The following is a 144,179-nucleotide window of genomic DNA, read 5'->3' on the forward strand; positions in this document are numbered from 1 at the left end:
AACATAGGAAACAGCAGACAAAAGAAGGGTACATAATCACTTGCATGAATGTATTACAGCATTGGCAATTTGTTTAAAATAATGAGAAATTGCTTTTAGGGTGTGCATAAGTGACAAGAATAGATTATGTGGAGGTTGAACAAGTACAGAGAATTTCAATTGTTATCTGAGAAATATAGGTACTTAATCCATTGAGAAGAACTGTCATCAATGAAACCACTGAAAGACTACAGCTCATTCAAAGCTCTGCAGCTAGATTATTAACCAAAACTAAAAGGAGAGAACACATTAGTCCTGTCCTATCTACTTTACACTGGCTCCCTGTTACCTTCAGAATTGACTTAAGGTCCTTCTCCTCACTTACAAAGCTCTAAATGGACAAGGACCTAGCTACATTGCTAACTCTCTTACTAACTACACACCAGCTAGAACACTGTGATCATCAGATGCAGGCCTATTAGAGGTCACCAGAAGTCATAAGAAGATTGGTGATGCAGCCTTTGTCAACTACACCCCAAAACTATGGAACACATTCCCCATAAATATTAGGGAAGCAAACACGCTATCTTTTTACCAAAGCATTTAACTAATTTTATCTCAGAAGGGTTTTTATGACTTTTATTACTTGTATTATTGTTTTGATTGATTTTATGAAAAGCACCTTGAACTGCAATTATTGATTGAAATGTGCTATATAAATAAAGTCTTATTATTATTATTATCACCAGTTGCATCACGGACACTGCACTATCTATCTATAATTCCATGAATCTGTGTGTGTGCCACCAATTTTATCACGGGCACTATGCACTATCTAAATAGTCTGTTTTTGTGTTTTTCACTGACATCTCAAGCATCAAATGCATCAAGGCCACTGTGCACTAGTATAACTAATGAACTACAGCTTGCCTTGGATGTAGGCTTTGCTTCTTTCCTCCTTCTCCTGGATTTGAGGGAACCTTTTGAGCATTTGACAGATGACAGTTTGACCATTGTAATGTTTTTTAATTGGTACACTATATTTAAATTCAAAGTACCACAGCTCTGTTCAAGGCCCCTAGCTTCTATTCTCCATATGCTGCCTCTTGGCAACATAACTAAACTTTAATGTAAACTTTCACTGCTATGGTGATGACACTGCACTAGACTACGCTTTGCTGAAGCCTGTAAAACTACAAGAGATACAAAATATACTGTACCTCATATCCCATATCTGCCCACAACATTCTTTAATACTTTGAGATTAGCCCCTTCTGCCCCAATCGTTTCATACCATCAACTAACATCGAGAATGTTTGATCTTCCTACTTTGCTTTTCACCTACTACTTAATACCTACTGCCCTCCATTGCTCAACGGCTCAAGTCTATCCTTGTTCCTTTAATTGTCCTTCCTAGTTTTTTTCCCCTTTAGTTATTGGCTTTCAGTAACACAGTTGTTTTAGCTTGTTTTGTATACTAGTAGTACTAGTAGTAAGTAGTATACTGTAGGCATTATACTTATAGGTCATGTGTTGTCGAACGATAGCAGAGAAGACGTCCTAAATCCCATAAAATAATAATTACTTATTTTTATATAGCGCTTTTAAGGATTACGTTTTAATTATTCACCTATCCAAATGTTTGAATTTAAACCAAAAACGATTTTGCCTTATGCCCAAAGGTTCTGCCCCAATTACACTACTAACCTGCATGAGCTAGTAGTTGTTTGATTATCATGGTTTTCATATTACCATCAATTACATTGTCAAAATGTCAACGCAGTAACCAAGTGCTAATTTGATTGCCCAGTGCCAACCCACAGGAAGACCGTGTCTGCCTCTGCTAAATTTTGACTTCAGTATGACGTATGCAGGCCAATTTAAATTCGATCGTTGTTGTCAGATGCATAAAAACGGACGACCCAGAGCAGAAACCAAAATCACCCCGTGTTCAAGTTTGATCAATTGACAACCACGGTCTGTGATTTCAGAACCTTGGACAACTCCTCCGGGAAGGCACGCTGGGCTTGATTGTCTCCAAAAAGCGCATGTGAGTATTTAGACTTTCTTCATTAAAACTTTATACATGAGTTTATAATATATTCCATGATTAGGCAAACATTTTAACGTACAACATTTTTGTATCTGTTACTTTGCACAGCATCATGTCACCAAAGAACGGAATGCAACTCGTCTTTCTAACAGCATTTTGTTGTGTGCTTTTCTACCGGACGACTTGTCTTCCGGCCGTTGCTACATATTTATCCAGGTAGTATCTGTAATATTACATTAGCAATACTATACATAATGTTGATCTGCCCTGGACCCAAAGAGGACTGATTGCTGTGATTTAAAAAAAGTCAAAACAGCTTTATGTAATTTGCATTACATTACTTAATTTAGCTGACGTTCTTATCCCAAGCGACGCAGAAATAACGAATGCTGTAGCTTCAGCAAAGCTTTGCTGAAGTATTGTATAATATAAGACAACTTGACATTCCAATCTTAATAATATAATTTCGCGGGTGCGGGCTGTTACAAGACAGTGCAGCAACAAGTACAACTAGAGAGGGTACAATTTCTGGGGAAATTGTAGGGTGTGCAGGTGGGTCCGTCCCCTTAAGTTTTTCTCTTCGAATGACATTTCAAGCATTTAACTAGAGAGGGTACAATTTCTGGGGAAATTGTAGGGTGTGCTTGCTTGCGTCGGTTGCACAGGGGTCCGTTTTTGAATGACATTTTTACAACTGATATTTCTGTATATTTTATATAAAAATGCATACTTATTATTTATAAAGATGACATAGATTTAAAAGCATTTTTTTTTTTGCTGCTCATTTACAACTGAAAATAAGAGTGAAGTGTAGAATGAAATAGATGTCTTCTCATTTCCCTTGCAAGAGGCAGCCTCATCGTTGAAACAAAACGAATACATTGGGCAGACCGGTGTAAAAATTGACCTAATCTCTATGACTTAAACGTCATTTGAAGTTTTTCCCTTCTCATGATATTTTCAGGCATTTAGCCTACTCATTGCATTCATTCATTAATAAAGAACCCCCTTTGAAGATTATTCTACGACGTTACCCGGCAGTAGAAGATGGAATCGCGATTCAAACAGTACCATCTGCTAACTGAAAATATGGCCCCCCAAAACGTAAATAAGCTTGACATTTATTTAGTGGAAAATCGCTCATTCATAAAAAGCTCAGTGGTAGCGATCATTGTCAGTAACAACGCAAAATGCGATATAGCCCTGTGTGGAGAAGCTGCCCCGGTAAATTGTACTACTACAGTACAGTACTAGACTACTGCTGTGTTCTTCTTGGTAGCGATTGCGTTGGTTGAATTGGATTTAACGTTCCGTTGTACGGTTTAAACTGAAATTAATTATTTTCATGAACAGATTGACAAAGTTTAGGCTGTGGCAATGAAGTTCAGGTTAGTAGTTAGATAGACTTTTGATTTAAGTAAGGGGAGTGCCAAACATGTTCTGTCGCCGTTTGACTTCCTAAACAGCTGTTTAGTGTAGATGTTTTTGTACAGTAGTGTGTCTCGCGTAAGCTACAGCGTTGCAGTGAGCTACACTGGTTTGAAACCACAGGTAATGGTAATTTCACCAACAAATCGTTTTCTAATGTCAGAATAAATCCTACAACGAAAATATATATGTGAGGAATGTTTATTTTAAGATTGAAAACAGATAACGCTACATCATAGACCACTGTAGTATGTGTTGCCCGGGCAACACAGGCTAATGTCATGATGCTAATACTTCAGTGAAATAGTAGACTACTGTTTCCGAAAGTAGATGTACTTCCTTAATAATATCAGCTTATATTGTACATTACACATCACAATTGTGTGTCATATCACAAAGTAAAATGAGTAAATAGTTATCACCCTGGCCTCTTTTCTTGTGGCGTTTCTGCAGCTGCCTTGCAGTAAAGCTATAGTTAGCCTAGCTATCCCCCAAGTTAACAGATGCTAAACGAATGTTCTGGCAAAGGTAGTCACGCGTGTTTTCGTGACGTTAGTGACGCAGTGACGTTAGTAACGTCAGTGACTGTGGCTAGCAAATTAGCCACCGTTAGCTTCACTTTTCGCCACAAAAACTTAACTGAAGCTTAAACCATGCAACGGAACGTAAATTCCAATAGAAGCAACTCAATCGCTACCAAGACGAAACTTTTGACACCTACGTTGTCTATGTAGGCCAAATATTGACTGAGTTTTAGGGGGGCAAAAAGAAATAAAAATAATAATATATATGTGAGAGAACAAAGGTTGTGCTCTCGCCGAAGGCTTGAGCACACCCAACTAGCCTAGCTACTCATATTGCGTAATTCATTAAGAACCCCCTTTGAAACAAACTACTGTAACAACGTTGTCACCGGCAGTATTTCAGATGGAATCGCGATTCAAACAGTACCATCTCCTAACTGAAAATATGCCCCCAAAAACGTAAATAAGCTTGACATCTATTTAGGGAGAATTGGCTAATTCAAAAGAGTTTTGCTACGAGCAAGCTAGTTGCGGTGGCTAGCCAAACTTCACTGAGTGAGGGGATTGTTTGAAAGCGCCGGAAATGAGAACGTTTCTTTTGACATAAAGTTTAGGCTGTGCCACTGAAGCCACTGAGTTTAAATACATTATTTAATGTTACATTACTTACTGTACATGCAAGTCTTGATTTGCTTAAATGTACATGTATGATGCTGCTTGTACACCACGGCACGATACTCGCTGTGCAACAGCACATCTATGCACGTTGTATCCATGGGTCGTTGCTAACGTGTGCTGACGTTGTGACGTAGGCTAGTACTGATACCCTTTGTTGACACAAGGCACTTTTTGCCACAAATATTTAAGTTCAGACTAAATCGTGCAATGGAACGTAAATCCCAATACAGGCAACGCAATTGTGACCAAGACGAACATTTTGACACCGACGTTGTCTATGTAGTCCAAATATTGACGGATGCTTAGGGGTGGGAAAATAATAATAATAATAATAAGATATATGTGAGAGAACACAGGTTGTGCACACCCAATGAAATACAACATGCATAACAGGTTAATGATGAAGTAGTAGTATTGTATGCCATCTTGCCAGCAGTAGTAGGTTACAAATGTGTTTAATTCACCCCAAAAAATTATTATATTAAATGGATTTTGAATATGGCATTGCTGTTGATGATATTTTGTGGCTATTCTGTAATAAAAATATTTGTATGTCTAGATCTCGAACAGTTGATGCAGATGGTGATGGAGACTGGAACGAGAGTCCCTCAGTACACAACATGGAGGACCTAAAACTTATTTACGGCATAACAAATATTGCAAGGTAAGTTTATTTAAAATCTCTGGATACTAATTCAAATGCACATGCAATAAGATAAATGGATCCCATGGGGAATTTGATTAACCAAATGTCAGATTTCTTTTTTTTATGTCATTAGCCTAAGAGTTGAACATTTTTGACTGTCTGACAAACACTTTTATTCCACACAGCACTTTTCAGTTAAGCCGCCTAAGCAACACACGCCTGCCGCCTTAACTACGTTGTCCGTTTTGTTTTTTAATGCCGATATCCGCCGTTGTCCTGTTTTCTCCCTTCCATTCCAAACCCTGCAATGGATTTGAGTTTTGAGTGGCTGTTTTATTATGTGAATTTGTGATTTATTAAGTTCACAAATTAAGACATTTATTCTTATTTTTATAGACCAGCAAGGCACGCAGATGGGCTTTTCACAAGTGGATACAGCAAACTTTTAGGGCAGCTTTCAGCTAAAGACTACCTTGAATCATTGATTGCAAAACGATTAAGGTATATGTGCACCCAGAAAACATCAAAATAAATTACCACGTGTCATTTCAAGTGAGAGGAGTTAGTGTGAGGTTTAAAGACTCCAGAGAATGGGACTTGGTAGTCACTTGGAGTCACTTGGTAGAAATATTTACATTGATGTAGAAAACATAATAGGATCAATTATTTTCACATTTCCTCAGAAAGTAAAACGGTTCATATAACTCTGTATGTATATGCATATTCATCAATCTTAATGTAGCTATTTGTCTCAAGTCAAGGAGTCGAAAAGAGCATCTATATAATAACTCAATATATATAAGGAGTTAAAAAGAAGTTCTACAGACACTGACTCAGGGTCAACATATAATGAATTTATGTCAAGCCTGAATATTTTTGTTTACCAAGTTTATTTTCTCCTCTGCAGTATGGACCTCACTGAAGAACAGTTGCCGGTGAAGCGCCACTCCGACGCAGTTTTTACCGACAACTACAGCCGCTTTCGAAAAGAGATGGCTGTAAAGAAATACTTAAATTCTGTTCTGTCAGGGAAGAGGAGGTAAGAAACTGGAGAGGTGGACAAAAAGTGGACAATTTACCCTTCTTGAAATTATCTTGAAAAGATTATCTAGACAGCCTAGATACTAAAAGCAACACTGACTACATATTCTGCCCACTAGTTCGGAAGATCCCTCCTTGTCAGAGGTATCCATTCAGAATGAGCCATCTTCACAACAAACTGGTGATGAGATCTCAATAGATGAGTTGCTCAATCATCTCCCTCTGGTAGGTCCATAAAGTTAAAGGGTAAGATTACAATAAGGATCTTACATTTTGTTGTTTTGTGTTATGACAAAAGCTTTTTCATACTTTCTGAGATGTCTGAAGTGGGAACAATGCCAAAACCAGCCAATATTAAACTGTAATTGTTCTTCCATATACTACTATATACATGTCATGAAGCAGCTAAAGCGTTGACAAATTTAACTAAATGACCATAATCCACTGTCAGCTTGAATTGATGAGTACTATAGGCTAAAACAATAAAGTAATTTGACCAGCAAACCTTCCATATTCTAATATTGTATTTATGTAGCTCTTCCAACAGTATGGTTGCTTGTTTGTTTATTTATTTATTTATGTCAACATATTTCACCTTTTCACAGTGATTGCTACATCCACATGTTGTATTTCCATCTTGATAACTTCTATGAGAAAAAATGTCTGTCTTTAGTGCTGCTGATGGTAATGAAATGGCTAATAAACAAAATGACAATTGTCACGACTGATTAATTTATCAATCAATCAAGTTAATTACCGTATTTTCCGCACTATACTCACACGTTTTTCATAGTTTAGCTGGTCCTGCAACTTACAGTCAGGTGCGACTTATATATCAAAATATATATATAATTTAACATGTTTTTAAATGTTAATTCATACTGACTGACATGAACCAACGAGTTCAACGGATTCAGTGATGTGGAATGAGATTGGGAGCTTGGTGAACTAGCTTACCGGTAACTTGCTTGTTGGACTCGGTAGCTTGTTTTGTTAATTTAGCCTATTCAGCTTCCCAGGTATGTTCATTATGCTATCATGTAGCTGAATAACTGTTAATGTGTTACGTTAACATACCAGACACCTATTCAGGCTGTTGTTCTGTGTGCTATTGTGTAGTTGAATAACTTGCCTTTCCAGATTAAATGTCTGTTCTTGGTCTTGGATTTTGTGAAATACATTTCTAAATAATGTTGAAAATAATGAATGAATTAGAAATAGAGTGAAACTAATTACTGCAGGAAGGAAGGAAGTCCTAAGGGAAGGAAGGATAAAGGGCAAGATTAAAGATGGCGGAAGTACATAACTTAACCTGAATATATGCCAGATGGGGGGTACAGGGATACATTACAATACTTAAAGTATGTTACATTGAAATGATCACACTAATTATTCACACATTTTCATTAAGTTCCTATACTAAAATACTGTAAGTTCAGAAAGCTTTCTTGCTTTGTGGTTAAAGTTCTAATGCAACAGACTCAAGCTGTCAAACAACATGCATGTGGTGTTCCATCAGCATATTGTGTCGAATCATGCTTTGTATCTGACCTGTGCACTCGTTCAATCCCATGCTTCCTGCTTGTAATAAATGGAGTCAGTCCACAGAACAGTGAAATGACACTCAATGGTCCAGGAATCTGTAGATGACTTAATTGTGCCTTGGTTTCTAGTTAAAACACTCAGTTAAAGCACATTGTATCGATAGCTACACCCACATAAAATGTTGCCACATGCAGCATTGTCATAAAAGGTGATCAGTAAACATTAGTTTCATCATCTGCCTATATCATTTTCTCTTACATTCTCTCAAATGTTATGATCACATTCCGAAATTGGCCTCACGCAAGACTTGAGGGGAAGGTGTCAGAAAATGGCAGCCTGTTTGTCACAGCATCCCATTGGATGTTTCAAAGTTCTTGGAGGAGGCTCATTGAATTGAGTGGCACTTTGACATTTCCAGATGGTGGGCGGAGTGGTGGTGCCCAGGGTGGGCACAGAGCTGTCACATCATGGCAAAATACGAATAACCTGTCCTAAAGCCATAATGCGAACACACTGTGCTGACCCATTACTGATTATGACACACGAGCATTAAAGCATTTTAAGCATTGGGGGAAAAAAGGTGGATTGTTGGTTAATTAGCATGTTAAAATGATCATTCGATAAATAATTTCAGATGAGGACAATTAAAGTGGAAAGTCATGTCCACTTCATTAATATTCAGATATACAGACCAAAGAGGCAGTAAAAGAAGTTCAAATATCCATCCTCTTCCCTGAAATGTGCTCCTGTCCCTTCCCATTAACGTTTATGGCATGGATCACCTATAATCAATCCCCTGCTTTCCGGTCCATGTAACTGAGTCAACACCTCACATAACGTGGGGAGAATGTAGGGAGTAGAACCGCTGTTGTAGAACGTTATATGGGCTGCTGCCCCCTGCTGTCAGACTATAACATCACTTTCAAAGTCAGCTGAATTGTTGGATGTACAATGCATGAATATCCCTACTATTGACAATTATTTAGTGCCAATTTATTGTCAAGGACAAGGTAAATTAATTAATAAAATTACAAATTACAGTGATTACAGTCATTGTGATGGCTTTAACTACTGCCTGTCTTGTACATTTGAATAGTTGTCGGTGTGTATGTTTTATTTTTTTTATATTGATTTGGAACAAAGGCAGGAAGGACATGGCAAGTCATGTATGGTCCATACCATCTGTCCATGGCCAGGTCAGGTCTTTACAGGACAACTTTGGAGGAAATTAGCTCAGAAAGAGAGATAGAGAAACTCAAAAAATAAAAACACACTACATCAGCTCTATTCTTTTTCCAACTATACGGAAGGGAGGTGTACAGACTTCACTTCCTTTTGCGCCACCCAATCTGTAAAGAAATTAGACACAGCCATAAACATAAATTAAAATGTTTTCTGGATCTTGTTTTCTGTGGAATGTTTCAAAGTACTTAAAATATAACATGGCCCCACTGATGAGGATGGTTATCTTTACAATCTCCCTAAGGTGTCCTTTAGCAATGTGCCAAAACTAAGTTCAAAAGTCCACAGAGTTCTACCTCTAACTATGACGATGGCTTGACTTTGAAAACACGGAATTGGATGGGTGGGGGAGAGTAATGAATCACTGATACACTAATTAAACTGGGAGCACGTGTGCTATTGAATGACTAGTGCAGCAGGTCCACTAAAGAGGAAATCTGTTAGTACAATTGAGGGAAGAGGGCTGTTCTCTTTCTTGGTAGATTATGCCTGGAGAGTTACAGTTAACACAGTGTGTATCTCTGGCATGTGAATCAACTGTGGATTTTTTTATATTCCGTTTCCTCTGAAAAAAAAAATATATATATATATATATACATTTCTTGTTATGTTTATCAATGTAAACATGTATTAAATGCAATCTGACACTACTTTACATTGTGATTGTATCTTTCAGTCCAATTACAATAACATATTCTACTGTATGTATCTCATCTACAATACATTGTGAAGTGTATACTTGTATGGTGTATGGTGTTAAAAACTATCCATGTCTATCTCAGTCCTGTTATAGCAGGATATGGTTTTTGTACTGTGTCTGGTAAAAATACAGACTGTTTTGTGGCACTAACCATGGAAACATTGCTAGAGCTGAACACTTTAGGCCCATGATAATCTGTTTCAGCCTATTTACGGCTGTGTATTCAGTATTTGGGTTTAACTTTTTTTTTCTTTTTACTTATAAAACTATAATTTTACTTACTATATACTATACTAATATTTGTGTAAATGTGTATATGGCATTTGAATGCAGATCCAGAGGACCCTGGATCAAATCCCCACTGTAGCATTTGAAAAATATCTCTCTTCAATTACCATTACATTTGGCATGTGAGAAAGATAATTCTTCTTGATTAGAATGCTCCAATTTGACTCAGAACCTGTCTTACCAGGATATGATAAATACAATAAGTAGACTAGTAACCTACTGCACAGGCATATCAAAGTTCCTGTGAATGAAAGTGACACAATTAAACACAATTTACAGTAAGTCCGGTGAAAATCCAGTGTCCAAATCTTAATCATTGACAATTGATGGACTCATTGTTATAATGACTTTTACTTAGACAGATAGTCTCAAAATTGAACTTTAAAAGTTACAATGGACACATTTAGTTTAGTTTGTGATTTGAAGGTATGAAGTATGTCTCTTTTAAGTATATGACAGAACCACACAGAAAATGTGCTGCAAAGCTAGAATTCTTGACCTTGCAGTCCACATGAAGGAAACCTATAGTAGGTAAAAGTTTGTGGATGTTGTTTTCCTTTTTACCACTCCCACTGAGCAGAGTTGAACCCAGAGGATTTTAGATAAGGCCCCCACGGTCTTTGAACTTCTGTGGTTGAGACATTTTTCGCAGGGGACATTGTGCTGACTGCCTCTTGTGACAAGTGAGTTTTCCTATTTACTTTCAATGAAATCATTAGTCTTTTTGGGGTTGGTTGTCCCATTTGTGTACCATGTTTAGACAGCCTACATCTCTCAAACACTAAATAAGTTATTTTTTTGAACAGTTTTCTGTATTGAAAAAGACCAGAAAGTACATGTTTGCCAACCATTTCAAATGTATTATGTGTATGGATCTGTATTATTGGTGACTAAACACTTATTTAAGTAAGAAAAAATGACACAGATCCATATTGTTAAATGTACCTTGAACTGTGCCCTGTGACTGTCCTGTTTTAATTGTCAGTGAATTTATAAAGCAATCTATATAGACAATATCTGTGATATGTCTATCATTCTAAAATAATATGGCACGTTTGTGTAGATATGAAGTTAAGTATGTGATATTGATAATAGCACTTCAGGATGAGTGAGTGCCCTATAAATGCACTTTCGTACTGTACAATGTTTTCATAGCACTACACAACACAGTGCTATAAAGTTAAATAAAATATGATGTCCTGTCAATCACAGCTATTCATATCATAGTTAGAATGCACCAAGCATGCATATATAGTGATTGCCAATAATTGTATCAGTTCAGTTAATGATTCCTGCACAAACAGAATGCTGTGAATGGGGATTGAACAAAAATTCAATGTCTGGAGATCATAACACATTCCTTATGTCACACTTCAGACACACTTCAATGTGTTCGTTTGATTCAGTTACTCTTGCTTATCCGTTTGGATTAGGTTTCTAGAAATGACTTGAGAGAGAGAAAAAAAACTGAAAGTCTATTAAATTTAAATTGTATAGCTTGATTTTAACCTAGGTTAATACAAACGTAATTTCTACTTTTTGAGTCTGCAAATAGTCATTGTGCGCAATTAAATTCATTGAAATTAAATGACACTTTATCTCGGGGGGGGGGGGGGGGGGGGGGGGCGACAGGGAGTGACATGCTTGTGTAAAAAGAGTCTAGTACAGGCATAATAAATTACGCAATGTAGAAACTGCAGGACAAGCAGCTATGACTTCTCCAATAACTAGTCAGGGAACCAATTGTCTCAGAAGGGTCTATGTAGTTTACAAAGAAGGACTAGGATGGTAACATATGACCGTTTCTGTCAAGGATTGACAAACAGAGACAGAATAAATCTCAATGATTTCAATGTTTCAGCAGGTGAGATGCAAACTGTTCAAATAGACTATGCCTATTCACTGAAAACTTCCATACATTCAAGTTTACCACGTCAAACTCATTTTCTCAAATAGAAAATTCTGTTTATTTGGAATGATAAGCATGTTTTGTACATATAAACAATGCAAAATTTTATGTAGGATTTCCTGTGGTTGTTGTCCGCTATTGTTACTGATTAAAGTAATTGCAGGTTTGTTGTTGGAAATAACAAATTGTCGGTTTTGAGTACATTGTTATTATTCGGTGCTTATCAAAGCACAATGGGCAAATCTTGTGAAAAAAAGTGCAACTACAAGCATACATTTAAAAAAATCATTTTTATATTTATGTTTATTGAAAAAGGATATAGATATGATATGTGACATTTAAGTGTTGCTTTATGTAGTAAAGGAACAAGTTATTTATTGTCATTCTCATGGTTTCACCACGGTTTTCTTGAAACTGTTCTCATGGTTTCACCATGGTTTTCTTGAAACTGTTCTAGCTGTAACACTGCCATGTCAAATTTTTTGTAAGGAAACTGAAAACTGTGGCGACAAAGTGTTCTCTCCACTGTGAGGTTTCACATAGGATACAGGGAAAGGTGTTACCTGACCTATGACTTTTTTATGTTATAGTACGATACTTTTCCTCTAGGCATAGATGACATAAGTGTAGGCCTTTGTTGCATTGAATGTATTTTTACAAAATAGAAACATATGGGTTTTCCATACAAGCAAGAAACATTATTTGAATAGAGAAAAAAAAATCACATTTTTTTTTCTAATCTTTATTTCATTTCCTCTTTTTAGTGCACCCTCAGCAAGCCTCACAAGCCACTCACATGTTTGTGATGTAATTTCTAGTAGTCTAGTTAGTACTAGTATTTTTTTAACCCTTAAGAGGGAGTAACCTTTATCCAAACCAGACCTTTTGACAGTCACTGTTTCCTATATACCACAGCACTCATAATAGAAACATATGTATTATTACACAAAACTGTGTCTTACGTGACTAGCTATTGTCTGTGAAACATCTCAAAAGAAGTTAAATTCAAACAACCAGACATATAATCGATAACTTGACAAATGTACAAAAAGGTTCATTTCAGCAGTCAGCAAATGCATCTGTTACTGTACTACACTGTAGTTATGTTGGTCTACTGTACTTAAAATATTATGTACGTCATGAAACAATTTTTCACAAACCCTAACTGGTCACATATACTGTTCATATGGACCACTGAGCTAATCTGTGAGTCTGTTCAAGACTGTTGCCAGCTTGTTGTAAACAACAGTTGATTGTGTGTCTGGGAAAAGCATACAATGCCCTAACGCAGTTTCCAGGTGTTGCATTTTACAGGAACACATGAAACAATGTGAAGAAACTATTTCGCTGTCTGCTCTGAGGTGTTGGCACTGCTGACATCTTTTGTTGACATTTTTGTTTTGAAAGGGCTGATTGCTGACAAAGAACAATTGAGTGATTTCTCCTTTGAATGCATTCCAAGATGTTTCTTGAACGTGCATCTTAAATCTACATTAACTTGGTCTTTAAGCAATGACAAACTACATCAAGCTATTTTGAGTTTGTTTACAATAAAATAAGAAAGTTTATTCAAATTACTCTGTAACTTTGTTGTGTCCAAGTTAGATTCATGCTGGGGTAATGCACTCTTTCTTAGAAACACTTAAATGATAACCTTTATTGATTTGCAAAGTATTCCAAAGTTGTAGAAATCTGAAATATATTCCTTTACATCATATAATTGAAGTACTGGCATCATATGTGTTCCTTTTTTACACAAAGGTGTCTTACTGTATCATTTTCAAAGATATTTCCCCATCAAATTGCCTTGGCATGCAATGGTAAAAAATGAACTTCCACAAGAAAGCTTTAATTTGTCTTTATTAAGATGTGAATGGCAAAGCAATGGGGGAACTTCTCACAAAACGTCATACAAGGCACTTCAAAAACCATCAATGATGTGCTTTAAATGTATATTTCAGATGTCTACTACTTTCTGATACTTTATTCTTTCCTGTCAGTCAAGGTTATCATTTAAATTATTTTAAAGGAAGAGTTTAACTTGAACATAGATTAAAACATTTTAGCCTACATAGAGTTTATCATTTGAACTGTGTGTATCATTGTTGACTGGTCAAAGAACACAAATGTGTATTGATCATGTGTCATACTTAGGAATGAACTAAGCCTACTTATTGAGTGATGTTATGTAAAGTCCATTTTGAGGGTATATGATTACAAAGCCACTCTGCATCATTACAGCATGTACATTGATCTGATCATCAATGGGATCAACAAACACTGCTTGTATTGAGAGGGTTTATGGACTACATACTTTTTGAGGTATAGTCTGTCTACGACTGCAGTCATTATTTAGAATGTGTAGAATACAGTTGCCATACAAATTCACTGTAAACTGTAAAAAAAAAAAAAATCTAGGACAGTTCAGTAGAGTGTCGACCCACTGTAACCTGATCTGTAATTTGATGTAAAGGTAATCTCAGAAAATTGCCTCTGACTCATACATCATATGCTATTATTTAGTTTTGATATCTCTCAATATCTTTGGTAATGAAAATGCAAACATTCTTGGAGAAGTGTTACCGATGTATAAAATAAAATTGGCTTCAATTGTACTAATATCTCAAATTTAGTAACTTTAAGCATGTTACTAAATGAAATGGCTAGATGCTGTAGTCTGTACATACTGATTATCTGGATTGTACTAATTATCATTATCCGCATTGAATAGAACTTTAAAGGACACAAGCATCACAATATGAACTGCCTGAAGTTTTTAGTTTGGCTGTCACCCGAAGTCCCTGCCTGAAGTTTTTGGTTCGGCTGTCACCCGAAGTCCCTGTATTTAAGCCTCCACATTTGTACAGCAGAACAGATGGAGGGAGAAGACTGGATGCTACTTATTTCTAAAATGCATACTCTACTTATTTAGGGCAGATGTGGAGATCAGACTCAACCGAGCCTCTATTCTTCAGTGATCCCCACTGCCCTGCACACTTTGACATTGTGTTCTACAATACGGGCAGCAAGCTTACGCACCTTGCAAAATAAAATCACACCATCGGAAGTTCAGTAACTTAAAGTTCGATTTTTTACCGGAGCAGAAGCACACGTCCATGACACACTCCATACCAGCTCTCAACCCACTTTTGGGTCACGACCCACCAGAAACACCAGAAACACTGGCCTGGGAGGTTCACAACCAGCAGTAGCTAGGAGAAAGACCTGAGCCCCTAATGCCTTTTCCCTATCTCGCTCCCAGGGGCGCCGTATAGGGGGGAAAAGTTTGGACAATTCTTGACTGACGGGCCCAAAAAAATAAGTAAAAAATAATATAAAATTATATTATATATTATATAAACCATCATCATTAAGTATATATATTTCAAATATAATAATACAATTAATGATCTCTTTGTTTTTACCCCCCTGTATCTGCATGAAATGGTTTGGACATTTTTTACGTTGGCTTTTAATCTTACATTTACGTTACGTCATTTAGCAGACCCTCTTATCCAGAGCGACTTACAGTATGTACAGGGACATTCTCCCAGAGGCAAGTAGGGTGAAGTGCCTTGCCCAAGGACAAAACGTCATTCAGCACAGCCAGAAATCAAACCGGTAACCTTCAGATTACTAGCCCAACTCCCTAACCGCTCAGCCACCTGACTCCCTAATCTTCCATCAAATAGTGAACTGCATACTGTATGCAGACTTGCATGTACAAATCACCAGCAGTAAATATTGTGCTAGTACTAGTATTGAACTACAAACAACTACAACAGTTACAAGCCTTTAATTAGAGTTATGTAAAGCTTTTGATAGGACGGTTAGGTCCTAGAGATGTGGTGACAACGGCAGAGGGGCCCAATTCAATTTTTTTTGTCATGGGGCCCAAAATTCCTGGCGGCGCCCCTGCTCGCTCCACCCCCTCAGGTTCACTAACCCATGGTGTCCACCTCTGTTTTCTAAACAGTTTATCAACCCCCTAATTCCTTCCTTTCTGATTGCACATGGGATCTTATCCACACAAATGCCTTTATGTCTGCTAGGAGGTCTTTCAGGGTAAGGTGCTTGTTCCTCTGTCAGCTCTCCCACTGTTGAGAACTGCCAGAAATATCTTTCTGGACCTGCAATCCTGTGTCTGGCATTACTGCTACTTCTTAAAAAATGTGTTAGATACGAATCCATTGCTCTATAAACAGTTGCGTGCCAGGAAATGTGGGAAACATATTTTTATTTGGTACAGTTGCAGACCAACATTCCTTTTTCAGAACAGGCCTGTGTTGGACTCAAATCTAATTTGTATAAACTTTCTAAACAACCCTACGAATGTCAGTGAAAGTAATGTAACATTTCAAGTCCAGGATTCCAAACTGTAACAGGGTTTGCTTGCTGACTGAAACTGGTTTTGTTTTGTATAACTGGGTTGCTCACTGTCACTTACTGGTCATAAGTAGACCAACCTCTTAAAGTTATGTCATCTTTAATTTAACATTAGATGTGATTAAAACAAGGCCATAGCTATGGACATTAAATTGACTTCTAGTGTCAGTCACATGTGATCTGTCTATGTAAAGGGGGTAAAGGGGCTGAGGGTTGGGGGCATAACAGACATCAAGATTGTACCAGTTTCTCACTATCAGTTGCAGAAACACGCACAGAGCTACCAACTATGTGCTGGGGAAAGGGAGGAGACCACATGCTAGTTCTTAGAATGGGAGGGGGGGGATGAATCAACTTTCATATGTCTCTCAATTACATAGATGGCTAGTTGATTCAGTCAGCCTGCACTGTGAGTAATTTGTCTCTCATTATTAGATTTTTTTTATTGATCATTCTTTGAAATACATTTCTGTCCAGCTGGATGGTTTTCTTGATGCTGAATTTTTGGCACATGTACTTGCTGTGAAATTGTCCATGATATTGAAATCAACTGCTCATTTGTTTTTCTTTTATATTCACAGCCCATCTTATTTATAATGCCATTAATGCCATTAATGCCATTAATGCCATAATTCAATTTGTTTGACAATTTATTTTGTTCAGAGTCTTGCATGTCCAGCACTGTAATTTGTATTAACAAGTACTGTAGCCTGTGTTAACAAAATGGTGAAAACAATTAAATGTTTTCTGTATTTATAATCTTTCTTTAATGTTTTGTGTTTAAGCTGTGAAGGGAAGTGATTATTTACATCTCTGAAATAATGGGTGTTAACATGCCTAAAGATAAGTAAGTGACAATCATTTTTTTTAAATCCTCAATAGCCTGTTGCCAGTAGATGAGTAAACACAATTTGTAACAGATTTGTAACCCTAGCTCAATTGCCCTCTCTTTAACAGGTACAATGCTGTCTGGCTGATTTTCTTCATGTTGGGGATCGGCACTTTACTGCCATGGAACTTCTTCATGACTGCAACCATGGTACGTGGTATGGCATGAACAGTTACTATTTCTATACTTTATGATCTACTTTTATGAACTGGTAATACTGTAAATGTAAATTAAATGAATGCACAAGTTAACACTTCATATTTTACCACGTTTATTTACTACCACAGTATTTTACTGGTCGCCTGAAGGAACCTGCCACTTTTGACATGGAAAACCCTTTGGTGAATGGAACTGGGAGCAATTTCGACACTCGCAGTGTTTTGGAAGCAAAGTTTAATAATGTGATGACCCTGTGCTCTATGGTGCCATTGCTAGTGTTCACCTGCCTCAACTCATTCCTGCATAGCTTGTAAGTCCAGGAATCACTTCTGCTTCATATTCTGATTTGGATCATATTCTCAAATCTTCTCTTATGACATTTGTCACTGATTGTTATCTTGTCATCTTACAGGATCCCACAAATGTTTCGTGTCATGGGCAGTCTAACAGTGATCTTGGTTGTATTTTTAATAACGGCCATACTTGTGAAAGTTGAAATTGCACCCCTCTCCTTTTTCTCCTTGACCATGATTAAGATTGGCATCATAAACTGTAAGTTACTCTCTTTCTGTAGTTTTTAGAGTGCATTTGAAATAATTATTTAGCATTTCTATCCATGCATCTCTCCAATTTTTTCAATTTTGGTAGAAAAACATTTAGTTAATTTTGTCTTCAGCGTTTGGAGCCATCCTACAAGGCAGTCTCTTTGGCATGGCCGGTTTACTTCCTGCTTCCTACACTACACCCATCATGAGTGGACAGGGACTTGCAGGCACATTTGCAGCCTTCTCTATGATATGTGCCATAGCAAGTGAGTACCTTCATATCTGTTTTCGTCTCTAAAAAGCGTAAGTAAGTTATACAAGTATACAAAACAAACATTCTTAGTTCTACTTACCCACTCCACACTTCTGTAGGTGGCTCTGAAATGCAGGATGCCGCTTTTGGATACTTCATAACCGCCTGTGCTGTCATTTCTTTGTCCATTCTATCCTACGTTGCCCTGCCAAAAATGGTATACAAATCTAAACACAGGGCTTTGAATGTGATTTTGTTGCTATTAAAAGGCAAAATTAAAAATAAATACATGTAACTAAATAATATGGTGCTAATAATAGCAACATATTTTGTTTTTGTCCTTAGGAGTTCTTTCAATACTACCAGGAAAGCAACAGTGACAGCCTGCCTAGAGATATAGAAATTGATTTGATCAAGAAGGGTAAACCCAGCAGTAGTGATTTGAAAAAAATATTGATTTATTTGATTTTGATCTTTAATTGAAACAGTTATGTGACATAAATACATGTAAGTTTAGCTTTATCTATGCGAAAACTGGGAATTAAGCTTGTCATCATCCTAAGCTAGTTAACAAGCTTCAATTCATTTCTCCCCCTAGAGAATACTGGTGACACAAGACCAGTGGAGCAGAATGCAAAACCAAAAGTTTCTATCACTGCCATTTTCAAAAAGGTACCCTGGAACACAGAACTACACTTGTGGACACACTCTTGTGGTCTGCCACTCCAAAGTCTGCCCCGTAGCTAGCTATGACCCAATTCACTCAAGTCAGACGGACATTTACAAATAAACTACTGTCAAAGGCAACCACTTCATAACCACTAATCTGATTAAAGTTAAATGTATTAATATAGATGTGATTTGTACTGTAATACCTTGTTAAATGTCTATAACAGTGATAAAATCAAATTGAGGCTCAAAAGGGCCGAATAGAAATTGATGTAAGTGGAGCAAAAACTAATATATTTCAGTGTTGAGCTCAGCTGGTCTCTCTTCATCCTTGACACCTGTTTTGTAGATCTGGGTATTGGCTCTTGCTGTGTGCTTTGCCTTCACCATAACCATTGGCACATTCCCTGCAGTCACTGCTGATGTGAAGTCATCCATCGCCAAGGGAGGCTCCTGGGGTAAATTATTTTGTCTGTGCATGTGACGTGTATTGTATAACATTCAACAGTGAATGAAGTACAAACGGATGAGTGATTGTATTTAGTGAAATACTGAGTAACATAAACTTGCCAACTGTTTATTGTATGCCACAGTTATACATCAGTACATTATCTGTCTGGTCTCAAATGTTGATATTTTATTCCTTCTCAGAGAAGTATTTTATTCCTGTGTCATGCTTTCTGCTCTTCAACTTGTGTGACTGGGCTGGGAGGAGTCTCACAGCAGTGTGTATGTGGGTGAGTAGCTCAATATGGTAGGGTAATAAGCAGGGACGGACTGGGAGTACAAATAGGCCCTGGACTTTTATCCAGACCGGCCCACCAGAACCGGCCCCCGTATACACCACCACAGCTAACCTGCTAATGCATGCACATTCTGTGTTTGATGTGATGCTAGTTAGGGAGTTCCACAGTTAATGTGAGCGTGCACAGCGCGCGAGCAAAATTGTCTTGTGAAGGTGATGTCTTTTACGTTTCTTAGCCTGGTTTTCCATCGTTATATAGTCTCTACTAGCTAGCTTTCGATCTGTCAGTGTCACTGTCGTGTGTAAGCGAGACAAAGGGGCCGGGGCTAAGGGCTGCATAGACGTTCATTTGGAATAGACCAACCGGCCTGGGGAAAAGGGGAACTGGCCAACCGTGTCACTCAATCTTCTGCCGACATTTTTAATAGTAGTTAAAAAAAATTATAAGGTAAGCGGCCTTATAGCCCAGAAGTGTTTCGGCCCACTGGGAATTCTCCCATTGCTCCCGATGGCCAGTCCGCTATTGGTAATAAGAATGAGCGGGTTCATGGTGATAACTAAGCTGGCAGTTGACCTCACCCTAACGCTAAATGTTTTACACCCCTACCTTTAAAGCCAAAGCTTTTTAAATAACTTGAGCAAATAGCTTCAGCAGGCTGCGTGAAATTGGAGGTAAAGTCAACAAAATGTAACTGTACACGTTTCTTGTCTGCAGTACCCCAATCTGACAAAGTGTCAGATAAAAAAAAAAGATTTGAATAATTGATGGGTTGTTCACACTTTCTCACCAAACCTAAACTTACTGTTAAATTATTTACTTTTTACTGTCTCCCTTTTCACCTCTAGCCTGGGAAAGACAGCATTCTGCTCCCTTTGTTCATCGTGGCCCGGGTGGTCTTTGTGCCACTTTTCATGCTTTGTAACGTCCAGCCACGTTATAACTTGCCAATTTATTTTGAGCACGACGCCTGGTTCATTGTCTTCATGATCTTCTTTGCCTTCTCCAATGGATACCTGGCCAGTCTTTGTATGTGCTTTGGACCAAAGTAAGTCTGTTTTAGGTGTAAACGCGCATAGTGATATTTTGAAGGTGTAGTCAAGTCAGTCTCATACCCCTCATGTCCATACTGATCAGCACAAGCATTTTTATTTTATGAATACTTCCATATTCCTTAAAATTGTAATGAGTAAAAAACTAATAGTGTCAGATGACAACCTGTGTCATTTATACATTGGGACAAATAACCAACAAAGGGATGTTTAAACAACCACAAAAGACTAGCCCACCCCTAAGGCTGTTCCTTGTTCTTTCTCTTCACAGGAAAGTTCCTAATCACGAGGCAGAGACTGCAGGTGCCATTATGGCCTTCTTTCTTTCCTTGGGTTTGGCGCTTGGAGCTGCTCTCTCCTTCCTCTTCAGAGGCCTGGTCTGATAGTATTCTTTATTAATGCTCACTGAGAGGAATTATGAACCCTTTTTCTTGCCGCCAAATAGCTTCAGATTTGATTTATTCTGGTAACCATGGCAATTTGATGAAGGTCCATTCTAGAAAGACTTGGAATGCTGAGGAATGTACAGTTGCTTCACATTTGTTGATATATTTTCCATCAGTCTACATAAGAAACGGCTGTATATACAGTATATTGTGGTAACCAGGGAGCTCACTCAGGCTTTGACCTCATATGACAGAATTAAACAGCACAACCAGGGATAGTTAAGCCCTGCATTTATTATGCAAAAACACAAAAACAAAGTTCAAAAAAACTTAAAAAACTATTCCTCGGTGGAGAGAAAGTTCCATGGCCAGGCCCCGTCTCAAGCCGCGTTAGTTGTCCAATGCAGCTCTCACCATGGTTGCTCTATTCCTTGCTCCCCTGTACTGGCCAGCTTTTATGCAGCGTCTCGCCCTGATTGGCTGACGACATGCAGCTGTGGTCCTCATTAGCCAGCCAGCGAGTGGGAATATCTAATATCTTCCCCGGATCACCTTATCCCGAGCTCCAGGGTTGCCACAACATAAAAACAATCAATAGGGGTCTTTTCCTTTCTGTAAGTTATGCTCAACAGAGAAAATATGTATTTTGTATTTGTATGTATTCCATGTTTAAATTGTATTTAAGTTAGTGGTGGGCCGTTATCGGCGTTAACGCACGTTAACGCGCTGCGACTCTTATGGGCGATACAAAAAATATCGCCGTTAATCTATTCTCAAAGTTGGGTTGGGAGCTGGGTCTATACTACGCAAGCTATGATGACTTTCACCTTGATATTTTAGCGCGGATGTATACCTAGCCGAATTGCACTGTAGGGGGCGAGAACGAGTCTTCGAACCTGTGTGTATGCCTTGTGTATGAAATTATCACATCAAACGTGACGTGCTAACATGGATGCAGCTATGAAGCCGCCTGGTTTGCTTCAGGGGAAATGTATTTTTAAGAAGCTTCCCAATGGAAACCTCGACAAGACTAAGGTTGTTTGCACCATGTGCAATGCGGAATTAGTTGACTGTGGGAGTTCTTCCAGTCTCAAATACCACCTAAACGCAAAGCATCCCTTAGCTAATGCGGAAGATGCCGGGCCAAGCACTGATGTAGCGCAGGGGAAGAGTCGTCGTCAAACTACGATGTTTGAGTGCAACCGAGGCAAGCCCGTCAGCACAGCTCTATCAGCCAAGCTAACTAATCTAATAAACAGTTAATAAACACAAGTACATTTGATTGAACATAATTTATTTTCATCACCAATTATCATAGTAGAACAGCTTTCTCAAGCAGTTTGTGATGCATTTTGGAAACAGGAGATGAGCTCCTGGTCTAATGCGCCTGGCTTGAGAAACCCGTTCTCAAAGACTTACTTGTAGTCGTTATTTGGGTAGCACACATATTCTGAATGCCTTCGGCGGAATTCAAATGAGCCATTTTAATCTAGATTAATCTAGATTAACGCCAATATTACAGTGAGATTAATCTAGATTAAAAAAATTAATCTATGCCCACCACTAATTTAAGTGTTTTATTGAACATGAAACATCATGTCATCAGATACGATTTTAATCTGAGATTTATATATATATCAAAGAGAATTTCTATATATCACAGAATTTTTGCTTGATAAAAAGTGCACACTAATGTATTTACTTAGATTACTTTGACTTTGTTTAAAGTGTCTACCCACTGTATACTGTGGGGTCTTTTTAGATAGTTTGTATGCTACCTCCTCATTTTACTCTATTCGTAAAGTTTGAAAGTTTGAAACTTTTTTCACTGCTTTTCCACCCTCCAAAAGAATAATGAAGTACAAAATATGTTTTGTTGCTGTTAAAAATGGGTAGAATAACACATCTACCATGCAACCGGAGAGTATTCAAAGCGCTTCACAAAAAATCACATGTACATAACATGCCTTTGCCATGACACTCAAAATTTAGCTCAGGTGCATCCTGTTCCCACTGATCATCCTTGAGATGTTTCTACAACTTGATTGGAGTCCACCTGTGGGAAATTCAGTTGATTGGACATGATTTGGAAAGGCACACACCTGTCAATATAACCTGGAGTTTGCCAAAAGGCACCTGAAGGACTCTCAGACAATGAGAAACAAAATTCTCTGGTGAGATGAATCAAAGATTGAACTATTTGGCCTGAAGGCTAAGCGTCATGTCTGGAGGAAACCAGGCACTGCTCATCACCTGGCCAGTACCATCCTTACAGTGAATCATGGTGATGGCAGCATCATACCTTGGGGATGTTTTTCCGGGACAGGAACTGGGAGATGTCAGGATCGAGGGAAAGATGAATGCAGCAATGTACAGAGACATCCTTGATGAAAACCTGCTCTAGAGCGCTCTGGACCTCACACCAGGCGCGTAGCCACTATTGGGCCAGGGCGGCACTGGCCCGCCCACATTACTCACTGGCCCACCCAGGCAAGTTTGATCAAAATGCATTTTTAGTTTATTTTTTTAATTCAAATGTATTTAAGAAAATATATTAATACTAGAGAGGGTACAATTTTGGGGGAAATTGTAGGGTGTGCTTGCTTGCGTCGGTTGCAGGTGGGTCCGTCCCCAAGTTTTTCTCTTCTAGTGATATTTTCAAGCATTTAGCCTACTCATATTGCATAATTCATTAAGAATCCCCTTTCAAACAAGCTATTGTAACAACGTTGTCACCAGCAGTATTTCAGATGGAATCGCGATTCAAACAGTACCATCTGCTAACTGAAAATATGCCCCCAAAAACTTAAATAAGCTTGACATTTATTTCGGGGGAAATGGCTAACGCGCAGGAAATGAGAATGTTTCTTTTGACATAAAGTTTAGGCTGTGGCATTGAAGCCAGCGACGCACCACACAAGCTTGAGTTTAAATACATTATTTAATGTGACATTATTTACTGTACATGCAAGTCTTGATTTGCTTAAATGTACATGTGCTGCTAGTACACCACTGCACGATACGATACTCGCTGTGCAACAGCACATCTATGCACGGTGTATCCATGCGTCGTTGCTAACGTGTGCTGACATTGTGACGTAGGCTAACACTGAGTTCCCTTTGTTGACACAAGGCACTTTTTGCCACAAAATCGTAATTTCAGCCTAAACCGTGCAGCGGAACGTAAATAAAAATACAAGCAACTCAATCACTACCAAGACGAAACTTTTGACACCGACGTTGTTTATGTAGTCCAAATATTGACGGATGCTTAGGGGTCGGAAAAGAAACAATAAAAAATAAATATATATGAGAGAGAACAATGGTTGAGGCTTGAGCACACCCAATAAACCTGATTTATAGTTGACTGGTGTGTGTGTTTAATTTGTTTTCCGAATAAAAAGGAACTGTTGTAGCAAGTTGTAGAACGTTATTGGTCAAGAGCGTCTGCTAAATGACTAAATGTTATTGGTAGCTATGGTTGGTAGGGGTTCCGAAGACTCTGGGCGGCCTTTAGCCAGATAACTTTGCTAGACTAGCTGCTTTTTAGCCAATGTACTAACATCGCCACAATAATGGCTAAACTTAGTAGACGTAGAGATTCCTCTACTAGCCTGTCATCTGGTAGCCTGGTCCTAACCAGACTCTCGTACATTGCATTTGTACAGAGAGTCTGGGCTTGATCCATTGACAAGCATTAACTTCCTTGAAGGCGGGTACTCTGTTGAAGTTTAAAACTATTGGATCTGCCCAGAGCCACTCTGGATCTGGCATAACCAATCGCTAGCGTTCGCCTTAGCCAACTCCTTCAACACTAACGGAGCTAGTTGGAAAATCAAACGAATCCCGTTGGGATCAAAGATTGCTTTAACTTCTGGATATTCGGCAGCTTTGGCACAATGGACCGAATGGCTTCGCTCGCATCTTTCTCCGCCGCCATTACGGAACTACAACTCAAACTAGCGCACAACATCAACGTCATCGTTCTCAGCCACTCCCTCTGATTGCTGATTATACCTCAAGCCCAGACGCAGTACAGAAGCAAAATGAAAATTGACTGGAAGTACATAGGACGTACATAGGACGGCAGAGCCAGGCTAGTCGTCTGGTACCTTTGACCTGACCTGTCATCCTGCCAGAGTGTGTACCGAACTCTGCCTAGATTCATTTTTTGCCTTCTGCCTGCTCTGTTTTGTGCTTGTAATAAAAGTATACGCTCTGCGCTTGTATCATCTACCCCAGTCTCCACTGAGTATTCGTTCCACTATGCTGGTGTTGTAGAAAAAACATCTAATTATGACGATGGAGAAATTATCATGGTTTATATGATTGATATAGAACCACTTAATCACCTTTTTTACTTTTATATGCTATATTATTGAAAACCAGATGCAAAGCTGTTGATTGATTAGAATTGCCACTAAAACAGAAATAAAGGCCAAATGTAGAAGACCAGATAGATAGAGTTTGAGTGCCAGAGAGAGAAGTATGTGTGTAGGCCTCTCCCATGTAGGACTACAAAGCCTAGATATTAAGAACTACAAGCGCCTGATATCAGGGGACAGATTTATGTTGTTAAACTCAGTGTCCCTGTGCAGCTGGGCGGCAAGGCCTCACGAGGGCCCTGGAAGGGGAAGATAGAGGAAAAGTACTGGAAATGTAAATTTTGTGACAATTGACCAACTGGGTGTGAAATACATAAATGCATCTGTGACCAGATATAATGTACCAATGAAATAAAATAATTGAGTGCGTAAATATATAAGCAAATGTCCGGAGAAAAATTGCAGTCAGACTCCGGGGTCTACTCACATTTGTTGGAATCAATCTTTTGTGATGGATTCGAATAAACACTTTGCATCATACTTTGCTGCCGTTTCCGTGCTGTTTTAGATTTTGATATTGGTTTAAAACTTAGATTATTAATTCGACGACACTGGTTTGTCCAGCCTTTATTGAGCTCTGTTGGTTAAACATGATGTTTAGACAGTGTTTTGTTGTTGCCTTTGCTGAATATTGCAAAGTAAAGGTGTCACTGTTTTTGACTCTGTAACACCGTGTCCTAACTGGATGCGATCGTATGACTGTCGTGTAGCATCGGACACTCTCTGTCCACACTGTATCCGTCAAATTCACTTCTGTTAGGTAAACTAACCACGTGTGCTAGGCTACAGAGCTTTCAACGCGAGCGACAAAAAAAAACAGGGCGTGCGACAACATTTTTAGCCAAAACGTTGCGCTAATTATTATTTAAGTCTTTTTCTTTCTAGGAAAAACTATAGGCCCACTCACTTTTGCACTGGCCCGCCCAAAATACAATTTCTGCCTACACCCTGCCTCAGACTGGGTCAAAGGTTTCATTTCCAACAGGACAACGACCCTAAGCACACAGCCAAGATAACAAAGGAGTGGCTTCGGGACAACTCTATGAATGTCCTTGAGTGGCCCAGCCAGAGCCCAGACTTGAACCCAATTGAACATCTCTGGAGATATCTGAAAATGACTGTGCACCGACACTCCCCATCTAGCCTGATGGAGCTTGAGAGGTCCTGCAAAGAAGAATGGGAGACACTGCCCAAAAATAGGTGTGCCCAGCTTGTAGCATCATACTCAAAAATACTTGAGGCTGTAATTGCTGCCAAAGGTGCTTCAACAAAGTATTGAGCAAAGGCTGTGAATACTTTTATTTTCGTTCTTAATTTTTGCAAATCTATACAAAATATTAAACAAACTTTTTTCAAATTGTCATTATGGGGTATTGTGTGTGTAAAAAAAAAAAATGTCATCAATTTTGGAATAAGGCTGTAACATAAAATGTGTAAAGCGCGTGAATACTTTCCGGATGCACTATATCCTTGTCTTAGTTCGGACTATTCTTTGCAAACAAGTTATTTTGTAATGTTTTGGGGTAAATTCTGGCATTTTTGTCCCCTTGTGCTTAAAAACATTTGAAGAAATTTGTGACGTTGAGCGGCCCTTTTGGGGTTCCATTCGTTATCACATAGATAAGTTGTACACGACAAGGGGCCACGTCATGTATCACTTTCGCGCTTAAAGAAGTCCCAATAGATCCAATGAAAAATACCCCTCCCACAACATTTAACCATAATTTATATACCTTTTTTTGTGATAAATGAAAAGGGGGGCTAAGACTGAAATTGGGATGTGTAGTTACTTTTTAAATAGGTGCTTTGTCATCCTCTACCATTGTGAGAAACAAAAAAGGCCTTTTGGGAGATATTGTTTTATTTTGGTCACTGCCTCACTGCACTTAAAACAAGTAGGTGAAGTAAAGAAAGAATGACTGTATCTATTAATATAAAAATGTTACTAACAATAATTATGAGAATGAAAACAAAAAGTATTCAGAGAAGGCCCTGGAATCTTCAGATGAAAAATGTATGATGTGATTCATTCTGTAAAAAAATAAAATAATTGTTTTCACTCCATGCACCGCGCATTTGAATGATTTTGTGTCGGGAAAAAATGCAACCAATCAGATATTTTTCTACTTAGTCTCTGGGGAGAATATCTTCCATCCAGGGTGTTCTATTTCCTCAATAGAATACCCTGATCGTTAAATGGAATGAGAGCGTACGTTTGGAATGACAATTTGGTAAATCAGTATATAGATAAATAGCGAATGGGTGTATTCTTTCAGATTTCCCAAGGCCAGGGTATTCTAGAGGACCTGTTCAAGTCAGGAGACCTAGTTCCTACAACTTACAGTTGTTTCTTTCCACACACATGTTGAATAATTGTTGTTCATAAAGTGACTGCCTCCGTTATGTCCAATAGTGTTTGTGTGTGTGCGTTACTAGAAAAACACATTTTTTGAAGATGGAGCAGTAGAATTATGTGCTGGATATGGCCCAGTCCTGAAAGGCACGATTCACCACTCGTTCACTCCTGACCAGTGACAGTGAGAGAGTTTTCCAGAAGTCAATGTCAGAGTTCAGTGTGGAGATATTCTGGTTTAAGTACACTGGCCTTAATTTGCTTTTATCCCAATTGATTTGAAACCCTGACAAGGTGCCAAAGTGGTCAAACAGCTCCATAATCGAGAGTAGGATTCCTGTGATTTAGACACGTAGAGCAAAACATCATCTGCATATAATGATAACTGGTGCTTTTTCCCTTCGATGAAGGCAGGTGATATTCCTGGATGTTGTCGTATACTTGCTGCTAGCAGTTCAGGAAAACAAAAAAAGCAAGAGAGGGTCCCCCTTTCTGGTGCCACAGTATAGCAGGAACTGGGGGAGAAATCCTGGCTTGTAATTACACTTGCTGTGGGATTAGCATACAAAATCTGTATCCAGTCGATGAATACCTTCCCAAAGCCAAATGCCTCTAGGGTCTCATACATACAGTATATGGCCACTTTATCTGGTCAAAGGCCTTCTGAGTGTCCATTGAGTCCACTACATCTCTGTATTGTCTTTCGCATATAGTATATTAAATAAGTGCAGAAGGTTGAAATATGTATGTCTATTGGGAATAAAGCCTGATTGGGATGAATAATCGTCTGAATGCAAAGTTTCAAACGGTTGTGTCAACTTTGTTTCAATAGGGAGCCGCACTGCTGACAACATTGAATCAGCTTATTTTAAAGGCTTTTGTTTATAGATGAAATGCTAGCTAGCTAAAAACAGTGTAAAACAGTAAGCAACAATATAAAAAGACAAGTGTTTACTTGATTTCAGTAGCCTATAGCTAAAATGTTAACTCACCACTAACTAACAACTCACTACTGTTTAGCCTGACATTGCTTTAGGCATCATCTATCTAATGCAATATCTTAATCACCGGCTGCATACTGCATGGGGGTCTGTAACTTAATGATTCGGGCCTGCTCCTCGGTCGGTTTCTTGAGGCATGGATATAGCGAGCAGTTGTCGGTGTCTTATGTCAATGTGATACAGAAAATGCAAGACTATTTTACAGCAATGCCTATCATAGGAAAGATACAAATGTTAATGTAAACATAGCCAGACATCCCAACCTGCAGAGATTCAATTACGGGAGGTGGCTTCTCAAAGGTGTTCACACCAGACTCGCATTTCTCCGCGCCGGTCACCAAGCCTTTCAGCTACTCTGAGCTTTCCTTTACACTGACATGGTACATAAACATGGCATTGGCTATATCCCAGCATTGATCCTTATCTACGACACATCCCCCCCAATATTCATATCTGGTCAAAATGTCCCCCCCAATATATTGATATAAAATATAAATGTGCTACGCTACGACAGGCAACCACACACGCTGTCCGAAATTACCATAAAAAATGTAATTCGCCCCCCCCCAATGTTGACTCCATGGCTACGGCCTTGTTGTATGTTCATATTAAGCTAATGTGGTCTTTATTTTCTCGTTATAGGCCCACTGTGGTTAGTTTTCACGGTGGATTTGGAAAATAAGCTTCAAATAAACCTGTAGCAAGAAAGCCACATGTCTGCTAGTGCTTTGAGGGAATTATAATACACTTGTGATTTACTAAAAATAAAAATAACCTTTTCAGATTTTTTGGGTGCGGCGTTTAATCGAGGGCGGCGTTTTGTACACAATTTTCATTTTTGGTGCGGCGTTTGTTCGAGGGCGGCGTTTATTCGAAGGCGGCGTTTAATCGAAGAAATACGGTAATATGGTGTATTTTATCATCCTGCAGACGATTTCGCAAGCGTCTTGCGAAATAATTCGACCAGCTGCCGAAATGATCGCTCCAGATCACAGGCAATTGCAGGCAAAGCCAGTGTGGTTGGTCCCATTTGATAACATGGGCGTCAAAAGAAAAAAGGCGGCGCTTCCAGGTGCTTCGCAGCAGATCGCAGCCAGTGTGTCCCAGGCGTTACCCCCAACCAGGGGCGTACGCAGAATAATATTTTTGGGTAGGCCTAGAAAAATATGGATAGGCATCTTTTCAGTTTTTTTACTTATTTACTTTGCGATGTGCACCCGGTGCATAATATTTCGGAGATATTTTCGTTTTTGGGTAGGCCTTAGATCAAATTGGGTAGTCCTGTGCCTACCCAGGCCTACCCGTGGCGACGCCTCTGCCCCCAACACTAGTAATGACTTATGAAATAAATGTCTAGATGTAGATGGGGGTACAGTTTAACAGAGAACAAATATAATACATTTTGATAAACATGACATAAGCAATTGGAAACAGCAAACAATTGTTGGCTACATAATCATTTGCATGAATGTATCAGAGTCTTGGCAATTTGTTTAAAAGAATGAGACATTTTTTTTATGATGTGCATAAGTAGATGATGTGGAGGTTGAACAAGTACTTTTTCAATTCAATCATTCAAGTCATTTGTGATTTGAGAAATGTAAAGTTGAAAAGTACCAAATCCACTGAGAATAGGGAGTCAGGTGGCTGAGCGGTTAGGGAAGCGGGCTAGTAATCTGAAGGTTGCCAGTTCGATTCCTGGCCGTGCCAAATGACGTTGTGTCCTTGGGCAAGGCACTTCACCCTACTTACCTCGGGGAGAATGTCCCTGTACTTACTGTAAGTCGCTCTGGATAAGAGCGTCTGCTAAATGACGTAATGTAAATGAATAACTATTATCACCAGCTGCATCATGGGCACTGCACTATCTATAATTCCAGGAATCTGTGTGTGTGTCACCTACTTTATCACAGGCAGTGTGCATTATCAATCTATAGTTCCAGGACTCTGTGTTTGTCTCACCGACTGCATCAAAGGCACTGTGCACTAGTGCATATAAATTCCGTTCCAACAGTAGGGATTTAGCAAAGCAGCCAACAGTTCCAGCAGTCAGAAAATCTGTTATATTGTAGGCTTAGTCAAGTAGATGTAAACAATATTGTAGGCTTAGTCAAGTAGATGTAAACAATGACATGTTTGAAATATACATTTAGAAACTAACTGATATGATATACTGTAGAGTGATATTCATGGGACTTGTACAGGATATTTAAGGAAGTACAAACCCACCAAGTGTGGGAAACACACCAGTAGTGGAAGGAAACAACATCAAGGATGAATGCCAGTTTTATTGATCAAGGAACTGAAAAAAATGTCACATACAACCTTTGGACAGAAGTCCAAATAAATTGTATTCACAGCCTAACAAATCCACAGCATTAAATTTACCTACAAGGATTTCCTACTGTAAGTCGTCTCAGTATTAGACACCATCATAAAAAAGTGTGATCAAATGCTATACTCATAAGCTCTCCCAATAGTCATGAGTTATAGAAACTGTACATGTGCACTCTATAACATAACACTTTGCGTAACTAAATGCATTTGATAGCTATTTACAAAAAATGTTTCAAACTCACATCATCTCAGAGCAAATCAAGCCCAGTTATTTCAGCCAAGCAGTTTAGTTTCTTTTAGATCACATTCATCTTTTCATAATTTAAATACAATGCTACAATGTTTAGTTTCTCAAACAAAGAAAATAATAAATGTTGGTGGCTAATGTATTAAAAATCCAACTTTGTTACAACAGCATTGTCACGGATATTAACATATCTTTAATATCTTTAATTTTCGGTATCAAATACTTCAAACTGTGAACAGGTTAAGTGTATATCAACACAGTTCCTTTTACAATTTACAAAAATAGCTCACAACCTTTCCACCGCAGAGTATGAGTATCTTATTTTCCCTTGAGAGAGAGAGAGAGAGTATGTTTGCAAGCGTCTGTACCCAGAGTTCTTGGAAAGGTGACAGAAACATTTACGTAATTGATGGAGTGAGTGTACATACAATCTTGACAGGAGGTTGTGGACCCTCTTTTGAAAGGGAAATGCAAGTTACAAAAAAGAAGAAAAAAACATAGTTGACACATTGATGCTACAGTGTCTCATGCATGTAGCATTGGTATTCAGAGAGAGAAAACAAACATTTCATTGGTAAATGTTAAGATTTCTCAACCGAGTAACACATTTCTTAGTCAGACAAGAACATTTACAATCGAGACGATTGTATATTTTCCTGTTCAACCACATCTTTACAATGTTCCTGATGGCTACAGCTTTCATAGTTCATTGTAGCTTTGTGTCAAATATGAAAATGCTCCAGTTCAAGAGTAAGAGTAATATAACAAAAAGCTGATGTAAACATTTTGTTTGGAAAAAAAAACACCTGAGACTATACAACATTACAACAAGTCACACTGCACATAAATAGTAGATTTAGTCTTTGCTAAATGTAGAACTTTGTAGCTATTGAAACTTGCTAGAATGGCATATGGCATTATTACACCTATCAAAGGCATATGATTGACCAACATGTGGGCTGTCCAATTCACTTTCTGCTATTTCCAGGTGCTCCAATACTTTTATTTGTGTTGAACTGAAATAGTTTCATAGGCAAATCTTACAGAGGAAGCCCAGATGTCACTTATTAGAAGATGAAGTATTCAGGTATGCAACCTCATTACCTGCACTTTACCATCAAACAGTAGAAACTCAGGGCAGGGGCCATAGCGTCAAATGAAACCAGGTGCCATAGTTCTATCCTAGAAATTGCAAAACAAATGTGGCGGATGTTGCAGCTCGCCCACAATGCTGCCTTCTCTCCTTGAACAGACACCCAGCAGATTGCACTTCACCAGCATCTCAGAGATGCAACGCAATGGTAATTCACATAGACATATGTGCATGAAAATGCACTATACACTAAATCCTCACAAAACACTAAAAGGAATTGGAAGCATAACTATTCATTGGTGCTGCATTTCACAACAAATATCCTCAATCAGAACAAGTCTTAAGAAGTAAAACTCTAAGGCTGCATTTACATGGATATTTAACCTCTTCATGATTTTTTCCCCGACAGTAGGAAACCAGATTGTTCATAGGGACTCGGGTTCCTCCAGAGATGCATAAAGCTTGACCTCAGTGTACCTCTGATTGGAGGGTTTTAAGGGTAGAAAGTACAACTATAGGCAAGACCAGTTTCTTGATGTCTCCCGCGCCCCTGCCTTCTTTCTAGTTTCCTTTTAAACTCTGTCTCCAGGCACCAGCTGATAAAGACTTTGTCAAACATAAAGTGGTTTACTAGAAGGGAATACATCTATGTTCTAGTTGCTTTGTAACTACAATGACAATGATTATCAAAACCAAATGCTAATAATGATTTAAGCTTTACAAGCATAACACTTTTTGGATATTTTATATCTTTATCGTAGTATTTTGTATTTATTTTTTGGTCTAAATATGCAGTATAATATTTCCTTCTCAACAGTGTAGAAGGAAATGTCGGAGACTCTTGATAGACAATCATGAACATTTTAGAATGTATACTTTTAGTTAACTGATCATTTCCATCCTTTATCTGTAAATTAATATGTATTACTCTACTTTTAGTGCACACAGAGAAGACAAAACACACAGAAACACCTTAAATGGACCTGACAACAAGGAGAAAGGTAAACCAATGGGTGAAAAAGCACAGCTTTTTCCATGACCCACAACAGAAGATGAACTATAGAATTATTGCTGAATGGCCTACCTCCGATATCAGCAGATATTAGTTTCTTACTATACAGCACAAACACAAAATGACTGTCCCATTTCTGGAGTACATTTTTTAAGGTAGTAGAGGTGAAATAAAGAAAAGAAAAAGAAAAAACTGAATAAAGTGTCTATTCTGCATCCAAAAAGTCACTGAGTCAGTGAGGAGCAACCCCATCAAAGCTAAATGATATGGAGAGGAACAGGAGCTGGTGTCTAAACTGTCAATAACTGGATCTGTCCAGATCCCCTGTCTCGCATGTCTAATGTCACCTAAAGATTATTAATAGCCATATCATAGGATGGTATCACTGTGAACATTGTAAATCCATAATTTTTTTATGATCTATCTGCTGTAAATGTCAGGACATTTGTCCATGGACATGAGCTTCAAAAATGGGAGGGATAGAAATTGATTTTGTCAAGTCAATAAATCATCAAGTAATGGTGAGAATGGGAGATTTTTGTGTTCAAATAAATGTCAGATTGGGATTTAGGGTTCTAATAATTTTTTGCTCTATATTTAAGCATGATTAAATGTCTTCCCTTTGAATCCTGGCAAATCAATGGATTTGCCAGGATTCAATCTAAATTGAATCTAGGGTGACAGAGGGAAAAGGGCATAAAAGAAGAACAGATCAGGCACAATGTTGATGAACCTTACTCCTTCTTTCAAAATAAAGCATTTTAGATATAATACATATAAAATGTATTTATGACGGTCACTATAACAGTGCTGATGAAGAAAAGTGAAAAAAATGTTTAATTCCATCAGACTTCCAAGGTTTCAACGATAACTGATGACGAGCATTATCTTTGTGATTTGACATTGGTGGTTGTGGACCCTCTCTGGAAATCTCCCTCGATGCCACCTCCATCCTCTCTCTTTTCTCCTCCGCTGGTGGTGTTAGTGGTGCACTTCATTGGCAATTAGGCTGTCCTCCCCTGATTGGAAATCGGCCTCATTGAGGCTATTCCCTGCATTTATCATTTCCTCATCCTGCGAAGACCCTCTGTCTTCCTCCCCACTGCCTGCCCCAGCCTCATCAGAGTTTGGGTCTTGAAGGACTTGTGCAATGTACATCTGCTGCTGCTGCAAAAAAAGAAGAACATTCACTTTATTCACCTTATAAAGAATACTGTCTCTCACAAAGTATAATATTACAACTGTAAAGCACATTTGACTGAGGGGCACACATGTAAACTTATAGTGAGAAGGGTTGTATTGGCAGAGACCTGAATGAACAAACCCCTTTGTCACTGGTCACTCTGACATTTGTTTGGGACAGTCGTTCATTTGCACCAAAGGGACTGTAATGTTAAATGACATTCACACCTTCTAACTACGAATGGAACGGTACACTGAAGTCACGGTTCGGTTCATACCACGGTTCAGACATCACGGTTCGGTACAATGGAGGGAAAAGCAAAACAAACCAGGTTCCTCTATGAGTGAATACGGGCGCATTGAAGATGACATGTAAATTCCGATTGCTTCAGTGATTTTTTTGGCCCTATTTGTATGTGTATCTAAAGGCTGGTTAAGCACTGTAGGGAGGAGAAGATGAACAGTTTATTTTGTCTCGTTCCAGTGATTGGCACACCTGGGTGATGGCGTCGGATATTTTTAGTCATTTAGCACACGCTCTTATCCAGATGCGTTATATACGTTACCATGTTAGATGTATTTCCACTCACATACCCCACAACTGCTGAACAATGCCGACACACAGTGCTGGTCTTATCCACCATTCCCTCGCCTGTACTACTGTAACTGAAGGGGAAACCAAAGTTTTCCCAAACTTGCGATCTTAAAGAGGCCGGCGGGTCCTCTATCTCTTGTGGGTGGCCACCACTCGCCATACTCGTCATTACGGTACGTGTCCACTGCAGCGACGCGAGCGACGCGACAACATGCTTTCCATTCATTTTCAATGGAGCCAGGCGAATCGCTTACATAGCAACCATGGTAAACATTTCTAGCCTTCAGCTTGATGTACCCCCTTAACCAGCCCTTAACCCTGCCGTCCTCCAGAACTACAGACCAGTATCACTGCCACCCTTCTTTTCAAAAACAATTGAACGTGCTGTATCTGTCCAACTATCAAACTTTCTCTCTCAGAACAACCTAATATACCCCAGCCAATCAGGCTTCAAGACTGGCCACTCCACAAAAACTTCCCTCTTGTCAGTCACTACTGCCCTCCAGTCTGCCAAAGCTGCTTTAAGGTCATCCGTCATCATTCTGCTGGACCTATCTGCAGCATTTGACATGGTCAAACATCAGATCCTGCTCGCTAGACTTTCTGAGATGGGCATCTCTGGCACTGCACTTCAGTGGATCTCATCCTACCTGTCTGGAAGATCCTACCAGGTCTCCTGGGGAGGCACAGTGTCAGGACCCTGCCACCTCTCCACTGGTGTCCCACAGGGCTCTGTCCTTGGACCCCTCCTCGTCTCGCTGTACACCACCTTACTTGGACCAATCATCACCTCCCATGGCTTCTTCTACCACTGCTACACTGACGACACGCAGCTATACCTGTCGTTCCCCCCCGACTGATCCATGGGATCTCAGCTAGAATCGAGGCCTGCCTCACAGACGTCTCCGCCTGGATGACCAAGCACCACCTCCAGCTGAACCTCGCCAAAACAGAACTTCTCATCATACCGGCCAAACCCTCCATCTCCCACGATCTCTCGATCACCCTGGGATCTGCGACGGTGACCCCTTCCTCCTCTGCCAGGAACCTTGGGGTTACCAAGCTCTCCCTCACGGCCCACATTGCTGCAGTTTCCCGGTCGTGTAGATTCACCCTCTACAACATCCGGAAGATCAGGAGATACCTGCTGAGCATTCCACCCAGCTGCTAGTCCAAGCACTTGTCCTCTCCAAGTTGGGACTACTGCAACTCGCTTCTCGCCGGTCTCCCAGCATGCGCAACCCGCCCTCTCCAGAGGATTCAGAACGCAGCAGCCCGTCTGGTCTTCAACCTACCCAGACGCTACCGTGTTACCCCACTCCTCATCTCCCTCCACTGGCTACCCATCACGGCCCGCATCAGATTCAAGACCCTGGTACTGACCTTCCGAGCGGTGAACTGGACTGCACCCGACTACATCCAGTCTCTCCTCCAGCCTTACACTCCCACCCGCCACCTTCGGTCTTCTTCTGACAACCGTCTGGTGGTCCCACCTCTCAAGAGCGCCCACTCCCAACCCAAGCTCTTCTCCTGTCTGGCCCCCCAATGGTGGAATCATCTCCCCACCTCCATCAGAGACACTGACAGTCTCCACACCTTCAAGAAAAGGCTAAAGACACATTTGTTCCGGGAGTACAACGGTACTTAACAAAGATTTGTTGGTTCAGATGTTAGTTTATTTCCTTCAGGAACACATTTATTGAGTGGCTTGTTGCACTTGTTGGTTAGTTGTAACAGATTTAACTACTTGTACTCGCTTTGATTTATTTTATTGTTGCTTGCTTTCCTACAGGTTCACTCTTGCACTTTTGAGGTTCATGTTGTTTGATTGTAATTTGTTTAACTACATGCTCTTATGTTTCTTTCCATTAGCATTTATTTGCTTTTCACAATGTATGTTTTGGCTACCCGCAATGTTTTTGGGGCTATCTCGTTGTTTATGATCATTGACTATGCACTTTTGTAAAGCTCTCTCTTGGAAGTCGCTTTGGATAAAAGCGTCTGCTAAATTACTAAATGTAAATGTACTTCATAATAATAATAATTTCCATGCGGAATCTAGGTACCTGCATCAGATTAGAACATATATGACTGGCCAAACTATGATTGAAAAAAAACATAGGACCGGCATGCAGCCAATATTTTTGTTTAACTGATGTCAGCTTTCCAACTCCTGTATTTGATCCATTCTTTACTATCTCCAAACCTTTGAGTACAACACATACCAACGTAAGTAATTACCATCTTACCTGAGACTTGTTTGTGGGAGAAGAGCATTGTGGGCGTCCATTTTCAACCCCATCAACATCTGTCTCCTTGGTGTCAATCTGACAGGAACAAAAAGCGGGACAAAGGAAATTAGTAGATTAAAGGATTGTCTTCACTGTCCAACAGAGGCTACTTCCACTACCTGAATTGAAGGAACGAAAAACATTGGAGTGTGTCGGTTGGCCGTACCTTGAGCACGGTGACCCGTACCTTGTAGTTGTGAGCGCTGAGGTACTTGAAATGTCCGAAGCACACGTGTGACAGGCACACCACTATGGTGATGATGAGAACTACCAGGGTGAACATAGATGTTGGCGTGACAAAACCTATTGCCAAAACATTACAAAAATCTTTTACTATGGGAAATCAAGTTATCCTCACACCAAATACAAACTAGCTTCGCATACTGTTAAACTGTGTGAAAACCTATTTATCAACATTTTGTGTTGTCTAATGATTTTTTATATTACTCTCTGAAATGACGTGTAAATGTTATGTTATGGGGGAGCAGAGGGTCCTAAGAGCAGAAGTTCACAGTTCTAACTGTATTTCAAGTTAGTGCCAAGCAGGGGTGGATGTAGACATTTTCACCTGGGTTGGCAATGGGGTAGCATAATTTATTTAAACTACAATATAATAATTTATGGTGGCACTGTGTCACACCATCCCTCTACGCCTCGATAAATTATTATTAGTGCTGTCAAACGATTTAAATATTTAATCGCGATTAATTGCATTAATGGCATAGTTAACTAATTGCACATTTTTATCTATTCTAAAATGTCCCTTGATTTCTTTGTCCCATTATTTTTTGAACATAGAAAAGTGGATCGGCTTGCTTAGTGCAAAAGTTTTTGTTTGCACTCGCCTGGCTTTGACGAGGGGGCGGAGAATTTGCATCAGCTGTGTCCTTTGCCATCAAGTGGTATTTCAGACTGGACGTGCTGCGATGATAGCTCAGTTCACAACGACAAAACACACAGATCACTTTGGTCTTGTCAATGGAACCATTTAGCAACTTTTTAAAAGTAAACTTTCCATTCAGAATCTTATTGGCATCCATTTCGGCGTCTCGCGCTTGCCATCCACTCAAAACGTAACGTTAGCCGACTACCAGAGAATGTTTCCTTAAACAGGCTCTGCTACTACTCTTAAGCCGGCTCGCAAGCCCAAACAAGTGTGTGCGGTGTGCCTGTTGTTTTGTTTTCGGTCTAGCTAGATCCGGTGTGGTGTTGTAGTTTTTCTAACGTCGCTAGTTGTTGCAACAGCATGTGAAAAAACTACAAATTTGCTAAAAAGGCCAAAAAGAAAGTTAATCTCGCGATAAAAAATTTGAGGCTGTTAAAATGGGTTTGCGTTAACGCAGTTAATAACGCGTTTAACTGACAGCACTAATTATTGTAGTTTAAATAATGCCAATTATAAACATATTCTACGGTGGCCCACGGGTGCACACCATAGCAACATTAGCGAAGTAAACAAAAGTTGAAAACACAACAACATTAACACACAACACAACGACATTAACAAAAACGAAACATTTATAAAAACGCTACATTTCAAAAAACAATCTACTACTTACAACACAACAGCATTAGCCGAGAACACCGCAGCATTAGCCGAGAACACCGCAGCACCATTAGCACAAAACCCAACAACATTTGCAGAAACGCTGCAAGTTCACACCAAATCGTTCTCCAGACCACTAGGGGCAGTGCAAAGTGGAATTAGTTGGGTTCTCACCAGGGTTGCCAGGTCTGTGTGACAAAACCAGCCCAAAAACCAGCCCCAATATCAGAACTCAAAATATGCCCCTGCCAAACCATATACACTGCTTTTAAAGGTGACATGACATGAAAACTTCACTTAAAAGGTTATTTAACATTAATATGAGTTCCCCTAGCCTGCCTTTGGTCCCCCAGTGGCTAGAATTTTCGATCGGTGTAAACCAAGCCCTGGGTGTTCTTCTCCGCCTTTCAGAAAATGAAAGCTCAATTGCTCTGTTTGAAAATCTCCTCTTTGTTACGTCACAAGGAGGAAACTTACCTCCCCTCTCTCTGCTTTACCCGCCCAGAGAATCTGGCCCGCCAATAAGAAACTGATCTACGACCGTGCAAGTGTTTTTATCCTCGAGAGACATCATGGCTTACAAACGAACGAAGCATTACATTTGCTCAGTCTGGATGTACAAAGGAAAACAAAAATATTTTTACAGTTCCTTCATCCGAGCCTCTGAAGACCCAGTGTCTTAATTTTATTTTCTCTGGAATTTGTTTTGTATGTCTGCGCTAAACACTTCAGCCACGACTGTTTCCTCAACTTGAGCTAATACAAAACTGGCCTTGCTGAAATTAAATTCTGGATCAGTACTAACTCTCCTTCGTCCAGCTACTAACCTCGGACAAGTAAGTTAACTAACGCTATATCATTTTGTAGCTTTACTGTATATGGTTACCTAGCTTGCTACCCTTAGAATGTGGCTGTAACATTAGCTATGCAGCTAACAGCTGAGTGACTGTCGCTAATGTAAAGGTAGATACTTTCTCATAATTGCTCATTCACACTTGCTCATAATTGCTCATTCACACACATCAAGTATGTGTGTGAATACACATGCTGTAACGTGAGTGTTGTACACTTCTTTGTTATTTGGATAACCGTTCTGCTGTTGGTGTTATGGTGCGCGCGATATCCGCCTTTCCCCTCATTGAAATGACTGAGTGTGTACCTCTGCAAACCAGGGTTATCAGATGAGAATGGGCAAATTCGAGGCATCTTACAGCAACGGGGCTACAGCCATTGCGATACATCCATTGTAAACATTAGCGCATGGTGCCGCCCCTCCGCTCCTCATTAGCATTTAAAGCTACAGACGCCAAAACAGCGCGTTCTGAGGAAAGCTCCTTGTGGGACTGCTAGTAGTGGCTGTAATTCTGCACCAAGGCTGAATTTCGGGAAAGAGACTTCTGATACAGTACTAGGGGACCACTAAGGCCTATATAAAAGCATCCAAAAACAGCATGTCATGTCACCTTTAAAGTCCAACAGCATTGCTATCATTGCCAAATGTATTGTAATATCTACAAAGTAACACCAAATGTTTAGTATGCCAGCATTAAAAGCAGTTTTCAGGAGGTTTTCTCCGGAGACTGAGAGCATTAGGCACGTGTGCACACGCACAGTGCGTGTGTGTATGTGGGCTTGTCCCATGTGTCAATGTGTGTACGTGCTGATCTGGAGTCAGTTTGGTAGGATTTGGGTATAAATAAATTATTTCATTTAAAATATGGATTTTTATTTAAAGATATTCATGTATTTTACATGCAAAATAGGTCTACCCGAACCAGCGGACAAAAAATTCAACCCGCGGCAACACTTCAAAAGTAGCCCAATTCCGCGGGAAAACCGCAGACCTGGCAACTATGGGTAAAACACCAAAAACACCCCACTTTGCATCCACTGCCCCTAGTGGTCTGGAGAACGATTTGGTGTGAACTTGAAATGCAGCGTTTCTGCAAATGTTGTTGTGTTTTGTGCTAATGGCGCTGCGGTTTTCTCGGCTAATGCTGCAGTGTTCTCGGCTAATGCTGTTGTTTTCTCGGCGGATGTTGGTGGTGTGAACCAATGCTGTTGTGTTGTAAGTAGTAGATTGTTTTTTGAAATGTTGCGTTTTTATAAATGTTTAGTTTTTGTTAATGTCGTTGTGTTGTGTGTTAATGTTGTTGTGTTTTCAACTTTTGTTTGCTTCGCTAATGTTGCTGTGGTGTGCACCCGTGGGCCACCGTAATATTCCTACATTGAATGAAATGTACTATAATGTACACAATTATATATTTTAGCATGGGAGAATGATGTGGCAAGTCTTTTTTGCTGGGAAGGTTGATGCCACCCCTTGGATCTGCCAGTGGTACCAAGGGATGGTCTGGATTTTAACCTTTGGGACTTTCCTCAGGAGAGTACAGTATGTTAACACATTTTTTTTTCATCTGTCCCCCCCCCCCCGCTAAAAAAAAGAACAAATCTCATATATGTTATGGATAATGAATACGTCATACAAGTCCATGTAAATCTTACTCCATTATTTCGTCCCAAAATGTCCATTTGGGCCACAAAGTAACCAAAACTTGAACTAATATAGCGATTATACATAAGAATTGTGTCCTTTCACATCAAGAAGCCCTTCCAACTGAACCCAAGACGCTGACCTGTGCGCACTGTAGAGAAGAAGAGCAACCAGAAGAGACAAAGGATCGGTGCAGCCACCACCTGGGTGACAGCCCCTGAGTGAATCTTCTTATCCAGTTTGGAGGGCAAGTAGGCGTAGTACATGTTGTATCTATCTACCAGGTGTTTGAGCAGCATGTACATCAGTCCTGGGAACAGAAGGACACTATTTAGTTCTATAACTGTTATAATAGACAAAAAATTAGCTCAAGATTAAGAATATATATGTAAGTATTGTTTTGGGGTTAAATATAAAAGTCCCAATAAAAAGAGGATTACGAGTAAAACTAGTTCAGTCAAGACACTCACGTGATTGATTTCACCATTTATTCATACACATGACAAATGGTTTAACATTGGCGGAATGGATGTACATGGGGAAGCGCTCCCTGCCTTCACTGCAGCATGCATGACATGAGGCAGGGAGCAACAAGTTAACCCTTGTGCTGCCTTCGGGTCACATGACCCAAAGGTTCATAACGAAACATCGTTGTGTTTACCCAATTTTACCCAATACAAAAACAAATACAAATAATTTTCTTTTAACCTTTGCAATGTGGGGGGTCTGAGACAGCCCAACGGTTAAAAGAAAATGCTTCACTTTGTTTTTTTATGCGGTAAAGTTGTCGCAATACGACGGTGGGTCACAATGACTGATGGGTCAGAATGACCCGAAGATAACACAAGGGTTAAATCCCCCACGGGGAGAACAGATAGACCACATGGGGGAGAAGGGGATGGTGGTGGGTGGCAGCAGCGCAGAACACAAAGGTAATCGAGGACGCGTGTGCGTGCATGTGTGCGACTTTATAGCGCCGCCTATCAAGCTAAGCCTATGGGCTGAGAACACGGCGATGGGTGATATGGCGCGTGCTGCCCGAGTTCCATGCCTGAACTAGCTCCGCCCATTAATATTCTATTCATAAATTAGGAATTAAGTAAGTAATTTGGATTTCAAATTAGGACTGACTCATGTGATAACCAATTCTGTACAGTAGACCCATGAGACAAAATCTAATAGGAGCATGAGAAAAAGTTGAGAGTTCTGTCTAAAATCAACTTCCTTGTAATATTTAGGAATGACAGAAGCCTTTGACATGCTGGCAACATATAATGTAATATAAAGAGATTACCTCTGGAAAATGCATGCAAATTTATCATAAATATAAATGATAGTTTTTAATGATATAGTGAAACAGCTTTCTGTAAATTATCCATCAAAATTGATTAAACTCACAACTTAAGTCACCATCCAAAATCACATTTGACCATACACCTCACAATTTAGCAGTGTCATTGCAATGCAGCGCTGTATAGTGAGACTTTCTATCCTGTCTTGAGGCCCTTTAATACTGGCCTTTCTCACTATTCGGGACACCTTTCCCTCCCTCTTTTTCTGCTGCAGTCCAGACCCCATGACCCAGCGATGAGTCACACAGTGCTGCCACACAGACACTAGGAGGAGGCATTCTCCTGAAATGCAGGAAAACCTGCCTTGGCAGCCAGACCACAAAACATGCCCCAAAAATACATAGAAATAAAATATATTTATTTAACCCATTTTACTGAAATTTACGTCTACGACAAACGTTTGCATTATTAACTGGTGTATTAGGGTTAGGCCTCTTGCAACAGTGCATTTAGACAAAACAGTAGATGGCCCTGGTGTGATAGGAGTGTTCCTTCCTATCCGCTCTCTCTTACTGCTATGGGGATAGGTGGGCTGACTCACCAAAGGGGACAATGATGGGGCAGGTGATGCTGTACGTCATCACTACAGTGAAGACGGACATCATCCAGGCATAGGCTGCACCAAACTGGAAATCGTACGCTTGATGCTGCAGTGACAGACAACATAAACTCTCAGGGTTATTAAGATTCCCCCAAAAACCAGACAGCATTAAAAAGTAAGAAAATTCAATAACGTTCAATAGAATTCCCAGCAGGAGTTTTCCTCTCAAGATTTTGTTTTTTGTGCTGTCTGTTGCTATAGTTGGAACTTTAAAGTATGTGGCAGATGTTATTAGGTTATCTGGAAATATATTTGAGATTGGCCCTGAGTTAAGGATTTAAAAACCATTAGAAGCTGGTATAAAGAATTGTCTATTTGGTTTGGTAAAATGGTCGTCTTGACAGTGTATCCCATGTTTTTGTTGAATGGACTGCATGTATAATATGTCCCCAAATCATATGAAATGTACAGCATATCTACTGTATGAGATGCTGCCAACTTCAGTCATCTGGTAATCAATGATCTACTAACATGCATGTTGAAACTAAGTTACACTGCATTGCTGGTTCTGTGTTTAATAATGCTCACCCTCTTCACGTTGCGCCTCTCAGCAGCAGAGCGGGCCAAACAGAGCCTGATCATATACATGAGCAAGCCGGGAATCCTCAGTAGATCCATAGCATTCCCAATGAATGCAGATGCAATGACATAGTTGACAAAGAAAGCTCCGTTGTCAGGGAGAAAAACACACCTGATAGGGAAATGGAAATCTAGTTAGATCAAAGATGGGTGATATAACTAATATGCCTTTGAAGAAACAATGGACAATCAAATTTAACTCTGGTGTTGCAGAAAGTTCTCTATGATTTATTTTAGCATAAAAAATACTCACTCAAATCTGACTTTAGCATCGGCAAGGAATTTCTTGTCAAATAGCCACCGAAAGAACACGTCTAAACTGTATTTTTAAAACAAGAACAAAAGTATGTTATTTTGCATGATAAGGTGCTTACACAAATTCACCAAAAAACAAACATGTACATGAATGTGCAGTATGTGATGGTTCAGTCATTTTCACCATCCTATTTTATTTGATAGATTTTACATTGTATAGTATTGTTTAGAAGCTAAGTTCCTCACACCACCAGTCTGTATCACTTTCTAATTTCATCCTGTGCTGTGCTGTAGTGTCAGTGTACAGTCTCAATTGCAACTGGCAATTGGCTGTCAGTTCAATCTCAATCTCGTATTGATTTTACAATTATTATGTTAACCTATAAAGCAGTACATGGGCTGGCTCTAATCTACATTTGTGATTTGTTAACACTTTATACTTCCTCCCGCTCTCTTCATTCTGCCGGTTCTATTTCAGCCTCTTTGAAAATTGAAAACCATGGGTGGTAGGGTCTTTTCTTGCATTGCTCATAAGCTGTGGAACTCCATTAGGAATGCTCCTTTGTTTGATTGCTTTAAGAAACCGCTTACCTTTTTAATCAGTTTTTTTGTTAATTTGTTTGTGATTGTTGTTACTGTTATTGTATATTATGTTGTAAGATAGTGATTGTAATTTACTGAAGTGCTTTCAGTACAAAAAAGGTAAATTTCAAATAAAATGTAGCATTATTAATATAATTATTACAGTGTGAGCTACAGTAAACTACATCATGTACCTGCTGAGACCAAGGGAAGGCAGCAGTAGCACCATGAAGATTAGAAAGGTATAGCATTTGTGCATTGTGGTTCTGTTTTCTCCAGACCTGTCATCAAAACACAGAGAAGACACACCCGTGACAAAGAGCAATACAGAGTTATCTAGTCAAGAATACATGTGTAGCAGTGGAATGTTGTTCCCCTACATTACACACTGGATTGTACACAAGGACCAGGTCAAGTAGGTCAAATTGGGAGGGGGAGGTTGAGCATTTGATGTCAAGGTCAAAAATGTAATGTATTTTTTTTAAAGTGCATTACAGATGTAAATCCAATTGTTGGTGTACAGACATTTTTACACATTTGTTTACGTCTTTGTAAAAATGTATGTTTGTCAAAAAGCTATGCGTGTTTTGGTTTGACCCATCGCGGGTTATCTGTGTTCTCGCAGTTAGATTGTTCTTTTCGACCTGACCTCCAGCTAGCGAGGTACGTTGTCTTCGGGTCTGAAAATTGTTAGAGAACTGTGGTGAAATGTCGGGTTCATATTCATGTTTTGTAACCAAGTCGATATTGTAAAATGTATAGTAATATGTAATAATTAGTGTAAATATTAGACCTTGTTAACTAGTGTGCCTGTTGTGACTTGTGGGGACGGCGGTTGATGAGGTTCCCATGTGCTCACTCAGGTGGACGAGAGCTAGGAGCGAGGTACACGCAAGAGCTAACTGTACTGTCTTTTCGTGTACAGGTATGTCTTTTGTTTTTGTCCAAATTGTGTTTTATTGGATCGTGTGGTGTGATGTTGTGCGGTGAATGTGTGTGCACAGCACCTGTCATTTTTGATGCATTTGTCTGTTAGACTTTTTCCTTTTCTTTCTTTTCGACCTGACCTCCAGCTAGCGAGGTGGTCGAGAGCTAGGAGCGAGGTACACGCAAGAGCTAACTGCACTGTCTCTTCATGTACAGGGAAAATAAACCGTCTCCAGCAGATTCACAAGTGTGGAAGTACACAACGCAGAGTGAAGCACGCTACAAACTGGTGCCGTGACCTGCCGACTGGTCAGCTCGAGCTGACCGCTAGATCTGCGCATGAACATTTGTTGGTGGTTTGCTGTAAGCAACGGTATTTTGTGATTAGTGAAGGTGGATGTGGTATGCTCACTAAATCGGACTGTCTGTGTTTATATGTTTAGAAGGGAATTTGGTTATAGCAAAAGATTACGTTTTTTTTTTGCTTGTTTTTAAGAGCGGTAAATGACATTGTTTTAGTGCTCTATTGAACCATGGTAGACCCTCATGCCGTTAAAATGAGTTATGCTGGGAGTTTAAGTGTGGGTGCAGGGAGGGGTGCTCTTGCATTTACACCAAGTGTACAGTCAGCTCCTGGAAATGGAATGCTTGCTAGCCCTGAGTTTACAAGCACGGGGAGGGGTAGGTTTTTCACTCCACCTGTCCAGAGTATCCCACCTCTGTCTTTTGACGTACCATCATCCCCAGTCTTCAGTAGTAATGGAACATCTCCGAGTCAGCTTTATGACCTTATTAGACAGATTGGTTCAGAGATAGGGGACTCTATCAGAGCAAGTTTACTGCAGCCTGGGGCTTCGAGTCCTTCTCCTGCCCATCCCCCTCACCAATTCCCCATACTGGAGCAATGTGGGTCAACTTTCATTGACGCGTCCAAGCTGAATCTGGTTGTGAAGTCAGATGTCAGTACTCCGCCCATCTTTAGGGGTGATGGTTCAGATAAGTACTCTGTTCTGGAGTGGGAGGAGCTAATGGGTGTATACCTAGAGAAGAGGGGTTACACGGGGTCTGGAAGTGTTGAGGAGGTGATGTCTAGGCTCATGGGGAGGGCACGGGATGTGAACAAAGTCTGGATGTGTAACAACCCTGTTGTCACAGATGTTAAGACGGTGTTCAGTGTTCTCAAGCAACACTTTGGGGACACTGTCTGCTCAGGTATGCCATTACCTGATTTTTATTCAATCAAACCATATGCTAATGAGGGTTCACTGGATTTCTGGATTAGGCTTAACAAAGCTGCGGAGGTAGCTGAACAGTACCTAGTAGGTGAGGGTAGGACCTTGCCCAATCAGTGCTCAGAGTTGGCAGTCATGTTTGTACGCAACTGTCTTGATAAAGAGTTGGCCCAAGTGTTCAAGAGCAAACCCTTTCGTGACTGGACAGCCAGTGAGGTACAGGATCGGTTGGATGAATTCTTAAGAGAGCGTAAAACATGTAAGACACAACTTTCACAGCAGATGGCTGTTGTCCTTGACTCTCCCAGTGAGGAAGTGGATCTTGTGAAAAGACCTAATGTGTCATAATTTTCTCAATGTGATTGTAATACGGAACAGGCCCAATCTGTGTCAGGGGGTGGGACCTTAGAGAAAGTTTTGAGTATGTTAGAGATGACGCTTGAGTTGAGTTGAAGGGGATGTTAGATAGTGGGTCCATGGCTACTACTCTGCGTGCAGATATTATACCTCGTTTGAGGGAGGCGGGGGTGGTAGAGGGGAACTTTCTGGCTCCTTCAGATGTCATCCTGGTGGGTTGTGGTGGGACTCAAACTAGTCCAGTGGGCATGTGTGACTTAAAAATTCAGCTTTATGGTTTCAGTTATGTTGTCCCAGTGCTTATTGTAGATCGGCAGGTTGATTAACTCATTGTGGGCACTAATGTGTTGAAGTCTCTGATTAGGCAGTTCAAATCCAATGATGGCTACTGGCGGGTGGTGGGTACACCAGGTCCTTCTGGCCAGTGTGATGACAGCCAGTTCCTGCGTCTCTTGTCAAATCTGAAGAGATGGAGAGGAGACTCCATTCCAGATAAAGTGGGCACCATTAAGTTAAAGAGAGGAGTAACACTCCAACCCATGAGTGAACATCTGGTGTGGGGGCGCCTACCCCCAAAGACAAAGCTCTCTGTAGGTAGTACTGTTGTTGTCGAGCCCAGCACGTCTCGTTGTATGAATCGACACATTTTGCTGGGGAGAGTAGTTACGCCTCTGTGGGGGGATGGATGGCTCCCTGTGAAGATTGTCAATCAAACAACTTCGCCAGTGATCCTGAGACGAAATGCTAAAGTCGCGGATGTGTACCCTTGCAAAACTTTCTCAGTCTCCTTTGCTATTTGGATGATCTGATGGTTTTTGCTAAGACAGAGGAGGAGAATCTGCAGAGACTTGAGATGGTTTTTAAACGGTTGCAGGAACACAATCTTAAAATGTCTCCTTCTAAGTGCAAGTTTTTGAGGAGGTCTGTTAAGTTTTTGGGCCACATCATTTCTCAGGAAGGTGTAGCCACTTACCCTGCTAATGTTCAAACCATTTTGAATGTGACTGAAAGTGAGATGATGGAAGCTGATGGTGTCACTCCATCTCCTAGCAAAATCCGTTCTTTCCTCGGTATGGTCATATACTATCAACATTACATCGAGAATTGTTCCCTGGTTGCTAGGCCATTGTTTCAGCTGACTACAGGTCAGAAGAAGCCTAGGACAGGCAAGGGCAGGAAGAGGCCTGGTCCCTTTCGCAAGCTCACTGCTGCAGACTGGACTGCTGAATGTCAACTCGCATTTGAAGCTTTGAAGGCAGCACTAGTTGACCAGGCACTGCTGGCTCATCCAGACTTTTCTCAGCCGTTTTTGCTTTCTGTTGATGCCTCTACTAGTGGTTTGGGAGCTGTACTATCCCAAGTGCAAACTGGGGGGGCCATAGGCAGGCCAATAGCTTTTGCCAGTAAATCGCTCAATCATGCACAATCAAAGTATCCTGCTCACAGGCTGGAGTTTCTGGCCATGAAATGGGCCATTCATGATAAGTTCAGCCATTAGCTGTGAGGGCATAGGTTTACTGTGTAAACTGACAACAATCCCCTCAAGTATATCTTTACAAAGCCGAAACTCAATGCATGTGAGCAGAGATTGGTTGCGAAGCTGGCACCCTTTGATTTTGACATCCAGTACATACCAGGGCCCAAGAATGTCGTTGCTGATGCGTTGAGTAGAGAGCCATTTGTCCGCTCCAGAGTTCTGCACAGACTGACGAGAGTTCCATATGATGTTCTGCTGGAAGAAGCCAGAGGTCTTCGAGTGGATGATGTGCAGGACATGTTCCGCCTCTCCTGTGAGCAGCCTGAGGCTGGCTATAGAACATCCATGGCTCCTGGGAGTGAGTTGAGTAGAGACGGAGACAATGTCAATGGGTTGATCTCCGGTGAAGAGGTGTCTGCTGTCCTTCATGCCCACAGCCGGTGGGATGATGGTGCTACAGTGAGGGCTGTTTCACATGTGCAGCATCTTGAGAAGCTGATGTCCACGGGTCAGAGCCCATTACCTGTCCTTACGCACAAGGAGCTGTATGATAACCAGTCGCGGGACTCTGTCATCAGCAGAGTTAGCTTCTTTGTAGATAGAGGCCGACGCCCATTTAGGAGGGAACGAGCCTTTGAGGCTAGAGAAACAGTGTGTACTCTAAGACAGTGGGGGAAACTCACCAAGCGGTTAGGAATCCTGTATTGTGTCTCGAAACACCCTTCGAGTAAGAAGAAACTATATCAGTATGTCGTACCTGTGTCTTTGAGAGGCCTTGTGTTGAAGGGAGTTCATGATGATGCTGGTCACCAGGGTCAGCAGCGCACATTGTGGCTCACGAGGCAGCGGTTTTACTGGGACTCAATGGATAAGGAAGTCAAGGAATACATGGCCCACTGTAAGAGATGTGTGTTGAGTAAAGCACCTGAACCTGAAGCTAGAGCTCCACTTGTCTCCATTGTGACAATGGCACCTTTGGTGCTTGTGTGTATTGATTTCTGGTCCGCAGAAGATTAAAATAACAAGTATATTGATGTATTAGTGGTGACTGATCACTTTACTAAGCTGGCCTGTGCGTATCCATGCCCAAACCAGTCTGCTAAGACTGTTGCTCGTGTTCTATGGAATAACTGCTTCTGTATTTATGGGTTCGCCGACTGCATCCATTCTGACAGGGGTGCTAACTTTGAGAGTGCATTTATTGCAGAGTTGCTTCAGTTATCTGGTGTTGAAAAGTCCCATACCACACCGTATTATCCCATGGGTAACGGTCAAGCGGAACATCTGAATCACACTCTGGGTGGGATGATTAGAGCTCTGCCTGCTAGGTTCAAGGCTAAATGGCCTCAGATGTTGAACACCTTGACATTCTCCTATAACTGTACTGTTCATGAGACTACTGGGTTTCCACCCTTCTTGATGTTTGGACGCACCCCTAGGTTGCCAGTGGATGTCATGTTTGAAAGTGTGCTGTTGAATGGGAACACTGTAGATGTGGATAAGTATGTCCAGGCTCTGGGTGAGAATCTGAGAGAGGCCAAGACCTTGGCCCAGCAGCATGCCAGTAAGCAAAAAAAGAGGCAAGCTGAGGTCTATAACAGACGGGCTAAGGGTCACTCGTAGGGAAGGGTGACAGGGTTCTACTTGCAAATAAGGGAAAGAGGGGCAAGAAGAAAACTGGCCGATCGCTGGGACAGTGTGGTGTACATAGTTGTTGCAAAGAACAGCTCATTGAACAAATATCGTATCCAACACCCTGCCACTGGGCGCATCAAAACTGTGCATAGGAACTTGATTATGCCAGTCAACTTTCTGCCTTTGCCTTCTTGGGAGGAACCTGGGGGTCACGGATCTCTATCGAGTGGTGATGTGATCTCTGAGATGTCTAGCCATGGTGAGGGGAGTGATGCCAGGACTGTCCACTGGGTAGCAGGCCTCCCTGAGTCCTCTGGGAGAGCACTCCAAGAGGAGGGTGTAGTTCCATCTGATGGAAGTGTGGTGGAACAGCCGTGTGTAGTCCCCTTGGGAGAGGTGTGCTCAGCAGAAGTGGACCAGAGAGATGGCCACGAAGCCTACGAGAGTTCTGCTAGTGAAGCTTTGTTCGATGTGGATGAGGCTGTGTCAGATGATGTTGATCTGGTTGGGGATACTTTGTCAGTGGGGTCTGTGACAATATACCAGGATTCTGATCAGTCGTCTAACAATACAAGTGTTGTGTCAATACCTGAAAGGGTGCTGGCTCCCGAGTTGCAGATCTGTAGTACTGATAATCCTAGGGTTGGACCTTTGAGTACAGTTAGTGCTGTCCGTGACATTTCTGCTAGGTTTTTGGGTGAAGGTGTGCGGACTAGACTAGGTAGAATTATTAAGCCAGTGAATAGACTAGGGATGCGTATTGATAACATTTTAACGATTCCGACTCCTTATCAATTCCTGCTTATCGATTCGATTCTCGTTCTAAACGAATTTCTCAAACTGGCTTTGACTGTCTCTGAACCTACCACCTCTAGGCCTCTTCAGGCCTCTGTTTTCAAAACAAAATCTAGTCGGAGATAGAAACTTTCAGTTTCCTTGTGTTCAAGCTTCTATTACTCAACACCAGTAGGACTTACAGGGGTCCTAACAACAGGGGAAATAACTTCAGTGTCACCTTTCAAAAGAGACCATTTACATGCATGTACTCCAAATGATTCAACAACAGCTTTCAATGTACTTTGGGTATGTTGTTCAGGCGTTTTCAGGCACATTTAACAGGACTATTAAAAGGTTAAACAATAAAAATGCTAAGTTTAATAATGGATTAAAAATCGATATGCTCAGTTTAATAAATGGGACACGCGAACGTTTGCTGATAACACACGCCGCCCCGATAACGTGAAATGATCAATAAGATCAATACTAATGGGAGACGAATGCCGGAGCTAAAATGTATGCTTCAAACGACGGGACAGAAGATAACTAGATTGACTACACACAATAAAGGCAAATTGCTTCACACAGTAACAATTGGTTGTGATCACTTTTGAGCAGTTTAGCTCTACCTTAGGTAGAGATGAAGCACGAACGTTAGCTGCGCTGCTGCATGCATCGAACACATGACGTTCCAGTAACTTCATTCCAAGCTGTGTGTTCAAATGCTTCTTCATAACTGTAGTATTTCCTCCCTTCAACGAAATAGACTTTTTACACGCGTTACAAGTGGTGTTGTTGTAATTTTGTCGTGTGAAATACAACCAAACTTTAGAACGCTTCTTCCTAGTTGCCATGTTTGCTGCAGTCTGTCTGAATAAACTATAAAAGTTTGCGCATGCGCAACGGCACAGAGAATCGTTAACAGAATCATTAAGGAATTTTGCTAACGATTCCAAGGAATCGATTCACTGGGAACCGATTCTAAACAAGAACCGGTTCTCGATACCCATCCCTAGAATAGACTAATCCAAACTATGTCAACACAGGAAATAAAACGGTTCTTTTTTTTATGTAGTAGTGACTCGTAGTGACTAGGTGTGACTCTAAATGATTTGTGGGTTTGTCTAATTTCTTAGACAATTCATGTAACTTTGTGTGTAGTTCCTCAGAATAAAATGTATGTGCCATTTTTTGTGCTTTGTGAAAGAAATTTTGGGCCTATGTACAATGAATGTGTTTTAGGAGAAGTTTACAGTTGGTTAAGAAGCTTGATACAATGAATGTTGATTCAACTCCATTTGGTAGAGATGCCATTTGCAGTTTCATGACACCTAACTAGGAGACGTGAAGTCTAAGAGACGGGAAGTCTGGGTGACCTGAGAGAGTTCTTGTCACCTGGGGGGAAGAGACAGTTGGTCTGAAGACAATGTGGATTCAACTGTATTGTTCTAAGGATTTAACCAATGACAGAAGAGATTTGGTATAGCTGCATGTCTGTAGGATGGACCAATGACTTTTGAGAACTGTCGTATCTATAAAATGGTCTGTTGAAGAATGTTCTGGGGGGTTCAGGGCCATCAGCTGGGTAGTGCTGGTGGGCTGGATTCTCCCGGTTCCATTCTAGAATGCTAGATGGAGCTGTATGGAATTGTCTTTGGGTTATTGTCTTATGTTTGTGTGTCGATGATGTTATGTTGATAACGTTATTAAGTTTAAATCTACGTCAAATAAACATTAACTCTGTACTTCACCCGACTTCAGCTTAAACGATTGATTCTCTCAAAAACTTCCACGACAGCATACGGTTGAATAAGGGATTAGCTAACCTTTGTTTTTTCTAATCCTTCGCGGGACAGCTTTTTCAGATGGTCGACCATTTGTGGGTCTAGTATTAAGGGACTACACTGGGTTACTCTGTTGCCCTGTGGGGTGAATATTGTTTTGTTTCTTTTTATTTCTTTGCTTTGTCACCTTCGAGGTGCTGTGATGTGTTTTGTGTCTGTAATCTAGTGTAAAACAGTGGGGGTGAATGTAGCAGTGGAATGTTGTTCCCCTAGATTACACACTGGATTGTACACAAGGACCAGGTCAAGTAGGTCAAATTGGGATGGGGAGGTTGATCATTTGATGTCAAGGTCAAAAAGTTTATTACGTTTAAAAGTTTTACATTTATGTTTACGTCTTTGTAAAAATGTATGTTTGTCAAAAAGCTATGCGTGTTTTGGTTTGACCCATCGCGGGTTATCTGTGTTCTCGCAGTTAGATTGTTCTTTTCGACCTGACCTCCAGCTAGCGAGGTACGTTGTCTTCGGGTCTGAAAATTGTTAGAGAACTGTGGTGAAATGTCCGGTTCATATTCATGTTTTGTAACCAAGTCGATATTGTAAAATGTATAGTAATATGTAATAATTAGTGTAAATATTAGACCTTGTTAACTAGTGTGCCTGTTGTGACTTGTGGGGACGGCAGTTGATGAGGTTCCCATGTGCTCACTCAGGTGGCCGAGAGCTAGGAGCGAGGTACACGCAAGAGCTAACTGTACTGTCTCTTCGTGTACAGGTATGTCTTTTGTTTTTGTCCAAATTGTGTTTTATTGGATCGTGTGGTGTGCTGTTGTGCGGTGAATGTGTTTGCACAGCACCTGTCGTTTTTGATGCATTTGTCTGTTAGACTTTTTCCTTTTCTTTCTTTTCGACCTGACCTCCAGCTAGCGAGGTGGCCGAGAGCTAGGAGCGAGGTACACGCAAGAGCTAACTGCACTGTCTCTTCGTGTACAGGGAAAATAAACCGTCTCCAGCAGATTCACAAGTGTGGCAGTGTCTTCAATCAAAAAGTACACAACGCAGAGTGAAGCACGCTACACATGGATTAAATGATAATAAACAATACATATAGTATGATTGTTTAATAAATACAATGTTTTGTGATTAACATGTTAAATGACCCCAAACCAGATTTTCTTTTAAACATATGTCAATGTGCAACACAAATGTAAATTAAACTGATAAAGAAGGGGCGCTAGCGTGTCATACCGTGTCCAGTGGGCTTCGAAGAATGCAGAATAGTACACTATGGTGGGGAGCAGGGCTGAGAATGCCCACAGCAGAAGTGTGGGGAAGAACTGTGTAACAATAGGGTTCTGGAGAAAAGATAGAAGACTTCATTACTTTTTATTTAAAAAAATTCCTTCTGATGCATCCAGAACAAACATGTTATTTGTTTTTTTTGATGCAATGAATCAACATTGACTTTTGGTGAATCCCACAAATTTCCAACTAACACACTAACATTTAAAATAAATAAAACTGAGATTATACCTGACAGCAGTCAATCATCAAAGGGCAAAATGTATTGGATTTCAATAATAGCTCATTGTCCAAACTATATGTTGACCAATTTATTGCAGGCCAGTTGATAAGGGCTGACAAAAAACGTTTTGAAATCAAGGTTTATTCATTTTGTTTGGGCTTTTAGTGAGGGGACAAGCCTCCCTAGACATGACAACCTCTTTCATGCAGTTTGTTGTCACACAAGACTCAGCGAGCCTGCCTGGACACAATTGGTAACTTTGAGAGAAGTAAAGGTACGTGTCGATATTAAAAGGTATCACAGTCAATCCATCACAAAAAAGACAAAACAAAATGGTAGTTTATTTGGTTTATGATGAGATGCTGATACTGTTCTAAGCATCACTCGAGTAAGTCTCCAAATTGAGTTTCTTGCAGCATCCACATTGTTAACACCAATGTGGATGCTAGTCCTAGCAACAGGAATTACTATACTATTCTCCAATTGCAAAAGTCATGAAGTCAACAGCCCCTGCAGCAGTAGCATCAGGATCAGAAAGAGGAAGAAGATTCATTCTGGGAGACCAATACTGACCCAGCATTGTGGAGAAATAAAGAGGGATCCTTGAAAAGCAATCTTGTTAAAAGAGGATCCAGTTTCCATAATACAAGAGCAAACTATCCCGCATCCATCACGGATAGTGGTCTAGGTGGTAAAACTTGCTCCCTAACCAATGCTCTACAAAACAGTCTTATGTATTTATAGTTGCTTCCCTGGGGGGTGTTCCATCAACGTCGCTAACGCAAGTCGCGCTAACACGAATAAGTCTCACTTGGGTAAACGTCAACTTAGACTTAAGCCTCAAGCCGTTCCACTAACGTTCCGTTCCACTAACAGGCAACGCTAATTCAAGCTAGACCTCAATAAGCTTAGACTGTGCAGCCCAGATCAGGCGATCGTCGAAAAGAGGAGTTATGTCGAAAAAGTATAGCGTAAAGCAGCAGAGGTGTGTTGTTTCAGCAGCGTAAATTGATTTTTTGAGTTTTTTTGTTCCCAAAAAGGGCAATGTTGCCGCAATTAACATGGCAAGGGAGACAACTTGTCAAACCATTACGACCGTTAAAATGCGTAAATTGTAGACCTACCAAATCTACTTAACATATATATATATGCATTTAGGCCTACTGATAATTAGCGTAATTTGATGAGCTGTCTGAAACCGTTCTGGCAGGCTAGCCTATGGTCGATATTCTCAACAGGAGATTGAGAATAATAGCCCAAAAAAGAACGTGGCAGCAATTGAAAATTGTAGGATAAAATTCAAAACACTGAAGAAGGCCATGGTTAATTGCACTTGATGTGGGCTAATAATGTTTTTGTCTTCACATCTTGAACAAAATCAAAAATTACTTCAAAATAACTTTGCCACACACATTTATTAACTGATAGGCTAAATGCTGAGCTTTAAGATAAAAGGGAAAGATAACCATGACTTAAATTGGGATTCACTGAAATGACTAGTATTGCACAGATCCAGCACTGACTTTTTAGATCAGAAGGTGACCCAAACTGCACACTTTGTTTGGCAGTCATTTAAAATTGCTCAGCATGACTATCATTATTATATTACGAGTATTTCCAATTAACATAGTCTGCCTCCAAAGATCCAGAGGGGGCTTGGACAGTGACAGACTGTGGCTGTGCCAAGTGTTGTCACAGCCTCACTTTGGGAAAGCATGCCCTACTGGGAACATTAGGGGAGACTGTTGGGCACAGAATCTAATTGTCTTCTTTGGAAAGGGCAACATTTGGGACACTGTCATGTAGGGGCAGCATAAAGGGCACTTCATAACAGCACCTTTTTCCATTGGAAGTAAGGGCATGGGAACAGTCCAATTTAGGCCATTGTAAGGGCACCTTATAGGGTACTGCATCACATTTTCTATACGATAAAGGAACTCTTTTTACATTTATAGAGGGCACACTGTCATTTATTTCATTGGGGCATCCTGTGCACTCAAGCATATTTCACAATGTGAATGGCAAACAGTAGGGCACTTGGTCTAATTTTTGCCACTCTAGAGGGCATTTTAGAAACGCTTTCAACCATGGGGGCACCTGGCAGTCACCCCCTGAGTCTTCCAATGGGCCTGGATACACCCATGGGGACAGTATATTGCACCTATAATATTGGGGAAGCCAGAGGAGAGGTAATATACAGGCTTGTCAACATATAGGCTACTTTAAACAATGAAAATACTTTATACAATTGAATAAAAAGTCCTCCTTGATTCTTTGTGTTTCAAGATTACCTGAAAAACTGATGATAATATTCAGGTACTGCTTTGGAGCAAGGTATACCCTTCATATTTCCTGGCATAGTTGCCCGTTCAAGAATGTCCCACATGCAAAGACACAGACAGATGCAGACAGACTGAACAGTGTCAAGGCTTGGCTACAGTGGGTTTGCTTCCTTGTGTGTGATTCCAGCAGACTACATAGTCTAGGCCTACCTACATAGACTGCAGTCTACTACCCTCCTTTCTACTATTATAGTCTACTCTCCTTTCTATTACTTTTTTACAAAGGATGGTAGGCTGCTCTTATGTGTTCATTGCCATCCTTAAGAGTTGCTAAAGTGTTATTTCATATATATATATATATATATATATATTTATTTTGTATTTATTTAAGAATGACAATTACATTTATCTAGATAAACTATGCTGGGCCTGCTGAACCTATACTTCTTCCACAGATACTGTTCAGGGAACCATTACTTCTGTCTCTGAAGACCCTTGGGGCTGGTGGGATAAACGCTCTTTGTATAATCTGAGCACCTTCATCCACCACAGGGTTGTCAAAGAACGGATACGCCATAATTGATTGTAACTTGTCTAGACGCTCTGCTTAGTTTCTAAGTCCTTATTTTATGTCAATTAACCAATGGCTTTTGAAAACAAAAGTGACATTATTTCTTAACTTGTTTATTTAAATTAATATATTTTTTGGAGATGAAGTAAACATGTAGCTAAATCATTAATGTCTGCACTTCAAAAAGTCTGAATTTACGTTTCCGAACACGGGACTAAAGTGGTTTGCGCGCAGGAATTTACTCGACGGAACTGTCTTTTGAGATTCTGTTTCCGCCTGTTTGAAATTATTTGCAACACATTTTAGTGTAGCTTGACTTTTAGCCTGACACGGATCAGGCTAGTTCCGAAGTATAAGTTACCTTGGTTACGTAGCTAGAACTAAAATAAGCCACCTTAATGGAACGGAACTCTCTCTAAAGTAAGTGAGACTTGGCGAGATAAGTCTAGCTTTTCCTTAATCGACGTTGATGGAACACCCCCCAGGTCTGGTCTGTCTTATCCTTGTTGTCGTTTGGTTGTTCCCTGTGTGTGAGTAGCCTGCCATTCGTGTTCCTATGTAGTTAACATACTTTAGTTCTTGATACTGTCTGTCTGCACTGTTCCACTACCTCACCATGACACAAACGGCATTGTGAGAGTGGCAGATGTACTACCCATCAACACTTGTTCTATTTTTCATGCAAACCTTTCTCATCCAAAATACACTTCTTTACAGATGGATTTAGTGACCTGAAACACCCAAAACGCATATCTGAATATGAGTGTTGGGCCCTAGTCAACTACCTTGGAATTTTAAAAGTCAGTATCTCAATTTGATCCATTTCTATCAAAGCAATAACCTGCAAGGAAATAAAGGCAACTGCACTGGATCTTATTTCTCCTCCACTATGTGTGTATACGTACTTGTACTTACTGTAAGTCGCTCTGGATAAGAGCGTCTGCTAAATGACTAAATGTAAATGTAAATGTAAGCAAAAAAATATAACAAGTAATAACATTTAAGGATGCCAAATATTTGTCAGTTGTAGTAGATTTGATTAATTCTAGGCTTTGAGGCCATTCAAAGTCACACAGGTTAAAACTTGGCTGATTTAGGTATTGCATTGATAATTACCTCGCCTTAAACATGTCAAACCATAGAGGCCATCTTATGACACTTATTACCCTACAGCACCTGGACTCCCCAGCATCCTACGCCAGGATCCTGTTTGTGGACTTCAGCTTTGCCTTCAACACCATAATCCCCGCCCTGCTTCAGGACAAGCTCTCCAAGGTGAACGTACCGGACTACACCTGCAGGTTAGGTTGGCTGCAATCTGCCTACCTTCGAGGACCTGCACACCTCGAGGACCCTGAGGCGAGCGAGGAAGATTGTGGCCGACTGCTCTCACCCTGGACACTCTGTTCCAGCTACTCCCCTCCGGCAGAAGGCTGCGGTCTATCAGGACCAAAACATCACGCCACAAGAACAGTTTCTTTCCATCTGCTACTTGCCTCTTCAACAAGGCCAAGGATTCCCACTGACATTTATCTATTATTAGTCCATCTGACACCTGTTGCACTACGCACAAGCCACCTTACTTGCACTATTGCCCATTCATATTCTTATTTTTATATATATTTTATTTTATATTTTACATTTTAAATTGTTTTATTTTTTAGATTGTTAGTTCTTAGGATTAGTTACACTACTGTACTTTTCTACTTTTGATTGTATATTTGAACCGTATATGTTTATTGTGTGCACCTTCCGGCCACAGTAAATTCCGTGTTTGTGTAAACCTACATGGCAAATAAAACCAAATTCTGATTCTGATTTCATTGAAGACCATGGCATAAACAGTAATAGCCCATAAGGTGGACAATATTCTAAGTTGTTATAGTTCTTGACAGTGTTTTTCTCTGCGTCTACTCATTCATGGGGACTAGTATTTGACCAGCTTAGCTTAACCCTGAAGTCTTTGGTTGAGCCCCACTTTGTACTAAACAATGCTCTTTGTCAAAACGGCGGTAAAATAAAAGAGATCATTTACTGATTAGAACGAGAAACTGAACACTTAACAAAGCGTCTGCTTTTATGGCTCACTTCTGGAATATTATAATGTCTAGGTTCCACTCAACCAACTTGATGGCCAAGGTGCCCCTTCTCAGGGTAGTCGACCCCAGTGAATGACTCAAAGTCCTTGATGGGAGTTGTGGCCATCAGTGGTGAGTTCCAATACCCTTCTAAGAGAACTAGGGAGGCTATAGGATCAGCTGCAGGCTGAGGCTCAGCATGAGGTCCTCCCACCTAGAAACTCTTTTCTACCAGAGAAGATGGGCTCGTGGACTTGGCCCCTTTTCAACTAAGTCAACAAAGTCAACCTTGTCAGGCTGGGTCATCCTGCCCCCACCTCTCATATGCAAAGATTTGATCAACTTGATGGCTCTCACACCCCATTCAACATTTGGTCTGATTGGTTGTTATTGTGTATAAAAGGAACTGCGAAACATTGTTCTGTGGATTCTTGATCTCCTGAGACCTTCTCCTCAGCTCTAACTTGTCTTTGTACCCATTCTCTTTGCTCACCTCTTGCTGTCTCTCTGATTACAATAATCATTGTAGCGTAGGTAAGAGTGAACCTTCATTGTATAACATGTTTGAATTTGCAATGTTATAAAATGTATATTTAATTTAACCTTACTTTGACCATTCTTGCTCTGATTTAACCCATAGAGTCAAGTAACTGTAATTCATATGTATTGGCATAATTTGCTTCATGTTAATACACTGTTCAGTTTCCCACCTTCCTTTAAACCATAGGGGACTTAGTTTTGGTTGTTTGGCCAATATTTAACCCCCTACAACCTTGACAGAAGGGTGGCAGAAATTGAAGCAGTGCCAGCAGACCCTTGTTGTGGCTGATGCCCGACTGAAACACAGGCCAAGACTTCTCCAAAAGTCACCAGCCTCTCCACTGGCAGTCACAGGGCCATCGCTGCCTCCAAACCAGCCCCTATTCCCTGAATCATCACACCTCCAAGATCAAGGATGAGAAAACCTCCAGAAGCAATCTTTCAGAAAACAACTCAGCTAGAACAAGCTGATCTGCATTTGGCAGCTGAGATTACTTGGAGACATCAACATGCTAGTCTGCACGTGCTCAGAGCCCATACATCCTCCGTAGCCACGGACAGACCCTGGAGAGGGAACGAACGCTCCAGGTGCACATGCTGAATGACACTGCAGACTGGAAAACAGCAGTGGGTTAATTTGTCTTCAACTGCACTCTTTAGATCTTGCCAGTCTTGGAAGACCTACTATTGGGAATTCCCTAATCCTATTGGACGACGCAACTGTACTCCTGATTGGACGAGTGTATACATTTGTTTATGTCAGAATGCACTGACATTGATAGCATGGATATACCACTAGCATGGACGTAACTTGAAAATAGCAAAGCCTTTATTCAAGTAAACAGCAGCCAATTAATCAGTTATCGTCTTTCATCCTCTCCTATCAATAGGATTTGGTTTTAAAAATCCACCAATTTGGTCAAGCTACAGTCCAAACACAAATACTACCTTGCTATAAGTGAATGTTTTAGAGCAACTACTGTTAATATACTAGCTTTAAAACTTAAGACTGATCATAACCTCTTGGTAAAATGTAAAACAGTAAAAAATATTTTGATAAGTGGAGAGATGACACTTACATTAAGATACTCAACAGGTTTGGTAACATTAAACTTGTCCATGGTGGAGATGATGATGGCTGGAGTGGTAAGGAAGAAGAGCAGGAGGAAAAGGATGCAGTTGATAATGAAACAACGAATCCACCAGGAGATGCCCCCTAACGATAAGTGCTCCCTGTAAAAGGAAATAAAAAGTCATATGTAGATTTATCTTCCACAACTATACACACTTAATGCTTTGAAGTGAAGATCAACACAAACAGTCTAAGTGTGATAAATTATTGGTACTCGTTCAGTTCCTTCAAGTCTTGCAACTCCCTATAGAGTGCAATTATTCAACAGTCATTTCAACACATCTAAAGTCTCTCTGATGCAGCTCTATGCTGCCACACCATGTGTTGATACAGGGTTGTACAATACCTTCTCAATAACTACAGGTGCCCTGAGATGAATGCTCGGACAAATGCTCCGTAGTGTTGATCTAATTGGGGTAAGTTTACATTAGTGTCGTTGTTACTGTGTAATTACATAAGCACTATGCAATAATATTTAGTCATTTAGCAGACGCTCTTATCCAGAGCGATAAGTAGTGCATTGAACAGCCTGTAGTTAATTAATAATGCAATTATGTGTATTCCACCAAGCTCCACTCTGAGCACAATTCTGCTCTTTCACACAGTAGCTGAAATGCTATCTCCTATTAAAAGTGATATATATATATGTAAATAGTATATATTATATATATATAATATCATATACATAGATATGCATGACAGAGTGTAATTATAAACTGCTCCACAACATTTACATACTTAGTAGTTACTCCATTATTACATTGCCTCATACAAGTTAAGCAAGTACACAGAAACAAGAACACTAATGTAAATTGTTATTTTAGTGGGTTAGAGTTCCCTGACAGCAATAACAATGTACATTAGCAAGAAACTACTCCCTACCTCACTACACTTATGATGGAGAACCAGACACTGTCTAAGTTGACTTTGGATGACTGCATTGTAGCCTCTGTTCTAAACTGGAACAGGTTTTGGCGCTGTCCTCTTTGAATACCCTTAGGGGTTAAGGGCAAGATAAAGTTCCTTTGGGGAACCTTCCAATAGTTTGTCTGGGACATTTTAGGATTGAGGATCGAGTTTGAACGCCTTTCAGAAGCGTAGTGGCAACATGCAACCTTTGTTGTCCGTTTTCCCTTTTTTTTTGCATAAAAACACAGTCTAAAAGGCTCCCCTGTCTAAATAAAGGATTAATAAAAGTAACTGATTAAAGGAGTCATAGAATGCAAAACCGAGTTTACCTTGTCATAGTTGAATAACGACAGTTCGAGCATGATTTTGTCGCTAACAGTTATTAGCAAAGCTAACGTATCCTGTATCTAGCATAGGTAGAATGTGTGATGATTTAGTTTATTGGCAATGGGGCTAACATTATTTCATTTCCCTGATCGTGTTTCATTCTAATAAATAACCTGTGTTGTCATGTAAATCTACATTTCGAGATGCATGTTTGGCATCTTTGCTCCGCAACTTCACTCGTTGTAAACCAACCAATCACATCCAGCTCATCTAAATATTAAAGTAAATTCCATGTTTTGCTTTTAAGTACATTATATATGTGTGAAATGAGTTCCTGAAAGCATGTGCAAAGCGCTAAAACTTTGTCGCACTGAAATGTGGAGTTAGACCGAAGAACAGTTTCTCTTCCGTTTTCAGATCAGGTTTTAATGGGCGGAGCCAAAAAATGCCCTATCTAAGTCATTTCGCCCCATCTACGTCAGATCACTGAATGGCTCCTCCTGCTGTACTGTTATTGTAGCCTACATCAGCTAGCTAGCTAGCTAGCTTCAGGATGTCTCCCACCACCCGCAACTGCATCTTCCCTGGATGCAAGAACTCCAGCTGCGCTGCAACGCCATTTAAGTTCCCTGTTGATAATGAAAGGATAAATAGGTGGATAGATTGTGTGAAGAGCCACGCTCATGGAAAGCTTCGGATAAACTCCAACAGCCGCCTCTGCGCCACTGACCATTTCATGGCGGACAGTTTTAACATGGACCAGAGACAGACGGGGTTCACCAACACACGGCTTCTCTTGCAGCGCGGAGCCGTACCGAGCATCGCCCCCTCGGCCGTATATCCTCCGGTCGCACCTGGACCATCCACCGCCGCCAGCAGTTCATCACTCAGTTCTGTGTGCTTGTTATAATTATACTAGATAACTTTTCCAGAGGTCTGCTATAATTAGTGCAAAACGCTAGCTTGATATTAGGCTACTCGGTGTAGAATGATGGTATTTTGGTGAAATGGTAGCTAATGTGCTAGAAGTAGTTGGAGAGCTCACTGTCAGCTGTCTCTGCTGTAAATGTTTACTCATGTGTTACAGCTCAGGGGAATATTTCATTTAGGCTTTATGCCTCTGTATGTTTCACTCATTGAACAAATACATTCTAATTCTATACAGTTTTGTTCTGCTTGACGTAGCGTCGATCAGACCTGCAAACTCCTCAGAGTAAAAAAGGTGACAGTGTCGCGGGGGGTGGGGGGCGTGCCCCCGGCTCGATTTTTTTTGCGATTTTAATATGCAAATGAAACATTTCTGAGCGTGACTTAAAGACCATATTGCAGGTTAAACATCACTGATGATAAATGGGTACATGAAGCACTCAAGATATGTATATAATTTAAAAAATCTCCAAATGGTGTCTCTAAATGGTGTTAAAGACCAGTTTTTGTCGTTTTTGGTGTTAGCATTAGCATAATAGCGCAATTTGGTGATGATGTCACGTTGGGGAGACGTGGAGGAGACAAGGCATAGATATCTATAGACATAATATAGATATCTATGGAGATTAGCCTCAGATTAGCACTATAACTATGGCGAATGACTGCAACTCACTAGGGCGCTTCACCAACTCCACTCATTCTCCTCGGACCATCTAACTACATAAAACATTTACACAATTTCTCCAGAATGAAACACTTTCTGTTATGTACGCTATTGCAGCTTCGTCCCAAGATCTCTACAGACCATGCAGCTAATTTAATGCTCAACACTTGAACACAAGGGATTATTAATTGAAAGAGGAACTAGAGATGGTACAATTTCTGGGGGAAATTGTAGGGCGTGCGTCGGTTGCAGATGGGTCCGTTTGTTATGAAACAAGCCGAACCCCCTTTGAAACTAGCTATTCTAACAACTTTGTCACCAGCAGTATTTTTCAGATGGAATCGCGATTCAAACAGTACCACCTGCTCACTGAAAATATGCCCCCAAACACGTAAATAAGCATGATATTTATTTAGGGGAAAATGGCTAATTCAAAAGAAGTTTGCTGGAAGCGATCATTGTCAGTAAAAAAAAGCTGACCATTTGGTCTCAGTCTAGAGCCCTGCATGGAGAAGATGCATGAAGAAGCTACGAGCCAGCTAGCCTAGCTTATGTTGCCAGCCAAACTTCACTGAATGTGCCGGAAATGAAAAACGTTTCTTTTGACATAACCTAGTTTAGCCTGTGGCATTGAAGACGGCAACACACCACACAAGCTTGAGTTTAAATAGCTACATTATTTAATGTGACATTACTTACTGCACATGCAAGTCTTGAATTGCTTAAATGTATGATGCTGCCAGTACACCACGGCACGATAGATAGTAGCTTAAGTACTATCTACTAGTACTAGTAGTACTGTGCAACAGTCTATCCCATATAGTGCTAGTTCAATCCAGCCTAGCACATATATGCACGTCGTATCTACTGCGTCATCTCAGTTAAACTATCAGGGCTTGGAAATACTGCGACTTGCTAAACACACAGCTGCCTGCAAGACCCAGTGAAATGTTATATACAGCTAGCAAACTAACGTTAGCTAGCATCGCTAACGACATTTGCTAACTCAACTTCGGTAGGCAAGCTGGCCAGTGCAAGTAACAGTTGACGCTGTGTGCTTAAAGATTCTGATGCAAGTGCTAAGATTCCGATTGGCCAAGAGAAAAAGTGCTAAGATTCCGATTGGCCCAGAGAAATGTCAATTATAAGAATTATCCAATAGTGTTTCGCAATTCAAAGACTGCATGGCTGTCTTACAAAACAAACTCCGGTTCTACACGATTCACGTAAATGTTCCAATTGACCAAGAAAACAGCGATTGTCGCCGAAAAGCGACAAGTTTGCAGGTCTGGTCCATTATCTGGGTCGTAGGTAGCTTACTTGAGAGGCGGCGCCTTCCAGCGAGGGGGCCGAGCTTCAGCTCCTTCAGGCGACACGCCCCCCCAGTCTTAAACAGAGAAGACTGCTCATTTTCTTACGATTTCAAAGCCTAATTTAACATACTTGTCAGTGTTTTTTTTTATTCAAATTTGGATGGGTAGTTCATAAAACATTATTCTGTGGTGTGGCGAACTTGAAACTCGTTTTTAATTCCACTTTACAGGATCTTTAATGAGAATACCATAAAAGGGAGAATACCTTGTTTCATTCTAGGGCTATTTCACAGGGTTGCATTAGGGCCCATAGAACAGCACCCGGGCCATTTTCAGCCCAACCAATGTTACATACCCTATTCGGAGACCTTAAGGAACAGTGTGAAATACCCTATAAAATCATTCTATGACCCCTTTAAGATTTACTGGCAGATTTTGTAGAGATTAACTCTCCACTGGGCTTTCGAATGGTGAGTGAATGCATATTGTATTTTATGACACAATATTTGCTTATTCACTTACCTTACAAACCCACCATACTGTATCTTCCACACATGTAATAATCATTGTCATCATCGTATATAACATCGTTGGGTTTATCCAGTCTCTAAATCTCCAAAATGTTGATAACAAATCACCAATCAACTCTTCTTGACTGCCTTTCTTTCTTTAGGAGTGAAACAGCAGATAGCCTGTAAATTTATACCAATCCTCACCACCACATTATTAGGCGGAGTTTCGCAAAGCAAGTATGGTGTGAACTGATAGTGAACTGTTTAATCGATTCAATCTTGATCATTAATACTGTGGTCCGGGGCACCTCTGACTGTATATACAGACTTTGTGTGAGAGCCTCTTACCAGCGCACATTCTGAGGGTCAGGGGCATAGGTTACACTCCAGTTGTAGACATGGAGGCTCTCACTGAACTGGGATGACCTGGGCTCCTGGCGACATTTGCAGCCTTGGCACTGACAAGCATTGAAGTCCTTCAGAATTCTAGAGAGAAAATAGTATCAGTCCTTTGAGTAAGCTTTTATTTAAAGCTTTATAAGAGAGAGAATCAGGAAGATGAGGACAAATAGCACAGGAATTTATGTGGTATTGGACTTTAAACTGTACTATTAATTGTACATAAAGTATAATTTATGCATGTCTGAGATGGCTGAAAAGCTATGTCCGCAACTGATACAATGGCACAAAGTTGGTAATACAGACAAGATGAGTTTGTGGTTACAGTATGTATTACTAGCTGAACTAACATCAGATCCCAAAACATAGTATCAATATCATCTCACATTGCAGTCATAGCTTCATTCTGGAAGGTGACGAATGCCATGCCAAGGGGTTTGGTGTTCACTTTCTCTTTCTCTTTCCTGTACTCTTCTTTAAGTTTGGCCTCCAACTTTGTATAGTAGCTCACAGCCTCTTCCTGGAATACAGCGACTTATAATTACAAGTATAATTTTATATCATTATGTTTTTGGCAGCATCACCTTTTATTTCTGTGTGCTTTCAGGTTTGAAGTGGTGTGAATAGGTTTAGTACAATTTACATACAAGGATTGGTAGACACATTCAGAATTCTGTAAAATACGATGTGTCTTATCAGTCAAATACATTTAATTGCATTCACAATTAAGCTTGAGACATGTACAGGGCATAATTGGAAGCTTCCTACCTCCTCACAACCTTTGATGACACAACAGCAGAGGTGGCCACAGGGCTTTGGGTTGATCATGGTGGGCATGTGCTCTTTGGCCATCAAGTCAGTGAAGAACTTCTTACTTCGTTCTGTTTTCTTTCTGTTAGAAACACAAAGACAATAACACTATCAACAAGCCCTACTCCCTACAGACACATACAGAGTGGCCTACACTTGTAACCCCTACTGATGTCTCATCAGACCATAGTAATGCAGGAAAGTCCAAACTAATACCCAAAACACTGCCTACAAAACAAATGGGTAAAACGCATTCATGTAAATGGGTCTGTTCTCTGACAGTGGGGGACACAAAAAGGCTTTGTGAAAGGTGTATTAGACACATTCGCACTTGAGTGTGTTCATGTTATATTTCTGACTACAAATTTAACAATTAACTGCTGTCCACTCACTGACCTTTATAACCATGGCCTTTCTTTACGGATGTAACAAATACCTGGATAAAGCTACACTTCTTTCTTTCATATTTATAGTAAAAAATACCTGAAGATAAACTGCACCACTGCATTGTTTGGATAAACTGGGAACTGCACCAAGATTATACTTCACATATTTGTTTTGTAACAGTTAATTTACATTTAAATTTTTCACAAGATTATTTAAAACAAATATTTACAATGATGGCCTGGAAAGTAGTAAAAGTAGGGACTGTATGGATTGAGATTGGAATTCAGGTACCAACAAAACTAAAAGCAAACACAAACTACAAGAGGAGAGCCCACAGACATAAGAATGTTGGACGCACATATTAGAGAGACGGTAACAACACAACATGGTAATTAAACCACACAACAAAGCAGCAGTTGTAGAGGCAGCAACAACCATGTCACATTAAACAACTTTCAGCTAGTTTGACCTTGATCAAATCCTTAAAATATTTTCCTTAAGGTTAATGCCATTGTGCGAACTTTGGCATAGTTAAAAGCTTACCGCTCTGCATTGAGAGACATAAGTTTGGCAACATTGTAGCAGATCCGGGCTTCCAGCACTGTACAGTTCTCATAGGCTTGCCTGTACAAGAAAGAACAGCAGCATCATTTAAAATGAAGTTTTAAAAGCCTCAAACACATTCTATACCTAGAGATGCTTCTTGCGAACGAGTCACCTTCTGTAAAGACACTGGAGACCAATAGTGCACTAGCTTTTATACCAACATGCAGTATTTGCAAGTCTGCAGTGACCAGAAGGGCTTTAATTGATGGACAGCCACCCTTCACAAATGGGGAGATTGTGTTCACAGCACAAACATATTATATCAGTGTTGAAAAGAAAATAATTTTATACCTACCAGTGATCCAAATAAAAATAAAGCAGGTTGCTTTTGTAACAAGAAATCTGGATTGTATTAAGAAAGAAGAATGCCGACTGGTGTAACTTGCACCATACAGCCTACCCTTTAAAACGCACTCAGGGCCTCATGTACTAACACTTTTGCGCCCACTTCAGGCGTATTTGTTTTCGCAACGTGCGCGTAAAAGCATGGTGAGGTATGTACAAACATGCTGCACTGAGGTAAAAGCGTAGACTACCTGTCGCGGGAACTGAAAATTGAAAAATTGCGCTTTTCAGTGTCATGCATATGTACGGTGGCCCTGAAGTGCAAATCACAACCACTAACATGAGTGCATCCCCCAAATGAAAACACTCCCCCCCAAATACGAGTCAACTCCCCCCAAATAGGATGACTTGCTCACCTCCCCCCAATACAAAGACACGCTCCCCCAAATGGGAAACGACATTACATTAACTCAAAGACACATTACATTAACTCAAAACGGAAAGGGTTGGTACTACACTTCGTTGCCGAATGGATGCAGTAACTAACAAGAAATAAGAAATTGATCGACAGCAGTACAAAATTCAATAGCCTGACAGAGTTACGTGCACCAGGACATTTGTTTGGCTATCGAAGCATGCAGCAAGTAGTAGGCTACTTATGCAATTGCGTGTTAAACGTAAAAATCGATAGCGAAACAACCATCCTGGTCCACGTAACTCTGTCATTATCATGAAGTTGATCGTTTTGGTTGGAAGAAAAGAAGAAACATTTGTGTTAACAATTCAGTCATGACTTGCACTACTCTTTATTTTAATCAGGGACAATCCTATGAAATAATCTTAGATATGCTGTTAACGTTTCACAACATTAAAATAAGTAGCCTATGCGCACGCTAAAAACACAGTTGAAGGAAGCAGGACTTTTCAGAAGAAAAAACTATTAGTCCACAACAGAAGAACGAAATGCCACAATGACAGAGTTACGTGGACCGGGATAATTGTTTGGCTATCGATTTTTACGTTTAACACGCAATATATAGCCTACTTTTGCATAAGTAGCCTACTATTTGCTACATGCTTCGATAGCCAAACAAATGTCCTGGTGCACGTAACTCTGTCAGGCTATTGCATTTTGTACTTCTGTCGATCAATTTCTTGTTAGTTAGCCTACTGCATCCATTCAGCGACGAAGTGTTGTACCTACCCTTTCCGTTTTGAGTTAATGTAATGTGTTTTTGAGTTAATGTAATGTCGTTTCCCATTTGGGGGAGCGTGTCTTTGTATTGGGGGGAGTTGACTCGTATTTGGGGGATGCACACTCATGTTAGTGGGTGTGATTTGCACTTCAGGGCCACCGTACATATGCATTCACGGGAAGGTCAAGGGGAAAGTGGTTTTCCTTAAAGAGATGGGAGGGGATGCGTAAAGTGCGCCTAATTATGTATTCCGCAGTATGTACAAAAACCGCCCGTGAAAGCTCGCCTTTATTTTGCGGTGAAAATTCTGCGCCTCTTAACAACAGGTGTAAACCAGGATGCGGGTTTCCTCGTATATGCCTCCTGGTTAAATGGCAGCAGTAAACCGAGCAAGACTAAGACATAGGCCAAGGAGATGGGCTAAAAGGATTTTTGCCACAAGGATCACACTTTTTCAGTTGAGTGAACACAAAATCATTACGCGTTACAGATTAAGCAGCCATGCAATATTACAGTTTTTGTGTCTGTGTGGAATTCCAGCCTTGTATAATATTTAAATTCGCTGTTACCTCATGAACAAGCACATCAATTTCGTTATCACTAAATCTTCGTTTTCGCTGTTTTGACTTTGGTGACTGATCCATGATAGAAAGAGAGAAGGAGTCCCATTTAATTGAACGTTTAAATGCTCGCAATTTACGGTATAGTGGGCGGAGAAAGGCGCTGATTACCCGATGAACTGCAGGTTTGGTAAATACGACGTAAACTGAAGTATCACAGCGTGCGGTTTCTGCGGGTTGGCCATGGCGCTACGTTTGCAAATGTACGTACACGAGGGCCTCATAGTACATGGCAGGCGGAAAGAAGAAAAGGCAGAATGTAGCTTACTCAAAGTGTTGCTTTATGTGCATTTCCTCAGCATACTTTGAGATTCCATTAATAAATAAAGTTCGCTTCACCTGGAAAAGAAAAGAGAAGCATGAATGTATCACAGTCGAAAGTCATTACAATCAACAACATTTAGTTATTTTTTGTATTCCTAATATGTGCTATAATAATTCTATAAAGAATCTTCATGGTTAAACCTTACAATTGCTTTTTGAATTCTGAATATAGACCCTTAATTAAAGCATCACTGCAGTTTTAATATGTAGAGACATCACAACCTCAGCAACAATAGCAGCATGACATCCATACCAGGTCATCCTCCTTGTAATGCATCTTGGATGTGTGTCGTCTCATGCTATACACGGTTAGCAGCAGGTACATGAATGCAAACGACGTGTGGAGCCACAAGAGGTTGGTTCTAAAGCACAAACAAAATGTTAACCTCCTTTATTTTGATTAGTCAACCTTGAGGATAATCTTCCAAAACAGCGTGACATATTTTCAATCATTGTCAATCCCTGACAAAATGAGGAAATCTGTACCTACCCAGATTTAAGGTTAGCTATCGTGGTCCTTCCAAAACTATATGCATTATTCTCTGGTAGAAAATAGAGTTAAAATTGTATTAGTCAATATGGAAAAATATTCCTCAAACATTACATTTAATTATGTAGACAGTCTGCATTTTAGCCCACTAGTTAACACAATGCCTGCGGTACTGGTGCATGTTATAGGATGTTTATAACATGTCTAAAATGCTCAAAACATCTACGTTTATGTTTGTACAAATATTTGATAAATAATACATTGTTTTGTACTCCTTAACCTTTGGATGTAAAATGATACAATGGACTGGAGTTGGAGCAGACTGGCAGCTCTGTGGTCAACCTAGTGTATGTTTTGTGAATGGATTGTGTGAGAGGCATCCTAGGATTTGGAACACACCCTGTGGTAAGAATGAAACTTTGCGAAGAAACGACCCAATAACTTTAGCAATAGAGTAGCTAAAACTCTGTTCTTCTCAACATCCACCTCTGCAAAGACAGGAGCCCAATTACCCGGAGATCAATCCCATTACAGCCACAGCGTCTTCTAGATAAGCCCTTGCTTGTAAGGATGTACCTTCGAACGATGCTTGAGGGCAAAGGACAGGGGTGCAGCAGGCTAATGGCGCTACCGCTTAACCCAGGAAATTAGAGGAGGGATAACTTCTCAGGATGCAATGGAGGTGACACAGGTGGTGGTAATTGGATCTTCATACACAGAGAGAAACTTGTGATCTGGGAGTCAGGTGGCTGAGCGGTTAGGGAATCGGTCTAGTAATCAGCCGGTTTGATTCCCCGCGGAATCCCCTGCGGTTTGCCGATTTGATTCCCCGCCAGGCCAATGACATTGTGTCCTTGGGCAAGGCACTTCACCCTACTTGCCTCGGGGGAATGTCCCTGTACTTACTGTAAGTCACACTGGATAAGAGCATCTGCTAAATGAATAAATGTAAATCTAATAAATCTAATAAATAAACTACGCTTTAACAGGAATACAACTTCAAATTATAAGCCAGTAACAATTCAACCTTTTCCTAATAATTGATTATAAGTATTCTCATATAGAACTATTCTATAAGTTCAATATGAGCCTGATAAAAGCATCTTTTAATGTGTAGTCAGCTATTGGTTTCTTCTGTTTTACTGGCAACCGTCTCACAATCCAGATTTTTTGCCAAACTCTAGTCACCATGCCACACTCACCCAACAGGTTACCAGAGAAGTTAACAGGCAAAACTATGCCTACGGAGAGAACGCCCACCACCACTAGAAGACCGATGATATGGCGCTGGAATGAGAGGTAGTGGACTGCATCCTCGCCACACTTCTCCCTGATTTCTTCGTCCCTGACAGGAGAACAAAGAAGTAAGAGGTGGCAAAAGTGAAAGGCAAGCCAACACAAAATCTTGAGAAGGCCTATCGTCAAATGAACATCAAAGTTACAGAGTGAGCATGTCAGGAACTCAGATTACACCAATCTAAGAAAAGTTGTGTCAGAGTTGTTTGCCACTACAAGTTGTATTGTATATCACATGCAGTATGTGGATGAGGAATTATTTGGCATTACAGTTTTGGCCTTCAGTCTACATCCAGGAAATATCTTAAGTTATGGAATGAATGGGGATGATACCGGGTATGTCAAGACCTGAATGAATAGTTTTCAGATATATAAATGGCATACATACTTAATTCTGAAGATAGCCGTCAGCCAGGAACAGAAGCCCTTTGTTGAAGACACAGAAAATGACAAAAGGAAATCACTTCTAATGAACATTTGTGATTCTGTGAAAACATTTAAAAGTACAAGAATTTCTGCTACTCTTTTTTGAGCTGGATAGTGGAAATCAGATACTGATTTGACTTGAACTCTAGTAACGAGATACAAATGTATGGATTTTAAAAACAAAGTTTTCCCTATTTTTAAACATATAATAGTAGCTAGAAAGGGGGGTGGCGGATGGTGTTGTACTAAAGGCTATGACAGTGGTGACGCAGTGAGAGCCTGTGCCAAAGAGAGTGGGAGGAGGATTAGAAGGAAAAAAGGTGGAGGAGATAGCCTGGACCTGCGTTGACTTTTTAAGAGGTAAAAGGGAGCTGAGGGGCAGCAACTGGATTAAAGTTGAAGGCAAAAAAATGTTAGGGAGCTGTGCTGTTAGGCATGACCATGGGATATATGGAGTTGCATGCACGGATATTTAAGACACAGGTCTTGGTGAGCCATCTTTCATGAATTTCGTCTCAGCTGCCACAGTCATTAGCCTGTTGTCTTGTGAAGTGAGATTATCTTTTGCAAGATACATTACTATAAGAGGCAAAACAGGCATTCAAAAGAGTAATGTTCACAAAAGAGGCAGCAGTGGTATTCTTTTTATCTTTTCTGTTTACTTGTTGGGTTGGAACAATACAAGAACAGACCTATGAATGTATTTGTGTTCTACACAGGAGTGTGAGTATGTGTTGGGCGGGGACAGGATGGGTCTGGGACATTCTTTAGGATGGACTTTTGTGTTGAGCAGACACGAAGGGCGTAGTCACACGAACAAAACCCTTTCCTGTCATGACTCCACCCCCTTGCAGGCATTCCACCAGTGGATTTGCTCTCCTGCCGCTTATCCTGCATTATTTAACAGGGATGGGAGCCAAAGCCAATGGAGTGGTTTAACCAGATGCACATGCAACCAGCAGGAGACAAGATCCCCAGTGGGGAGACATGAGGAGGGGGAGGGGTTCTTACGTTATCCCTCTGTTCGAAGTCGACAGAGCTGGAGACAGAGGTGAGGCGTTCGTAGCGGTCCGGTGTTTCTGAGTGCATAGCTGAGGCCACACTACAAACATAGAACAAGCGTCACGTTCGGATAATAGGATAAAGGCACTTAGAAGACAAGACTATAATATAGGTTCTCTCAGGAGGAAAAAGCACAAACCGTGATTGTTGCATGCCGTATCTATCTTTTAAAATAATGTTCCTCAAACCAAAGTAAAAGACTGTCTGCATAGAATATCTAACGCTGCAATTACTGATCATTTTAAAAAGCTCTCTTAGTCTGAGGCTCGGTTGTGACAGTCTGAAAATGCACAGCAGATTTAAAGCCAAAGTAGTGAACTGGGGAGTGCAGAAAACAATATATCAGAACAACAGGTCACAGTTAGTCAGCATTACATGAGCAGTTTTCACCACATCAATGTGGTTCTCCATGTGAAAAACCAGGACATAAATGTTTGTATAGCATAGTTGTTCTTGGGTCATCCCAGATTTTGACAAGACAGTTTTACAGACTGGAAGATGTTTTTTTAGGCCTGCTTTCAACTCAATGTATAATTCAATGACAGATATATTCCACAAATAACAGGCATACGAGAAGAGACAATTAATAGGAGATGTAAAGAGCTGTATTTATTTTTGTAAAAGATTCACTTAACAGCTGGATTCCATTCAAATAACTATTACCCCTACATGCACTGCCCCCCACTGAAAATATAAAATAAACTTAAGGAAACAGCATTCTTTTCTAATTGGAACCCAGACTGTACTTTTTGGAACCCAGAATATGCTAATTCTATGGTCTAGTGTTTAAAGGATGAAAATGGGAGTTGCTAACATCACAGCTAAATTCATAGGGGGTTACAGAGATTCCACACACCCAGAGGAGCTACTGGAATTAACACCAACATCGATACACAGTTTTACCTTTTCACAGGCTCATAGTTATTCCTGTCTTTTCTTCGACTGTGTTATTGTTCGTGTGAGTAACAGAAAACATGCATGGCAAAAACATTAATTACACATGTTAAGAGGCCTTTTAGAGCTTGTGGCAGTTAGAGCATCAATAGTTAGGAGAGACAAACAAGTCAATATCAACACCCATAAGACAATTACACAGAAGCCCCTCGTGGTGAAATAGCAACGGTCAAATATAAGAGGAATCTACAGTAGAACTGGGTGAAAAGAGCCCTCCCACAAATCCATAACTGCTCCATGCAACTTTTCTTTTGCACAACACACGCACACAAGAGGGGGGAAAAAGGGAGTATTAGTTCACCAATGAGCAGGACAACTTTGGGACAGTGTGCATCAGCTTTCCAACCAACAAGGAGAAAATGTTAAAGCAGAAAGAAAAAAGAAAAACAACACAAAATAATTACATACTATTCACGTTCCTCGATTCCACTGAGACGGTTCTTCAATCTTCAAAAAAAGGATTGAAAAAGTATAACAATTTGGTGGTATGAGCATTCCCACATCACACCAATAACTGTTACTGTGAACAGTACCATAAAATGTCAAATTTGTTTTCTGTTTTATGAACAACTACTACTACTGTATAAAGAAGACAAACATGAGAGAACATGAACGTTGCATACTGCTTGTATGATGTTGAGTGATTTTTAGAACAACGCCAAACAATTAAATACCAATACAATACAATATTTTTTGATCGTTGTTATGTTCCATCTGGAATTAGCATTTTTGATAATGGGAAAAAAACTGTATGGTTAAACACAATGTCAATCACACAACTCAAATTTACACATTTTGTGTACAATAGAGTACACTATATCACTTTAAAGGCAGAATATGAACTTTTTACAAACCACGCAATTTTGGCTTTAATTTGAAAGGATTCCAACCAAAATATCCCACCCCTCCCTTCAAAGCCACTCCCCCAAAACACATGAACATGAATTGGCCTGCCTACTGCCAGGAGGTAGACAGACAGACTCACAGACAAACAAGTTGCCCATCCAATCACTGCATGTGGGTCAAATGCCGTCTAATCATTAATGATTGGTCGTGTTAATTACAGTCTTGCAACGCCCACAGATAACAAATTTATTTCAGCAAATATGACAAATATATCCAGATAGTACTGACTTAAAGTTAGACAAAAAGCACTTTTTCAAAAATTGAGATGAAGCAAAAAATAACCAACACTTGCCTCTACATTAAGTTGCAAACACAATGCCACACCTATCAGGTGGTGTACTGTCGCAATCAAAGGAATTCCCTGACTACCTTACTTTCCTTTTTCTTCTACATGGTACTTTTAAATGGCTTGAGGCATATAAATAACTGCTGTCAGACTGTGCTGAAGACTGAGCAATGGTGTGTCCAGTGTGCCCTAATCATCACCCCCATCCCACACCTCACCCACAACACAACAGCTGCAACACTGGTGACAGTCCCCCTGCCCCTCACACATCCCTCCCTCCCAGTGACCTGGACAAAGTGTGTGTTGGAAACAGGGAGTTGCCCATCCACCAGTAGGACTGCAGGAAAATGGTAGAGTAGGAAACTGCAGGATACTGTTAAGGCAGGGATTTAAGGCCGATTTATACTACTCCGTTTTCACAGACACGGACACAGGGAACGCCCTCTCCGGCGTGGAATGCCCTCTTTGAGCCCCTCGGAGAGCTCTACGTGCACCTCCTGATTTTCCTGACTATCCGTCTGTCCGTCGGTCATTTTACGGATACCCCTTGGCTGTGATTGGTCCGTATTAAGAACCGCTTGCGTCAGGGGCGGGGTTTCCGTACCAACAAGACGGACAGAATCCTTTGACCGCCATTGCTGTAAGTTTTTACAATTCATATTTCAGCTAAACAGTAGTAAATCAGCATCTGAATTAAAATGTGACAAGAAGTGGGCAGTGTAGTTGCTGAAAATGTGCTTATTTTAATGATGAAACGGCTAATTTGTAAATTTGCTACGACTTCTCGATAACCTAGGTAAATAAACACTCGACGACGACTTACAAAAAAACGTTGCGCCACCTACTCTTCTGGCGGTGACTTGTTTTCAGCACCCACAGCCTTCGGAATACTATAAATTCAACGAATCCGTCCAATATAATGCAAACAGTCAAGAGAACCTGTGCTGCAAATGGAACCATACCAGCCTGCCCATGAGCATGTCATCACAAAACAACTTGATCATAAAGACCATCTTTTTTCACACGTCACCTTTTTTGCATTGCACTGCTTTGGTTTGTCTTATTCCACTGTCTCATGAGAAAGCATGCATATGTTTCCCTCTAAGCAAATTACTTTGCTGACTTTGGGGTATTAACTAGTCTCAGCGTGTTCTAGGATATACAGTATTGATGGGAGAAGACTCAAACATAGGGCTAACACAGAGAAATACAAGGGAATGTATTGTATGGAAACTTATTAAAAACAAACTAAAACTCCAGTTATTAAACACTAATAGTGATGGCAGAGTCAATCAAATAATTCACAATAAAACCTCTTTCCCTGGAAAGGCAATGTGTGTGTTCTTGTTTTAATTCCGTCTAGTGAATCCAAGTGGCCCAAGCCAGCAGGAGACATTTTTATTTTAGTCTTGGCATTGAGATGTGACAATGCGGGGGAACTAGACAGCTCAGGCTGAGCTGCAGCCTGTTTAAGAGGCTGTGTATTCCCCCTGCCACAGAGGAACAAGAGCTGGAACTTCCTTAAGACGTTCCCTTGAGGGGAATCAAGTGCAGCAATAATACAGAGCTTAGCATTAACATGAAGTGATGAACGAGAATGAGAGAGTACTGATGAATATCCAGGCACATGCTTTAAAGCAAAGCATCTTATGCAACATATCCTTAGGATGTGAGTGTGCTTTCTTGGAAAAACTAATAAATGCATAGTGGAAATGTTAGCATTTCAAGCCTTCGGCGAGAGCACAACCATTGTTCTCTCTCATATATATTTATTATTATTATTATTGTTTCTTTTCCCACCCCTAAGGATCACTCAATATTTGGACTACATAGACAAGCTCGGTGTCAAAAGGTTCGTCTTGGTAGTGATTGCGTTGCTTGTATATTTATTTACGTTCCGTTGCATGGTTTAAGTTGAAATTAAGTTTTTCTGCCGAAAAGTAAAGCTAATGGTGGCTAACTTGCTAGCCACAGTCACTGACGTTACTAACGTCACTAACGTCACGAAAACACATGTGACTACTTGTAGCAGAACCAGAGAATGTCTAATATAGGGAGAACTGCCACTCTCTGGAAACTTCCGGGTTCTGAACTGGTTGCAGTTCCACTCTAGTTCCATATGAGGGCACTAACGAGCGAGTGCAGAATAAATGGAGGTCTATGGAGCTATACCCCTCAAAATCCACTTCTCAGGATATAATTTTTTGTCTAGTAATTTGAATTCTGAATTCAAAAAGAGAGGCAAAAAAATACACACTGCTGGGTGTTAGATTTTTTAAAAGTCGCCTTTCTGTTCTAAAAAGCCTTTTAAAATGTCAATGACGTCATACACATCGTACAACCAGAGATACTGCTTTACGGCAAGCTCTGGTCACTTCCTTTTCTCTCTCGATGCATCGACAACACAACTGACAGGTTAGGCTCTCCCTGTCAATACACATGCTAGAAAGAGTTTTGGTTTGCTAATGTTGTTGCTAATGCTTTGACATTCTGATTCTGCTTCGGATGCCATCAAGCGGGATCTCTGGTCGTAGTCAGTCCTTTACTAACCAATCAGCATTCATTAGCAGAATGCTAGCGTGTTATGGGCAACAACGACTCATCCTGCATGAAATCAAAAGGACATAATTACTTGTTCATTCAACTTTCGACCTATAATCCATGTTGAACATGCAAAAAGTACAATCAAATCTGAGATCTCTCAACGACAATCAAGCGAAAGAGACATTTAGCCATTTAGTACGGTGGCCCTGAAGTGCAAATCACACCCACTAACATGAGTGCATCCCACAAATGAAAACACTCCCCCCAAATACGAGTCAACTCCCCCCAAATAGGATGACTTGCTCACCTCCCCCCAATACAAAGACACGCTCCCCCAAATGGGACACGACATTACATAACTCAAAAACGCATTACATTAACTCAAAACGGAAAGGGTAAGTACTACACTTCGTTGCTGAATGGATGCAGTAACTAACAATAAATTGATCGACAGAAGTACAAAATGCAATAGCCTGACAGAGTTACGTGCATCAGGACATTTGTTTGGCTAACGAAGCATGTAGCAAGTAGTAGCTAGGTCATTTATTATCACACTAACATTTACCGATTATCACGGCAAACAATTACGCTGCACTGAACTGTAAGTACTGAACTGTAAAGTACAAAAAAGTTAAAATAATGAAACCTGTAATTATTACTTGTGAACGAATATCATTCACGTCTTATTAAACCTAGTCACGCGAAAGTGAACAAGGCAAACAAATCAATTTCTGTTTCCTCTTCTGAGCGTATGCAGGTCACATGAAAAATAATCCAAAGATCCGTATCCGAAGACCCAGTCAAAATGAGCGAATACTTTCTGTTTTATCTAGCTACAGTACTGAGCCTATGCAGGTCACGTGAAAAAGAATCCAAAGACTCGTACCCGGCAGATGAACGAATCGTTCACCTCCCGACCGAGTCCTCGAATCAATAGGTGCGTTCGACATGGACTGCATGAAACGACCGGCAAGAGTAGCCGCTTGCAGTCGGGTAGGAGTTAAAAACGGCTCTGTGAAGTCGGACATTCCAGGGCCCCGTTCGTCGTAAGGGTTGAAGCTAAGTTAATCAATTGTCCCTTTAGCCCGTTAACATTAGCGAGATGGGTGAGAACAGCAAGTATTGGTTCGTCAACGGATGATCCGCATCCAAATCATGTGGTTAATTTCAATCAGGCTAAACTTATCAGGGAAATTGCACGTGCACGTCCTACTTCAAAAGGCAGGAAAGGTCAGTCACCAAAACCGGGATTTTCTACCGGTACGATGGCGGAAAAGACGAAAGAGAGGGCGGTGATATTCTCACCATCCGAGCAAACTATTATAATGATTGTCTACGAAGACAATAGGCATATTATCATGGCTAAGTCAAACACCGCTGCCAGAGCAAGACAAGTAGCTTGGCAAAAAATTGCCGATAAGCTGCGTAAGTTTTTGGAAAATGTATAGGCTCATCTTAAGTGCCTCACTACCCCAATCAATCAGATCACATTTCTTTATATGTGCCTGCTGGTGGTAGGCTTAATGGAAATTAATCATCGAATGAGATCTTGCTAGCTAAAATAATGATCTCAACTCTTTCAGAATAAGTAGATAAAAACAAGGCCAAAGAGTATCTAATTGATACGAATTCATAGACACTTATGAGGATATATGTACTGAAAGCGCTTATATCATGTACTATGTGTATATGCATGTAGGCTTATGTGTAAATCCATCTTTGATTTCATTGACTCAGACATGGCAGGGAATATGATGAATTGATTCATCAGTTGGCTAAGCGCCAAGTACACTTTTCTTACAGCAACGCATGCTGCGGCTTTGCCAATGCTTTCTGCATTGCCTATACTGTATAAAAATGTACCTGACGCAAAAAACCTCAAGGCTATGCAGAGTCTGAAGCACAGTTAAAGTTTCAAGTAGCTTTATTGTCAATTTCTTCACGTCAAGACATAAAAACGGAATCGATATGACGTTTCCCACTCTCCCACAGTGAAACATAAAAAGCACAGGCACAACAGATAAGACATTTCCTAAAACATAGCGTTACATATTCACATACAGCAGCATGCTCATAATAAAGCATAAAGCTTGCTGCGGCATGTGATATTTGCAATGTAGGCTACGGCCCGAGAAGGTCTTGCAAATAAATTAGTCCTTGTCGGCTGAATCGATATCGCTCAAACAAGAACTCATCTGTGTGAAGTAAAGGATCTTGGCGATCGTGAAGAACTCTATTGGTATGGAAAGCTAATCGAACTAGAATATAGCTCCTTGGTCAACTGGGTCTCTCAAAAAGGGAGCTGCCATGTTATTTTCCGGGGGTGTGGCAAGCTTATCCAGCTTACACTTACGTTAGCCTGCTCTGGAGCAGGTTAGTGCTAATTGATATGTTACTATGGTGATTTATCGAAAGTTGCTTCCACGAACCAAAAAGAGGGGCGTTTTTTATTTTTGCCTGGAAATTAGCTCGCTAAACCGCTTAACGAGCTACGACAAATACCCCCCAGCTTCTCGTGGTTTGCTGCGTTGACGTCAGTCATGGCCAATCAAGCGCTGTTTGCTTACTTTACTTTATTTATAATTAAACTTAGTCTTTCCGTTAGTGAAGAGGCGGACTAAAACCCTTTCTTCAACACATTTTAAATTCAATTGTACTGTTTGGTCCGGATTTGAGCATTGGCGAAACTGAAGGTGTCAGAATAATTACAAAACACCCGTCAAAGTTGTCGTGTGTGAGTCTGGCCAATCATGAAATAGCTGTCGTCATTAGAACCTGTGCAGTTTCTCTTGAGAAAATGCGCTCGGCTACACAGCCGGCTGTTCTCGAATCGATCTCATGGTACTTTGATGGCTACGTCTCAGTGACCTAACCTCGGCGCTGTCTCAAGTCGGACAAAAAGTCAGGAATTCACTGTTTCAAGTCAGCCGCCTGCAGCCGCCTGCGGCGCTGCATGAAGTCAGTCCATGTCGAACGGACCTAATGTTTCGGATCAATGTTTCGTTCCTCTGCCGGGTACGAGTCTTTGGATCCTTTTTCACGTGACCTGCATAGGCTCAGTACTGGTAGCTAGAGGAAACAGAAATGATTCGTTCATTTCCCGACTGGGTCTTTGTAGGAGTCTTTGGATCCTTTTTCATGTGACCTGCATTGGTTTAGTAGAGAAAACAGTTACCTCTCCCGATGCACGGCCACGAGAAAATGAACGAATCTCTCTTTGAGAAGACTCGTTACTCCTTGTAAGGATTCGTTCAAAATGAACAAATCTTTCACGAACAACACATCACTACTCCACAACTGTTTAGGAAGCCAAACGGCAAAAGAACATGTTCCGCACTCCCCTTACTTAAATCAAAAGTCTTTCAATAGGTGAAACTATCTGATTACTAACCTGAACTTCAATGCCACAGCATAAACTTTGTCAACCTGTTCAGGAAGGTCTCTTAAATTACACAATTGCCCATTTTAAAGTGAAGTAGCTAGTACATTCTGAGCGTTCCCTTCGATCTAGCTAGTTAGCTAGCTTGCACGGGCATTTCTCTCCCGTCTGCAGCACTAACAAGATATGGACAGATGAGGGGAAATTGTGTAATCTGTTTCCATATAAACCCCTCAAAAAAAGTTCGAAAACGTTATATCGGTCGATTATTCCTCCCCTTCAATAATACCAATTGGTATTGTATTTTATATAGTTGGAATGTCTGATTAGTCACCTTTACAACGAGGTACAACTTGTAAAGATCGTGCATTCGTGGAATGAGCAACACAGCTTTTTTAGGGGTTTAGATGAAACGTAGGGCTATATCTACGAATGTGTGGACTCAAATATACATAAAGAACTGTTTTTCATTTCCTGTGCATTCAAACAATCCCAATAGTGAAGTTTGCCTAGCACCAGCAGCTAGCTTGCTCGTAGCACAATTTACCAGGGTCAGCTTCTCCACGCAGGGCTCTAGACTGAGACCAAATGGTCGCATTTGGCTTTGTTACTGACAATGATCGCTTCCTGCAAACTTCTTTTGAATTAACCAATTCCCCCTAAATAAATGTCAAGCTTATTTACGTTTCTGGGGGCATATTTTCAGTTAGCAGATGGTACTATTTAAATCGTGATTCATCTGAAATACTGCCAGTGACAACGTTGTTTGAATAGCTTGTTTTAAAGGGGGTTCAGCTTGTTCCAGCTTTTTCAAATTCATTCCTAATGAATTAATACAATATGAGTAGGCTAAATACTTGAATATATCACTAGAAGGGAAAAACTTCAGGTGACGTTTAAGTCATGGAATTAGGACAATTTTTACACAGGATTGCCCAACAATATCTTCGGTTGATCCAACTTTTGAACTGAGGCTATCACTATTCCCTCTTGCAGGGGAAATCAGAAGACAACCGTTTCATTCTACACTTCACTTTTAGTATTTTGAATTGTAAATGAGCAGCAACAAATGTATGCTTTTAAATCGATGCAATCTTCATAAATAATAAGCAAGCATTTTTATATAAAATATCAGTTGTAAAAATTACAGTTAATAAACTGACCCATTTGCAACCGACGCAAGCAAGCACACCCTACGATTTCCCCAGAAAATGTAGCCTCTCTAGTTTTATTTGTTGTACATACAATTTAGTTAACTCTGTTCAAGTTCATGTTAGTTTCCTCAAGGATCACAATGACTCTTGCTTAAGGTCTTGTTGCTCTTGTTGGTTAGTGGTAACTGATTTAAATTGTTGTACTGGCTGTGAAATATGTTTTACTGTTGCTTGCTTTTCTACAGGTACACTTGTACTTATAGCGATTCATGTTGTTTAATTGTAACTTGTTTAACTACATGCTCTTATGGTTCTTCCCTTTGGCACTTATTTTGGTTGTTCACAATATGTGCTTCATGTTTTGGCTACCCGCATGTTTTGGCTACCCGCAATACCCCTATGTACTTTGTAAAGCTCTCTCTTGGAAGTCGCTTTGGATAAAAGCGTCTGCTAAATGAATAAATATAATGTAAATGTAAGTGATTTCTGTGAATGCAATGAATGCACGCATGACACAGGTGCAGAGCAGGTCGCGTGCTGGTAGCTCAACCAATAGGATCAAACGGACGTCTACGACTTTACGATACATATTGTAAAAAATTTGTATTGCAAAATATTGTTCCACGATATATTGTTAAACATTTTCATGTGCTGCTGTATGCATGGAACACTGCATAGCACTAGGACTATAATTCATCCATGTAATGTATTAACCCTTGTGTTATCTTTGGGTCATTGTGACCCACCGTCGTATTGCGACAATTTTACCGCATACAAAAACAAAGTGAATAATTTTCTTTGAACCGTTGTGCTGTCTCAGACCCCCCACATTGCGAAGGTTAAAAGAAAATTATCTTTATTTGTTTTTGTATTGGGTAAAATTGGGTAAACACAACGATGGTTCGTTATGAACCTTTGGGTCATGTGACCCGAAGGCAGCACAAGGGTTAACATATTAACAGAAACATCCACTTTCTTCAGAGGTAGCGCAATAGTAGTGCAATATTTGAGAGGGGTGTTGATTCTGAACGCAGCACATGAAAGCAACCCATCAGCATTGGAGCTCCACATCGCCCCAAAATAATTCACATTCTGATTGCTGAGGCCTCTTGGTAAAGGGCCTGACGGGACCAGACAGGGGGTGAGACGTAGGAGAGACACTTCGCAGTCCTGGGGCCTCATGTATAAAGGATTGCGCACCTTTCGTACCAGAAGATGGCGTACGGCCAAAACTCAAAAAGTACCTACGCACATAAATATTCCCATGTATAAAACCGCACGTGAACGAGCCACTGACCCCGCCTTTCCTCCTCCCATAAATGAATATGCAGATGGACTATAAATACGCTCCTGAGGTCATTTCGTTGTCTGAATTACCGTATTTCTTCGAATAAAAGCCGTCCTCGAATAAACGCAGCACCAAAAATGAACGTTATTTACGGTGACTGTGAGATCGAGGTTCTGACAACAGAGGTGGAGGCGAGAAAATGTGTCCCGTTTGTCGGCAGATTTATTTGATTTTTGTTTAAAACTTTATTGAAAATTGAAAGGTTGTGGAAGTAGGCCAGACTTTATTAGAATAATCTGGTTTATATTTAAGATTTGTTGACACAATTTTGAAAAAAGTTAAGATTTGCGAGGATTAAGCTATTTTCAAAGATTAGTGATTTTCTATCATTTTATTTATACCACACATTGTTAAGATACTCTGGTGTCTGTTTGAGGTTTTATATTCCTAAAAATATTATCATTTTTCAAAGTGGTATGGGTTGTTTTCACCCGGTCCCTAACGTGATGCTGCAAAGTAGCGTGTTCCGAATGTGAGACGAATGTCGAATATGAAACTAACTTCACCTCGGTCAATTAACACACTGTTTCGATGTATTTAGTGTGAAATGCTCCCACACCTTGGGTCGTACTGATTTCTCTGCCTCCGCCATGTGTTTCAGAACAACGTTACTCAACAACGTCTCTCCGATGGCCTTTCCTCTACCTCCGCTCCGCGCTCAACTAAACTTTTTTTTTTAATACTCAAACATCTCTGCAACATATTGAGTGGCGTAATAATCGCGCGACAACGAATCGATAATGAAATTCGTTGCCAACGCTTTTAATAATCGATTTTAATCGATTTAATCGATTCGTTGTTGCAGCCCTAATAACGAGAAGATGATCGTCTGCTTTTACAAAAATTATATTGGATGATTGTATGACACCTACGTAAATACCTCTTATTTCATATTATGTTCTTCTTATTATTATTATTATTCATATTTATCTTAACTGAACCAGAATAACATGGAAATCAAAAGCAATGGACACCAAAAGTCTAGTGAAAGGCTAGTATTTTAAGCACACAGTCACAATCATTCAGCTAAGAACAGTTCAGCACAAACCTACAGTACTAAGAATACAAAACTACAAACTTTTTTAATTAATCTTGACCAACCGCACAACATTTACTGAAAGAGATCTGATTGAACTGAACGAAATGCCAATTTAAAAAGCCAGATAGAGTATGGAGGCATTGTCAGTAATATTTTATTGAGGAATTATTTTACAGAAATGGATCAATACCTGTCAGCATCAGTAACCAGAGCCAAACGCCCATAATCCCAGGCCACCTTTCGTAAAATGGAGAAGACAAAGAGAAGCACCTGAAAACACAAAAGGGAAGAAAACCATGACACCGTTAGTAAAACTCGCTTCTCAAACAAACTAAGAAGACTGCTTTCCACTTGTTACTAAACATGCCCGACAAATAAAAGGGGTCAAAGTCATGGTGCTCCACTCCAAACACATACATGCACAGTGGTATGAAAATAGTATTAAATATATAGTATGGTAGGGTTGTGGTTTTAGATAAAAGTGTTATCGGGCATTACAGTTGGACTTATTATGGCTCTATTATGCTGGTACCTTCACAGCTATCTAAATGCTAACACTCCAGTTATTTCCGTTTTTCAGGTTCTCAGGTGTATGAGATTCAGCAAAATTCGCAATGGAGAGGGTGGTACAGATCACAGGAGGTGTTTGGCGGAGCACATGAGAGCACTCCTCCCAAATGGCCTCTTCATCAGCAATTTCTAACGCAATTCTCAATTCTGAGACTGTAAAAAGAACATAAATCGATGTAAAAACATGTATTTATTGAGCACCAAAGCCATCTATGTGAAGCACAGAGGTTTCCATTCCATGAGGCTGCCAACTTCTCCTGCCCCTCTGTATGAGGACATTGAACCTGGGTTTGCACTGCTCAGCTGTTCTATGCAAAGAGGCACTGACAGACATTGTTTGAAAATATTTTGAAGTGGGTCAAGTTAGTACTGTGCTCATGCAGTATATTGCAAGAGCTCATGCCCAATGAAACAGCATGGCTTAGAGGTCAGCCGTTACAAATGGTGCCAATACTTTCACGTTACAATTTCAAAATAGTCTCTACTATTTTCCTTTGTTTTCTTAAGATTGTGGCTTGTCCCTTGAAGATGACCCTGGTTTGACCCATGCTTTGTCACCTTAAGTTTCCTCCACAAATAACCCCAATAAAAAACACACAGAAAAGATCACTCTCCTGCTTTGGGAACCGCGAATATGGCTGCCCACTGCACCTGGCTGCCATCGGAGGAAGGACAGCAGCATGGGATAAATGCAGATAAATACGTGTGTGTGTTCTGCCATTCCCTGCACGTGTGTGTGTGCCACATTTGTGTGAGATAAATAAAGGATTCTTCTAATCTACCCCAAATTTTTACATTTGGAGGCGGTGAGGAAGGCTCTGTGGCAAAGTAAGAAACACCATCCGGAAAATGTACCCCTCTACCTTGAACAAACTCTTATTTGCAGCCGCCATTTCCTTACTGCAGTGAGAACTATAGAGGGTACAATTTCTGGGGAAATTGTAGGGTGTACTTGCTTGCATCGGTTGCAGGTGGGTCCGTCCCCTTAAGTTTTTCTCTTCTAGTGACATTTTTCAAGAATTTAGCCTACTCATATTGCATAATTCATTAAGAACCCCCTTTGCAACAAGCTACTGTAACAACGTTGTCACCGGCAGTATTTCAGATGGAATTGCGATTCAAACAGTACCATCTGCTAACTGAAAATATGCCCCCAAAAACGTAAATAAGCTTGACATCTATTTAGGGGGAAATGGCTGATTCAAAAGAGGTTTGCTACGAGCAAGCTAGTTGCGGTGGCCAGCCAAACTTCACTGAGTGAGCGGATTGTTTGAAAGCGCCGGAAATGAGAACATTTTGACATAAAGTTTAGGCTGTGGCATTGAAGACAGCGACGCACCACACAAGCTTGAGTTTAAATACATTCTTTAATGTGTCATTACTTACTGTACATGCAAGTCTTGATTTGTATGTACATGTATGATGCTGCTAGTACACCACGGCACTATACGATACTCGCTGTGCAACAGCACATCTATGCACGTTGTATCCATGCGTCGTTGCTAGCCAGTGCTGACGTTGTGACGTAGCACTGAGTACCCTTTGTTGACACTTGGCACTTTTTGCCACAGAAATTGAAGTTCAGCCTAAACCTTGCAACGGAACGTAAATACCAATAGAAGCAACGCAATCGTGATCAAAACAAACATTTTGACACCAACGTTGTCTATGTAGTCCAAATATTGAGTGATCCTTAGGGGGGCAAAAAGAATAATAAATAATATATATGTGAGAGAACAAAGGTTGTGGCCGCCAAAGGCGTGAGCACACCCAATTAATGTTCAACCTCCCCAAGTTCATGTTGACACCAACCCAGTTTGTACAGCCTGGGAAGGAGTACACAAACATGCTGTAAACTGCTGGGGTTGGGGTGATTTACTGGAATCCAGGATAGTTCTCTGAAGGCAGACTCACCAGGAAACACATGAAATCCAGAGCTAAGACAGTGGGGACCCCTCCGAACGGTAGGCCCTGGAGCACAGTGCTTCGGATGCGTGCCGAGTAGCAGTAATCCATGGACTCACTGTTGGTGGAACAGTTGTCCGGGCCCACACAGGGCTGGCCACTGCCATATATAGCCATGGTAATGAAGAGCACTCTGAGCATGCTCACTGCAGCATCCTTCTGAGAACCTATTGGGGTTAGGAAAGAGGCAGAATTAGGTGACCAACACAGAAGTACACTGTTATCAGTGAAAGAGGCCTGACTAGGCAGAGAAAAATCTTGAGATTGCTATTTGAATGCTAGGAAGTAAAGTTCTAGTGGCCCTTGATTGCTATTTAAGCATTTTTTGTCATCAAAGACACAAGACAATGCAAATCTACAAATTAAGAAATTGTTTCTTCAGGAGTAATTTCAAGTGAAAATACCCCACCCCCACCACCTTGCACACATTGTCTAAAGGTAGGCTGATACATTTGAGCATATCTTGTCAATAATAATAGTGGTTTGGACTAGCATGATTTAGCCAAATAACGTTAGAAATAAATAACAGTTTATTAGTTACCCAAACCAGATTTTATTAATCTCTTACTCCATCAAGCTAAAACTACAAACCCATTGCAATTAAATAAACTAGTGCACAGTGCCCGCAATGCAGTCGGTGATTAAGATGTCAGTGAAACACACAAATACAGATCACTTGAACTATAGATAGTGCACAGTGCTCGGGATGATGTCGGTGAGACACACAGATTTCTGGAATTATAGATAGTGCAGTGCCCGTGATGCAGCTGGTGATGACAGTTCTTCTCAGTAGCTTTGGTGCCTATATTTCTCAGATCCCAATTGAAAATCTGTCATAACTGAAGTAATTGATCAACCTCCACATCATCTATTGAATAGATTATATTCTAATCACTTATGCACATCATAAAAGATGTCTCAATTATAAACATATTGTTGTGCAAATGATTATGAAGCCTTCATAAGCCTTCTCTCTGCTGTTTCCTATGTTATCAATTGCTCATATCATGTTGATCAATATGTATTATATTGGTTCTCTGTTAAATTGTCTTACCACCACAAACATCTAGACATTTAGTTAATAACAGATGTCATTACATTTACAATGGTTGAGACAGTTCTGCCTAAAGGTTGCTATTTTTACATTAACATTTGTATTTTTTCCTTGTTATGCAATGCTGTAAAATAATATTGTATTTTCTGTATGGCATTCGCATAAATAAGACACAACAACTGTTGGATTATAAAATGGACACCTGCAAAATAGGAACTTTTCAGAGTGACCGGTTCTTGAGATAATCGTTGGAAACTCGCTGCTCTAAAATCCCATTCTAAAAACACACAGGCAGACAGACAGACAGATTACTGGCATTATTAGAGAGATGATAATACGGCTATGGACCAAGGCCGTACGCAGAGTTAGAAAAATACTGAGGTCCAAAAACAAAGTTTGCTAGGGGGGTTGGAATTAATGTTAGCTGGTAGCTATCTAGTTTACTCATGTACCACTAGCTCCACTGGCACGTACCACTAGGTGCCAGTAGAGGCACTGGCATGTACCACTATCTACTGTCACGTACCAGTGGAGGCACTGGCACGTACCACTAGCCACTGTCACGTGCCAGTGGAGGCACTGGCATGTACCACTAGCTACTGTCACGTACCACTAGCCACTGTCACGTACCACTCGCTCCACTGGCACTTACCACTAGCTACAGTACAGTACAGTTTCGGTTCTAACTGCCTCTCAAAAGCCCAAAGGCTCCACCTTTTTTGGCTCTTGTCTGTACCTTGGTCACGCCCAAAAATGTGCTGCGTGCTGCTGAGTACTTCCACAGAGTTACAAAGAAGAACGTTTTTATAGCATAATGAAAATGGACTACGGTGGTAAATGCAGTGTTCCATGCTGTACAGGGAATGCTGACACTTTTCATAATCTTCCCAAGGAACCAGACACTCGACGGGCATGGCTTATGTTGTGAAGTTCGATACTCATTTATTCATTTGCTCGAACCATTTCACCAAAGACAGTTTTGAATGAAAACATTGGACAATTTAAAGAAGGATTTGCTAAGCCTGTTGCTGAAAAGAGGTGCTGTTCGAACCGTATGCTCATCACAAACGAAAGCTGTATGATTTTGTCGCTAACAGTTAGCCTATTAGCAATGCTAACGTCTCCTGTATCTAGCATAGGTAGAATGCTAAATACTTTTCTAAACACATCAACATACCTTACTTAGCAAATGACTCTAGCTAGACTAGCTGTAGTCGGCTTTAGAAGGGAAGCTTCCGAAAAGAATTGCCCGAAAACGAATAGCAGTCTAGCCTATTGCTAACGCCTGTCTAGATTATCTATTTGAAAGAACTGGAGAAAGGCAGGTGCTAGATACAGGATACGTTAGGATTGCTAATTAGTGTTACCGACAAAATCATACTACAGCTTGCGGTTGTGATGAACGCAACTCTTTTCAGCAACAGCTTCATAGCAAATCCTGCTTTACATTGTCCCAGGTTTTAAAAACCGTCCTTGGTGAAATGGTTCGCACAAATGTGTCGAGGGTCAAACTGCACAGGGATCATAAACATCACCCATGCCCGTCTAGTCAATGTTAGCTAGACTGTAGCTCATCTGCTTTTTATTAGCGCTGATTTGCAAGGAATGCAAGAACAGCTAGATAGCGAAAACACCTACTGTACACTAGTTTAGCTTGCTAACGCAAGAGCATAGGTAGAATGTGTGATGATTTAGCCTTGTTTATTGGCAATGGGGCTAACGTTATTTCATGTTCCTGATTGTGTTTCATTCAAATAAATAACCCGTGTTGTCATGTAATTCTACAATTCAAGATGCATGTTTGTCTAGATTTTTTAGCAAGATAAAGCTAACTGAAGCTGAGTTGAATCACGATAGTTTGTTTGCTAAGCTGTAGTGCTAACTTTACCCACCTAAGGCGATCCTGTTTGCTTCGACAACGGAAGTGGAAACAACTAACGTAATCATTTCAAATGATATTTAGTCAATCTGTTTAAAACATTGTTGTGTAGACACAATAGATTTATTTGTACGTTTGTATTCGTTGTTTCAGTGAGTGCTGTTTGGCGTGAGTTGATGAAGAAAGTGTTTATCCGTCTCTTCATAAACGGAGTGACTAAGTTCAGTTGAGTTCTGGATTTTAATAAGTATTATCAATCTTCAGATTGGGAGAGAAAACCAGTCTTCTGACCATAAATGACAACACCAAGCTTAGGTCTCAACCTGGGGGGTATTCGTCGTAGCTCGCTAAGCGGTTTAGCGAGCTAATTTTCAGGCTAAGATAAAAAAAGAAACGCCCCTCTTTTTGGTTCGTGGAAGCAACTTTCGATAAATCACCATAGTAACATCAATTAGCACTAACCTGCTCCAGAGCAGGCTAACGTAAGTGTAGCTGGATAAGCTTGCCACACACCCGGAAAATAACATGGCAGCTCCCTTTTTGAGAGACCCAGTTGACCAAGGAGCTATATTTTAGTTTGATTAGCTTTCCATACCAATAGAGTTCTTCGCGATTGCCAAGATCCTTTATTTCACACGGATGAGTTCTTGTTTGAGCGATATCGATTCAGCCGACAAGGACTCATTTATTTGCAAGACCTTCTCGGGCCGTACATTGCAAATATCACATGCCGCAGCAAGCTTTATGCTTTATTATGAGCTAATGCTGCTGTATGTGAATATGTAACGCTATGTTTTACGAAATGTCTTACCTGTGCCTGTGCTTTTTATATGTTTCACTGTGGGAGAGTGGGAAACGTCATATCGATTCCTGTTTATGTCTTGACATGTGAAGAAATTGACAATAAAGCTACTTGAAACTTTAACTGTGCTTCTGACCGCATAGCCTTGAGTTTTTTTGCGTCAGGTAGGCTATAGGCTAAATTTTTATACAGTATAGGCGATGCAAAAAACATTGGCAAAGCCGCAGCATGCGTTGCTGTAAGAAAAGTGTACTTGGCGCTTAACCAGCTGATGAATCAATTCATCATATTCCCTGGCCATGTCCCAGTCAATGAAATCAAAGAGGGATTTACACATAGGCCTACATGCATATACACATATATAGTACATGATATAAGCGCAGTAGCCTACATATATCCTCATAATTGTCTATGAATTCGTATCAATTAGATACTCTGGCCTTGTTTTTATCTAGCCTACTTATTCTGAAAGAGTTGAGATCATTATTGGGTGTGCTTTGCCTTCGGCAAGGGCACAACCTTTGTTCTCTCACATATATATTATTATTTTTATTATTCTTTTTGCCCCCCTAAAACTCAGTCAATATTTGGCCTACATAGACAAAGTAGGTGTCAAAAGTTTCGTCTTGGTAGCGATTGAGTTGCTTCTATTGGAATTTACGTTCCGTTGCATGGTTTAGGCTGAAGTTAAGTTTTTGTGGCGAAAAGTGAAGCTAACGGTGGCTAATTTGCTAGCCACAGTCACTGACGTTACTAACGTCACTACGTCACTAACGTCACGAAAACCCGCGTGACTACCTTTGGCAGAACATTCGTTTCGCATCTGTTAACTTGGGGGATAGCTAGGCTAACTATAGCTTTACTGCAAGGCAGCTGCAGAAACGCCACAAGAAAAGAGGCCAGGGTGATAACTATTTACTCATTTTACTTTGTGATATGACACACAATTGTGATGTGTAATGTACAATGTAAGCTGGTATTATTAAGGAAGTACATCTACTTTCGGAAACAGTAGTCTACTATTTCACTGAAGTATTAGCATCATGACATTAGCCTGTGTTGCCCGGGCAACACATACTACAGTGGTCTATGATGTATCTGTTTTCAATAAACATTCCTCACATATACATTTTCGTTGTGTGATTTATTCTGACATTAGTAAACGATTTGTTGGTGAAATTACCATTACCTGTGGTTTCAAACCAGTGTAGCTCACTGCAACGCTGTAGCCTACCCGAGACACTAGTGTGAGTAGCTAACAAAAACTCCTCAGCTGTTCAAGTCAAACGGCGACAGAACATGTTCGGCACTCCCCTTACTCAAAAGTCTTTCAATAGTTGAAACAATCTGACTACTAACCTGAACTTCATTGCCACAGCCTAAACTTTGTCAATCTGTTCATGAAAATAATTAATTTCAGCCTAAACCGTACAACGGAACGTTAAATCGAATTCAACCAACGCAATCGCTACCAAGACGAACACAGCAGTAGTCTAGTACTGTACTGTAGTAGTAGAATTTACCGGGGCAGCTTCTCCACACAGGGCTATATCGCATTTTGCGTTGTTACTGACAATGATCGCTACCAGTGAGCTTTTTATGAATGAGCGATTTTCCACTAAATAAATGTCAAGCTTATTTACGTTTTTGGGGGCATATTTTCAGTTAGCAGATGGTACTGTTTGAATCGCGATTCTATCTTCTGCCGGTAAAGTCGTAGAATAATCTTCAAAGGGGGTTCTTTATTAATGAATGAATGCAATATGAGTAGGCTAAATGCCTGAAAATATCACGAGAAGGGACAACTTAAAAGGACGTTTAAGTCATAGAGATTAGGTCCATTTTTACACCGGTCTTCCAAATGTATTCGTTTTGATTCAGCCTGTCAGCTGCCTCTTGCAGGGGAAATGAGAAGACATCATATTTCATTCTACACTTCACTCGTATTTTGAGTTGTAAATGAGCAGCAAAAAAAAGATGCTTTTAAATCTATGTAATCTTTATAAATAATAAGTAGGCCCGATGCATTTTTATATAAAATATACAGACCCCTGTGCAACCGACGCAAGCAAGCACACCCTACAATTTCCCCAGAAATTGTATCCTCTCTAGTTTTCGCTAGCAAGATCTCATTCGATTATTAATTTCCATTAAGCCTATACCAGCAGGCACATTTAAAGAAATGTGATCTGATTGATTGGGGTAATGAGGCACTTAAGATGAGCCTATACATTTCCCCAAAACTTTCTCATTTAGCTTATCGGCAATTTTTTGCCAAGCTGCTTGTCTTGCTCTGGCAGCGGTGGCGGTGTTTGACTTGGCCATGATAATATGCTTATTGTCTTCGTAGAGACTCATTATAATAGTTTGCTCGGATGGCGAGAATAGCCTATCACCGCTCTCTCTTCTGTCTTTTCTGCCATCATACCGTTAGAAAATCACGGTTTTGGTGATCGACCTTTCCTGCCTTTTGAAGTAGGACGTGCACGTGCAATTTCACTGATAAGTTTAGCCTGACTGAAATTAACCACATGATTTGGATGCGGATCAGCCGTTGACGAACCGATATTTGCTGTTCTCACTCATCTCGCTAATGTTAACGGGCTAAAGGGACAATTGATTAACTTAGCTTCAACCCTTACGACGAACGGGGCCCAGCTGGTCTCTCTCCGCTCTGAAAGCCAGAGGACCATCTTTTATAGGGCACAAGAATGTAAACATAGATAGTGACAGTCAGGCAGTAATGACGTTACAACAGTCTCAGAGAAAGAGATTCACTGCTCCCAACACATGAAAACTCTCACACTAGAGTGTTCATAGTTGGAGCTCTCCTTGTAGTCATGACAAGGGACGTTTAGCCAGTACTTTCTCCTGACCCCGAACATCTATTAACCTGACACATAGACACAATATACTCTTATTAAGAGCAAGCTTACATGAGAACGTACTAACTAGTATCCAATGACTAGTTCTATTGATTAGTGAATAATGTAAGTACACAGGAAATCCCAATTTCTTCCACAGAGTGCGTCTTTGCTCCGCAGCTTCACTCTTTGTAAACCAACCAACCAATCAGTGCGCAGCTCATCTATATATTCATGAGCATACCATAAAAGTAGAAAACTTAGCGTTTTCTCCTGGGAAAATTTCACTGGATGTATCAGGGGGCATAGAACAGCACCCGGGCTATTTTTAGCCCAACCAATGTTACATAAACTATTCGGAGACCTTAAAGAACAGTGTGAAATACCCCAAAAACCCAGTCAATCACCCCTTTAACATTCAAAATGGCAGAGAATCTATATAACTGGGTATGACGTCAGAGTGCGTTGAACTCGTCTTGATCCAGGGAATCCAACGATACCTCATTTTGGAAAATGCGGCATATGGTTCAAAAGTAACGTGTAAACATACCTTCAACTTTGACCCATTGGTGGCGCTAGAGGGATCGAATGGGAGTCCTAAAGAGAGTGTGCCAAATTTCACAACTTCTGACCATGCGGTTCTAGGGGCTGCCATAGACTCCCATGGCAGAAGAAGATGTATAACTAGAGAGGGTACAATTTCTGGGGAAATTGTAGGGTGTGCTTGCTTGCGGCGGTTGCAGATGGATCCGTTCATTATGAAACAAGACGAACCCCCTTTGAAACAAGCTATTCTAACAACGTTGTCACCGGCAGTATTTTTCAGATGGAATCGTGATTCAAACAGTACCATCTGTTAACTGAAAATATGCCCCCAAACACGTAAATAAGCTTGATATTTATTTAGGGGGAAATGGCTCATTCAAAAGAAGTTTGCTGCAAGCGGTCATTGTCAGTAACAAAGACAAAAGCGACCATTTGGTCTCAGTCTAGAGCCCTGCATGGAGAAGCTGAATTGTGCTACGAGCAAGCTAGCCTAGCTGCTGTTGCTAGCCAAACTTCACTGAATGTGCCGGAAATTAAAAACGTTTCTTTTGACAAAGTTTAGGCTGTGGCATTGAAGACAGCGATGCACCACACAAGCTTGAGTTTAAATACATTATTTAATGTGAAATTACTTACTGTACATGCAAGTCTTGAATTGCTTAAATGTATGATGCTGCTAGTACACCTAGGCACGATACGATACTTACTGTGCAACAGTCTCTTACTAGCACATCTATGCACGTCGTATCTATGCGTCGTTGCTAACATGTGCTGACGCTAGTACAAAGTTCCCTTTGTGCACACAAGGCACTTTTTGCCACAAAAACGTTGTATCCTCCCCAGACCCCCACCCCTCGGATTGAGGCAACGGCCCCGGTGGATGTAGGTGCATTTCCGATTTGCTACCTGACTCGTCCGGTCGTTTTTATTCTATTAAAAATCCTGTACAGCAAATTCCATGATTTGCTTCTCAGTACAGTATATACGTGTGAAATGAGTTCCTGAAAGCATGTGCAAAGCGCGAAAACTTTGTCGCACTGAAAAGTGGAGTTAGACCGTAGAACAGTTTCTCTTCCGTCTTCAGATCAGGTTTTAATGGGCGGAGCCAAAAAATTACCTATCTACGTCATTTTGACCCATCTACGTCAAATCACTGAATGGCTCATCCTGCAGTACTGTTATTGTAGCCTACATCAGCTAGCTAGCTAGCTTCAGGATGTCTTCCTCCACCCGCAACTGCATCTTACCTGGAGGCAAGAACTTCAGCTGCAACGCTATTTAATTTCCATAGTAATGAGGAAAGGAAAAATAGGTGGATTGATTTTGTGAAGAGCCACGCTGATGGAAAGCTTCGCATCAACTCCAACAGCCGCCTCTGCAGTGACAATTTTACGGCGGATAGTTTTAACATGGACCAGAGAGGGACGGGGTTCATGGACACACGGCTTCTCTTGCAGCGCGGAGCCGTACCGAGCATCGCCCTCCTGGCCGTTCCTCCTCCGGTCGCACCTGGACCATCCACCGCCGCCAGCAGTTCATCACTCAGTTCTGTGTGCTTGTTATAATTATTCTAGATAACTTTTCCAGAGGTATATCTGCTATGAGAAAGTGAAAACCGCTAGCTTGATATTACTCGGTGTATAATGATGGTATTTTGGTGAAATGGTAGCCTAGCTAATGTGCTAGAAGTAGTTTGAGAGCTCACTGTCTGCTGTCTCTGGTGTCCATTTTTACTCCAGTGTTACAGCTCAGGGGAACAAGCTTAATTTATATGCATCTGTATGTTTCACTCATTGAACAAATAATCTGGGTCGTAGGTACTTGAGACAGGCGGCGCCTTCCAGTGGGGGGGCGGAGCTTCAGCGACTTCAGGCGACACGCCCCCCCCAGTCTCAAGCAGAGAAGACTGCTGATTTTCTCACGATTTCAAAGCCTAATTTAACATACTTGTCTGTGTTTTTTTTCATTCGAACTTGGATGGGTAGTTAACAACACATTCTTCTGTGGTGTGATGAAACTCGTTTTCAATTCCACTTTACAGGATCTTTAAATGAGAAAACGGGACACAATTTTCCCTCATCTGTCCATAACTTGTTAGTGCTGCAAACGGGAGAAAAATGCCCGTGCAAGCTAGCTAACTAGCTAGATCGAAGGGAACACTCAGAATGTACTACCTACTTCACTTTAAAATGGGCAATTCTGTCATTTAACCCTCGTGCTGCCTTCGGGTCACATGACCCAAAGGTTCATAACGAACCACCGTTGTGTTTACCCAATTTTACCCAATACAAAAACAAATAAAAATAATTTTCTTTTAACCATTGCAATGTGGGGGGTCTGAGACAGCCCGACAGTTAAAAGAAAATGCTTCACTTTGTTTTTGTAGGAGGTAAATTTGTCGCAATACGACGGTGGGTCACAATGACTGATGGGTCAGAATGACCCGAAGATAACACAAGGGTTAAGAGACTTTCGTGAACAGGTTGACAAAGTTTATGCTGTCGCATTGAAGTTCAGGTTAGTAGTCAGATAGTTTCACCAATTGAAAGACTTTTGATTTAAGTAAGGGTAGTGCCGAACATGTTCTGTCGCCGTTTGGCTTCCTTAACAGCTGTGGAGTTGTTGTTTTTTCTACTGTGTCTTGCCAGGGAATGTCTAATATGGTAGACGGGCTCTGGTCCCGCCTACAGCGTTGCAGTGAGCTACACTGGTTTGAAACCACAGTTAATGATAATTTCACCAACAAATCGTTAATTTGTAATCTAATGTCATAATAAAACCTACAAGGAAAATGTATTTGTGAGGAATGTTTATTTTAACGATTGAAAACAGATGCATCACAGACCGCTGTCGTATGTGTCGCCCGGGCAACAGAGGCTAATGTTATGATGCTAATGCTTCAGTGAAATAGTAGACTACTGTTTCTGAAAGTAGATGTACTTCCTTAATAATATCAGCTCATATTGTACATTACACTGCACATATGTTTCATATCACAAGGTAAAATTAGTAAATAGTTATCACCCTGGCCTCTTTGCTTGTGGGGTTTCTGCAGCTGCCTGGCAGTAAATCTATAGTTAGCCTAGCTATCTCCCAGAAGTTAAGGAGCTGCTAAACTAATGTTCTGCTACAGGTAGTCAAGCATGTTTTCGTGACATTGGCTAGCAAGTTAGCCACCATTAGCTTCACTTTTCGTCACAAAAACATAATTTAAACTTAGACCGTGCAATGGAACGTAAATAAAAATACAAGCAACGCAATCGCTACCAAGACGAACCTTTTGACACTGACGTTGTCTATGTAGTCCAAATATTGAGGGATCCTTAGGGGTGGGAAAATAAATAATAACTAGAAAGTTCATTTCTTGCTGAAAATGCGTTGGAATGCTTAAAGCTGAAATGAATTTTTAAAAATTGCTGAAAAAACAGAAATGAGAATACCCGCAAACTGAAAGCTGAAATGAATTTTAAAAATGTGTGAGTCACACAAAAGAGGCAGAGGAAGCTGAACTGCATCATCTAACAATGGTAAGAGCTTAAATACAATGCGGGAGAAGCTGAAAGCTGAACTGTTAAACTGTAGAAGAAGTAGAATATTAGTTTTAGTAGCTGAAATTATAGTTGGGATAGTAATAGCAGTAGCAGATACAGTAGTATCAGTGGCGTAGTGGAATGAAACATTTACATTTAGTCATTTAGCAGACGCTCTTATCCAGAGCGACTTACAGTAAGTACAGGGACATTCCCCCTGAAGCAAGTAGGGTGAAGTGCCTTGCCCAAGGACACAACGTCATTTTGCATGGCTGGGAATCGAACTGGCAACCTTCTGATTAATAGCCCAATTCCCTAACCGCTCAGCCATCTGACTAGCCTTGACATACTCATAATTCTAGTCAGAATATGAGTCTGATACCGCTCCGTTGGGCTGTGAGTTAGGGCTGTCAACGAATATTCTATATTCGAATATATATTCGAATAGTGGTTAATAACAGAAATTCGAATGTAAAAAATAATATTCGAATGTAAAAAAAGTTACAAAAATAAAACACAACCGCGGCAGCAGCACTGCGTCTGTCTGCTTTGCGGGTGGGCGCGCGCCTCAGCGTCACTGCTGACAGTTGACTTGCGTGGAAGATGGCAGAAAGTGCAGAACCCAGCTTGACCGCAGCAGAGAAAGTGATTGTAACCCCAAAAAATGTAAAGAGTGATGTCTGGAAATATTTCGGATTTTGGTCAGTTTATGGTAAACTTGTTGAGCCTACAGCTAAAATAGTGTGTAAGCTATGTAAGCTAGAGTTAGCTTACCATTCAACAACTAGAAACTTGAGACTACATCTCCATGTTTACCACAGCACAGCTCGCTCGGAGCGTTCAATGTCGGTTCTATACTGTAAAACTTCAATTAATTTGATAATATTTGTTTCAAACACTGAATGAAGCCTGCCATATTTGGGACAAGAATCGCGACCTTAAATTGCTTGCACAAAACTCTTGATCAGAACTCAGCATTTGTTTATTGTTGTCGTGCATTTTACACCGCTATGCGCAGAGAGCGCGATGGTGCGGGAGAGAGAGAGAGAGAGAAAGAAAGAGTGCGTGTGCGAGCGAGAGGCCAAGGTCTGCGGTCTTGACCATTAGTTAATTTACTTATTTTTGTGTAGGTTATATGTTGTTAAATATGTGTAAACTTAAATAAATTAGGCCTACCTACAGTATACAAGTAGTTGTATCTCGTTGTATTAATTTGTCCTGTTATTGACGTGCCTAATGGGCAACCAGAAATTCGAATATATTCGAAAATATGTGTTTTTTTTTTTTAAAGGAATATTCGAACGTCATTTTTGAGCAATTTTGACAGCCCTACTGTGAGTATGGGGCGCGTTTCAACCGAACCCGGACAAAAAAATGCCTCTTCGCTCAATCGGATAGACCTACAACCAATCAGAGCAATGTAGTATGTGACGAATCCCGTAGGAAAGATGGCAAAAACATATTTTTGATTGACAAATGCCTTGATCGCGTTTCTCTGTTCCTCTTTCAAAATTAATGCGCTGTCGATGTCTATTTTAAAATAACGGGAATAAACTATATTAACATTTCATGTATGTGTGACAACCATTTGCTAAACTTGCTACAACAGGGCAGGCAACTCAAGCCATTTCTTTCAGCTCCAGGTAAATCGGCTATCGGCCAATGTGAACTTTTGTGCTCGTGCCCTGTTAGTATCCGCGAGCACATTTGCAGGCAACTTTTATTGACGTAAGCAAATAAATGGGGTGCTAGTTTACCCACTTCGGATTGGTTTCAAACTTAGCAAAAATCAGGAAAAATTATTCTATTAAAAAGCTAGTAGTATGAGCCAGGTTCGAGAATCGAACAAAAATGATTGGGGGAGATAGTTTTGTAAATGTTGACTGGAGTTAATAGAATAAAAACGACCGGAAGAGTCGGAAGTCAAACACGAAATACAATACCACCTACATCCAACGGGGCCGTTGCTTCAAGCCGAGGGGCGAGGGATGGGGGCTTGGTTTTTCCCCAACCGAGCAACCCCAGACCGAACTTCCCGACCAAAAATGTTGTGGGCAGGGCTAAGTTCGGCTGGCACCCAGGCTACCATCTGACCCTATCATGATCATGTTTAATTTAGCATGTTTTTTTTGTTATGAAAAGTCCATTAAAAGCATTTCCACATGGGAAAAAAGTACTTGGTATGTGGTAGTACTGGTTCAGTAAAAACATTCCTTTGGAGTGTGTCTGAAATATGTAATGCCATGTATGGAAGTTTCTTTATTCAATTGGCAATGCATTTTTCTAAATGGCAATTCAATGTGCAAAGTGGCAAAGCAATCCGCAATTCAAAGGGGAAGCAGTTGTCAAATGGCAATTCAGTATGCAAATGACAATGCAATCCTCAATTCAGTTTGAATTATTTTGTATAAAGTTTTCAATTAAAGCGTTTGAATGATTGCATTTCATATTTCCATGTTTTTTTTTTTTACTCTTTATTTAAATTATAATGCATTTTTCAGATGGCAATTCAATGTGGCAGCGAAACAGCGCCCCCAGTCCACTGCATTATCATTTACTTGTCACCATGCTCTTTTTGCACCAAAAATTCAAATGGAAATGCAATCTGTATGTGACTCGTCAAGGCGGGTCTTCAGTTACGACGTCTCTTCCTCGTTCAGTGACTTGGATAACATTGAACAGTCGGCACTTCACTTCGGCCACGCCGATTTTGTTATTCTCAAGCAAGGGGCAACAACTCTATATCCTGGATACAGGTGCTGCCATCTTGCGCTGGTGATTTAATTTGAAGCCGGAGTTTGCACAGTAGTGATCGGGTGGTTGAGCCACGGTATCGAAGTCCCGATTGACACTAGCCCGACCCAATCGCAAGCACACACACTAACCCTTTTTTCATCAAATAACTAATTAAAAAGAAACTGATCAGAAAAAATACATAAAATTGACACGCACTTAGATTTTTTCGTTTGGCTCATGTCCCATCCGCTAACATGGAGGGGGCGGGACTTATGACCTATACTGCAGCCAGCCACCAGGGGTCAATCGAGATGCTTTGGCTTCACTTTTGAGGGGCTGTTACTGTGTCCATTGTTTTTACAGTCTATGGCTGTTTATCACTCCGAAGAACGCTCTTATCCAGAGCGACTTACAGTAAGTACAGGGACATTCTCCCCGAGGCAAGTAGGGTGAAGTGCCTTGCCCAAGGACACAACGTCATTTTGGACAGCCAGAATCGAACTGGCAACCTTCAGATTACTTGCCCGACTCCCTCAGCGCTCAGCCATCTGACTCCCCCATTCATCAATCACCACCATCCAAGACTTAGGGGGTTCTTAAACTCAGTACTGCATAGAACTGCTAGAAGTGCATAAATATGCCTTCTGGACAATTTTTGTAGCCACAAAAAAATACATCTGCCATATAAATTAGCACTGATGAAAGACACTGCATATTAGAACATTTGCACATACCATTATTCCTCAAATATACAATACACAATGAAGTTTCTGGTTTCAAAAAAGGCAAATGTGAAGATACTGGTTTCCAAAAAAACATATTAGCTTACCATGTGCTGACTAAAGGTCCTGTGCAGACATTCAGTAATATCTTTATATCTTATTTTATATTAAATTTTTTACATTGTATAGTAGTGGTTAGAATTATTTAGATACTGTTGTCACTGTTCATTAATGCTCAATATTTAGGCTACCCATTTTAGGCAACATGTGCCTCACTAGTTCAACAGATATGTTTTCCTCTGAAGGCACGTGCAGCATATCAGACAGCCACATATGCAGTGGCCATGTTCCACTACTTGATTTACTAGAGTGAAGTTATCTATGCTAAACAAACACGTAATTGTTTGCACAACAGTTTTGGTAACAACTAAAGCAAGGATAATGTGTTATTTCTGAGGGAATTTTTAAGCCTGACCATATTTAAAATCAAGTGCATGTGGTTGACTATTAATGAGTTCATCTGTTATAATATGCATGTGTATTATTCCCAATGATGCATGTTAAGCAAATATAAAAACACATGGGGTCAAATGATTAACAGTGTGTACTCACACAAGGACATCTGAAACTGTAGAGATACATTACTGACACTTATACTATAAATGCACAGCATATCACAAATGTTTACTATGATCCATAAATGTGTATTCGAGTTATAAATGTGGATAAAAACATATGAATAAATGTTTTCACATTTGCATTAATCTGGGAAATATGCTTATGTTTACATAATCGTGGAACATATTTTCAGCATGTGACAAGACAAAACATTGGCATGCATAACTCCCAAGCCACCCTAGCTTCTCAGCTTGAAGCACAGACCCCGATGGAGCTTGGTGGTATTGCATTTCCGTTTTGGCATCTAGCTGGTTTCGGTCACTTTTTGTCTCTAATCATGACAGGAATCGCTGTGTGTATGTTTGTTCGTGTGTGCGTCCGTGTTAGTTTCCTACATTTATCTGGAGAACAGGGCATTCTGCAAAGTTCTAAATTTCGCAGGTATCCTTTTTGTAATCCAACGGAATGCAGCCGCGATTGATATTGTTTGGATCAGCATGTTGACATTTTTTAAAGCAATCCCCATCTTTCATGTGCCTCCATGGACATCATAGGAACTCATCCCAGCCCCTTCACTCTGATTGGTCCCAGCCCCTTCATTCTAATAGGTCCTCTGGTCATCCTTTGCACCATATGCTTCACTTGCGCGTGTACTAGGAGGCTGTATCGGAGGCTGTATGATAACTTGAGTGAATTTTGTTTTGTTAATTAATTCATTCGTTTGCAGGTATGGTTTTTGAAAAATGCTATAAAAGTGAATGAAACATCCAAATTCAATGAAAGTAGTTAAATGATAATTTATTTAACTTGTGAAGAGCATTGTACGGTACCATACACGTTCTTTTTGGTTTGAAATGTTTTGGTTGAAGGAAACCCAAATTTCTGATATGGAAATAATTAGAAAATGGGTCAAAGCAACCCAAGGACAACAGAAGGGGTTAAGGGGAGACACCCCAGTGAATAGGGATAACATATCAACATGACACTACATACATTTATATTTAGTCATTTAGCAGACGCTCTTATCCAGAGCGACTTACAGTAAGTACAGGGACATTCCCCCGAGGCAAGTAGGGTGAAGTGCCTTGCCCAAGGACACAACGTCAGTTGGCATGACCGGGAATCGAACTGGCAACCTTCAGATTACTAGCCCGATTCTCTCACCGCTCAGCCACCTGACTCCCCCTCATATGTACACGCTACGTGTACATAAAAGTACACGTAGCGAAATAACGCAACGCTAATGCAGTCTGTGGGACTGTGAGCGCACAGCTTCGATGTGTCGCATTGGCAACATACGACTCAAGAAGTTGGCAAAGATAAGTAATTCCCTCTGCTGAGAATCTATATCTTTCATAAAGATAGTCATCAGGGAATGCCAAAGGGTTTTGTCGGTCTCTAAATGTTCTGGCTCTTCTGAGCGCCCCTCTCACTATCCGCGCACCAAGCTCCACAGGATCTTCTATGAACGGTGACGCCATTATCCTCAAGAATGAGTTAGTAGGCGGGGCTTTTATACCGGTTGATCTCTGATCTCCAACTTAACCTGCTCCCGACCAGATTAGGCGTTCAGCATGTGTTACCATGGCGATCTACCCCGATAACAAGTGATCCACCGTTGTGATACAGAAAACCCTGGGTTGAACCTGAAGTTACCTCGTTAACGCCAAATCTTGATTTGTAGTACAGGCCCCAGGTGTGTGTGTGGTTCCTCCCCTGCTGGTTCGTCATTGTGGTTGTTTCCTGTCACTAATTGTTCTATGTCTGTTTGTGCCATCTGTATTAGCCAATCAGCATTTGACTCGTTTCTCCCTGTGTCCCATTTTACTGTATTAATGTTTATTTTTGTTGAGAGGCTAAATTCAAGTAAATAAATTGTTCTGTGTATACTGTATATGTTAGTTTGACAACAACAAATAAACTTAACTAACGTAGTTAGTATACCTTTAAACAGCTTATTTTAGAGTTACTCCCCCCCCCCTCCCTTTGGACAACTACATTAACATTTCACTTGTCCATGCACAAAAGTAAATTGTCCGGGTAAAGATTTATCATTTTATATATATTTTACTTTTGTGTTGACCTTAGCTAGCTAGCGTCGGCAGCTGTGTACTTAGCAAGCATTAGCAGCATTTGTATCAGTTAAATGTGCGTAGGTAAATATCAGCTAATATTTAACTGTAAAGTAGCCTATAGACCTTTTAGAGGATCCCTTGGTAAATCAGCCTCTGCCGGGTAGAAAGGGAAATTGTAGAAAAAATAAGGCACCAAAAGGTTAACACCAACATTTAGTGGCAAAATCCATTGTTATGTCTAAAAATTTAAATAATTTAATTAGTGCTCATTTAGAAATGAGCAATAAATTATAGCTGCACGGTCTGTAGAGATCTTGGGACGAAGCCACTTTTTTGTGTTTTGCTAATGCAGAATTTGGTAAAATAAAATTGGTAAAATAGACGTAATGAGTGGCACATAACGTGAAGTAACATGGCATTTTATTTTGTTTGAGTTTTAACTTGTCCAGTGGGGCAAGTCAATTTCTCTTCCACTTGTCCTACAGAATAATCCACTTGTCCCGGACAAGCGGACAAGCCTTAACCTTTTAAGGAGTGAGTTCTAAATATTACCGACGCTTCTACCAGAGTGAGTTATTTTTCCAAAACTGAAGCTAGCTAGTTTTAGTTAGCTTCCGTTACCTAGCAACCTAGCATAATACTCGTAGCAATGCTACTACCTGCTAGTGTTACTTGTTAGCCTCCTAATAGTACATTTTGAAGCCATACTATAGCGTTTGTCATATAGTTTTTGTCTATCGGAAAATAGTCGGTTGGAATGTTCAGAATCACACGTGTGACGGTACTCTGTGGGGCCCGCTTTTGAACGATCACATATGTGTGACGCTACTCTTTAACGGGTTAAAGGCCATATGGCAGGTTAAACACTACTGTTCATTAATGGGTACATGAAGCACTCAAGATATGTATATCATTTAAAATATCTCCAAATGGTGTCTCCAATTGGTGTTAAAGACCAGTTTTTGTCGTTTTTGGTGTTAGCATTAGCATATTAGCGCAATTCGGCGATGACGTCACGTTGGGGAGTCCTGGAGGAGAGTAGCCTCAGCCTAGTACTAGAACTATGGCGACTGACTGGGATGAAGAAGAGGTGGCAAAAACACTAATGTGTATGATGGCCCGCAGCCGTATAATTTTGAACCAAGTAGACATGAGAGGGCAAATGAGGAATTGCCGAGACCTGATGGCCGTCAAAGCCAATTAAATGGATGGTCCGAGGAGAATGAGTGGAGAGTTGGTGAAGTGTGGGAGTCAGTTGGCTGAGCGGTGAGGGAGTCGGGCTAGTAATCCGAAGGTTGCCAGTTCGATTCCCGGTCATGCAAACTGACGTTGTGTCCTTGGGCAAGGCACTTCACCCTACTTGCCTCGGGGGAATGTCCCTGTACTTACTGTAAGTCGCTCTGGATAAGAGCGTCTGCTAAATGACTAAATGTAAATGTAAGTGTCCTGGTGAGTTGCTATCATTTAGCAATGCAGCAACGAGCTCTGGAGCTAGTCTACGAACAGCAGTGCACATATACAAAAAAGATTTTACTGTCAGTGAATAGCACTGAGTGAAAGTCAACGTTTTTCTAGTGACAGAGATTATTCAGGGCCTGACATTAACTTTTTGAGGCACTTGTCCTTTGGACAAGTAGCCTACATTTACGTTTAACTTTTCCATGCACAAAAGTCACGTCCGGGTAAAGATTGTGCCTTTGACCAACGAAGATGAGCTGTAATATTATACAAATGATAACAATTGAGGTGTTAGTTGTTAGTTGTTACATTAAACATTTACACAATTTCTGCAGAATAAACACTTTCTGTTAGGTACTGTATTGCAGCTTGGTCCCAATATCTCTACAGACCGTGCAGCTAATTTAATGCTCAACACTTGAAAGGGGGCTTACTTGAAAGAGGAATTATTTACTGCGTCTTCTCAGTTACACTATAAGGGCTTGTAAATACTGTGACTTGCTAAAGTAGGCAAATGGCTAGTAGAACATAACATTTCATAATCATTTCAGTCAATCAAACAGCTGCAAGACCCAGTGAAATGTTATATACAGCTAGCAAATTAACGTTAGCTAGCATCGCTAACAACATTGGCTAACTCAAAGTCGGTAGGCTATCCTCAGTATTTGCAAGCTGGCCAGTGCAAGTAACATGGCATTTTATTTTGTTTGAGTTTAAACTTGTCCAGTGGGGCAAGTACATTTCTCTTCCACTTGCCTTACAAAAAAATCCACTTGTCCCGGACAATCATGTCGTTAGCTGTGGTTCAGATAAGTAGACTAGTACTACCGGTAAACTGATCTAGAAATAGAAGACATCATGCTAGCTATGGGCTATCTATGGACTAACTTGCCAGTCCCACCTGTTAAATCCCCCCAAGATCATCCCTAATTAATTTTTTTCCCTGACGTTGTAAACACATTTCCGATTAAAAGTCCAACGTTTTGATAGTACTAGCAGAGACCATATTAGACATTCTCTGGTACTAGCCTAGTGTTTATTTCTAATCGATTTCAATGGTCTCTAAACGGGCTTTGGTCGGTCGTCTCCCCAACGTGATGTCATGCAATGCATTGTGGGGGAAAGAAGAATCATTGCAAAAAGTAGCTACTTTTTCGTATTATATTCCGTTTTGTGAAACCCGACAACATCAATTACAATGGCTAACAGTTTAAATGTATTACCAACAAGCAAATAGTGCAAATTCGTTGGAAAAAAAACCCCCTGCCATATGGCCTTTAATGTCGAGCCCTGATCCTGGAAAGTGTTACAGGGTCAACGACAACACTGAACGAGCCAGTTAAAGTTCTATATGAAGTGACAATCAAACCCCGTGAACTGAGCACACAATACAACATGAGGCCGGCTAATTATCTAAAACAAAAATATCTTACAAAAGTTTGTCAGCCCCAACATGGCATTTAAACAATTCAGCTTACGTACCTTTATTTTACATTGCGTTGCAATACAATACATTCCAACTATTTCACTTTTCATTCATGTTTACAAATGCCATAACAGAATAAAAAATACCCCATGATATTATATCAGTCTCAATGTAAATCCTTGCAATGGCAGTTAATAAGTTAAATTCAGACCAAGCTCCTCATCCTATCCTGACCGGGCGATCTCTGGCAAAAGGACCATTCTTTACCATTCTCTGGGCATAGGCTAATAGCACAACAATGCATACAGACTTTCCAACATTGACAAGATGCTGTTTCTGCTTTGTAACAGCTTGTTGTGTTTTCAGTAGTTGTTTTAGTGTGGTGTGGGGTGAGCATGAGTGAAGAGATAAGGGAGAATGTGGAGGAGACAATGTGCCTGTTGGACTAGTAGCCTAATCGCTGTACTTTAGCTGAATGACACATTTTTGCCATGGTAAAACGTATGTTCTTGCAATCAGTGAAGATCTGCTGAGCATTATGCCTCATAACATTACACCCCAAAATCACTCAAACCGAGCGTAGTTAAAAGCCATCTAGTGAACTCCATACCTTCGGTCTGGCACTGATGTCTGTCATTGTTGTTGTGCAGGCTGATTTGACTGACGGATAATGATGTACAGACTGCTTGACGATCGAATCACTTTAAGACACAAATAGCCTAATAATTGTAAAATGTTCAATGTTTGCCTTCTGACTAATTCCTGTCACGTATTTTGCATGTGAATTTTGTAATATGTTGGATCAAGGTAGATGCTACTTTGAAAGAAGGCATTGAAAACTCGTGGACAAGGGTTGCGGGATGGGCGGGATCTAGACCAAGGGATCTAGCCCACACGTAAACCATAGTAGAGGTCGACTAACCTAGGCAGAGGTTGCACAAATACAAATGTAATCTGTACGTAAAATAGTAGACTAGGCCAACGTTACGTATCGATTTACAATGGAATAAGCAATCTATAACAACAGTAAAATGCCCTCACAATCAATACCGATGCTGAAACGTTTTATGTATGTATAGTCTGAGTTTGGCACACATTACACAATCGAAATTGCATTATGCACGCCTCTCATGGTGTTCAGGCAATCATTGACGCAGTAACCAATATTTGTGTAGGGTAACAACCAGACACATTCTGTGATTAACTAATACCCTGGTCGAGGGCAAGATATCATAAAACTTAAGGCGTGACAGGCCCAGTGCAATATACCATAGCATTCTGCATGGCACTGCGCCAAATTGTTAACAGGCTATTGACAAAAGAGTGCATATTTTCAAGATGGATAGCATCTTTCTTTACCTGGCAATCCAATTGGATTTTCCGTTTTGTGTCTTCACTTGCTCCAATAGCGAAACACCAAACTAGATTAATCCCTACAAATCCACTACCGCGGCGATGTCTGGAAACATATCCATCAATTGCTTGAGAAAACAAACTCAATCGTTAGAAGAAAAAACACAAACACACTTTCATTCAGGTATACGTTTGCCTTGTGATTAACAGTTTAAAGGGGGTGAATGCTAACAAACGGAAGAAATGTTACGGTAAAAACGCTAGAAGCCGATCCGAGAATATCAATACCGGCGAATGGAACTGTAAATCCATCATTGATTTTTCCTCCACAAAACAGTAGGTGGCAGCAAAATAACACTTCCGCTCCAATTTCAGAAGTAAAGTCCTGACTTTATTTAAGTCTTTAAAGGGGTGATTGACTGGGTTTTTGGGGTATTTCACACTGTTCCTTAAGGTCTCCGAATAGGGTATGTAACATTGGTTGGGCTGAAAATGGCCCGGGTGCTGTTCCATGCGCCCTAATGCAACCCTGTGAAATAGCCTATCATGAAAAAAGCAGTTTTCTCCTTTTATGGTATGCTCATGAATATATAGATGAGCTGCGCGCTGATTGGTTGGTTTACAATGAGTGAAACTACGGAGCAAAGACGCAACACGGCCAACAGCACTCACTGAAACATCGAAGGTGGAGACTTGAAATAAAAACATACAAATAAATCTATTGTGTATGGTGGCCGACATGTGAAAACGCGCTGCAAATTAAGAAAATACATGCAAATAGACAAAAATCAAGCAAATTAAGAAAACATCTTCATTAATTTGACAACACATGCACAGCATTCAGCAAACGCGCTGCAAATACACACAACACAACCAAATACATAAACGCGCTGCAAATACATAAACGCGTTGCAAAAACACAAACCAAAAACGCTGCAGTACATACATGCGTTGCAAAAATGAAAGCACGCAAACCAAAAACGCTGCATCCAGTTTTCATATTCTCTCTCATATTCTCTCTCTCACTCAGTGAGGCCGAAAATCAAACTGTTCCACTTAGCGCTCCCCCTAGAGGCCTGGAGAACTTCCGTTGTGAAAACTGGATGCAGCGTTTTTGGTTTGCGTGCTTTCATTTTTGCAACACGTTTATGTAGGCTACTGCAGCGTTTTTGGTTTGCGTGCTTTCGCTTGTGCAACGCGTTTATGTATTTGCAGCGCGTTTATGTATTTGGTTGTGTTGTGTGTATTTGCAGCACGTTTGCTGAATGCTGCGCATGTGTTGTCAAATTAATGAAGATGTTTTCTTAATTTGCTTGAGTTTTGTCTATTTGCATGTGTTTTCTTAATTTGTAGCGCGTTTGCACATGTCGGCCACCGTAATTGTGTCTACACAACACTGTTTTCAACAGATTGACTAGATATAATTTGAAATGATAACGTTAGTTGTTTCCACTTCTGTTGTCGAAGCAAACAGGATCGACTTTGGTGGGTAACGTTAGCGCTACAGCTTAGCAAACAAACTATCGTGATTCAACTCAGCTTCAGTTAGCTCTGGCTATCCTGCTGAAAAATAGATCTGGACAAACATGCATCTTAAATTGGAGATAATTTACATGATGTATTGATCTTAATCAGCATATGTCAGTTTGCCTCGGTCCCAAAAGACCCTTACTTATCCAGTGAACATACACAATCTATCTGCTGTTTAGTTAATCTCTCGCTATCTGGTGCTTGCGCCTGTCCGAACAGGTCAGCCTGACTGTTCGGAGCAAGTCCCCGAAAGAGCCATTACTCAAATATGTAATGTTCGTATTGTGACCTCTGATGACGATCATTTTGATTTCCTGACTGCTTCATCGCTGATGCTATCTTAGTGTTATGCTTTTAGTGGCCACCTATTTTAAGGTCAACTAGTTCGACCTTATGTCTTACTGTCTAAATCTGCCACATAGGTTAGAGTGGGTGTTTAATGCAGTTTTCGGCCTACCACAAAAGCTAAAGGTATGGGGCATGGTGATGGAAACTGACTACGTGGAAGAAGGAGAAAGTGCACAGACAAGAGCAGATTTCGGGGGTTAATTTTGGGGACAAACCGAAGGAGAGTTGTTCCTGACGTTTAAGTCAGACGGTTATAAGTCAAGAAAACAGGATCCTGGAATTTGTTTATAGATTTGCTTTGGATTCCCGCAAAGATTGCAGATTGTGCTATGACTTGCACTATTGCCTATAGCCTATTTATTATTTTGTGTTTCAAAAGAAGGAGAGGTTAAAGTCCTCTCCGGTACAAAAGGGTTTGAGTCCCTGTTGTGTTTGGAATAAAGAATGTTATAGGCTTGGTTGGTATTGCTTCTGTCTCAAGGGACAGCACTAAGTTACGGTTGATCAAAGCCAATGCAGAGGGTGTTGAAATGCTGTTGGAAAACATGTAGGCCAACACCATTTGCTAGGAATGGTCAATCCAAAATGCATGCTTTAATTGTGGGAATTTGGGCATTATGGACGTGAATGTCCGGAGATGTGTCATCACTGTTGAAATATTTCTGGAAATTGGGGGCGAGCCTTCGCAAACTAGAGTGGTTTGTGACCGGAAGTTGAATGAGTTCCGAACTGGTGACGTATATTGTTTACACAAATACACAGATGAAACACTTGGAGAGAACGTATGTTATATTCTCTTCAGATTCTTATGGATGTTTATCGGTTATGACATTGTTGGTAGAGGAGAGACGCTTGACTTGTTATATTGTTTTACAACTTTGTGTTAACCGTTATATATTTGATGTTAGACTTTACATCGGTCTGATTACCGCCAGAAGGCATTTGTTTTTGAAGACGGAGACAGTCTGTTTTGAAAATGCAAATGTTAATTCTTTGACTGAATTCTCCACTTAAAAAGAGGTGCATGCGCTTGAGCCTTGCGGAAGTTGAAGCTCATTCTGCATGCAGTGGCCCACACCCGTCATGAGTGCAAAAAAAATAAATAAAATAAAATAAACACTAATTTTAAAGAGAATTTGTCGTTGAAAAGAGAAATGTATTGGTTTGAAAACAGATGTGTGTTTCTGTTTCTTTGTCAAACTTAAGAAAATATTGTGAGTTGCCATACTCTTGATTTTGGAAATTATGTACAGACCGATTTTCTATATTATGAGTTTGATTCGATATTGAATAATGCGCTGTTAAATTTCGGTTCTTGGGTCAGATAATTGTTAAAGGCCAGTTTTGCCAACAAAAGCGATATTAATTTGAAGAATTACAATCCCGGGGTTATTGAAACTTTTATAGAAAGTTTTTATGCTTCCAAACGGAAATGTCAGTTTATGTTGTTTAAGGAATATTTTTTGTTTACGTATTGAATTCATCTGGAAATGTTTCGGTTTTGTGTTATGAGAACGAGGTTACAGTAATATTTACATTTGATTTCAACACATGTGCGTAGTAATATCCATTGCCCTAGAATCAATCAAAGGTTTTTATTTTCATAGCTGGGTGTTTTGTGGGAGTTCACAGATGTCACTGTTGTTTAAGGAAATATATTTAAAGGGTTATGAAGACGTGATTAGAAAGGTTGTTTTACACACTTTGATGTGTCAAGAAGGGAACAATGAATATTCTTTGAAGAGGTATATGGGCTAAACATTTTAGGTCAAAATAATGAACTCTTGGGTTTTTAATATAGTTTTGATATGGTATTAGATGTAATTTGGTAAAGAATGGAAAAGATAAGATAACTGCAATATACTTTTATTTGGGTGTTTTATCAGGGCCTGGTACAATGTTTGGGATAAACTGTTAGGCTGTTATGAGTTTGTTTTTATTATGGTATTGGTTCATAAAGAGGGTTATTATAACTTTTGTTTTGAAATAATTTGGGAAGACTCATTACGTCTGATAAATTGTGGTTGTGATGGTTGGAGCTAAGTAGCTTGTTCTGGACTGCAGCCAAAGCAAGTTATGAAGTTCTACCTATCTAACCTATATAGAAATATAGATGGGGTATAAGTTTGGCTATGGCTACATTAAGAACATTTTATGGTCTATGTTTCATGTTGGAATCATACAGATTAAGTTCTGGTTTGGGGTAGTGATGCTAGTTTTCCTCATGTCTTGGAAAAAGAGAGATTTGATTTGGTGAATTTAAATACAGAAAAAATAAAAAGGGAATCTGAAATATAAAGGTATTCATTTGAACTGTTCCTAAAGGGTTTTTTAAAGAAAAGATAATAAGACACTAAAAGATGGGGTAATTTGGTTGTTTTCTAAAATAGTTTTATTCTATACAAATTGGTTGAAAAGTTGGTTGCTCCAGTATAAGCTTGTTAATTAATAAAAGGGAAAATAGTTAAAATATTTACTGATACATCATTGGTGTTATATATGATTTTGGGAAAGATGGAAACATGGGAAGTTTCTTAGTTTCATCTGGGACACAACTTGCTCTATGCAAATGTAGGGCTCACTCTAACAATGAGGATTATTTCACAGGGAGATGCTAGTGCTGACACTAGCTGGAGCAGTTTCAAGATTACCTGCATGCAATGATGAACTAACTAGAATACGTTTTTGATGTTGAAATATGTTTACAGGAAGAGATGACGTTTAGGAATTTATGATGTTCCAAACAGAAAATGACTATGGGGGTTTTATGGTTTTATGACTTTAGCTTCAGTAGTTTGGCGTTGTGGTCGGACTGTGAGGGTTTGATATGATACTGCTGAGTTGGAAATATTGGACTGTATTTATCCCAGAGTGAGAATTTTGTTTGAGTATATTTTACAAGAATTACAGAATACAGCGGACAGATGGAGAAAGGAATGGTGGAATGGAGATTCGAATTTGGACTAATCCACAAGAAAATGCATTTTGGAAAAAGGAAGGATATGAGAATAAATATGGAGGTTGTATGGTCTGCATAAAACACTTATCTTGAGATTTTTCTCAGTTAACACATGGAAAGATCATGCCTCTAAAGTTTGTATGATATCATGTATGCATCATGTTTCCATTATTTTAGCATACAAGAGGATTTGTAATGGATGCATAGTCATTTTGTCAGTGCTTCATATGTGGGACAAGTAATATGAGAAAAGGAATTTAAACACGATAAGCTTCACAGTTAAGGTTAGAGAAACCATTTGAGTATTGATAGATGGATTTTGTAGAGTTCAATTTTGGATAAGTGATACTGTTTTAATGATTGTTGATGGTTGTTAGATGGGAAGAAGTTTTAGACTTCTCAGGCAGATTTGGGCTCAGTGGTCAAGCTTTTGTTAATTCAGATTATTCTTCGATGGGATATTTTCTTTGAGATTATGTAATGATAATGGGTCACACTTGTTTAGTTACCTTTTATCTTTGTGTTGATAGGAGTCAACATTGTGTTAATTGCTTCAATTGAATGAGAGAACGACAAGAAGTCAGTTACCTTTCAGCCAGACGACAAGAAGTCAGTTACCTTTAACTGACTTCTGTGAGAATGTAATTTTTTATCGCTGTGCAACCTTTTGTAGTCTACTTTTGTGTGAGATTCACAGGCAGGTGAAGGAGATATGGTGATGGATTTGAAATGGAAAATCCTGGACGGATCCAGGGTGAAAGGGGTCATTCCAAATTCTCTTGAAATTCAGTGGTGATAATCGAGGGGAGAGCATCGTGTGTCCATGCAGGTCTGTGCAAACGTGCACCTGGTCTGGCGACGGGAGGAGAGGACACGTGTTCTGCGTAGAACCAAGGAAATTTCTGAGCTGTACGCAAAGTGCAGTGTCGTTGAAAGTTGCCGTGAGCAATTTGATCGTCGTTTGCAATTGGTTCAATTAGGCTATCCTGCCTGAAAGAAGATTATCTACAGTCAAATGAAGATGGCAACTATGGATGCACGACCATGGCATTCGTTTCAACTGTTAAGTATGACTGCGCATGTGCAGTTCGGGGCGGGTAGTTTTGTATAATTGAACAATGGCAGTGATGCATGGAGAGAAGTAAAGTGATACATTTGAGACTCAGAGGCTTCTGAGTTCGAGGCACTTTGGCAGGAGAGACTTTGGCTCTTGCAGATGGCATTGACAATGCAATATTCTTAGCCACACTGTTTTCAGAACTTACTGTAGGCGACTGCAAGCACAGAGGTCTACCTATCTTATGTGTAACTGACAATCACTCACTGCTTGATGCTGTTAAGTCCACCAAATCAGTTACTGAGAAGAGACTGCGTCTTGAGATCAGCAATGTCAAAGAACTCATTCAATCTGGAACCATTCAAAACATCATGTGGTCAGCTTCCAAAGAACAGCTCGTTGACTGCTTGACAAAGAAAGGAACATCAGCACTTGTCCTGTTGAGGGCTCTCAAAGAAGGTGTATGGCAACTTAAAGAATGAAGGGACAAGATAACAAATCAAAGAGACTGATGTGATATAAGAATAATGTTGTTTGTTTGGTGAACTAAGTTGTAAACTGAGTTGTTTAATGTTTAATGTTTTCCTTAAGAAAAAGGGGGAGTTTGTTAAGTATGACTGCGCATGTGCAGTTCGGGGCGGGTAGTTTTGTATAATTGAACAATGGCAGTGATGCATGGAGAGAAGTAAAGTGATACATTTGATACTCAACGTTGTCGTCTGTTTGAGTTAACATCGACAACCTGGACTTTGTGGTACAAAGTGAACAACGGGTTTTGTCTTGGGAATGACTATTCTTATTGTGTTTCCACTTTTGTATTTTTTTCAAAGTATGAATAATTCTAATCATACTATGACGACAGATGTAATTACTTCAATTGTTTCACCAGTAACGATACAGATGTTGAAAAGAGATAAGAGGGACGTTACGGGTGACACGGGGTCCGAAATAAAGTTTAATTTTTGGTATAAGTTAGCTACATATTCAGTCAAACACATTTTAGGCGAAGAACACCCACCATGTGTGTATTGCCAGCCACTTAAGGATGTTCCATTGATTATGCCAGCACCATTTAATTCAACTAGTTGTTATGATTTTAATTACGATCGATTTATTATACCCAAAACAGGTGACACTGGGATTATCAAAACAAGATGGGTTGAAAGTGGGTATTTGTCTTTATTCAGGAATTGTCCAGTCTGTCCCACTAATTGTTATCATTACTAGAGTTCTAGTGTCTGGTATCAAATTGCTTCCAGTTTAGGGTGTGCAGCTGTGCGTCCTATGCTTACTGGACCATTTGAGAACGAGGGGACGGAAGAAGTTCTGATTGATTTCGTTATAGTTCCAGGACAGAAGTTTGAATGTTTTGATAAAGTGATACTAATGATATAACGGTGTTTGTAGGGAATTTTGGTGAAGGAAAAGTAAGAGCTGGAATTTGTGGACATACTTGGGTAGTAAATTCAGGCTGTGCGACAATGCAGTTTAGAGATGTTAATGGTACACTACATCTTTGTCAACGTGTTGGGGCCAATGTGTGTGAGGGAAACCTCATTTTCCACCACCTTCTGGTGCATTGTTAGATCCAGGACGTGATATAGCAGATGTATTTTGGTATTGTGGGGACAGAATTAGATCACGTTTACCAGAAGGATGGGTGGGAGTCTGTGCTAAGGTTATGTTGGTTAGTAAAACATTGATTAAGCCTTTAGGTAATGTGACGGTTGGTTCAGGCAGACAGAGATGAGCTGCTCCTGTTGGATTTTATTATTTTATTATTATTTGATTGTGAAATTTACATAGATAACATTGGAGTACCAAGAGGTGGGCATGCTGAGTTTAAAGCTAGAAATCAGGTAGCTGCGGGATTTGAGTCATTCTTTTGTTTACATTGTATGGCTAACAAAAATGTGGATTGGATTAATTATATATACTATAATCAGCAACATTTTATTAATTACACAGTTGATGCGATTTCTGGGTTATCAGAGCAGGGCTAAGACTTCAGAGATGGCATGGCAAAACAGAATTGCTCTAGACATGTTGTTTGCTGAAAGAGGGGGGGTTTGTGTACTTTTTAAGGATGTCTGTTGCACATATATTCCCAATAATAGAGCAAGTGATGGGTCTGTCACTAGAGCATTATCAAACATGCATACTTTGGCTAAGGAATTGTCAGAAAATTCTGGTTTTGATGATACGAAAGGGGTCTGGTCATGGATTGACGGATCTTGGGAAATGTTTGGTAAATGGAAGGCAGTACTTTTGTCTGTACTGTGTGGGGTAGGTGTCATTTTGTTGATACTGTTATTTTTGGGTTGTTGTTTATTTCCCTGTGTAAGGAAGATGGTAGAAGGGACAATGGCTAAATATTTTGCGGTTCAGATGGTGAACTATAGTCTTTAGAGGATTCAGATTGGGTTCCGCCATTTGAGGAAGAAGAGGTCAATGTGAACTATATGTCCATTTCTAATGTTCTTTTGGAGGATATTTTGATTAAAGGGGTTACATTTATTTTATTATCTGCACATGTTCAGTGTGGATGTTTTGTATTGAGTTTGTTGCATGCCTATGTTAATGTTTGAATTTTATTTTTCTTATTTAACTGTTTGGGTTTATGGTATAAAAAAATAAAAAGAGAGAGAAATTGTGGTGGAATTTTAGGACTTACAAGAATATCATTACAATGTATGTGTTTTATAAGCAGTGATCTATAAGTTTCTTTGTTATAGACAGTGAATGTAGGATGCATGGTCTGTAGAATGGATGTAGCAGTTGGTCTTAAGGTATTTATGGTGTTGTGGGAGTCAGGTGGCTGAGCGGTGAGGGAATTGGGCTAGTAATCCGAAGGTTGCTAGTTCGATTCCCGGTCATGCCAACTGACGTTGTGTCCTTGGGCAAGGCACTTCACCCTACTTGCCTCGGGGGGAATGTCCCTGTACTTACTGTAAGTCGCTCTGGATAAGAGCGTCTGCTAAATGACTAAATGTAAATGTTGTTTTATGATGCCTAACTAAGAAGCCTGAGGCACGGAGGTTGGGGGATTCTTGAGTTCCCGTGGCCTAAAGGGAGTAGTTTAAAATAGATAAATTGATCAAGCTGCTCTGACCCTTCCTGTTTTATGGGTGGTGTTAATTAAATACTTGTTGGAAGATGTCCACTCAAAGGACAGTTGACCATTTGACTGGTCAACTCCTGTGGCTTTATTATCTAATGGTTTGGGGAGAGATGCTACATCAAAGAACTGTGGGACAATTGGTATGGCGATGTATTGTTTCAAACTGTCACTGAGTTGAGTTAGCCAATCACAGAGACTGCTATATTGATTGATTGAACATCTTAAAGTTCCTATGTTCTAAGTTTATATAAGGCAGGGCTTTATGGTTGTTCTCCATCACTCTACCGAACGACCTGTAGCACGTCCTTCGGTCATGACTGATCACAGAGTGCTTTGTTAATTCTTAAGTTGTACAAACTAAATACATTGTATTGTAACTGCATCTTTTGACTATTCAGAGCTACACAGTGCCACTTGAATTCTTCCATTACAAAAGCCAAAAATGTAAGATGTGACCATGGTGATGTGACCATGGTCTGAGAGTCGCCGGAGATGCGAATCAAGATGACACAACAGGTTGAGTGGTTGATTGACTCTGGAGCCTCAAAGCACATGACGTGTCATGAAGAAATCCTCCAAGACAACAAGCAATTCCCATAGGCACAGTCTGTGAAACTTAGTCTCGCTGTTACATTCGTAATAAAAGTGGAAATCTCAAAGGAATGGGAACACAAAGATCTGATGGATTGTATCAGCTGGATGTCGAGGGGAGTTCGTCCGCCTGTCACTGTGTGCCAAGTGATTCAATAGCAGCCAGCTTGTGGCACCAGCGACTGGGTCACACCACGAAGGTGAAAGAACTTAAAAGAAATGGTGAATGGAGTGGACTTTCCTGCAGAGAAAGAATTACCCTTCTATGAAGCATGCGTGGAAGGCAAGCAGTCTAGGAAACCACATAGGCCAGTGGGAGAAATCCGTTCCAAACGTAAACTGCAGTTGGTTCATAGTGATGTCTGTGGTCCCATGCAGACTGAATCCATAGGCAGATCAAAGTACTTTGTGACGTTTATTGATGATTATTCTAGGTGTTGCAAGGTGTACTTTATGAGACAGAAGAGTGAAGTCCTTTGAAAATTCACAGAGTTTGAGAGAATATTATCGAACGAGTGCGGACAGAAGATAGCAAGACTAAGAACGGATAATGGTGGACAATACACATCCAAAGAATTCCAAGAATACTGAGACAACTGTACCTCATACACCTCAGCAAATGGGGTTGCAGAAAGAAAAAATAGGACGTTGATCGAAGCAGCGAGAACCATGCTCTCTCACGCCAAGTTAACAAAGTCGTACTGGGCAGAGGCTGTAGCGACCGCAGCTTACATACAGAACAGACTCCCCTCATCTGTCCTGAAACAAGTGACGCCCTACCAGAGATGGTGTGACAAACAGCCAAATGTAAGTCACATGAAAGTGTTTGGGTGTGTAGCTTATGCACATGTCCCAGAAACAGAAAGAAGGAAACTGGACAAGAAGGCAGTGAAACTTCGTTTTGTGGGATATGCCAACAATGCCAAGGGCTATCGCTTGTATGACGAAGAAAAAAAGAGGATTCTAATTCATCGGGATGTGATCTTCAATGAGTCAGACTTTGGCTTGAAACAAGAAGTGGACATTTCTTGTTCGGAGGACAAAGCCATCATGAAACCTGAGAGAGCACCAGCCGATTCTACTGTCAATGGAACTGCTAGAGAAGGCGACCTGAAACCAGAAGTGGCATTTCCTGTTCGGGGAACGGAGTTCTCATGAAGACCGAGGAGAGAACACCAGAAACTGCTAGAGTGGGTAGCAGGACCAGAAGACCACCTAGGAGATACAGCTATGACGAGTTTGCCGACCTGGTGACTGTTGACCATTATGCTAGTGTTTGTTGTGTTGCAGAACCAAGCACACTTAAAGAGGCCATGATGAGTCCTGATGCAAAAGAATGGCAGGAGGCGGCCAACCAGGAATATGGATCATTTCTGGAAAATAAGACGTGGGATGTTGTGGAACTACCCAAGGATCGGAAGTCCATAGGATCAAGATGGGTGTTTAAAGATCCTGTAAAGTAAATTCCTTGTTTTGCTTCTAAGTACATTATATATGTGTGAAATGAGTTCCTGAAAGCATGTGCAAAGCGCTAAAACTTTGTCGCACTGAAATGTGTAGTTAGACCGAAGAACAGTTTCTCTTCCATTTTCAGATCAGGTTTTAATGGGCGGAGCCAAAAAATGCCCTATCTACGTCATTTTACCCCATCTACGTCAGATCACTGAATGGCTCCTCCTGCTGTACTGTTATTGTAGCTTACATCAGCTAGCTAGCTAGCTTCAGGATGTCTCCCACCACCCGCAACTGCCTCTTCCCTGGATGCAAGAACTCCATCTGCGCTGCAACGCCATTTAAGTTCCCTGTTGATAATGAAAGGAAAAATAGGTGGATAGATGTTGTGAAGAGCCACGCTCATGGAAAGCTTTGGATGAACTTCAACAGCCGCCTCTGCGCCACTGACCATTTCATGGCGGACAGTTTTAACATGGACCAGACAGACGGGGTTCACCAACACACGGCTTCTCTTGCAGCGCGGAGCCGTACCGAGCATCGCCCCCCCCGGCCGTTCATCCTCCGGTCGCACCTGGACCATCCACCGCCGCCAGCAGATCATCACTCAGTTCTGTGTGCTTGTTATAATCATACTAGATAACTTTTCCAGAGGTATCTCTGCTATAATTAGTGCAAACCACTACTACTCGGTGTAGAATTATGGGGGGTTTTTTACATTAGAATTTGGATGGGTAGTTAATAACACATTATTCGGTGGTGTGGTGAACTTGAAACTCGTTTTTAATTCCACTTTACAAGATCTTTAAAATCAAGCATCATAGTGATGGACGAGTGGAGAGGTACAAGTGCAGATTCGTCACTAAGGGTTACTCACAGATGTATGGTGCTGACTACGATGAAACGTATTCACCCGTGGTACGTTTTAGCTCAGTTCGTACGTTGCTGTCCTTCGCAATCCAGAACAACATGCATTTGCATCAGATGGAGGTGGTGATCGCATTTCTAAATGGACACCTGGATGAGGAGATCTATATGGAGCAACCAGAGGGATACATCAGACTAGGGGAGGAGAGTTTGGTGTGCAAACTGAAGAGGTCAATATATGGACTGAAGGTCACCTCGCTGCTGGAGCAAAACCTTGACAGGGTTCATGAAGGACATTGGCTTCGTACAGAACACATCAGACCCGTTTGTGTTTGTGAGATCTCGGCAGGAGCTGGAGATATTATCTGTGTATGTTGACGATTTAATCCTGATCACAGAATCGATGGAAAGCATGGAAGAGCTGAAACACGCTCTTAAGAAGCGCTTCAAGATGAAGGACATGAGAGAACTGTCCTATATCTTGGGAGTCTCGGTCATCCAAGACAAAGAAAATAACCGTGTGTTCATTTATCAGAAACATTACATCGAAGCCATTCTTCAAAAGTATGGTATGCATGATGCCAAGCCTGTTACAACTCCAGCTGATGCAAATGTAAAGCTAAAAAAGAACGACGGTGTCAGAAAGTCTGTGAACCCAAGTACGTACCAGTCTATGGTAGGCAGCCTACTGTATGCTGCGATGGCCACACGACCCGACATAGCACACGCAGTGAGCGTTGTGTCAAAGTTCAATGCAAATCCAAGTGTTTCACATCTGACTGCGGTGAAGAGGATCCTACAGTACTTGAAGGGAACGCTGACGCTCGCTCTCAAATATGAGCGGTCAGAGTCTTTGGTCGATTTCTCAGATGCTGACTGGGCTGGAGACCAGGACGATAATCGCTCTACGACCGGTAACATGTTCTGACTGGGTGGAGGAGCGGTGAGTTGGCTCAGCAAAAAACAGTCAACTGTTGCCCTTTCAACAGCGGAGGCTGAGTATGTTGAACTTAGCCAAGCAGCTCAGGAGTGCAGGAGTGTACGGTTAAACGACTACTGATTGATCTTGGAATGGATGCTACTCCTGTGGTAATCCTGGAAGACAACCAAGGAGCCATTGCAATCGCAAAGAATCTAGTGGATCATTCAAGAACTAAGCACATTGACATCCGCTACAATTACGTTTGTGAGTGTGTGCAAAATGGACAAATACAACTGCAATACTGTCCCACAGATGATATGAAGGCAGATATTGTCGTGGGAAATTGATTATGGGATAGCAAGGAAAACTAGGAAAGGTTACCCCAGGTCAGGTTTTGGGGCCTAGAATGGCTGACTTCTAACTGCGTAGTTAAGAAACCCTTCGCAGTTGATAAACTTCACTCTAAACTGGATTTAACCAGAAACAAAGGAAAATATGAGGGGAGAAGAGAGTTGGCAAACTTATGATGGGAAAGGAACTGGAATCCTAAGGAAAATAGGCTGTTATTGCATAACAGAGTGTATGGTGGGGTCGTTCAACTTAAGAGGGCCTGTCAGAAAGGAAGGGGGGAGTGAGACAGGGTGCAGCAGGTGGGAGCAAATCATCTTTGAACTTAGTCTTAAGGGACTACAGTCATGCATCCGAAAGTGGTAGATTCGGCCAGAACCGAGAGAGATGGAGGATGTAGGAACGGGTTAAGCATGTTGGGGTGAACTGGGGTTGAGATGAAGCGAGGACATGGGAAGTGAAGTAGAGGGGGCTTTTCCAGTAAGAGAGAAGTTGATCAACATTTTAAGAGCCAGAGGATGCGCACGCAGTGGTGGGGTGGTTAGGAACTGGTTAAAGAACCTTCTAGTGTCATTATATTATACAGGGCGGGGGATTATTCTCATTTAGCCTATAAAACATGAGTTTTGGGGCATTGGTCTTGGTCTTTTTGTATGTCTATGTGAATGCACATTTGCCTTGCCGAAATAAAACATCAAGCTGCCTTGAGCTGTAGACTTGACCTTCTACGGATGTCTGATTCAACAATATACAACAATACAACAATATCTTGACCAAGCCGTTGGTGAGACAGAAGTTGGAGTATCTCAATTCTGTTTAGTCTGATCTCAAACGGGCTAGACTGTGTTTCGTGTGAACTGTGTTACGATGTAAAACCATGAACATGGTAAAAGACTAAGAAAATATATATATTTGTCATCAATATATGATTTACTAAGAATTGGTTTAGCAAAAGAAAAATTTAATTGTAAGTGTTTGTTGGTGATATAGTAATTTGCCAATAGGTGTCACCGCATCAAGTGCGTCATTACAATTCTGTTGTTTCTTCTTTGGTGCTTCCCTTCAAATTGACGTGTTTGTGAACAATAAAAGTGACGTACAAAACCCAACAGCATATACATTTAACACAGCTGCTACTACATTTAAAGTAATGTTTAATGGTAAGGTAAATGTTATCAAGTGTCATCATGACAAAACCAAATGAGTGGCGTAATATACTGTAATTGTGTTGCATGTCAAGTGACTGTCTTCCTTGTAAAAAGCAGAAAAGTACAGCACTGGACCAGCTGTTTGGAGAAACCTATGAAGTAAGACCATCAAGAAGCTCAAAGGAGAAGTTCAGCGAGGAAATCCTGAGGAACAGAGAGAGAATCCTTCTGCCCCTGAATGGCAATCCACTGGAGTGGGGGAGAGCACAGGTGGACTTACCATTGTTGTCAGATATTGCAAAAAGATACCTCTGCATACCAGCTACAAGTGTAGCAGCAGAAAGAGTTTTCAGTACCGCAGGAGATATTGTTTCCTCTCAAAGCAGTGTACTTCGGCGTGACCATGCCGATCAATACATTTTTCTTAAGAAGAATCTTCAAAAACTTGAGCACAAATGAATTATTAGGAGGTAGCTAATGGATATCAGCATACACTTAATGTCTGACCAGAACATAAATCTAACTAAAAGAAGAAAATTGAATCTGAAAAAAAGGGATTGTATTTTCAGTGTCTACTAATATTTGTTTTTTTTCTCCTTATGCTGTTTGTGCCATTACATAAAAGTAATTATCTAGGCCAGGATGGCAGTTGTGTGTTTAAAGAAAATTAGTTGTTTACAGATATTTCCTATTATTAACGTTCTTTTAATTACGATGATGCAGATACAAGCCAACCTTACCGGTTCCATCCAAATAAGCCTAATGAAAGGTAAAAATGAATAAATAAACAGGGTTGTCAAGCCTCTGAAGGGGCAAAAATGCGTGTGAATAAATAAATAATAAAATTAATAGTTTACCCACCTCTATTTTTACCACTACACCACTGGTGCCCATGTATCGAGATGTGAATCGGATCGTTACAGGATACAGAATACATGCCCAAAAATATTGCTGTTATTTCATCGTTATTTCTTATGTGCGTTTCCCGAACTACTTTAGAGTGGATGAGAGGCATGCTTTGGCCAACCATGGTACGTGAGTTTGCATCCCCCGTGCATGTGATGGCCATGCATTGGCTTAGCCAATAGCATTACGGAAGGAAAGAACAAGAGGCAATGACATGGGAGCGATAGATGTAGTTGTGTTCGTACAGTGTAGAAACCACCAGATAGAAGTTCTGGGAAATGCATGGAGTTGCCTTAAATTATTTAGAGAGTGAATAAACTCGTGAAACAGATAAGTATCCAGCGCATGACATAAAAAATTTTGCTCACCAGCCACTGTGGCTAGTGGTTTTCCAAAGTTACTAGCCACTCAGTAATTTCATTAGCCACAATTTTGTTGTTGGGAAATTAAGTTTTATTTGATTAAAGTTGAATAAGTTTGCTACAATTTACTTGAATAACTAGTTTTACAATCCTTTCACATGTAAATGATCATTGTCAACACCCAAATCAAGATTACATAAAATGTAGTAGGCCTACAAAATATATGAACTAAACTGAAAAAACCCACAAGCAAAACTTTGTCAACTTAAATATTTATAAACAACATAATTAATCAATTCCGATTCCCAAATGTCCAACAAACAAATGTTTATCTTATATTGTATGTTTGTGTATGTGTGAAAGTGAGAATCAATGTTGAAATGCGTGTCTCACGGTCAATGCGTGAGGCTTGAAAACCCTGCAATGAGTTTATTATTTTAGATGTTTTGAGAAGACTAGCCTACAACAGGGTTGCAAACTTTTAAAAAAAACCTTGGAGTGAGATTTGGTGGGGCTGTCACAGTTTTACAGTGAACCCGGTTCCACCCGTGCAGGGTTTAGATCTCGGCACAAGGCAACACAGAAGACTAGTAGAGGCCGACGTCCAAAAATATATTTTATTATTTAGTAAAAACAAGTATCTCCAGCCCCCCTCAGCCTGATTAGCAAACCGGTGCGTCGAAACCCTCCCTCTCCCGTTCCACCCCCCGACAGGGTCAACAAAAATGTTGCTGCGCAACCCAGCCCCGAAACAAGATTTCACGGGTGTTCTGTGTTCGCACGTCGTGAGCTTGAGTGTTGCTTTAAGGCCGATTTATACTTCTCCGTTTTTACAGGGACGGACATAGGGAACACCCTCTCCGACGAGGAATTCCCTCTCCGTGCCCTCTCCTTGCCCCTCGGAGAGCTCTACGTGCACCTCCTGATTTTCCTGACTAATCGTCTGTCCGTCTGTCATTTTACGGATACCCCTTGGCTGTGATTGGTCCGTATTAAGAACCGCTTGCGTCAGGGGCGGGGTTGCCGTGATAAACAGGACGAACCGAATCCTTTGACCGCTATTGCTGTAAGTTTTTACAATTCATATTTCAGATAAACAGTACATGTAAATCAGCATCTGAATTAAAATGTGACGAGAAATGGGCAGTGTAGTTGCTGAAAATGTGCGTATTTTATTGATGAAACGGCTAATTTGTAAATTTGCTCCGACTTCTCGATAACCTAGGTAAATAAACACTCCACGACGATATACAAAAAACCGTTGCGCCACCTACTCTTCTGGCGGTGAATTGTTTTCAGCACCCACAGCCTACGGAGAACCATAAACGCAGTCTATCCGTCCGTATCCGTGCGCCCGCCCATCCGTAAACGGAGACGCAGAAGCATATTGCGGCCTTTACAAAAAACCGTTGCGCCACCTACTCTTCTGGCAGTGAATTGTTTTCAGCACCCACAGCCTTCGGAGTACTATCAATTCAACCAATCCGTCCGACTCCGTCCGTCCGTCTGTCCATAACGGAGTCGGAGAAGTATAAAGGCCGAATTATACTTCTCCGACTCCGTTACGGACAGATGGACGGACACCTTCTTCTTCCTCAATCTTTCAGCTTGAGCCACCATTTAAACTTTAAAATGTTGACAAAACCCTTAACAATTTTTTTTAAATTCAGCTTTTTGATAACTATTCAACTTTTTTCAATATCACTGATTATGTTTCATGAGTTTTTCAAACCGTTTCTGAGATTTACATGGATGTGTATGTGAGAGCTTAGAGTGCAGACCGAAACACTTACAGTGAAGAGGAGCTTCGGATGTCGTTGAAAAAATATTTATAGTTTGCCAGCATTGCCACAATTTTCACTCTTCATGCTTCATTTTTGGATTAATAGATAGCTAATTTTGTGTTGGTCGTAGACAGTTGTCTGTGGAATCCAACAGACTTACACATTTGTTCAGAGCCCCACCAAAGCGAGAAAAAGTCAAACTCTCGTCCCATAGAGACCAATGCAAATCTAGTGACAAATTTCTCAGAGAAAGCAGAAGGAATACGTTTTTGAAACTGCCGGTAGAGTCGTATTTCTGACCGCACAGACATATAAAGGATATCTGTGGTTTCGGCAGAGTCTTGGGTCTCTTGGGTATTTTTTGGATTGGACGTATAGTTTTGCGTCTAGGTTAACTTGTTTGAGGTGTGGATGCTAGGTAAATGTATTTTATTGGTCTGTGTACCTTGTGGCCATTGGTTTTTCTATTTTGCAACCCGTGTTGTTAAACGCAAAATAGGGCCGTAATATCGTTTTGTCACTTTAGTAAGTCGAACACACATTTAAGTATAACGGCTTGTTTTTGGTTGGTTTTTTTTTTTTGGAATGATGAAATAACCATATAACACAAGTGTTATAACGAGCCATTAATCAATGTTTTGATTATTCCATATCCTTTATGCTGATATCTGCAAAAGATGAAAAATAGGCTCGTAATATCGTTTTGTCCATTTCGGATGTCAGAACCGGATTATGGGGAAATGCTTGGATTCCGTTGCTTTGTTTTATTTTGGAATAACTGAATAACCATGTAACACAAATGGTATAACGAGCCATTTACTCGTTTGTTTGATTGGCCGTATTATGCATACTGGCACAAGTGAAAAAGAGAGAGAGGGGAGAGATGTGAAACTATTGGGGGTGTTATTACTTGGAAACACCAGAGGGCAGCAACGACTTGCTTTAAAAAAAATGTTCCTGTGATCTGCAGGCCTACAATCTTGACGACATAGCAGCAGGTTCTTTAGTAGAAGACACACACACCAAACTGAAGGCACATGTTGACCGGGTTTGCTAGTTGCTACTCCCCCCACCTAAATGACCGCTTTCATTTCTGTTGTACGTTTTAATGAAGTGCATTGAGGCAATCATAGTAAGAAAGTTGAGGTCATGTGAGTTACCTTTGCAGTTTACATAGACACACAACTGACAGAGGCACTGTTGTGGATACTTTTTTCAAAGTTCTGATCATATTCTATGTCCAAATTCAACTTCTTCAAAGGCCAAAAACAGCACGGAGCAGCAGTGAGAGGGTTCCCATGAAAATCTGATTTCCTTTGTCTCTACTTCACCTTTTATATCCAACAAATTACACCCCATCCATCATCTGCCGCTTTTCCGGGGGTCGGGTCGCGGGGGCAGCAACCTAAGCAGGGAGGCCCAGACTTCCCACCCCAGAATTACACCCCTGAACTTTTAAAACAGATCTATTGGCCTACTACAATTGTAAATATCCTATGACTTCTGCTCCAATTGGGCCTTGATGCAATGCCATCGAATATTTTCAGCTGTTTCTGCCACGTTTTTGGGGACTAACCAAGGACTAATCAGTAACTTGTGCCCAGTTCCTCTATTCTGCCCTACCACATGTGTTTTCCAACACCTGTTGCTGTCAGTGTATCGCTTGTTTTTTGTGTTTTGGCCACTAGAGGTCCTCATGCCCGGCTTGCTCAGCTCTGATTTGTGTTATTAGGTTCACCTGGGCCTCGTTCTGTTAGGTGCATTTAGGGGACAGTGTTTCATGCCTACCTTGCTTGTTGTTTAGGTTTTTCTGATGCCGGTTGCCTATGCAAGTTCTGTTTTGGTTGGAGTGCTACTTTTTGTTATTCTTACTTTTGCTGAGCCAATTAACCCTTGTGCTGCCTTCGGGTCACATGACCCAAAGCTTCATAACGAACCATCGTTGTGTTTACCCAATTTTACCCAATACAAAAACAAATAAAAATATTTTTCTTTTAACCTTCACGATGTGGGGGGTCTGAGACAGCCCAACGGTTAAAAGAAAATGCTTCACTTTGTTTTTGTATGCGTTAAAGTTGCCGCAATACGACGGTGGGTCACAATGACTTATGGGTCAGAATGACCCGAAGATAACACTAGGGTTAAAACCGTCAGCCTCTCCAGTACCGTGTGCGTCTCACGTTTGGGTTCACCCTCCTCCAGCGGCTCAAGAAGTGTGAGTGGAACCCTCACACTGGAAATCCAAGTTTGAGTTCTGGCTCTGACAGAAACAACAAGCCATCATGAACCCAGAGACGCAAGAGCTCCTCGCTACCGTGGCCCAGCATGAGGCCTCAGTCCGACGTCATGAAGCAGCGCTAGCCCAGCAGGAGGTCTTGATGGCTAAGCATTCACAATTGCTGTCTGATGTCATGACCTATGTCCCCCAGATGTTAGATCGGCTGTCTTCTGTCCAAGCTTCGGCCGCAACTGCTGCTGCTGTACCACTCCCGGACCCTCAAAGGTCAGCTCCCCTTGTGGAACCTCGCCTACCTCCACCACAACGATTCTCGGGGGACCCCAGTGCTTGTGGTGGATTCCTCACACAGTGTTCTCTCACGTTTGAGATACAGCCATCATCATTCCCTTCAGACCGGGCCAAGATAGCCTTTATCATCACTCTCCTTTCTGGTAAGGCCCTCTCCTGGGCAACAGCCGTCTGGAATGCCCAGAGCCATTGCTGTTCAGGATATTCTGCATTTGAAGAGGAGTTCAAACGGGTCTTTGATCATCCCATCAGTGGCCGAGAGGCGTCCAAACGACTGCTGTCCCTCCAGCAGGGCAGTCGCAGTGCTGCGGAATATGCCATCCATTTTCGCACCATTGCAGCAGGGAGTGGCTGGAACAACGAGTCTCTCATGGTGTGTTTCCAGAACGGCCTCTCTGAGGCACTCAAAGATGAATTTGCAACACGAGAGCCTACCAATGATCTAGAGACCCTCATCGACCTGGCGGTACAGCTTGATAATCGTCTGAGGGAGAGAAACCTGGGTCGCCAGTGGGGTGACACACCTGTCAAGTCAGTTACCACTGAGAAGTTACCCCAGCCCAAGGAGGCCCAGAACCCATGCAGTTGGGTGGCAACTTTATGGACTTCTCTCTTGCTAGGGGTCTCCAGATCCCCTCGGACTCACTCGCTACCCCTCTGACAGTTACTGCACTGGATGGAAGACCCCTGGGTCCCGGGAAGGTAACCCTTCTTACCTCTCCCCTTCGCCTCTCCATTCACCAACACTAGGAGGAGTTGTGTTTCCACCTGATACAATCTCCAGAGCTCCCTGTGATCCTCGGCCATCCCTGGCTTCTTCGCCATAACCCTCACCTCGACTGGTCCACTGGTGCTGTCCTCAGTTGGAGTCCCGCTTGTCGTGTCCCCTGTTTGGGCCAGAAGCACCCTGACCTTGTTCTCGAGTCTCAAGATCCCCCAGACCTATCTCAAGTCCCCAGTCAGTACCATCAACTCGAGGCAGTCTTCAGTAAAAAGAGAGCCACCTCTTTACCCCTGCATCGCCCCTATGACTGCGCCATTGAACTGTTCCCGGGTACCTGTCCCCCCAGAGGCCATATATTCTCCTTGTCTTCTCCCGAGCATGCAGCCATGGACGTTTTTTTCTTTGTGGGCAAGAAGGATGGGGGCCATCGACCCTGCATAGACTACCAAGGTCTCAACAAAATCACTATCTAGAACCATTACCCACTGCCGCTTATGGCCTTGGCCTTTGAGATACTGCAGGGAGCCTCCATCTTCACCAAACTCGACTTGCGCAGTGCCTACCATCTCGTGCGCGTTAGACAAGGTGATTAGTGGAAAACCGCATTTAACACTCCTACCGGGCACTATGAGTACCTAGTTATGCCCTTCGGCCTCACCAATGCTCCTGCTGTTTTCCAGGCTCTGATAAACGACGTCCTTCGGGACATGCTCAAATCAGTTTGTATTCGTCTATCTGGACGATATTCTCATTTTCTCAAGATCCCTTGGTGAACACATTGAGCATGTAAAGAAGGTTCTTGGACGCCTTCTCGATAACCACCTTTTTGTCAAGTCCGAGAAGTGTACATTCCATGCGACCGAAGTACAGTTCCTAGGATTCATCATTAAGCCCGGCCATATTCAAATGGATCCCCAGAAGGTCCAAGCCGTGACGGATTGGCCCACTCCCGCGTCTGTGAAGGAGGTGCAGCGATTTCTTGGCATGGAAGAACCATAAGAGCATGTAGTTAAACATGACACAATTAAACAACATGAACCTCGAAAAGTGCAAGGGTGTACCTGCAGAAAAAAGCAAGCAACAACAATATATTACACAGCAAGTACAATAGTTTTAAGTCAGTTACAACTAACCAACAAGAGCAACAAGTCTCTCAATAAGAGTCATTGTGTTCCTGGAGGAAACATCAGGTCCAGCCAAACATTCCTAAGTGCCGTTGTACTCCCGGAACAAGTGCGTCTTGAGCCTTTTCTTGAAGGTGGGGAGACAGTCAGTGTCTCTGATGGAGGTGGGGAGTTGATTCCACCATTGGGGGGCCAGACAGGAGAAGAGCTTGTGTTGGGACCGGGCGCTCTTGAGCGGTGGGACCACCAGACGGTTGTCTGAAGAAGACCGTAGGTGACGGGTGGGGGTGTAAGGCTGCAGGAGAGACTTGATGTAGACGGGTGCAGTCCCGTTCACTGCTCGGAAGGTCAATACCAGGGTCTTGAATCTGATACGGGCCATGATAGGTAGCCACACTCGTCCCTTTAAATAGGTCGAGTGATCAGTGATAATTGGATGGCCTGTTGAATTTATATGATGTTCCAGTCCAAGTGCAAGTTAAAGGTTTTATTTGTCACATACAACATCATACCAGTGGAATGAGCAGTGGAATTGTCCTCCACTAGATCTAACAGTGTGCACACTAAGCAAGCTAAATTATTATAATTATTTTAATCTGAGGATGTCTGTAGAGTTGATGTGAACGCAATCACCAACGATTTCTCACAAATTCATTAACACTTCTAACACAGAGTTTTCTTTACTGCGATTCCCCTTGTGGTTTTTTAAGGAATCGCATTTGAGACAACTCTGGCCGATTTACGACTGCTATTTCGAGTTCAGAATGTCTTCTGAAGTTCAGAACACATCCCAAATGAGAAAACTTTCATGAATGCCAAATGTTTTCCTAAATCCAATTCAGAAGAAATTCCTTCTTAAATTCTTCTTAACTGCGTTCGAGAATGAGCCCCAATGACATCGCTAGATTGCTGGCTAGTCTTGTTGTTAAACATACTGTCAAATTATAATTACTGTTTGGAGAATGTCAACTTTGATGCTATCATCTCACATCCATTTGCTATTCAACCCGCTACACATGCTGCGGCCGTACTGTAGCCTAGTACTAGTATATGGCCGATACGTTGTTCATGGTCACCCCGAGGTTCCTGGCAGAGGATGAAGGGGTCACCGTTGCAGATCCCAGGGTGATGGAGAGATTGTGGGAGATGGCCGGGTTTGGCCGGGATGATGAGGAGTTCTGTTTTGGCGAGGTTCAGCTGGAGGTGGTGCTTGGTCATCCAGGCGGAGATGTCTGTGAGGCAGGCCTCGATCCTAGCTGAGATCTCTGGATCAGTCGGGGGGAACGACAGGTACAGCTGCGTGTCGTCAGCGTAGCAGTGGTAGGAGAAGCCCTGGGAGGTGATGATTGGTCCAAGCGAGGTGGTGTACAGGGAGAAGAGGAGGGGTCCAAGGACGGAGCCCTGTGGGACACCAGTGGAGAGCTGGTGGGGGCCTGACACTTTGCCTGCTCAGGAGACCTGGTAGGATCTTCCCGACAGGTACGATGAGATCCACTGAAGTGCAGTGCCAGTGATGCCCATCTCAGAAAGTATGGCGAGCAGGATTTGATGGTTAAGATGGTGAACATTGCCCACTCCGGTTCAATGCCCCCAACCTCCGCAGGAATACCTGAGAAACTCTGCTGGAAGTGAAGATCTCGCGAACAGGGGCCTCCTCCAACGGTCCCATCTCACCCGCACTACTCACTTGGGTTTACCAGGTTTGTCCAGAGTCTTCCCCCACCCCCTGACCCAACTCACCACAACATGGTGATAGTTTGAAAAATCCAAAACATACAACCTCAGATCCGAGATGATTGATTACAAAATCAATCATTGACCTTCGGCCTAGGGTGCTCTGGTACCTCGTACACTTATGAGCATCCTTATGTTCGACCATGGTGTTTGTTATAGATAATCCATGACTAGCACAGAAATACAACAACAAACACCCATTCGGGTTCAAATCAGGGGCCTGTTCCAAAAAGGCAGCTCAAATAAGTTGGACTTAAAGTCCCAAACCAGACTTGAATTAGCTTAACAAGTCAAGCAGGGCTAAAGCGGTTCCATAAAGGCCAATTTCAGCTCACGCAGTCCTACTAATTCAAGTCAGATTTAAGTAGTCAAGCTAATTGCGCGTGCACCCTATTCTTAATCAGCCAGAGAGGTAAAACATGGATCATACAATCCACCACGGCAAAAGCAATGCACATGGCCACGTGACTTCTTCCAGAAAGAACATTCCCTGTAAGCCTTGTACTATGACAACTCCCTCATCCACCGTTTCATCAAAATGAAACGACACGCCATGATTGACGTGAACGATAGGCTACGTAGGTCGAGGTCCTTTTTTAGACCTTTAGTTACTTCGTTGATTAAAAAACAGACACCCTCTAAACACATGTAAATGTAGTTTTTGGACATTGTTTTAAATAAATAGCCTACTATTAATCAATACATTACCCAGTAGCCTAACTTTTTAACATGGTTGTGTCGGGAAAATGGAGGATATAGATGTAGCCTATGGATTTAGGTTTGTTTTGCAATTGTATACTACTGTTAACAACTATACAGCTATGCTAATTATACTCAGATAATTTAGATTGAGATAGGCCTATGCCTGATGCCTAAACATTTGAAATCACAAACTAGGCAAGCCATAGGCTACGTTTAACGTGACGTGTATCAAATCATTGTTTATCATCGTTTAATGCATTAGGCTGAATGTTGTAGCCTATGTAGGCTATTTATGTTGATTTTCTATCAGTGTTGAACATATTGAACTGATGACAATAAGATAATGAGAATATCCGTGGTAAATCATCGTTTTCCCGTTGGGTCAGTGTTACAGGAAGGTCTGGTTAAGCACCAAGTCACGCTAAGCCTGACAGTTAGCCTGCCCCGGATCAGACTAGTTTCGCAGCCTAAGTTTCCATAGTAACCGAGTTCGAACTACGTTGAGCTAGCTTTATGGAACCGAATGAACTAGAAATAAGTCAGACTAACTGACATAAGTCTGGCTTATTCGGTAAACTCGCTTTATGGAACAGGCCTCAGGGAGGCCTTTCCTCCCAATAATACCTCTCCGGGTGTCCCTGTCATTTTCCACGTACTTGTTGAAGTCTCCCAGCAGCACTATGGAGTCCCCCACATTGATTTTAATGTTGTTAAAAACTTTATTGAAAATGTAAAGGGTGTGGAAGTAGGCCAGACATGATTAGAATAATCTGGTGTATATTTGAGATTTTTTTACACAATTTTGAAAAGGTTATTGAGATTAGTGAGGATTTCATGCTATTTTCAGAGATTAGCGATTTTCTATCATTTAAAAAAAAAACTTAATTGAAAATGTAAAGGACGTGGAAGTATACCAGACATTATTAGAATAATGTGGTGTATATTTGAGATTTTTTGACACAAGTCTGGAAACGTTATTGAGATTAGTGAAGATTTCATGCTATTTTCAGAGATTAGCGATTGATTTGAATGTTGTTAAAACATTTATTGAAAATGTAAAGGGTGTGGAAGTAGGCCAGACATCATTAGAATAATCTGGTGTATATTTGAGATTTCTTAACACAATTTTGAAAATGTTATTGAGATTAGTGAGGATTTCATGCTATTTACAGAGATTAGCTATTTTCTATCATTTTTTTGAAAACTTTATTGAAAAAATAAAGGGTGTGGAAGTAGTTCATAAATTATTAGAATAATCTGGTGTATATTTGAGATTTTTTGACACAAGTTTGAAAAAGTTATTGAGTTTCTTGAGGATTCAATGCTATTTTCAGAGATTAGCAATTTTCTATCATAAAAAAATAACTATTTTAGAAAGTAAAGGCTGTGGAAGTATAACCGACATTGTTGGAATACTCGAATATTCGTTTGAGGTTTTAAATTCATAAAAATATTATAAAAGTGACAATTTTTCAAAATTGTATGGGTAGTTTTCACCCGGTCCCTAACTCGACGCTGCAAAGTAGCGTCTTCCGAATGTGAGACGAATGTCGAATATGAAATTAACTTCACCTCGGTCAGCCAAACCGGGGTCACAAAAGTGTTTTACTGCAGCTGGCGTTACTCCTATGAACAAATGCTTCATAACTGAAAGGTTTTTACTTTTAATTGACAATATTGAACACAGATGTTAAGAAACTTGTCTTTATTCTAAATATCTTCTCCGTTTTCAATTTGATGCATTAAATCTAACACAGTAGGAAATCTCCCACGACATCCACTGGCTCCGCTTTCTCAGTCCACCTCACTTCATGAGACAAGCTAATTTTCAAGCACTTTCAATACAAGATACAGGCCAAGTTAGAGTTGATGAAATATACGTAATTATGTGGGCAATGTAGAACAGCAGACATATTCGAAATATGATCTTTTGTTTTAAAGTTATGGCCATTCTAGTGACAAGTGTTTACAACGCTAGCTACGACTGTCATCATAGCTGCCATAGAATGGCGAAACCAGGTCATAGCTAGCTACGTTCTTCCTGAAATAACTATCGTTCGTTACCTAGCTACAAACAAATGCTTCATAACTGAAGAGTATTTACTTTTTATTGGCGATATTGACAACAGAGGTTAAGGGACTTGTCTTTAATCAAAAGATTGTCTCCGTTTTCAATTTGAAGCAGTAGATCTAGCTTACTGTAGGAAATCTCCCATTGCATTCTCTCTCTAGCTTCGCTTCGGCTAAAGATGGACAACGATCACGATGCATGCATTCCCTTACGAAAAATAATTATACTTCAAGTTTAATTTGTAAGTATACTTAAGTATAAAAAGTATACTATTATCATGGTACTTAAAGTGTACTAGCGGTTGGTGTACTTATTAGGGTTCCTCCGGTAGGAGGGAGGTAGGAGGAACCCTAATAGGAAACCTATTGTTTTTGATAGTGTTCTTATTATTATCTTTCCATTATTCTTCCTAAATCCATGATGGATTTTCTTGTACAGTGATAATTTGGAAAAACCTTCAAACTCGATCTCCTCTTAAACAAAAGGTCAAATTGACTTGAAATGTTGTACAGATATGTATCATTGATGTATTTAAAAACATTACTTAAGACAGTTGAATCAAATACAAAATGTCTGAAAGAGGTGTATTTATGTAAATGTCCACATTGCCTCAATTTCTTTGTGTCAATAAATCAAATATAATTTTGACTGATGGTTTTTCAAACCTAATAGGGTTCAAGATGACATCACTCTGAAGTACCATAAAACATTTCACCTTGGTATGTCAAAATCTGATTGAATTCAATTGAATTGGTCCACAGCGCACACGCTCCAAATTCTCACACTCATCCTGCCCCTTGACACTAGGGTGACCACCTGTCCAGCTTTGCGTTGTGTCACACAGCATTTTCACCCCTTGTCCCGCACGTCGCATATTGAAATTGCTGTGCGATACAGCGCAAAGCGCGACTGGTGGTCACCCTACTTGACACACGCGCGAGCTTGGCGAGATGCACACACATAATTTCTGGCAATTGTGAGCTGGCCAAGCCCCCACCCTCGATTTTTAGCTCCTGTTTCATTTTGCTTCCAATCGCAGCTCGCCGTTACAAATATAAATTCTTTTTCGGCGGCCATTGTTGTTTTCAACTGGAATCGCCTGATAGCAGGGTTTACAACACATTTGGATTCAAGTTCAAGTATTGCCACTGCAGTTCACAGTCCAAACTGAAGTCTGTATCAAGTGTAGATGGAAAAAGCTTCATTTGTTGATAGCAACACAGACCCCTAATAATCAAATCACGCAGTCGAAGCACAGCTAGATAATCAGCGTCAGCGCCCTTGGGTACCCGTGATGCAGTGCGGCATGTCAAATAGGTAAAGACAGACAATGTCTAATATGGGGAGAACTCCCACTCAGGAAACTTTCGGGTTCTGCAGTTCCACCCTAGTTCCATATGAGGGCGCTAACGGTTGAGTGCAGAATGAATGGAGGTCTATGGAGCTATACCCCTCAAAATCCACTTTTCTCAGGATATAATACTTTGTCTAGTAATTTGAATGTTGAATTCGAAAGGGAAGACAAAAAAAAATACACACGGCTGGGTTTTAGATTTAAATTCGCCTTTTGTTCTACAAAGCCTTTTAAAATGTCAATGACGTCATACACATTGTACGGCCAGAGATACCGCATTACGGAAAGCTCTGGCCACTTCCTTTTTTCTCTCGAGGCATTGACAACACAGTTGACAGGTTAGGCTCTCCCTGTCAATACACATCAGGGCTCTAGAGTGCGACCAAAACTTGTACGGGTGCGACTAAAACAATTCCTAGGTCGCACCGGTGCACCTAACCTCCTCGCATCCGCTGCCTCTCTACGAACAAAGCGTTTGTTCTCCTTTTTACGGAACTCACACTCATGGTTCGATCATATCGTGGTCTTTGCCTCTGATTGGCTGTGGTCCAGATATTCCTGTAGGCTAGCACTGCTCCGTGCTGTGTGATTGATTGAAATTATGACCTGAGCACCAGAAAATCAGTTATGACCTGGGCATTGTTGGGACAATCCGGCCCGCGTAAGGTAAATCATTAAAAATAAATACATGCGTTGCGTGGTAGTAAATATGTAGTCATGAAAGACAACAGTGATCAGGCGATTTACATAATGTGTGCTTGCGCAACCTCACCGACAGGAGAGCTGTTGGTTACAGTAGCCCTCAAAAATGAAAAACGAAAGGAATGTAGAATGTAGAGTTTTTAACAAGACATGGACTTCTAAGTATCTGTTTACTGAGGTCAAAGTCAAAGCTGTGTTCTTAGTTGGTGGAGAACAGGATTCCAATTTCAATCGGCACTAAGGGACTAAAGAAAAAAACGAACGCGGACATAATAAGAACTCGACTGATTCAGTGGGCGCGGACCGCTGATGGTTTGCTAGTTAAATTGCAGACCCTGATCATCACCTGTCAGCTGTCTTTCGCATATCCATCTCAGACATTCAGCCAGATTTCGATGCACTTGTTCAAGGCCACTGGATTTATCTCACAGAACAAAATAAACTGAAAAAAGTTTTGCTTTTTGTATAAAATGGATCAATTGCATATCTTTAACATACTGCAAAACAACTTTTCAGTGTTTGTGAAGATTTACTAGTTACAAATACACTGATGTAATGATTGTTTTTGTTTTCTACTGTTTATAACTTCTATAGTCTATTTGACCTACACCAAAATGTCAAATATTTATATAAATATTTACAGAATATCCTTATTATTCTGATAACCAGTAGCAGCTAATCAAAATATATACTTTACTGCCTTTTACACTGGGATCAAAATAAGCAGAATTAAGTTCAAGTTATCCTTGATGCTGCCCTCCAACGCATTTTAGGTTTCTCATGTGGCCCTTTGTAAAAATTAATTGCCCACCCCTTACGGAGCTGGGCCATGGAGCTAACCCATGGAGCTAGGATTGGAATACTAGGGAGAGTGTGGCAAGCTGGTTTAGCCAAGGCCAAAGGGCTAGAAGGCCAAATTACAGGTGTTGGCCATCTGCAGGGCCTGCGACAACAAGGGGGGACCCGCTATAAGAGGGAGTCAGGTGGCTGAGCGGTTAGAGAAACGGGCTAGTAATCAGAAGGTTGCTGGTTCGATTCCCGGCCATGTAAATGACGTTGTGTCCTTGGGCAAGGCACTTCACCCTACCTGCCTCGGGGGGAATGTCCCTGTACTTATTGTAAGTCGCTCTGGATAAGAGCGTCTGCTAAATGACTAAATGTAAATGTAAGACTTTGAGACATGAAATGTTAGGTCTCAGTTCAGGGAAGCACTTTTAAACAGTAGCACTTTATTTTTTAAATGTTTTTTTTGGTATATGGAGCGTGATAAAAAGGGGACCTTCAAATTGTGGCGACGCAAGGAATAATTTGGGTGCACCTAAATTTTGTGCTGGTGCACCTAAATGAAAAAGTTAGGCGCACCAGTGCAACCAAGGCAAAAAGTTAGTCTGGAGCCCTGAACATGCTAGAAAGAGTTTTGGCTTGCTAATGTTGTTGCTAATGTTGCTAATGCTCTGACATTCTGATCTCACTTCGGATGCCATCAAGTGGGATCTCTGGTCGTAGTCAGTCCTTCACTAACCAATCAGCATTCATTAGCAGAATGCTAGCGTGTTATGGGCAACAACGACTCACCCTGTAAGAAATCGAAAGGACATAAGTACTCGTTCATTCAAATTTTGACCTATAATCCATGTTGAACATGCAAAAACTACAATCAAATCTGAGTGTGGTGACCATTTATCCTGCAGGAGTGTCCCTTTAGTTAGTCACATTGTTGGCGTTGACTGGGGGTTCTTTGACGCTTGCCATATAAAATAAAGGAGATCCAAAGAGGTCCAAGTATCGTTGTAAGTGGTTGGTTTATTTAAATGGATGTTTACACCTTGTGGTTTGAAAATAAATAAATAATGCCTTAGAGCACAAAGAGCAGCGAGGCCTATCCTCGACCAACAAGCCAGCAGAATGCAAGGTCAAAAGCTGTGTGCTCCCAGTCAGCCGCATCTCCAACAGGTCACTCTCCTATTTAACAGCCTTTTGACCTGTAGAGGGCACTGAAACTGAGATTTCTCAACGAAAATCAGGTGAAAGAGACAAATTTAGCCATTTAGCTCCATAAACTCCCATTCATTTTGCACTCGACCGCGATCACTCCCAGTGGAACTCTGGTGGAACTGCAACAAACTTCGGTACAATGGGCTTAATAGGGAGTGGGCAGGCTCTCCTTAAACAGGCTCTGGTAAAGACTTGTGGAAAATAGTTTGGTTACAACAGCCGTGCGAGGGATTTCAGTTGTGTTCGTTCAGTTAGATGTTTGTAATGTTATTGTTTGTTAGTTAATATAATCTTGTTGGTCACCTCGATTGTGCATGTTGTGTAGTTTAATGGTACCAGCATCAACTTTGTCACGCCCCAAAATTTACATTTACCCGCCCTCTGGTTTTCTGGTCCAGGAAGATAAACGGAGGTCGCGTAGATCTCCGACACTTTTTTAGCTAGCTGCACACTGCTCTGTACTTCCACAGGAATTACAAATAAGAAAGTTAATAAGTTTTCAAGATATTGAAAATGGAGCGCCGTAAATGTTCCAGGCTGGACCGGGAATCCAGACACTTTTCACCATCCTCCCAAAGAACAAGACACTAGACAGGCATGGATGATGTTTATCTATGGGAATATCCCTATTAAGTTAATTACGACGCTTGAGTATTAATTTGCTCGGACCATGTCACCGAGGAGTTTTGAAAACCTGGGACAATGTAAAGCAGGATTTGCTATGAAGCTGTTGCTGAAAAGAGGTGCTGTTCCGACCTTAAGAGCAGACTGCAGCGTATCATCCGTACTGCTGAGAAGGTGATTGGCTGCAATCTGCCTACCCTCGAGGACCTGCACACCTCGAGGACCCTGAGGCGAGCGAGGAAGATTGTGGCCGACTCCTCCCACCCTGGACACTCCCTGTTTCAGTCACTCCCCTCCGGCAGAAGGCTGCGGTCTATCAGGACCAATACCTCACGCCACAAAAACAGTTTCTTCCCTTCCGCTGTTGGCCTCTTCAACAAGGCCAAGGGACCACACTGACTCAAATGACCTCTTGCTTAAAACACTCTGCTTTTTGCACTGCATTACAACATGGTATCTTGTACATTTGTATTTTTTGTAATATTTGTATTTTTGTATTTTATATTGTAATTTACGGCAACTTATATTTTATTGTATATTTAATTATATTCTAATCCCACTTAGTACTGTTAGTTTATGTACCCTTAGTATAGTTAGTCCACATATTTAAATTTTAGGTATATGTTTATTGTATGCACCTTCCTGCCAAAGCAAATTCCTTGTCTGTGCAAACTTTCATGGCGAATAAATCCCTTTCTGATTCTGATTCTTATGTTCATCACAACCACAAGCTGTATGATGTTGTCGCTAACAGTTATTAGCAATGCTAACGTATCCTGACTGTATCTAGCTACGGTAGAATGTGTGATGATTTAGTTTATTGGCAATGGGGCTAATGTTATTTCTTGTTCCTGACTGTGTGTCATTCAAATAAATAACCCGTGTTGTCATGTAAATCTACAATTCAAGATGCATGTTTGTCCAGATCTATTTTTCAGCAAGATAGCTAGAGCTAACTGAAGCTGAGTTGAATCACGATAGTTTGTTTGCTAAGATGTAGCTAGTGCTAACGTTACCCACCTAAGTCGATCCTGTTTGCTTGCACAGGGATCTTCTTCGCTAGAGCTACGGTACAGACAAACATCAGCCATGCCTGTTGAGTCAATAGGTGCGTTCGACATGGACTGACTTCATGCAGCGCTGACTTGAAACAGTGAATTCTGGTCTTTTTGTCCGACTTGAGACGGCGCCGAGGCTAGGTCACTGTGACGTAGCCATCAAAGCACCGTGAGATCAATTCGAGAACTGCCGGCTGTCTAGCCGAGCGCATTTTCTCAAGAGCAACTGCAAGGGTTCTAATGACGACACAGCTATTTCATGATTGGCCAGACTCACACACGACAACTTTGACGCGTGTTTTGTAATTATTCTGACACCTTCAGTTTCGCCAACGCTCAAATCCGGACCAAACAGTTTAATTGAATTAAAGATTTGTTGAAGAAAGGGTTTTAGTCTGCCTCTTCACTAACGGAAAGACTAAGTACGTTTAATTATAAATAAAGTAAAGTAAGCAAACAGCGCTTGATCGGCCATGACTGACGTCAACTCAGCAAACCACTTTACAGAGCCGTTTTCAACTCCTCCCCGACTGCAAACGGCTACTCTCGCCGGTCGTTTCATGCAGCCGCAGTCCATGTCGAAAGCACCTAATGTTAGCTAGACTCTAGGTCATCTGCTTTTTATTAATGCTGATTTGCAAGGAATGCAAGAACAGCTAGATAGCGAAAACACCTAGAGTAGGCATGTAAACTAGTTTAGCTTGCTAATGCAAGAGCACTCTACAATCAGCAAAGCATACCATGCGGTCCCCCGAGCAGCACTGGGTCACTCTGACCACGCCATGGTCCACCTGATTCCTGCATACAGGCAGAAGCTAAAGCGCTGTAAGCCTGCTGTGAGGACATCAAAACAGTGGACCAGTGAAGCTATGGAGGATCTGCGGGCGTGCTTGGACTGCACTGACTGGGACATGTTCACGACTGCTACCAATAGTCTGGATGAGCTCACAGAGGCTGTGACATCATACATCAGCTTCTGTGAGGACTGCTGTATACCAACACGCACCAGGGTAAGCTACAACAACGACAAACCCTGGTTTACAGCTAAACTCAGAAGGTTGAGGTCAGAGAAAGAGGCCGCGTTTAGGAGTGGGGACAAAGACAGTTTCAAGAAGTCAAAGAACAGGTTTAGCAAGGCGGTGAGGGAGGCTAAACGACTGTACTCAGAGAGGCTAAAACACCAATTCTCTGCAAACGACTCTGCTTCTGTCTGGAGAGGGCTCAGGCAAATTACCAACTACAAGCCCAGAGCCCCCCACTCCACTAACGACTCCCGCCTGGCCAACGACCTGAATGAGTTCTACTGCAGATTTGAAAGACAATTGGACAGTCTTGAACTACCCCTTCCCACCCAGGAGGCCTCCCACCTCCCCCCTCTACAGTGACGACTCTCTCCATTCAGGAGGGTGAAGTTAACAGACTTTTCAAGAGGCAGAACCCCCGCAAAGCAGCTGGGCCGGACTCTGTCTCTCCAGCCACCCTCAAGCACTGCGCTGACCAGCTGTCTCCGGTGTTTACCCACATCTTTAACACCTCCCTTGAGACATGCCATGTGCCAGCCTGTCTCAAGTCCACCACCATCATCCCTGTGCCCAAAAAGCCAAGGCCAACAGGACATAATGACTACAGACCCGTCGCCCTGACCTCTGTGGTAATGAAGTCTTTCGAGCGCCTGGTGCTGGCACACCTTAAATCCATCACTGACCCTCTACTGGACCCCCTGCAGTTTGCCTACAGAGCCAACAGGTCTGTGGACGATGCAGTTAACATGGCCCTCCACTTCACCCTACAGCACCTGGACTCCCCAGCATCCTATGCCAGGATCCTGTTTGTGGACTTCAGCTCTGCCTTCAACACCATCATCCCCGCCCTGCTTCAGGACAAGCTCTCCCAGCTGAACGTGCCTGATTCCACCTGCAGGTGGATCACAGACTTCCTGTCTGACAGGAAGCAGTGCGTTAAGCTGGGAACACAAGTCTCTGACTCCCAGTCCATCAGCACCGGATCACATCAGGGCTGCGTCCTTTCTCCTCTGCTCTTCTCCCTGTACACCAACAGTTGCACCTTCAGTCATCCGTCCGTCAAACTCCTGAAGTTTGCGGACGACACCACCCTTATTGGGCTCATCTCTGGTGGAGACGAGTCTGATTATAGGTGGGAAGCGGCCAACCTGGTGACCTGGTGCAGCCAGAACAACTTAGAGCTCAATGCTCTTAAGACAGTGGAGATGGTTGTGGACTTCAGGAGGAACACAGCCCCACTCACCCCCATCACCCTGTGTGACTCCCCAGTCAACACTGTGGAGTCCTTCCGCTTCCTGGGCACTATCCTCTCCCAGGACCTCAAGTGGGAACTGAACATCAGCTCCCTCATCAAGAAAGCACAACAGAGGATGTACTTCCTTCGGCAGCTGAAGAAGTTCAACCTGCCAAAGACAATGATGGTGCACTTCTACTCAGCCATCATTGAGTCCATCCTCACCTCCTCCATCACCGTCTGGTACGCTGCTGCCACTGCCAAGGACAAGAGCAGACTGCAGCGTATCATCCGTACTGCTGAGAAGGTGATTGGCTGCAATCTGCCTACCCTCGAGGACCTGCACACCTCGAGGACCCTGAGGCGAGCGAGGAAGATTGTGGCCGACTCCTCCCACCCTGGACACTCCCTGTTTCAGTCACTCCCCTCCGGCAGAAGGCTGCGGTCCATCAGGACCAATACCTCACGCCACAAAAACAGTTTCTTCCCTTCCGCTGTTGGCCTCTTCAACAAGGCCAAGGGACCACACTGACTCAAATGACTTATTGCTTAAAACACACTGCTTTTGCACTGCACCACAACATGGTATCTTGTACATTTGTATTTTTTGTAATATTTGTATTTTTGTATTTTTATATTGTAATTTACGGCAACTTATATTTATCCCACTTAGTACTGCTAGTTTATGTACCCTTAGTATAGTTAGTCCACATATTTAAATTTTAGGTATATGTTTATTGTATGCACCTTCCTGCCAAAGCAAATTCCTTGTCTGTGCAAACTTTCATGGCGAATAAATCCCTTTCTGATTCTGA

At 41.0% G+C, this 144,179-nt stretch overlaps 3 protein-coding genes across 5 annotated transcripts; 2 read left to right on the forward strand and 1 right to left on the reverse strand.

The window, feature by feature from the left end:
- The first annotated feature begins 1,977 nt into the window (after positions 1-1,977).
- Positions 1,978-6,506, forward strand: vipb (vasoactive intestinal peptide b). Its single transcript, XM_067259621.1, has 5 exons — positions 1,978-2,029; positions 2,141-2,248; positions 5,222-5,326; positions 5,705-5,809; positions 6,216-6,506. The coding sequence occupies exons 2-5, from the start codon at positions 2,145-2,147 to the stop codon at positions 6,349-6,351; spliced, it is 450 nt and encodes a 149-aa protein (XP_067115722.1). The 5' UTR covers positions 1,978-2,029; positions 2,141-2,144; the 3' UTR covers positions 6,352-6,506.
- A 5,415-nt stretch (positions 6,507-11,921) lies between these two features.
- Positions 11,922-26,499, forward strand: slc29a1b (solute carrier family 29 member 1b). 3 transcript variants are annotated; one of them, XM_067259022.1, is made up of 13 exons: positions 11,922-11,988; positions 17,205-17,266; positions 17,377-17,458; positions 17,596-17,777; positions 17,880-18,019; positions 18,144-18,278; positions 18,385-18,482; positions 18,611-18,686; positions 18,864-18,937; positions 19,284-19,392; positions 19,586-19,671; positions 20,526-20,725; positions 21,001-26,499. In XM_067259022.1, the coding sequence occupies exons 2-13, from the start codon at positions 17,241-17,243 to the stop codon at positions 21,110-21,112; spliced, it is 1,320 nt and encodes a 439-aa protein (XP_067115123.1). In that variant the 5' UTR covers positions 11,922-11,988; positions 17,205-17,240; the 3' UTR covers positions 21,113-26,499. The 3 variants fall into 3 exon arrangements, with proteins under 3 accessions (XP_067115123.1, XP_067115124.1, XP_067115125.1); XM_067259023.1 differs by lacking the exon at positions 11,922-11,988 and adding an exon at positions 16,807-16,828; XM_067259024.1 differs by lacking the exon at positions 11,922-11,988 and having other exon boundaries at positions 17,249-17,266; positions 17,377-17,465.
- A 5,836-nt stretch (positions 26,500-32,335) lies between these two features.
- LOC136965036 (CSC1-like protein 2) lies at positions 32,336-109,163 on the reverse strand. Its single transcript, XM_067259019.1, has 24 exons — positions 109,105-109,163; positions 87,985-88,202; positions 85,691-85,770; positions 75,253-75,291; positions 73,840-73,930; positions 72,791-72,828; positions 72,309-72,451; positions 71,107-71,158; positions 70,870-70,978; positions 70,561-70,631; positions 68,129-68,209; positions 67,157-67,280; positions 66,775-66,908; positions 66,338-66,475; positions 61,285-61,438; positions 54,458-54,564; positions 45,215-45,301; positions 44,437-44,502; positions 44,133-44,295; positions 43,545-43,650; positions 41,794-41,961; positions 37,778-37,914; positions 37,570-37,647; positions 32,336-34,710 (listed from the first exon to the last, which is right to left on the reverse strand). The coding sequence occupies exons 2-24, from the start codon at positions 88,174-88,176 to the stop codon at positions 34,525-34,527; spliced, it is 2,544 nt and encodes an 847-aa protein (XP_067115120.1). The 5' UTR covers positions 88,177-88,202; positions 109,105-109,163; the 3' UTR covers positions 32,336-34,524.
- Positions 109,164-144,179: the final 35,016 nt, after the last annotated feature.

Source organism: Osmerus mordax, chromosome 21 (genome assembly GCF_038355195.1).
Source record: "Osmerus mordax isolate fOsmMor3 chromosome 21, fOsmMor3.pri, whole genome shotgun sequence".
NCBI classification, from domain to species: Eukaryota; Metazoa; Chordata; class Actinopteri; order Osmeriformes; family Osmeridae; genus Osmerus; species Osmerus mordax.

Bases quoted from the DNA above. Each gene is read 5' to 3' on its own strand.
- vipb (XM_067259621.1), top strand. From the start codon at position 2,145: ATGTCACCAAAGAACGGAATGCAACTCGTCTTTCTAACAGCATTTTGT. The intron at 5,327-5,704 runs GTAAGTTTATTT...TTATTTTTATAG, and splicing joins GGCATAACAAATATTGCAAG to ACCAGCAAGGCACGCAGATG. The intron at 5,810-6,215 runs GTATATGTGCAC...TCTCCTCTGCAG, and splicing joins TTGATTGCAAAACGATTAAG to TATGGACCTCACTGAAGAAC.
- LOC136965036 (XM_067259019.1), bottom strand. From the start codon at position 88,176: ATGCTCAGAGTGCTCTTCATTACCATGGCTATATATGGCAGTGGCCAG. The intron at 66,909-67,156 runs GTAGGAAGCTTC...GCTGTATTCCAG, and splicing joins TCATCAAAGGTTGTGAGGAG to GAAGAGGCTGTGAGCTACTA. The intron at 44,296-44,436 runs GTGAGTATTTTT...TTTCCCTATCAG, and splicing joins GATGCTAAAGTCAGATTTGA to GTGTGTTTTTCTCCCTGACA.
- slc29a1b (XM_067259022.1), top strand. From the start codon at position 17,241: ATGGGTGTTAACATGCCTAAAGATAA. The intron at 18,279-18,384 runs GTGAGTACCTTC...ACACTTCTGTAG, and splicing joins TATGATATGTGCCATAGCAA to GTGGCTCTGAAATGCAGGAT. The intron at 19,672-20,525 runs GTGAGTAGCTCA...TTTCACCTCTAG, and splicing joins TCACAGCAGTGTGTATGTGG to CCTGGGAAAGACAGCATTCT.